General features: G+C 43.1%; 1 protein-coding gene and 1 long non-coding RNA gene across 5 annotated transcripts; one reads left to right on the plus strand and one right to left on the minus strand.

Annotated features, from left to right (window-relative positions):
* Nucleotides 1–940: 940 nt before the first annotated feature.
* LOC133273426 (uncharacterized) lies at nucleotides 941–83184 on the minus strand. The gene is made up of 2 exons (XR_009744790.1): nucleotides 82302–83184; nucleotides 941–2278 (listed from the first exon to the last, which is right to left on the minus strand). It is a non-coding gene; the product is annotated as an uncharacterized LOC133273426 (long non-coding RNA).
* A 30434-nt stretch (nucleotides 83185–113618) lies between these two features.
* On the plus strand, nucleotides 113619–129232 carry CNR1 (cannabinoid receptor 1). Of its 4 annotated transcripts, XM_061460309.1 has the most exons (3): nucleotides 113671–113811; nucleotides 114639–114765; nucleotides 126559–129232. In XM_061460309.1, exons 2-3 carry the CDS (start codon nucleotides 114761–114763, stop codon nucleotides 128039–128041), a joined length of 1488 nt encoding a protein of 495 aa, XP_061316293.1. In that variant the 5' UTR covers nucleotides 113671–113811; nucleotides 114639–114760; the 3' UTR covers nucleotides 128042–129232. The 4 variants fall into 4 exon arrangements, with proteins under 4 accessions (XP_061316296.1, XP_061316293.1, XP_061316294.1 ...); XM_061460312.1 differs by lacking the exon at nucleotides 114639–114765 and having other exon boundaries at nucleotides 113619–113811; XM_061460310.1 differs by lacking the exons at nucleotides 113671–113811; nucleotides 114639–114765 and adding an exon at nucleotides 115127–117240.
* Nucleotides 129233–144179: the final 14947 nt, after the last annotated feature.

Raw genomic sequence — 144179 nt, forward strand, 5'->3', positions numbered from 1 at the left:
GCAGTGTTTCTTTGGAAGATTTTTTCCTTTGCCATTTTTCAGGAGCTGCAGACGTACTTCCAAACCTGTTGACAGAGTGGTGTGTTTATTTCATATGAAGCACGGTTATGTGATTATATTAAATTAACATATACCTAAAAAACAAAGGTGGAATAAGATTAGCAAATTTTAAGGTGGAGTATCTGGTCTCTGTTTCAGGGAGAAGGTATTCCCTGGGGATCTTTAAGGGTCTAGCATGCTCTATAAAGTGCATTCTAAGTATTTAAATGGTATCTGTATCTTGGATAAAGGAATCTATTTTAAGACAGGAAGGTATTACGTTTTCTCCGCACATCAATGCTTCGTGGCTCCTGAAGAGAAACTCATCAATCTGTGGTGACAATTATATGGGAAACCTCTCTGGAAGCAGATTCTAGGAAGAGGGTGTATGGATTAGTGATTTGAGAGTCAGCAAAGCATAGGGGAAGCAGTTAAGCTGGATCCTTGAAGAGTGTGAATTATTTACATATCAGTGAACTGGATCACAGAGAGAAAATCCAGGATGATATTGCTTAACAAAGACTACCTGATATATCCTACCAGTGCATGTTTGACACTGAGCATGACACTGAGGGAAAGCTATGAGAGAAAAGACTCGCTAAGCAGCTGGCTCAGTGCAGAGCCTTTGTGAATAAAACAGACATATAGCCAAGCAATGCTGCTAGGCAAAGACAGCTTGTCAAAGTACACCGAATTTTCACCTCCTTAAGACCATTATTTCAAGTTGTTCCTGTCAAAAAAAAAAAAAAATCAATAAATTCCAGATCCATATAATCTGTTCTTGAAAGGTAATGCAACCTCCTAAGTAATGTCTGGTAATTTGCTATCAGATTGGTCAAGGGCAGTCAAATTATTTAATTACACGTAACAGTTATTCTGTAAAGACTTAGGAAAACACAGATAAATGTAACTAATCCCTCTTTATTTATTCCCTGCGAACAAAAGCATAAGGGTTTCTGCAGAGGAAAAAAGAAGCCGTCCAATTAACATAATTAGAGATGGGTGTCACTCAAGTCTTCACCACAGCCCACAGACATCCTGGGTGTTTTGATTATGCAGTTAAGTCACGACCAGATACAACTTTTTGTCAAGGATGGTGTCAAGGGCCGGTTTTATTGCCTGCTCTTGTAATGTTACCTTGCTGCCACTGGATGGCATCTTCTGCAGGCTCCTGGAGGGCCGTCAAAGGGGTGTAGGGGTCTTAAGGAGCTCGTTGCCTTCCCAGGTGGGTCAGAAGCCAGGGGCTGTGCACCTGAGCAGCACGTTACCACCTTTCCATGTGCGCGGATGTCATATTTTTAAGACACATTAATAGGAATTTAGAAGGAAGGACTAACATGACAACTCTGACAACCTCATACTCTTGCATTTAGAAGATGAAGGAAGTCGTGCAGTGTCCTCCCATTGCTCCTGGCTGCCTCAGCTGCCTGACTGGGTGGCTGATTAGATGGAGGAAGGGGAATCAATCAGTTCCCACAGTCCCATAAAGCTCTAGGTGTGCCTGCTGAAATTATCTCCGGTGAGTGAACATCTGTGTACAGAGGCTGCCTTGAAAATGGCTTCGCAGTTCCATACCCACAATAGATGGATGTTGAACAGCCACTGCTTCCTTGCTCCATTGTCACAGCAGTTTCTCTTTACTTGAGTATAAAATATGATTGCAATCAGGAGAGACAAAGCTTCAGATGACTTGGCACTTTTCTTCCTTTGGTGATTACATTGCTCCAGGTGATGACTTTCCTTTTAGAGAAAGTCATCACAACACTAATTTGCTGGAGATAGGATCTGTGCTATTCACATCAAAACAAGAGGATTTTTCACTGAACTGATTAGCATTAAAAGACTATACCACTGTAACATGACACAAAACTGCCTGCACTTCATCCTACAGCCTTCTGCTGTCTGCATTTTGACCTTGGCAGCCTCACCTTTACACCTGGGACAGAATCCATGATCCCTGAAGTTACAAGAGGTGACCCATGCTTCACATTATGCTTTCACCATGGAAGAATGTCTTATGAGTGGTTGGTGGTGATCTTTGATACCATTTACCATCCAAATGCTGAAAGGGTCTTCAGGTTGAAGGAAGGCTTGTGGAGTGCCAAAGAAAGCCTGATCTATGCAGCAGGTGAGGGAAGGCTCCCAGTTCTCAGTCCTCTTCCTACTGAGGTATGGATGGGTGCTGATGAACATAGATAACTCCTCCTTCAAGGACACACTCTTAAGCACCCTTTAGAGACTGCAGAAACCAGAAAAGACACAGAACAATGAGCGTTCTGGGTGCTAAATGCAAGAAAAACATTAAGATAGCAATGGCAAAAAAAACCAAGAAAATTCAAAGCAGCCCCTCTGGAGAAAAAAAACACAACAAACAAATAAAGAATCAAAAGAGAGACTGTAATAAATTCTGACCAAAAGATTAAAAAAAAAATCCATCCCTAACACACATGCACACAAAAGATGAAGAAAAAGGCAGCCTGATTCTATTAACCAAGTATTAACACCCCTGGCTAAAGAAAGCCTGCAAAAGGAAGGATTAACATTTTCAATAAAGGGGACCAGATATTGCAGTGCTAATCACCAGCACTCTCCACTGACAGGAGAATGGAAAATAATGTTCTTAATAGTGTGAAACAGAGCAGGAGGTTCACAGGCAAAGAATCAGGGGTTGCTGCTGGCAAATGACAAATAACCTGATTAGAAAAAGGCATCAAAAATTAGGGGAAGTCTCTGCAAGAAATAGTAACTATGCAAATTGTCCCAGCATCCATGTGTCTCTCTGAGCTGCAGCTCTACCAGAGGGGGTCGTGACAAGGGCTTTAGTGCTAAACACTGAGGCCATGTCCTGCATCACGACTTTCTAGTCATTGTTTTTGGAAAAATAGGCCCCTAAATGTCCTAAGTATTGCATGATCTTAAGGAGTCTGAGAAAAACATTCATTTACTGAGCAGCTCTGTGCCATAGTGCCTCCTCTTCTTGTGCTGTCTGTCATTACAGTAGGAGCCTGCCTGTTACCTTGAGGCACACGTGGAAAGACAGAAAGTGATGCTGTGTGATTTAGTCACAGTCTCTTTAGAACTGAGTCTCCTTGTGTTAACTATTCATCGTTGACCTCCAGAAGCCAAGCAGGACTGGGCCATGCACATCCATAAGAGCAGCCTGCCAGGTGTTATAGGCAATAAAATACTGGACAGGGATCTCTATTAGGCAGAAGGAATGAGAGGGGTGTGAAGAGAGGCTGAAGGTTTTAGGCTTCTTTCTCTTGCCACCCTTGTTAGCATTGCATTTGTCTGTGATAGCCAGCAGCACACAGCACTCACTTTGGATATCCGGAGCTATGCATGCATACACCCTTTGTGTTGCTTGAATGATACAGAGGTGATGTGGCAGTACGTATGCATTAAGTTCGTTGTCGTACCTAATGTGATCAAACCTGTTTCCCCTTCCTAAAGCCTCTTCATAGAACTGTAGTCCTTACACATCCAATGATGAGAAAGCTCAGGTTCGGATAAATTGCATCATTTCTTGCTGTCACAGAAGTGGAGCAATAGGTCATTTTTTTAACCTGTTTCATTAGATTATAAGGTGCTGGGGACAGGGATTTGCTCTTTCATGCAACACTCCAGTACAACTGGGGCCTTTGGGTGCTACCATTATATGACATGATTGAATATAACCAAAAATCCTCTTGCTCCCTGCCCTAAAGCTCCTGCAGAACCCATTAACATTCACATTGTATGCAGGTACCATTTTGCTCACTCCCTTTTGGAAAGCAATGCCGATATACACAGTATTATCTTCCCACACACTTACAGGCTTGAAAAGAAAAACTATTCCCTCTGGAGACTTCCAGGGCATTTAAGCAGGCAGAATTTAATTACTGACAGTGTATTAGGTTGTTCTCTGATCTTCTTGGAACAAGAATGAAGCAGTAGAGGGACCAGGAGTGCAGACAACCCACATGTTTACTCAGAGGGCTCCTTCCCAAGTTTGCTGAATCATGAACAACTCTGATGCAGGGAATTCTCTCCCTGGTGCTTGTTTCACTGTGTGCTGTATCAGGGTACAGAGCTCTGGTTTACAGTGTGTTTTGATTTGGCTGGGGTTGAAAGGTACCCAGGTTTCAGGATTTTTTACCCCATTAACCCATAAGGTTACAAGGAGCCCAGTCTATCCACAAAATCTCATCCCTGATCCAGTCAAAGATGCTAGTCTGAGGTTTCTCTGAAGCTTCCTTAGGGGCCCTTCAGTTCACGAGAACACTGTTACCAAGAGATTAAATGAATTAAAAATTGATGACTGTACTGAATGTCTTGCAGTCCAGGATATTTAAACAGATAGCAGGGAGGGTGGAGGAAGATTGTTTGCCAGAGTAATTTTTCCTGTTTTTAAATAAGAGTTTTATGGGGGCAGGGAGGAGGACCGGGAAGGGTGGAGCAGAGGGAGTGTCTGCTGCTTCTGGGTAAAGAAAGTCTTCTTACAAATGCAATATTGGGAAAGAACAGAGTGCTCTGAGGGAAGCACTTTGCCTAAACAATACAGAAGGTGCCCAGAGAGACATCAAAGGATTTTGCAGTCTAATGTCATTTGAATCCAAAGCCTATCCTAGCAGGGCTCGGCACTGGTGAGTGCTACCAAGAGAGCACCCCTGTGTCAGTTCCCTGCAGCTTCTGTGAGTGGTGGGGAACAAAGCCCAGTGCCATGACAGTAGCCTGCCGTGGCTACCTCCCAGAAGGACAGAGTGAAAGGCAGAGTGAGCAAAAAGGCTCAAAAGCTAAAGAGCAGTTTGTCCAAATCCACCCAGCTTTAGATCTAGCTGAGATTTAGTCCCTGTTGACCCAGGGCTTTTGACTAGGTTGTCTAATGTTCTTTTATACTAACTGGTGTGGTAGTCCCTGGGATGGGAGTGAGTGCATCTTGTGGCAGATGTTTTGAGCCTTTGCTTTCACCAGTGCTGCTGCTGGAAGAAGGTGGGGAAGTGTCTGGCCCTGCATCTCTGTCCATTTGCTTGGTGTACTGCAGGTCCAGGTCTGCTCCATGTTTGAGGCTGTTATGGTTCACACAATACCATGTTCTCAGTTCAGCTCTTTAAACCAAGGGCAAAGTTTTAACAAATGGTGGTGACTATGTTTCCTTTGTCTTTTGGTCCCCAGCTGGAGACAATTTTAAAAGAGCTGTTTTTTACAGTGTCTGCTTTGAACTTGTTGGGCACCTTTAAAGATATGATGAGCTGGGTACTCCAAAGCAGCTCTCTTTTCTTGAACTCTATCTGCATCCCTAACTTCACCTCAGAAGATGCTGCACTGTGCAGAAGGTAAAATGTGCAATGTTCACACGTGAGAAAAATGTAATCCTGCTGGATGAAGTCTGTTAGCAAACAGGGGTGTAAACTGGTTTATACATGCAGTCTTTGTGCCCTCATCCCTCATGGCGGCGTTCCAGCTTGAAGTGTTCCCTGACTTGGCCTCATCCCAGTCCTTACCTGCATAAATATAAAGGCTCTGTGTCAGTATCAGTAGTAACAGTGGACCAACAGTGGAGCAGAAGAGAACATTTTGTCTGCTGCAAATATCCATGATTCATATTGCATCGGTTATGAATATGGGATTAGCATTCAAGTGCGGAACTACAGATCCTGAGTAAACTCCATAGCTCCACTGAGAAAACTGCTACAGGTTCTCCATGTATATTTGAGGGAGTGAGAGGGGACAGGAAAAAGAGGAGAGCACTGAAGAGTAGATTGTTTACTGTGTTTTGAACTTAAGTTCAGACAAACAACAAAACTGGTGACATCTGCTCTTGATTGAGAGACGAATAAATACCTCAGTAGTTCCTCAGGATAAAACAGCATTCGTTTCTTCCTTGTATGATTCAATATATTGGCTAATTCATTAAAATTAATGGCCTCAGTGACCACCCAAATTGCGTTTTCCTTTTTTTTTTAGAAACTCTTAATTTCCTCAGAATTTAGAAAACATTGCATTCCCAAAAGTAGCTCCTATACCTGCACGTAAGTTAGTATTAATATGGTATTAAAAATGCTGTCATTCAAATATCAAAATGTAATTGACTCAATATTAAAGAACAACAGTTGTGAATTTATTTTTCATTCTAGTTTTTCTCCATGAAATGAACCTGTTTTCTTTGGAGAAGAATGAGGAAGAAAAGCCTCAAATACATGGATGTAATTGCTTACATTAAAAGCTGGCTGAACAGACTTTATCCTGTGTTGTCTACTCTCTGTCTCTGAGGTAAGTTCCTATGTATTTTTAATGGGAAACTTATTACCCATCAAACCTGTATTCTTGCACTGGTACATGAAAGTGGATGTTCTGTATTTTTTCATCATGCTGGGTCTCCTGGGAAGAGCAGCTCATTACGGCGTCAACTGTCCCTGCCCTTTGCAAAAAGCCCCACCAAGGTCATATCAGGAGGTGATGGATAAAGGCGAGCTTTAACCCTTGACCTTGACTTTCCTGGTGCTGAGTGTTAATAAATCTACATTTAGGGGTAGAGATTTTCTCCCAGCTGCTCTTTGTTTGGGATAGGGGGTGACGTGCTGATGCACAACAGGTTGCATTTCCTAGGGCAGTGCTTGGGAAGAGTGGCCTTTCCCCTGCCCCCACCCCAGAGCCCTGCATCCATTGCAGGAGGATAGCTATGAATAGGACTTAGGCATCCGATGGGGCTCAAGTCACACGATGGGCTGAGATGTTCTGGGTATACAGGGTCTCCTGTTTTCACAAGGGAGTACTTCCTTGGTACCACAGGAAGCAGTGAGGTTTGCTGCTCTCTCTGCTGGTTCCTTTGGATGAGGCCAAAACCACATTTACTTGTGTCATTGTCTTCAGAGTGTTTGAGGTGACCTTCAAGAGTCTAAAACTTTTTTAAGAGAGGTCCCCTCCCTGTCCCACCCATGAGGAATACACATGGTTGAGTAGCAGGAGGAAACAAGTTCTTTGAAAGCCTTCAGAAATTATGGGGATATACTTCAGGAACAGCTTTCAGTTGTCCCCATGCCCAGCAGCCTCTTGCCAGGTGAGCAGAAAGCCCTTCCCAAAGTTATTCAGTGCCATTTCTGTATGTGTTCAGGAAGGAATAACCTAGTGAAGGAGAGGACTCTCGTCTATCTTTCTACCTCTGTTTGTCTGCTTAGTTTTCTCCAAATGCTCAGTCTTTCATTTTTTTTCCATTCTCATTCCATTTACCTCGGTTGTCTTTAGAGAACAACAGTAGGCTCACTCCATCCTCTGCATCCTCTGTAACTGTTCTGTAATGCTGCTGGCTCTTATGTTTCCCAGTGGTGAAAAAGGCTGTTTGGGGCAGACCTCAACATATATTAGAGAATGAGCAAATTAATGTCCCGGGCTGGTGCAGCGTGTTTCCAAACACTTTGAGGTTTTTTTTTTCTTCTGATGAAAAGTATTGCCCTAAAACTTCCAGTGCATGAAAGCTGCCTGTGATAAGTGAGCTGGAAAAGTAGCTCCTGCATAGAACTACTCTCAATGGCTCTGGGCATTTCAGTGCTGTCACCTTCTAGGGAAGTTAAATTGCTTTGTTCCCTGTGTCCAATTAGCTCTGTAATCAACTTAGCAGAATGTGGAGCAGGAGCATGCTGAGATTGGATAGAGTCATTTTGTCGGAGGATATGTTCAGACGGATCTCAGTCTCGGGCAAGGACCCATGAGGGGATCTCAGAACAGAGGGCAGGGATTATATGGGGCTGATCAAACTTGGAGCTTTTACAGAACTGAGAGTGGGGCTTTTCTGCATGATGGATAAGAAATCCCAGAAATGACAGAAATAACAAGACCAGAAATTAATTGCACTAACACTTGTTTTTTATTAATTTTATAGAAACATTCAAGCTTGCTGTCAAAACCAGCAGGCGGCAGTAGCACAGAAAGGTGAGATTTAGAAATGCCAGGGATAGGAGGTAGGGGCAGTTGACTCTAGTATTGTGCCCTCTTGTGCAGCAAGGCTTTTTCCTGTGACTGCAATCTCTTTAAACTGATTTATTGCCAGAAACACATTTCTGATTGTACGTAGGATAAATAGCTGGAATGAAAACCTTACCCCTTCTAAATCTCACAGTTTGGGCAATTATGTTTGAGGAAGAGTTCACAGCCCTGCAGCTAATCGGCCAGCACTTTAGAAAAGTGAAACCTTTCTTGACAGCTCCTTTGCAGTTGGCACCAGTTTCTTGCATGATCAGCCAAGGTGAAAACTGATGTCAGAGAAATTCAGTGTGATGCAACCTTTTCTCATCTAGGGCAGGCTCTCCGAGACATCACTGGCTTTATCTTCTTCTGTCTTTGCATAGATATTTCTGACAAACGCACGTTTGCTCCTTAGATGAGTTCTCTCAAGCCCTGACATGTAGTGCAGAGATCCAAATGAGTACATCAGCAATTCATCAACCAGAGAAGCAAGAAACCAAGAAGGAAATGAAAAAAAATGACTGCCTAATAGCAAATGAGATAAAACTACACCATCAGGTCTTGAGGCATGGTTGGTCCAGCTAGGCACTGTGATGGCTGTGTAGTATTATCAGCAAAGGCTTATCCAAGTAAGAAGCCTTACACTTTTGGCCAAGCAGTAATTTTTTATCTTGTGTTCTGCTTCTTTATGATCTCTTCCCTTGAGTTCTGGTTGGTTTGCAAGGAATACATGTTTTCTTTATGCCCCTTCATATCTGTTTCATGTTTTCCCTTCTCCTCATTTATGATTTTGTTTTGGGTGCTCAAATTTTGGTGCGCTGGGTCCCATGACAGTGCTGGCCTACTACTATATGGTATGTCAGGCTTCTTTGGGGTCAGGGAATCCATATCATGGCACATTCTCCAGTATCTCTTCTGCTGTGATGAGACATGGAAGTTAAAACTTGTGGCTCTGTAATCGCACATACAAGTGATAGCAGCTTAGAAGCAGGAGGTGGTTCAGAGTTACACGCCCGAAGGGTAAGATCTGATGGATTTCTCTGCATTCAGGAACTTCCTGTCATCCCCAGGTTCACCCTGGCTAACAGAGTTCTCCTGGTGAGTGACAAGTGGTGTGAGCCTGCTGCAGCAACAGAAGGCAGGGGACTAGTTATTTTGAATGCCCTAGGGGCACCCATTGTCCAGATTATTCCTTTGCCTTCAGCTCCTATCACTGTTCAGAAGCTGATGTGTGTCCTCAGCATGGATACAGGAAGGGGAAAATAAACAGGTTTGCTTGTCTCCCGCAGCCGTGCTGAAGCCAAAGAAACTTTGCATCTTTTGCAGACAAAATTCAGTATTTTTCTCCTGCCAAGCAGAAACTTTTACAGAAAAAGGCATGGTGATAACGTAGAGCAGGAGCAGTCTCTGTCTCCCAGGTCAGGGAAAGGTCAATGACATTAGATGAATACTGCTGGTGCTTCTGTTACAACAAGGCCTAAGCAGTTCAAAGCCAGGCTGCATCATCTGTAGCTGAAAATCATTTGCAGCTCTGCTTCCCGAGCAGCAGATTGGCTTCCCATTACACAGGCTAATGAGAAAGTGGTCTCTGTAATAATGTTACAGCAGAACCCCATTCTCGGCACACTTGCAGATATTTTGAGAATGAAAGAGAGAAAGAGAGAGAGAAAAAGTGAAAGAGAGAGAAAGAAACAAAGAAAGATAAACATATTCTCACAACTTGTTCTTTTCTATCCTCAGCCTCAAAATACTGAACCTGAAAATCAAAGAGAGAATGGTGTCAAGAGAAGCTTGTGCTTCTCTTGATGGAAGCAAGAGGTGCTTGTGTTTACGCCATTACCTAACTGCTATTCCCCTAAAGCTCTCAGCAGAGCAGAGCTGAAGGCTCCCAAGCGCAATGTATTGCGTGTCCCTGGCACCTTACGCAGCAGCAGATTATACAGTGGCATTTTATGATTTCCCGATTAAATGCATAAATGTTTGAGTCCAACCTTTTTTGCAACACCTACAGCCCACCTCTCCCTGGGCAGTCTTCCACCCAGCTGTCAATAATAGGGTAAAGTGCCCTCTGATCCCTCCAATCTCGTAGAATTGAGAAGCATAGAATAGTTTGGGTTGGAAGGGACTTTCAAGGGTCATCTAATCCACCTCCCTCCAATGAGCAGGGATGTGTTCAACCAGATCAGGTTGCCCGGGACCATGTTCAGACTGGCCTTGAATGTCTCCAGGGGTTGTGCATCCACCACCTCTCTGCGCAGCCTATGCCAGAGTATTATACCACCCTCATTGTAAAGAATTTCTTCCTCATGTCTAGCCCGAATCTCATTCCAGTTTGGAGCAAAGAGTCAGGACCTGGGTCAGGACAAAAATGAAAAGATACTGACCACAAAGCTGAGTTCACCACAGAGCCTCCTGGTTAAGGTACAGTGAAGGAAGACACATGACCTTTTGAATGCAACAGCACAGGGGCTCTAACTGGGCTGGTGTGTCAACAACAGTGCTAAGCTGCTACTGTACAAACTCTTCTTGTCCATGCAGTATATCTCTTCTTGCATTTGGATAGCTGAGGGGGCAATACAGTGCCCTCTGCTCCTTAGCCCTCTCTTGTTTCCAATGCGGATCCAGGGAGGAACAGCAACAGCCTGTATTGTATACTACCATGATGCTGACAGGTCAAAAAGCACCATGATCATAAAACACCTTTCCAGGCTAAGGCCAAGGTTCACAAAGATCAATTTTCCTGCCTTGCATGCTTCCAGGAGCCTTCACTAATTGCACTCATTTCTCATGAACCATTGCATTAACTCTGGCTTTCTAAAGATCCCCACTAGAAACACTGCAGACATAAAAACAGCAGAGCGTAACACAGGCTTGGAACACAAGTATTAGTTGCCTAATTTATTTGTTGCCCACTATTGTGTATTGTACATTATGTTCCAGAGGTCATGAGAGTAAGAATTCCCTTACTGCTGCCCTCTAAGTCCAGACAAAAGGATCAGGAGAGGAGACGAAAGGAAGACAACTGCTTTTTCCCTAAGAAGAGGTGGGTATTAGAGCCTTACCAAATGAAGGGTGGGATGGGCAATGGGAAAAAGGGGCAGCAAGCAGGAAGCAGATTGAGAAACAATTGAGAGAAGGAGGCATGTTGTGACGGGGAGCAGGCTTAATGCCGAACCTTAGTGGGATTTGTTTGACTCAGGAAGCCACTGAACAAGGGCTGGAGAAATAGGACTACCTTTCCAGGACACAGTAGATAAAGGGAAGCTTGTTTACTAGTCTTATTAATCTATTTCACCCACTTGACCTGAATTTTACCCATTGATATTATTTTCCTGTCTTTGAGTTTTTATTTGTATGTTTTATTAAGACCTGATTCGAGAGTCTGAGATACTCCAGTGTCTTCTGTGTGGTGGATTCAGTTGGAAGAGAGAGGTGATCAGAAGGTGTGCCTCAAGTCTCTGGTCTGTTTTGGCCACACACAACCTGGAAAGTGGGTTGTGTTTCTCTAGATGAGGTGTTTGCTAGTATCAAGCATCACTTGAATGAAAAGAATATGCGCAGGCACTCTGTCCTACATATGTTCACAGGGCTCCAGGGCTGTTTGTAGACTTAGCTACCCAGTCCTCTGAATATCCTTCTGGATCACCTCTGCAGTGCTGCCTAAATGTCTAACCTGGGCATCTTTACTATGGTGTTGCAGCTCAGTGACTCCCTGGTTTCTGGCCAGATCTCACCCTGGTGAGGAGCCAGAAGCTTTCCAGCAGAGGCTGAAGGGAGCTTTGCTACTGTGCACCAGTTTTACTGCAACCATGAAACAAGTCACAGATTCTGAGCCCAGAAAGGTAAACTAGAACATTCTTTATGCTTAATCCTCACCAGAAGTCACAGTACATCCCATACATCCTGTGATAAATTACAGACTTCAAATGGAAGAATGAAAGTGTCAACAACCAAAAAGGTATATTCTTATCACTGTGCACTTGCCCTTTTCAGCATATGCCCAATTTTGACAACCAATCTCATATTTCTTCCAGAAACCAGCTTTACCCTAAGGTATTGCATGGGTCAGACTTTGTTCTCTGAAGGAAGTGATTACTGTTGAAGGGTTATTAAAGTTGGAGGGTTATTAAAGGAGGAATTGTGGAGAATTTCTCTGAAATTTTTCTGGGCATTGGTAAAAAGTTTGCCTTACTTGGCTGTAAGTGCTGTTTCAGAAACAGGCCAGTGTTAGACTAGCTACAGTCACCTCCCCCTTTTGCCACAGATACTTGTATTGCAGCATTATGAGAATTGAGAACAGGGGCTGGGGGAGAAAGGAAGGGACAGGGAGGAAACAAGTCAGATACTCAAAGAGAGACTACAGTCAAGTGAGTGACATTGGTGACCCATCTGGTCATCCGAGATTAGGGTGATCTGGGATTTAGAAGACATTAATACACAGGAATTCTACACATTAATACACATGCTGCATCTAATTCTAATAAGAAAAGGATATTTTCCCCTTTCTATTAGATTGCAAAAAGACATAGTCAGACTGTGAGTACTATGCCTGACTTCTCACAGGATTTTGTAAGCCTGGATTAACCGGCACACTCACGAAATTGGGGCCTAGGATTTCGGAAGCACTCCTTCAACTAATCTGAGCTACTGTGTCACTTAACCTCAGATCTAGAAGAGGCACTGCAATCCCTAATGAAGCTTCTGGATGGACAGTTAGGACAAGTAACAGGGAGGAGCATCACTTTGGTTTAAACTGGTAAAATGCTAAACATGAATAATAGGAAGGGATGGTTGAAGGGAAGAAAGATAGTAACTTTCAGGGCATGATAGCATTTATGAGTTAATCCATCTTATGTGATTTTGTTGGCATTTAGGGTTCCCCTGCCTTTCCCATAGCATAAAAATGGGGAAGCATAACTCATCAGAGATAGAAAATATTTCAGCCCCTTTTTTTTGCCAGGTCTGTGTCATTGCCATTAAATAAAAACAGTCCTTAACAGGCATTTTCAAGTGAAAACTATTGAGTCGAAGAGAGGGAGCTGAGACCTCTGTGGCTTGCCTTCTGGTGCTTCCTCTCTTTCAACAGTGCAGATGTTACTTTCCAGACGGGTTTAAGAGAGAAACCCTACTGTTTGAGGATGTTGAGAAGATTAAGGGATTAAGCAGAAAGGGCTCCATTGCAAGAATTTCTCTTCCAGCTGGTGCTCAGTTGCAGTAGAAAGTTTTCTGGATAGAGAGATTCAAATATGTTGTGCATACAGATATATTTGGCTCCTCTGACTGATTTAGTGTTAATACAGTGTCATATTTTTCCTTTGGAGAAAATTAGGGTACGATAACGCCACATGCTGTCAGTCTCAAAAGGAATTCAGTAGGGACAGTTGAAGTCCTGAAATTATTTTTTTATGGCTTTTAGTTCAGACTCATGACCCTCCTCCCCATGTAATTTTAACTTTTTTCCTTTAGTTTTATCACAAGTGGCGAGATTACAACTCTATGGCTGGATAGAGTAGGTGGACTGTGAATTTTCTCTCCCTTTTGCTGGGTTAAGCCCTGCCTTTCAAGTTATTTTACACATAAAGACGTTCAGCTGCGTCTGATCTTCATGTGCTTTCTCTTGGTTTCTTTAGAATACAAAAGTGAATGGCTCAAGCAATTCGAAACCCATTGAAGTCAGTGGTCCGTAGAGATTACTATGTGTCTTTCTTATTATGTATTTTTAGGGGCAGAGAGTATGGCTCAGAAGACTGGCTGTATTGGGGAGGAAGAACTATAGATGGTCTTTCCTCTTTGTCAGGTGTTAAAACATTAATAACGGACCATTTTGTAACTGGTTTGAATCGGAAAAAAAAGGGGGGGGGGAAACCACTTAAAATAAAGAAACACATTTTTTAATGCACTGAACAGCTACCCTGTGCAGTTAAGAAGGGCAGAAGAACAAACATGAGCTGGACTGACCATGGAATTACATGGGAAACTGTGCAGTTCACTGCCTGCTTTTTAGTACAGCATTTTCTATTCCTCTGGTCTGCTCCTGTATTTCTTTCTCTTTCTACTTTGCTCTGCACTATTTCCACCATGTTTCTTCTTTTGATTTATGTTTTGCTCTTCCTTCCACTTTCTACAGCTAGTGATCAAGGAGGCCTGATAAGGACATTGCCCTGTTCCTTGGCCTCTGTTTAAACATGGTTAACGCTGTGGACACACCATTAACCTAATCAGCCTTAACTCCCTTCTTCCTCCATCAGACTCACATTCCCCCTATGGTTGTTTTATCTCATAAACCTGATTTTCTGGGATAGGAACCTTCAGAATTGCAAAGTTTGTCTGCAAATGAGACAAAATGAGTTCTCATCCCTTCTAAGTGCCTTGAAGAGGGATTGTAAGGGCTGCTGCAGTCTCTGCTCAATTACTTATATGATTACAGGGGCAGTAGTCAGGAAAAGGAGAAAAGGAGAACAAATATCACATATTCTCTGTACAAGTCACTCCTCTATTACAGTCATTTACCCTTTATTTCATAAGCAGAAAAAAATCACCAGCAGTCATTCCTTTCTATTTTCCTGGTAACCGCAACAAAGCCTTTATAGATCCAAGATGCATGTGTTCATGTAAATTGAACTGGGCATGATTAAACCAAGAAAGGGAAGGAAATTCATAGTTCTCCCACTGCACCTTTTACAGCTAATGTTTTGGGGGGTTTTGGTTGGTTGGTTGGTTTGGGTTTTTTTTTTAATGAAAATAGCCAGAGTTGCAGTGCCATTAATACTTTTGTTTGTTGATATCATCCATGCCACTGCAGACAGCAGGAGTGCAAGTTCTTCAGGGACCCTTAGATGTGCTGTTCTTGAACCCCACCCATTACAGCTGTCAAGTAATAAATGAACTAGTTCCTTATGTTAGTTTAGTGCTGGCTTCTGACCTGTATTTTGAAGGATGCTTTATCAGCCTCCTTACCAGTGCTCTGACTGCCTGGTCCCGCTCCCCTGCCTCTGCGTGTGCAACCCTGGGGCTGCGGCCGCCCCATGGCCAGCTGGAGGGTCCCAGCTGGTGTGCTGCAGTTGTGCAGAGCATCACAGCTGCTGTGAGGCTGGTGCGCCACTCCACTGGCCCCAGAGCACAAGGCTTGTCACTCAGGGAGGATTGACACGAGCCATTAGTTGTGACGGATGCACACTTGACTAGTTCTGATAGTGGTATTTTCTTTCAGGCTGTGACATTATTTGAACAGATCACCTTTGTTTAGCGACCGCCACACTCTCATTTGTCAAACAGTTCTCTTGAAATAATGTGGCTGTACAAAGTTCCCAAAGATGTTCATGTTCGAAGCAAGTTCTCTGCTTTTCAGTCCTCCAGGTGCCACTATTAAAAGCCCAAACACCTTTGTGGAAATAAAGATAGGAAAAAGTTACTTCCCTGCTTGCGCAGGGAAAATCAATGGGATTTTCCTTATTGCTTTTAACTGCTGGTGGAATGTACAGATCTGACTGTTCCCAACCTTTTATGCCAGGTCTTCTGGATAAATGATGTTCCTGGAGGGGACATACTAATCTATGGTAGCGAGGCTTACCCGGGCAGACCCCTGTGTCGGGCATGTTCTTGGTCTTCAAAAAATTGTCCACATTTTTCTTATTCTGCATCCCTGACAGGCTGAGCACAGCCCAAGAAAGCGTCAGAGCCAGGGCAAGGAAGTTCGAGCCCTGTAGAAGTGCAGTCTTGTACACGGTAGGGCTCAGTACTCATCCGTGAGTGTATATTCAGTGTTGAAATATAGATATAAGCCAATGGTGCTACTGTAAGCTGGAAGCAGTGGAAGAGCAGAGAACTGCCTGCCAGTGAGTCCAATAAATATTTTGTGGTGTTACAGTTCAGGAAGAAAAAAACCTGAACAACCATTTTAGGAGCAGAAAAACACATTAGCATACTGTTGCTGTACAGCTTACTTATCAGCATTCACAAACTCACAGCAGTTACGTGGATGTACAGAATGGAAACCAGACAAAAGTATCATAGCACTTTATCATGCCCAGGCAGGTAATTATCCTCTCACTTTTTGGAAAATAATGCTTTTTAACATGTCAGAGAGCTGAAAATGAAATGCTTTCAAGATTTAAGGGGACAGATTCCTGGGTTAATTGGAAATGTTTGTGTGGTTTTTTTCAATCTTTAACTCCCTCTCAACCCTTCTCCCCAGACACCTCCTGTTCATTTCAAATCCAGAAGGATTTCTTTTTCCTGCTGGTTGCTGGAGAACTGCTAGGGGCCACCTAGATCAACTCAAATCACGACTGTCACCAGCAATAGATTAGATCAGCTGTGGCTTTGTTTAGGTGAGTATAGAGATGATTTGTGGCTTTGCTGGTAACTACCAGATGTCTCTGTGCTGTGCTGGGGGTGGGTTCCCACAGAGGTGGGCTCGCTTCTTATACATATGGAAAACAGTACATTCTTGTGGGCTTTGCCATGCCTGCTCAGTATGGCTCAGTACAGTGTTAACAGTACGTATGTACACACCAGCAAAGAAACCATCGATCAAGATAGCTCACTACAGTGTAAAGCTATAGGGCACTAAGAATATTTGTATTTGTGGTTCCACATTGTGCCTGAGAGCAGTACTCTCTAGAATTATCGGAAGAGATGACTAGTGTCTAGCGAATTTTGATCCTGTCCAGAAGCTGTGACAAACCAGTTTGCTAAGCCAGCATCACCTCATGAGTATGCATCAAGGCCCATTGTAATTTCTGTCAAAATTAGAGAAGGATCCAAACTATTGTTACAGGAAAATGTGTGCTCAAATGTGTGCTGAAATGTGCACTGCATGTGCAAGAAGAAACCGAGCTTTGTTATTGTGCTCAGCAGGTTCAGGTAGTGATAAAGTGGGATCGCTCTGGCATTTCAGAATTGCTGCGTGTGTCATAGCACAGCCCTCAAAATGTCAGAGCCCTGAGGAAGTGATGGACTGGTTCCTTTAGTAGGTGCAAATCCCCAGAGCTGCCCTGGGTGCACTGATTTGCACCATGTGGAGATGCTGGCGCAGAGTTAGGCCACAAAGCAAACAATTTTTATTGGAACTAAGCTTATTAACCTTTAAATAAAAACTCTGTGTTTGTAATGCTTACATATTTGCTTATCTTTGCTTTTAAAAGGATACATTTATGTAGAGAAAGGTTGGACTTTGGTATGTCCCTTTGCACAAAACAGCACAAGCCCCTACATGGCTGTGTGTGATTATTACATTAACACATCTCTATGGTTACACCACAGAAACCTTTAAGTGTGAATGCATTTTTTTCCCCTAAGTACCAAGATGTTCCTGATGGAAAAAAAAACGACCCCTTCTTGGCTCCTGAGATAGAGTCAGGGATGTGATTAATGCTGACTGTATTCCACTGTTTTTCCCTGAAGACTAGCTATTAATATTTTCCAGTGATGTATGTCCTTTCACCTAACCACAAATGGGTGGTCAGCAAGGTAACTAAGACCACATTTTGTCTTAAGAAGTCACTTCCACTGTATCATCACTCCACACAGGGCCTTTGACTTAATACCCAGAGACGGTCTCTTCCAAGAATTCATTAATGGACACCTCATCCTATCTTTCTTACTTTTTCCCAGTTCTCTGCCATTTAAAGCAGATCCAACAGCGTGCTTTGAAATGGAAGGTATTTCCACATTTAGTAGATCACCTGGTTAACTCACAGTGGCAAGCTACTGAAAAGCCTTACACATCAGTTGCTATATGCTCTTTGATGTACAGCCTTGCAAAGTCTGTCTGATTTGGCTTTATTTTTGGTTCCATTAGTTGTATCATTAGGCTGGCCTAACAAATTAGCTGTCACTTTCAGAAGGATCCACCTCTCATTTTCTTTGAAGTGAGCATATTAAAAGAGAGGAAAGGTATCTGAGGTCCAAAGCTGCTCTTTATTACACAAATGTGCACAACTAAATAAAACAAACAAACAAAAAACAACAAACCTGCAACAAATTAAACCACAACAGGAACAAAAGTACAGCAGAACAACCCGGGATGCAGATGGTTGAGACTCTAAATAAAAGGCTTGAAAGTGAAGCTGCTTGCCAGAAAGGTGCTCATTCTTCTCTCCTGTCCACCTACTTTCAGTTACTTCTCAAGATCTAGGAATTCCTTACGGTCCTCCGTAGATTCCTATAACTCTGATTTAGACTTCGATTCCTGCTACAGGTAGACCTTACTATCCCCCCGGACAGTTCATCTGCGCTGTGGCACTGCGCACTCTGAGCCCAGGGGCTCTGCTGTGCCGCATTGTTGCTGGGAAGGAGCAGTGCCTCCCTTTTCTTGCTTCTCCAGGGGTTTCACCTCACCTGACAGCTCCCTTTATGCTGCTGTCCACTGTCACAGACTCCTTAGCAAAATATCTTGTCCTTAATCTGGGAACCATCCTGCTCAATACTGTAGAATCAAGCAACGTGCTCTTTCGGTAAGAAGAGCTTTATCTAAAAGCACTAAAAGCACTGTGTTTATTACAATTTACCTTTGCTCTCTCCCCACTGACATTCATTGTAACAACTTCGATTTCTTTTTAAATTAGATTGCAAGCTGCACAGGAGTAGGGAAACCTGCAGCTCAGTGACACCTTGCACAGGCAAGGAGCTGCTCTGCCAGACATCCTGGAGATGTCCTCACAAGAGATCAGGGCAGTAAGGGGAAGATGGAGTCAGCTGTGAGGTAGGTTTTGAGTGCAAACGGTCATAGAGGAATGGGACCTGTGGTGTTGGCTCAAACAGGCTTGTGGCTTCACAAACTAATGTTTGACAAGGGATTTTCTGTCTCGGCTTTCACTCTTTACATTTAAGAATTTATATGACTCCAGAACTGGTTTACAATTTCTCCAGATGCAGTGTCACATCATTTTGTCTTGTTACTGATCTCTGTTTCCTTTCTGCCCAGTAACTCCTCATTCTGTGACCTGGTGTTGAGTTAGTTTCAGTTTTCCAATATGTATTCTTTAAAAATTATATTTGAAATTCACACAGTCATGTGAATGCAAATGCTCAGCACTGCAATGATTGCAATCTCTTGTCACTAACAGATTCGAATCAAGAACACGTTCATCTATGAATTAGTGTCTAATCCTTTAATAATGTCCAGAATACCCCAGTTCAGTACTTTGAAATCATTGGCAAGACTATGTTTGTTGTTTCCCTCCATTCAAACAGGGGATAGTATGTAAAAAATGGTGAGCATGACACCGGTGTCTGGGTCTCCTGGCTGCATTAGGGCTTCAAGGAAATATCACGACCAAAACTGTGAAGTATCAGAGGCACGGTCATGTATATTTTTCCTCTTTAAGAGATTTTTTGTTTGCTTTGAAAAACCAGGACACAACTATTGTACATGTCTGTTCTAAAACTGGCTCTTCACCTCTCTGTGAGTGACCATTTTGACAGAAAAGACAGTATTACTGCCTTTGACTAATTTTGATAAAAGAATGGGTAAATAGTGACCTCCTTTCTAAAGCACTAACAGCAAGCGGTGTATCTCACTCAGGAAACTTTCTTGAAAATGCCTGTCCCCCAAAGATATATAATGTTCCTGTTGGCAGGAGGCTATTGATATCTTCGTAGGGAGGACTTCACAAATTGAAGCACAGTGGTCAGCTTCCCGGAGAAATGTCAAAGAAGGGTAGGTGTCAGGGAGAAACTATAGTAACATGGGAGGCAGATACAGAAAACTAGCAATGTATGAGTCCAGACAGATCAATTCCTCCTACAATTTACAATCCTACAACTGCATTAAAATGAAGGTTAGCTGAAAACCTGAAAGGCTTTTAGAATAAATAAATGAGTTTAGTTTGATTTTTGGAAGAACGGTATCATTTAAGGGATACGGTCTGAGTAGGTGAGACCCAAAATCTTACTTAGTTGTGGGTTGCAAGACTTGGGACTCAGGAAAATTATCTAATTAATTTGTATTTATTTTTATCCATTATTTTTTCCTTGCAGTGTCTGTAAGCTCCAATTGCTTGGTAGTCCACAAGAGCCAGGAAAGTGAAGGCAGTTATTGAGAGTAAGTTCTCTGAGACCCTATGGTGATATAAATTTATACGGTATGGTAATCGTATAAATCACACAGCTCACTCACCTATGTGAAATGGTGAAAAAGAAATAAGATTTCTTTTGAACTTAGTTCACTTTAGATGGTATAAATGCAATGAGTTATAAATATTGGAGATGAGGTTATTTTTCCTAAAAAATTGCCAGATCATGAGATTGATTTCAATGGGTGTTTCCCTACTAAAATCAGTAATTCTGCCTAATAAATGACTCATGGCTTGATGTACCACCACTGTGTACCTGAAATGCCTTTAATCGGGGAACAGGCTCCAAATCAGAGACTGCCTCAGGGAGCAACAATGATATATGTATTTGCGTGTTCAAGCAAGCCTAAATTTAGGGGTTTCATCCATATTATTATATTTTAGGGGTATTTACAAGCTACAGCTTCAGTAGCTAAAGTTGCAGTGGTTGAATTTAGGCCATTTAAGTCTGCTGCTTGTAATTTTGAACTGGTATATTAAGAGCTTTTTGGTCTCTTTTACCTGTGAAGACCCAGGAGAGCTGATTTAATCTGTCATGGCAAAAGCAAGACAGAGAGGTATGCTCCTTCTGTTGCTTTCAGAATCAGTAATGTCAGCTACTGCATCAGATCCTTAAATTTAGACGTCTAGAGTACAGTTTAGCTGTTCCTGCCTGTCTGACACTGGTTATTTGCAATACTTTGCAATGTGAGCACCCAGGACTGAGGCATGCTTCCTAATGTAGCTGATGTTAGAGACCCTGTGCTCTCTATATTACTAATCCTTTATTAGCTTTTTTTGGATAGTACTTGGTGTCATTTAAGCAGGCAAGGCTGTATGTAAGACCACAGAAAATAGATTTGAGCAAGGTTTGTATAAAAATGCACATCTTTTTGGGTTGTTGAGTAACATTTTATGTCTCATAATGAAAAAGACAAGCTATGTGTATCCTTTAGGAAACACAGATGGTTATTGTAGAGTGTGGGGAGAGCAAACACAGAGAAATGGGTTGTTTACAATGGGGATTTTTAGCATACATGAAGGTTAGAAACATGTGGGGATGAAGGTGAAAAAACGTAAGTGCTTGGGAGGCAATATGGTCACACATGTCATATTATTATCCAAACAAACTCTCTCATGTTCATTCAGATAGTCTTTTAAACACCCAACCTGGACTTCCAAACCAAGATGCATGGAGAGATGGCAATATATGTCTTCAGTATCTTTACGCACTGAATTACACTTCAAGAAGCATAAACTACCTAAAGTCCCATCTTCAGAATACACCTTTCTGGGGAAGGAGTTGCAGAGGTATCTACAGGGCTATTCTGTGATGACAGTGGGTGATGGCTGACTTGTCAGGAATAGAAGAAGGATGAGTCACCAGGAAGTGTCTTGAGGCATTGCTCACTAGATGAAGCATGGATAGCTTGGGAATCCCTGTTCAGGGGCTTAGGAAATGTAATCATTAGGAAAATCCCATTAATAAAGTCAAGTTCTCTAATGATAGCTTGATTCTTAACTCATGGAAGTGTAAAGATTTTTAGAGCTCAAGCCACTATCTCCATCAGAAGCAGGGCTTCCTTGTTCTGCTTGTTCATAGCAGAGGTGATGTCAGGCTGGGTCACTGCTGCGGAAAGAAATCTCGCAGGGAGTTCAAACCTGGTGCAGGCATAATCCTAATGGCTACAAGGTGTGTTGCAGGATACATGAAATAGGGCCCATTTCTCCTGTTCACTCAAGTGTTAATTCCCTTCAAGGAGAAATTAAGAATAGGACCTACATGAACAAGGGACTACAAGTTGAAATGGGGTTGACCCACTTTCTTTCTTTTCTTATGTGGCACCTCCTAAATCATGCCACAAAAGATGGATTATACTTTCAGTCATGAGATAAACCTGTAAACTAGTTCTTGTCTGCAGCACTTGTGTATTATGGATCTTGTGTCTCCTGAAAGATGAATAATTACAGTCCCTGGGGAGATACTCTTTCAAAAATGCAGTCATCATGGATTCTGCAGTTTGGGATAGCTGTATGGGTAACGATGATAAAACGAAGAGCTTTCGTGTCCCCAACAGGCATGAAAATGAAATGGGAAGACAGAACAACTCTGATTAGATTAATGAGTAGGGCTTCCAATTTCTGGACAAGTTTCTGTTTCCTTTGTTTTGATGACATAAATACAATTTGATGAAGACAGCTAAGCACCATCAAAGCAAACTGTGGCATAAACCAATTACATACACCTTGATTTAAAGCAGGCTTGCCCCAGCCCAATGCCATATGAAAAGAATGGATCCTTCAAAATAAACTGACTGGATTTTCTTTGCCTCTTTTCCTGTTTGGCAATCTGTCTTCATTGAAACTTTGGTGAATCAGATAACAAAATCTAATGAGCTGTGCATCATAAATCTGTAACATATGTCATGGATGAATTCTCCCCTGTGCATGCGACATTTACCCTATATTTAGAATTTCAGACATACTCATTATCCAAGTGCTACACGAAGAAGAGTTTATAAGATTTCTCTTTGAGCATATGCTTCAAATGTAACATACAGACATGTTACATAGGTTCTCTTTTCCGGGAACCTTTTTGGAGTAAATATTTGAGGTGTGTACTGTAAAGAAAGTAGTGCATAAGACACAGCCATGGTTATGAAGCAAACGAGCTGTTCAGGTCAAGGCATCTTTTGGGGTAGATGAAGAGTTCCCTGTTCCCACATATTTGTCTGCAGTAGCTTGCAGGCAAGGATCACTAAGTGATAATTCTCTCACTGTTCCTGTTCAGTGCCACTGAACCAGGCCATTATTGTACTTGGTACACTTGTGCTCTTATTGCCACCTGGCAAGAGTAGTAACAGAAGTGATTGTCACAGAGACCCAGCTACCCTCTCACCAAGAGATGTCATGCACTCAAAAGGGAGCAGAATATAGTCAAGCTTGTATTGCCCTTTCCTGCCAACAACATTCACTGTCATACTCCATTTTACAAAGAAGTGTTTCTCAGCAGACATTGCTCCTTCAATGCATTGGCCTAGGATTGATCTGGGTGGAACAAAGGAGACAGGATTTAATAACTATGCAAGTCAGATTGACCCTTCCAGAAAGGTGACAACAGCCTGTGCATGGAGAGAAATCTTCACACACATGCAAGGAAAGCTCACCATTTTGCCTCTGGCATTTGGGCTCAAAGTGGGAAAAGGACCAGAGATGTCTTCAGCTACCTCATTAAGTGAATGCACAGCTACTCTCCCAGGAGCAGGGTAGGGTGTTTGTCACTCTCTAGATTAAATGATGTATTTCAAAGCCACTGTTGTTAGCTAGCAACAATGCCTGAACCTTGAAAGGAGTTTCTGTGAAGAAAAAAATTGAAAGAGTAAAGCATCTTCTAGCTCTAGGAAGACAAAAGAAGATCAGCATTTACAGAGATTAGAGTGCAGACACAACAGGATGCTATTCAGGACAAGTATTTAATTTTTTATTACTGCTTGTACTACTGCTACCACCAGTACTTTTGTTATTGTTATTATTATGAAGGCAAACACAAAAGGCCTGTGAATATGTTCCTCAATATACAATACCTAATCTCTCCAGAATGACAGCGATTATACAGAAATGGAGGAGAAAGAAGCAGTATGAAGTAAAGTCCCAGCATTTAAGCTTCATCAGTCCTTAGGCAATGACTCTGTGACCAATACAAAAAAAACCCAAGATATATTGATTAGACATGAGAACATAAAAAAGCACATACCAGCTAAAGCTTCACATACAGGAACCAAATAAGGTCTTGTCCAATTTTTATCACATTATACAATACAAAATTGCATGGACTAGCATTAATAGACTGTATTTGGTCTGAACATTGCACTCTTTTTATCTACACACAGCATTTAAAATTCATATCAATATCACATAAAGTCAGAATCAATAATAAAACTCAAAGTTTTTTCAGCTTCTCCTGGTGTAAAGGGTAGATGTAAAAAAATCTGAACCTTTCCATTATATCTCTTAGGACTCGGAATCCTGTTTTAAGACACTTAATCCCAATGTTATACCAAGTGTCAGCATTGACTTGAGATGGTGATGGTCTTTTTCCCACCATCTCTGGCCATGGTTCATTTCCTGGTGGTGAGCTGTCCCATACTGTTTTAGAAAATAGGATTTAACCATTCAGTATTTTACTTGTTGCCATTGCAACACAGCAGTGTTCCGTCAAGCAGTTTGAAAAGGGCAATATCTTGCAGTAGAGGAAAACAAAACAAACACGAAAACCCAACAAACAATAAGAGAAGAAGATTAACTACCAGGCAAAAAAGAAGGGGGACTTGCACAGTCTTTGAAATTCTGGAGCTTTTGGTTTGTTTCGTACAGTGAGCTATAAAAGATGTCCAAGAACGGACAGATCATGACAGCCTCACAGCCTGGAAAGATGCTGCACACTTGTTCTGGAAAAATCCCTACTCAGATATGTCCAGCCTCCTGTAGTCCAAGTCAAGAGTGAAGACAATCTCCATTCCATTCTGCTTTCCATGGCCCCTCTGTGTTTCCAGGGTAGGAATCCCACAGCAGAGGCAACCCTCAGCTGTCTCCAGGTGGAGGGAAGGGAGGAGAAATGTTGAGAATTGGTGGACTAGCCAGCAGTCTGATTGTCTTGCATATGCTTGGGGCGCATTTCTGCTGCAATGGGAGTGATAACATTTAAGTGGATTAAAACCAGCATGTGAAATAGCATACAGAAATGTAGTCCAGATAACTCTACCTAAACGTGCCTGAGTCCATCAGGTCAACAGCAATACTCCCCAGCACTGAGTGTGAAGGCTAGAGCCTAGGGGAAAAGAGAAGATTTTGTGTGTTCCCTGTGAGGCGTGTGAGACAGGAGAAATGGTTTCAAAAATTCCCGTGAGCTGAGAAACTGTGTTCAGTTCTCACCATTACGGATACTCTTCCAAGAGCTGAAATAACAAAAGCTGTTAGCAGAGCTGTGGGAGTTATCCAGGGTGGCCATCAGAGAGGTGAGCAGCAGGAGGAGTGAGGGAGCACGTAATAGAAATAGGTCACTCCATCAGATCAGGTTGGTCTAAATCAGGCCTTGAAACTTGTCAAAAATTGATAGTCTCAGACTGAGAGGGAAGATTACAGCATGATGGGAAAAGCAACCCACTAACCTCCTCCAGAAGACTGCAATTCTTCAAGATAAAATATATTTTAACAATTAGGAATTGCTATTCTACCTTGTTAGAGTGGAGGTTTTCTTCCCTTTGGTAAGAATATTCCTTATCAGCAATAATTTTGTTTTCAGTGGATTCAACTCTTCAAACATGAGAAAGTGCACTACAGTTTTCCAAGGTTTTCTGGAGAGAAGTTCCTTAAAATACGTTCCTTGCATCTGCACCTGCCAACTGTGTCTTTGTAGGAGGCATAAAACCCCAGGTTTTAAGGCTACCAGCTTTGCATGCACTTACTTGTTATTAGTCGAAAAATTTGCCCTAAGGTTTATAAAACTTGAGAAGAATTGTAACCACTCACAATTCAATGAATACTATTGCCATTCCCTGCATAACATGGGTTGACAAAGTCATCAGGGAATAGGCCAATGAAGGCGGTCTCATCAGGGTCATTCCTCCATCGACAACGTCCAAAGGAAGGGACTTGATTTGGTCAGCCACAGGACTTCCAAGCCAGGCATGGTGCTCCTTCAGTCTCAGCACACCACTTTAATATTCAAGGTATTCTTGCTTAAGGAAATAGGAAAGTGTGGAGTACCTACATGATCTTGTCTGCTTTATCAATATGTAAAATATCATTTTGCAGGTGTAACATGCCCTTCATTATAGGTGATTAATTGTTGCACAGAGCAATTCAGAGAGGAAAAGAAGAAAGAAAGATTACTTTTTCTAGACTGGTGGATTCAGGAATTTTCAGAGTGAGGACAAGAGTCCTGGACTCATAAAACCTGAATGTTCCCAGGAACATCCTGTGTTCTCACGTTTCTGTGCCCTGTTGTTCAGAGAAGAATGTTCAGCTTTGTTTTGTTCTGTTCTTAACAAAATACTGGTTTCTATTCCTGATGTCGCTGCTGTTGAATTCCATCGCTCCCTGCAGGCGTTACCTTCATCTTTGTAACAAACAAGCCTGAGTCCACCTGGGTTTGTGAGAACACCAGCTTCCTAACATATTTTACCAAAATCAGGTACTGACCTGTAGAAATAAAGGAGGATCTCATGTATTACCTTTTTACACATGGTCTTTGCCTTGTCATGCTGCAATTCGTTGCCATCACTGCCCTTCCCTCTCCTTTCTAGTATGTAAGGTAGGGAGATGCTTGTATGGCCTGTAATATTTAAAAAGATAGCAGAGTTATTACGTAGCGATGGAAGATTTTTAGGTATCAGGTAGTGCATATGTGTGTGCGCACACTCACCCATCACCCTTGCCTACCAGATGAAATATACATGAGGGCCACTCAAGTGTTTATCAATTCTTTCCACTGGCTGAGCCTGCAAATATGCTCTTGTAGATTATTGGGTGGAGATGTGCGCTTTGGAGGTAAAGGGCATAAATGTTTTCACTGCATTCTGCATGAATATGTTTATCCCATGTAGAGTTACACCAATTATTTTGCCATCTGAAATCACTCAGCTGAAGGGTTCTCCTATTTATCTTAGCATCTAGTATAGGGAACAAATTTTCTTTCACTTTAGGTTGACACAGTCCACTAGAGGAAGAGGTTAAGGTGGTAAACATGGCACAAACCATGAACCCAGGTCTGCAAAAAGATGGGTAGGAAAATGATGAATAACACCACCCCAGGGAGTTACAGGGAGCATTAATTCATGTGCTCTTCTGCTGCCTGCTGCTGATCATATCCCCAGTGGAAATACTCCAGGTCACTGAAGAGGTGAACCCTTATCACTTCCCCAGGGCATGGCAGTCACTTTGCATCTCCTTGCTCCAGCTGGGGCAAGTCAGGAACGTCTTGGTAAGGAAGTAACTGTCAGGAGCACCAACCTGATGGCAGCTGAGTTATTGCAGGTAAATGGAGTACAAATGAGTCAGGTAAAAGCCAAAGAGAAGCATCATTAAAAAGTGCATTGTTATGGACATTTTACAGCTAACAAGAGCGATGCTCCTTTGAGGAGAGCAGAACCCTGACCAAAATACTGTCTTTCTTGCCTAGGATGGATTGGCAAGGAGGTATACTCTAGAAAAATGTAGAGCTGAGGTTAATAACAAAAGTACATTTAGCAACTTAACAGGGAGCATGCTCAAGATGATAATTTATGACATCGAAGGAAGGAAGGGTAGGTTCCATGGTAAATGTTTGTATAAAGGAAGGGCAGTTCTGCAAATCAGGCTTATATGAAAAATGAGGCGATTTTTACATTTCCATAGTTGAAGAGGCTAGAAAGCACAACTCATTCTTTATTTTTTCCAGTAACACCTTCCCACATTAACCCTTCACAAGGATTTGACTGTCCCTCCGAGAAGATCTCTTCTGATTTTATTCTTGGTTGCTTCCCTGGAAAGAGAGCCACTCACTCCTCAGTGCCATCAGCTTAATGTTTGACAGGTGTCAGCAATTGGCAGCCAAAAATAGCCCTATGCCACTTTGCTTTTTCTCTTGGGCTGGTTGAAAGATGAACTGACATCAAGTCAGGGTACAAAATCATTCCCAGACCAGGGTGTTTAGAGCCAGAAGGTTTATATAGTGATAAAAATACTGACCATTTCTTCATGCTTCAGTGCCTGCTTTTCCTGTGATGGCAGTAAGCTAACCTGGAACAGCCTGAGGAGTGAGAGCTGATTCTGGATTCAGGCTTCTAGGTTTCCTTTCTGGAGACCAGTAACGAGTGGCGTCCCTCAGGGATCGGTGTTGGGACTGGTCTTGTTTAACATCTTCGTCGCTGACATGGACAGTGGGATTGAGTGTGCCCTCAGCAAGTTTGCCGATGACACCAAGCTGTGTGGTTCGGTTGATACCCTGGAGGGAAGGAATGCCATCCAGAGGGACCTTGACACGCTTGTGTGGTGGGCTGATGCCAACCTCATGAAGTTTAACCATGCCAAGTGCAAGGTCCTACACCTGGGTCGGAGCAATCCCAGGCACAGCTACAGATTGGGCAGAGAAGAGATTCAGAGCAGCCCTGTGGAGAAGGACTTGGGATCGAGGAGAAACTGAATAGGATCCGGCTTCAGTGTGTGCTCACAGCCCACAAAGCCAACCGTATCCTGGGCTGCATCAAAAGGAGCGTGACCAGCAGATCGAAGGAGGTGATCCTGCCCCTCTACTCTGCTCTTGTGAGACCTCACCTGGAGTACTGTGTGCAGTTCTGGTGTCCTCAACATAAAAAGGACATGGAACTGTTGGAACAAGTCCAGAGGAGGGCCACGAGGATGATCAGGGGACTGGAGCACCTCCCGTATGAAGACAGGCTGAGGAAGCTGGGGCTGTTCAGCCTGGAGAAGAGAAGGCTGCATGGAGACCTCATAGCAGCCTTCCAGTATCTGAAGGGGGCCTATAGGGATGCTGGAGAGGGACTCTTCATTAGAGACTGTCGTGACAGGACAAGGGGTAAGGGGTTCAAACTTAAACAGGGGAAGTTTAGATTGGATATAAGGAGGAATTTTTTTTCCTGTTAGGGTGATGAGGACTGGAATAGGTTGCCCAGGGAGGTTGTGAATGCTCCATCCCTGGCAGTGCTCAAGACCAGGTTGGACGAGGCCTTGGGTGATACGATTTAGTGGGAGGTGTCCCTGCCCATGGCAGGGGGGCTGGAACTAGATGATCTTAATGTCCTTTCCAACCCTAACTATTCTATGATTCCTTGAAATAAGCTTAGTGGCTTTCTCTCAGTGGCTCTGGAGTACTTAGTCCACCTTTCCTATGGCACAGAACAGCCTCAGGTGTGCTTCTGCTGGTCCTCCTTGCTCAGCCCTGCAGCTTTGAGTGGGGAAGAGTGAAGAAATTTGCCTAGCCTGCTTGCCAACACCTGTCCTGCTACACAGGAGGAGCAGAGAACATGTGGTTACCCACCCAGGCTTTTCATGGTTGTGTCAGCAACTTCCTACATCTTCAAGTCTAGCCCTCAAAGTTTGACAGTCCAGCTCTCAAAACAGTGGAAGTGGCTGGCTGGGAACCCCACAGCCTGCTAATGCAGATGGCTAGGCAGCTGTGAGCTGTACAAAACTTTGCCCTCTCCCTACTGTGGGCTGTAGGAGATGGGAATGAACTGGTGTCACCTGCAGATACCCGTACACAAATTCAGCTATACATAAACCTTACTTTATAAAAACGTTGTGCCTGACCTTAACTACTCATCTGGCCTCCCCCCGCACCCATGAAAAGACAAATGCAATTTGTCTAATTCTGAGATATGGGCTGAAGATAAATCAACCATTGCAGCTATTTCTCCCGCATAACTATATCCTGATATCTGTTGGAAGGACAACACAGCAGGGCATAAGCAAACCAGAAAGTTCCTGGAATGCACAAATGATAACTTCCTTCTCCAAGTCATAGAGGAGCCAACAAGGACAGGTACTGTGTTGGACATTGTTCTCACCAACAAGGAAGGGCTGGTGGGGAATGTGAAGCTCGAGGGTAGCCTTGACTGCAGTGACTATGCTTAGTGCAGCAAGGAGGGCACACAGCAATATTACTACCCTGGACTTCAGGATTGCAGAATTTGGCCTCTTCAAGTTCTCCTTGGTAGAGTAGCATGGGATAATGTGAAGATGATCAGAGGGATCTTCTGAGGAGGAGACTAGAACCTCTCCTATGAAGACAAGCAGAGACAGTTGGGGTGGTTCAGCCCAGAGAAGAGAAGGCTCAGGGGAGACCTTACAGCAGCCTTCCAGCTGTCTACAGCAAAGCTGGAGAGGGACTTTTTACAAGAACTTGTAGTGGCAGGACAAGGGAGAATGGCTTAAACCTGAAAGAGGGCAGATTGAGATTAGAGGTAAGGAAGAAATTCTTTACTATGAGGGTGGTGAGGCACTGCCACAGGTTGCCCAGAGAAGTTGTGTCTGCCCCATCCCTGGCAGTGCTCAAGGCCAGGTTTGATGCGGCTTCAATAAACCCGGTTTAGTGGAAGGTGTCCCTACCCATGCCAGGGGTCTGAAACTGTATTGTATTTAAGGTACCTTCCGACCTAAAATGTTCTAAGAGTCTGTGATTCTGTGACCTTAGGGGGCATAATGTCTTGAAGAGATCTCAGGCCAATGCTAGATGAGGTGAATCCCACTTCAAGAATGCAGGGTCACACAGGGAGGCAGTGATGTAGCTGAAAATAGGAACCAACTCTTATGGCTTTCAAATGGGGGTCACTGAACCACCTTGTGGAGGATGCAGGGCTGCTTTGTAAGTCTCTAGGAATAGGGTATGTGATGGGGTGGCAGTGGAGATTATGTCAATGTTGTTTTAGTTTAATAACAGGGCTATTAGAGAACTAGCTGGAAGGCTGCAGAGTGCCTCCAGATTAGCAATTGGCATGGCAGGGGTCATGACAAGACAGCCAGAGCTGGGAGCATGCTATTTCTAGAGTCCAGCTGCAGTTTTCTTTTGCCAAGGCCAGGAGTCAAAAGATCCCAAGGGTACTGGACATTAAAAAGTGAGTTCCTTGAAAGAGGTTCACAGAGCTGTCAGGGAGCTGTTTGCAGGGAAGAGACAGGCAGGTAGACAAACTCCCACCAGGGGCCTGAAGAAGTGGAGCCTGCCTCTATACTACAAAGAGGTCAGAGGAGCAGCTAACCCTGGAACTGTGACAAATCCTATGTCTCAATCTCTTTTACACACTGGCTTTCCCATCTCTCTAATCCTCTTTGTCACCTGTCCCCAAGCCCCTGCTATTTTTGCCATATCTCTTTTTGGATTTGAAACGACAAGATTGGAACAAAGGCCTTAAATTTATATAATGGCACAAAAATAATACAAAAAAATCTCCCCCATAGAGTCTGAGACAATGAACAGCATAAAGTAGAAGTTTTCAGTCAGCTGCGTGGGCCTTTTTTTTCTGAGTGGTTACAGTTAATTCAGAACCCAATAATGCATCCATGTAGTTCAAATGGTTTCTCTCAGTGTGCATTACCTTGCATTTGTTATCTGCCTTCTCAATGCCAACTCTTCTCATTGTTTTTCAGAGGAGGTGCCAGTGCAGCAGCTGATGTTTTCAACAGGATATAAAGAAATGGCCATTTTGAGAGTAACAAGGGAGAGGCCCAGAGAAATGGACACACCAGAGTCTTAGGAAAGCACTAGGTGCATATTATGTAGGAAATTTTAAAGATATTTACAGTTCACAATGTTGACTTTTTCCTGTGTTTACCTCCCTCTCCTATTCCCACTCCTCGCAGGCTCACTGTGACTGAGGCACAACAGCGTGCATAAGGAGCAGCAATGCCTATGCCAAGGCTTCTGGCTTTATTAGACAAGTGGCATCTACTGCAATTTCTTGGTTCCAAGTCCTGGAAGCTCTCAGTTCCTTGGTTCCCAGTCCTGAAAGGTCTCTAAGGCATTGAGAATGGCAGCTGTCAGAAGGTGCCTTCATCCCTAGCCCAGCATGGCTGTGGGAGCATCAGGGCAACGCAGCCACAAGTCACACTCGGACCCAGCAGGGCAATGGGAGAGACCTTTCTGCAGCCACCTTGTAGAAGTGTCTGCTGGTTTTCCTTCCGTCTGGGCCTGATCCTGTCTATACTGGGAATGGGAAGACGCTAATTTTCCCTCTTTTATCTCCTCTCACCTCCTTTCTTGCCAGTGATGCCACTGTTTGAGGCTGGTGTGCCTATGCCCATAATGCATATGCCCTCTCTAGTAGCAGGGCTCTCTCCAAGTATAACAACAGTGGAGAGGTCCAGCATGAGTGCAGGCAGTACAGAAGTTTGTCTGCCAAGGACTCTCAAGAAGCATTTGGCTCCTGAACATCTCACTTCTGAACCAGACATCGGAAAGCAATAGTAAGATGGACACATTCTTTTTCCCTATCTTTCTCCTTTGTCCCAGCCTCAGCCCCCTTCTCTGTTTCTAGATCCTTTTTCAAGCCCTTGCTCTTCTATCCAGTGATGTCAGAAAAAAGAGAAAATGTGTAATATGCAGAAAAAACAAAACTATTGACATTGCTGCTGATTTCAGCAGTGACTCATCTGCAGCCTCACACTATGAGAGCTTAGCTTTTATTGCTCATTATAAAACAATATCTTCTAATGGGGGGGGGTGCTGTGTTCTGTGCTGCCAATAAGAGAACATTTAGCTGGAAATTTGTGAGTGTAATTTATAGGCAAGCATGCCCACATGCACGCACACACAGGTAATGATGGTGTTAGATGTCTGACAAATTGCAGGGCCTTGCACATTTGACCTCCTCCCCTGCCCTGTGTGCAGTATCGCATCTCCCAAGGGGTTAATCCTGACATCCCACCTGCGAGCAGCTTCCAGCTGCTGCCGTTTTGGATATCCTGCCTATTTATTTCTTTCCAAAGATCTTCCCTGCTCTCCCCCCTGGGGTTACTCTGTCTTGACTGCCATTGCATGCAGGGCTCTGTCTTGTGCCAAGCCTTGGCTGAGGATCAGACACCTTATAATTTTTCTGACTGGAAATGTGAACTTAGTATTGGTGGTGGAAAGGGGAGCTTCAAAGCATTGTGCTGAGATATTGAGACTTTAGCACTGAGTATTCTCCATATAGCGGACCTCAAAGCTGAGAGTTTTCCTATGTGCAGCAAAGGTATTCTGGACAACTTCTGCATCACTTTGTGTTGATTAATATAAACTTTCCTTCTGAGTTGTGTGCAGTTCAGCTTAACGTAACTAAGGTTTGAGAAGTACAGACATCTCAAAATGGTCCCCAAAACATTTTTAAGTCTTTTCAAGCATTGCCAAAATAGTTCTGCTGTAAAATATGCAGTGTATATTCTCTGATTCAGTGCATCTTTATCTTCTCCTGAATTTTAGTAGAAGTTAAGGACTTATCTGCTGAATAGTAATAGATTGAAGCACATGTTTAAACACTCGCTGAATACAGTCCATACAAAATACATGATGTTGCACTATAGCAGGGTTTTTTCATTCATTTAGGGCTGAAAGGACACATTTGCTGGTGGCTTTTGCTCTTGTGATTAAAGAAGGCATCTCATGTTCAGCTGGGTAAATAACTTCATATCACACGATCTGATGTCCTTATGCTCTTTTTTAGTCTGTTTGTTTATTTGGACCTTTTTATCATAGCATTCAGCCAAAATACTTAATCAGATGTGCTTGTATCATAGAATGGTAGTAAATGACCTCAAATTACAGTATTATGTTTTCAAAATTTCTGATGTAAGATACTCGCATCCCTACAGCATATTAGTGGGAGTCAATTTCTGACATATATTCTAGTTGGTATATTGTGATTTTAATTGCTAAACTTTGATACATATCAGTGTTAGCCCTTCTTGTCTCCCTCAGGCTGTTAGGTTTTGATTTCTAATTATTTTCAGGCTTTCTTTTACTCCTTCCAACTTCCTTTATCTCTGTTTGGTTCAAGAAGAGTTGCCTCCTATTTTCCTCCACCTGAAAAGCAAAGGCCTCCCTTTGCTCTTCTTAACCTGCACATTGCAATTATCATCAGTACCGAAAAGTCAGCAACTGGCAATTTAAACAGTTGCTTTTCAGTAGAAATAAATGCTGGATCCCCTTGAGCAGGCAGGGCAGGCGTGAGCCTGTCAGTCAGGAACTCTCATGCTTGGCAGGCTGATTTACCTGTCTGATGTTCCTGCTCGTTTTCCATCACAAAATAAAAACACTTCACTTGTCAAACATATTCCTTTTTAGGGCTGCATCTTGCACGTCCATTTGAAACTCAGCTGCACCTCTAGCAGTCAATATGACAGCTCAGACAGACTCTATCCTAAAGAGATTTTGTAGTAGCCCATTGAAGCATCTCAAAAGTCTGGAGCCTGCACAATGGAAAGGGGTTTTTACTGCATTATTTTTCTCAACAGAATTAACTCTTGGCAGAAACAGAACAAGACTTTTAGGACTTTCGAATTCTTTAAAATGGGGGGGTGGGGGGGGGGACGGTGGGAGGACGGTGGGAGGAGAAACAAACCCCAGATCCTCCAGACATTGAAATGTCCAGGCTACCATTTAAGTTCACCTTCCAATGAAAATTAGCTAATCCAGAGGTGTACTTATAGCAGGTCTGTCCACCCAGGAGTGGGGTGGGTTGCTCCTCAGAGACTCTAATTTTAGGATGTCTCTTCAGACCATATTGCTTGACTTGCTCCTGACTATAGCCATCAGCACTTTTCCTTAGCTCGGCTCTGAACCTAACAGCCAAGCCAGTTGCATGACCAGGATGGTCAGCCCAGGATCCTGCCCCCAGCTTTGTGCCTCAGTGTTTTTTCTCATCCGTGCTTTAGAGCAACATGGAGGGAACTGAAGACGAACAGGCTCAGCTTATTCCCATTCTTTCTAATTCAGGGTCAGAAGACTTTGCACACCATGGGACACAGAACCCTCACCACCCTACTCAGTTATCTCAGTGGGGTGGATATCTAGTGCTTCAAGGTGAGCTCCCAGTCTGGGGATAAACTGTTTATTAAGAGGATTTCTTTCCAGCCCTCGGAGTTGCCAATGATTGGCTTCTGCTCTGAAGCCTCAGAGCTTTTACTAGCATTATGAGGATTTTGGGGAAACATGGGCCATGGGGCCAGCTCCATGAGACTAGAGGTTGCCCAGTTTGGGTACATATGGAGCTGCAAGGACAGGATCCCAGTCAAGAAGCTTGCAGAATATTGATTATGAATCCGACTGTGAACTTTTCTCTGTTGGCATCAGGAAGGATAAAGAGTGACCAGGCTTCAGTATGGTCATAGTTTCTAGCAAACACTATCCTTTTCCCTAGCAGGCTGGACTTCTGTCATCCCTTACACTATGCAGATCCTCCCACTGCTCCTTTCCTGCAGCTGCCCCAGCTGCAGCCCTCAGTGAGAAGCCTGTTTTTCTCAGGAGCCTGGAAACTATTTTAAGGCTTGAGAATTCTGCCATGCAAATGAAGGTAGTGTTACACATCTTGTTCTGAAAAATCACTACCATTCAATTAATCAGCCAGTTACTCATCTCACAGTGTAATTGTAGCCTGTGTGCCACTCATCATCTCTAGGTACATTGAATGAACTGATCTCATACTTAAGAATTTGCCAACAGTAGAACTGGGAGCAATTATTTTGACAAAGATTTTCCAACATGGGATTTACAGCCTTTGTTTTTTTTTCCTGTGTCCTGAAGTGAGGGGACAACCCTAGTAATTTAAACATCAATGTTTCTCCTCCCGCAGTTGGGAAACCGAAGCACAAGGTAGATTAAGTTATTTTCCTATGTTCACCTGGGAGGACAGTTACTGAACTGAATTAGACTCCGAAGCTCAATCCACTAGCTCACACCCCAGGCAATATCACCCACAATGAAGTGTCCTGATGTACATAAACTGGGATGAAAAAAAGAGTACAAACCTGGTTTCAGGAGATGCCAAAATGCTCCTCAAGCTCATGACTGACAGAGGCAGAGTAACAAGCTAAGCTAACGAAAGAACAAAGTGCTGAGACATCAGAAGAGTGAACAGGCCCCTGACAATATGAAGCCACCTCTTTCTTTGGCCAAATGATGCACCAATTAGTGATTGGCTAATATTTAACATATGTTTTAGTATTGATGTGTCAAGACAAAGGGCATCACTATTTTGACAAGAGATTGAACTTTCAGTACCAGAGAGGAAAGGAGACTTTTTTTGTCAAAGCAAATAAAGGGATTGGCACACTGTATTGCCTAAAAATTTAATTTCCTATCTTTTCCAATTATATAAAAAGCAAATCAAATGACTCTTATGTTGGCTGAAGATTTTAGTGTATGAATACTCAATTGAAAGCTTTTCCATTATAGAAGCATAACAAATTACCACCCATCTGGTAAGCCATCGTATCTGTAGCCCCATGTGTGCCCTTAGCCATCCTTATACCATGAGCTAAAGCACATCGGCATCGGTGGGCTGGCCTGTCCCTCAGAGGTGCTAATGCCATTTGTTTGGAAGGGCAACAACACCCTTTGGCCAGGTGGTAGGAGCACACAGCCATCTGCTGAGCTTCTGAAACATGTGGCAGTAAGGACTGGGAGCTATTGTCAAATCTCCACCTTCTGCAAGGCAGATCCTGTGGGTTAAGGAAATGACAGGAGCTGCAGTCGCAAAGCTTTCTGAGATCTGACCCAGTAATACCTCTGGCAGACATCTACAGACTCTCCCAAATGTCCAAGGCTGATAAATTACACCAAAGGCAAATAATAATGGCCAGCTGCTTGGTTCATTGGACAACAAGCACCATTCTTACCAATTTGAATGACTTAATTGCTTTGAGAAGGCCTTTAATTTGCAAACTGTACCTCGAGTTAGCCCATATGGATGGTGCCTGATGAGACTGATTACTGGCATTAATAAGAAAGGGCAGTGCCTTGGTGTTCTTGTAGCATGCGCTTTCAGACTAAATAGCAAACATCAGAGTATGTCAGGACAAGAGCAGACAGTGGCATTGAAGACATTGATCTGAGCTACATGTCTCTCCCAGAACTGTGCAATTTTTGCTGTAGACACAATCAAATATGTCAAATGGCTGCTAAAATGTAAATGTTAGCAGTCAAGGTCACCTTCCATGGGATACCAAACTGCGTGCCCCAGGCAGGCCCCATTAGTGGCAGCACTGACAGTGTTCCTATCACCTTCTCCTCCCCCAGTTCTTTGCTCCGTGCTGAGAAATATTCCAGAGGCAAAAGTCTTTTCCATCTGATGCTAAAAAGCTGTTCCCTCCTCCCAGCCAGCAGAGACTCAGGTTTAATAAAAATCCTCATTAGTTGTCATCTAAATAGGCAGGAAGTCCATGCCAAGTATTGCAGCTGAGTTAGGGAAAGCCAAAGCAGGTTCTAATTAAAGATGGGGCAAGACCAAAACCTTGGGTCACAAGCTTATACCTTGTGGAAATTTGGATCCAAGCTCTGAATACCATTGACTAGGATAATCTCTCCACTCAGAGCCCTGGGTATTACCTGGCAGTGCAATTGCAAACCCCTCAGAGAGATCCTTTGATTCAGTCACCCTTCAGTGTACCATGGTGGAGATTCTCTGGCTGCTTCCTTTTAATTAAGGGATGGGAAGCTTTAATTAATACAACATGACAGTGAAAATATAATCAGTATCGTGGCCCCTGTTGTTTGTTCACATGTTAATTTTGCATTTTGCATGCTTGTTTTTTTTTTTTAACACGCTTGTTTTTTAATTTTGTGAAGTTACGCTTGAAGCCGGTAGCAGCAGCAATGAAGTGTTCCACAAGGAGCCCGCGGAAACGGGGTGTTAATAAGTGCCGGGTTTGGAACCTGAGGAACCACAGAGGTGCTTGGGTATTATATAAAGCAAACAAATCAGGTGGGTTCTCTGTTAATATGATCATTGGGGAAGGGCTGAAAATCAATGGTGTATTTCTGTCTCTATGTTTCATGTACTGAGACATGTGGGATCAAGAAGACACAGATTTCTCATACTTGTTTCCTGTGTTTTAGAGATTTTTAGAATTTTTAGAAAAAAATCTCAATTCTGCAGCAAAGATAGACTGTCATATGATGGTGAGGTCTGGAACACAAAGAGAAATTCTGAATCTGAAACTGTGTGGCCAGCTACGCTCACCCACTCTTGTAACTTAAAATGCACCAAGTTCCCGAAACAGGTTCATGTTAGCGCTTTGCTATTGACAGAGAGGCCTCAGCTGAAAGGTGAATATAAATATAGGCTTTATGGTCATTGAGAACACTGGCATTCTCCTGACAGTCCCTGACTGGGGCAGCCTGGCTGTTCTAACCAAATATAAATATCTACATCTGAACTACACACCTCCATTTCCTTTAGGGTTAATAGTCTGGAGTAGACATTTCGTCTCACCCTAAAGCCTTCAGAGACAAATCAGATCCTTTAAGCTGTAAGAAGTACATGCTAGAGTTAAAAGCTGGTTTTCTAAATGACATCTATATTACACAGTGAAAAAGTAGTTCAAAAAACATTGCAAGGTTCCAGTGGCCTTAAAGATTCGGGGTCTTTTATTCCTCACAAAGCAATATTTTCCATTAATCACCAGTCAACTCATGATCATAGAATGACGAGTGGGTTATAGTTGATGAGACCTCAGTCAGAGCTGCAGCTCCTGACCTTCCAACTCTGTAGATCCAGACAGTGTTTGCCTGAAACACCATTACAAGCTGTAGTCAACCACATGCACAGAGTTGTTACGTACTTGCAGCAAAAATCATTGTGACTATTGCTAAAGGCAATTGAGTGACGTTGATAGCAGACTAGAACTCAAGAAACCTTTAGGCAGTAGCTGAGAGAAGAACTCAAGAGCTGATGAACCTTAATATTTCCTTCAGTTGTGTAAGACTCCTGTGAAGATTTATATAATTAATCTGCAGCAACAAAACACTTATAATGCAATTTAATAATCTGGGTGATAGACAGGTCATGTTAATTACCATCTTGCTTCCTGGTTTTAAAAGCCATTGTTTCTCAGCTCTTAGCTTAGAAGTGAATAGCTTGTATTAGCTTGAAGACAGCATAGCACGTTTGCAGATGATTAATGACCAAGTGCTTGGCAGGAACTGAAGATCTGTGAGACAGGTCCAAGCCCTTGACCTGCCTCAGGCTTCACACATGGCTGAGGAGAGAAAGTGGCTTTGGGCACAGTCCAACATTGCTAATATCCTAGTTGCTGATATCCCAGGAACTGATATCTTATACCCAGGTTGCAGGTTCAGTCACATTCATAAAGCCACCAAATCACAGAATGGTTTTGGTTGAAATTGATCTTAAAGATCTTCCAGTTCCAAACCCCCTGCTACGGGCAGGGACACCTTCCACTAGACCAGGTTGCCCAAAGCCAAGCCCCGTCCAACCTGGCCTTGAACACTGCCAGGGATGGGGCAGCCACAGCTTCTCTGGGCAACCTGTGTCAGTGCCTCAGCACCCTCACAAGGAAGAACTTTTTTCATAATAAATAACCTAAATCTACCTTCTTTCAGCTTGAAGCTGTTCTCCCTTGTCCCATGCCCTTGTAAAAAATCCATCTCTAGATTTCTTGTAGACCCCCTTTAAGCATTGAAAGGCCACCACTAGCTCTTCCTACTTGCTGGGCTTTGTTCAAAAATACATGTGCAAAGATATTATATGGCTTGTAGTTTTCCATAGGGTTGGTCAGGGTTTTTTTTGGTTGGTTAGTTTGATTATTTTTTTTTAAAGACATCTCTGTGAAATATTTTTTTGTTGTTAAATCTTACTGTGTCACTGTCTGCTGAAGAAGTGCTAGCTTCTTGTGAGAGGAAGGAAGGAAAGAGGAAATGAAAAGCTGGAGAGGAACTTGGTCATCATGAAGAACATGCTCACAGCCTAACTATTAGGAAGACTTTTGCAACTCTCCTGTACAAGGTAGAGGAAAGATTTCAAGGGAAATAATAAGGTGTTTTTTTATACCTGTTCGGGGAGATGTCTGGAACTCCAAGAGATGTCATGGAGAACAAGCTATGAAAGGACAATGGACTTGTTTGGGATTCAAAAGGGGCAGCAGAGACTAGAATCATGGATAAACAGGAGACAGAAATCACCTTTTAAGTGCTAAAAAGGTGACAGCACAGGGACAAGAAAGGTCTTTAAACAAAAGAGAAAGGGTAGCCAGTGGAGGACTTCACCATGAGAGCTGGCATGGGCAGACAGGTTACAAAAATGATCTTTGCAGTGGTGTTCTAGAGGAATAGTGGCAAGGCAAAAGAGTGTTCATGCTAAAGAAAAGGATGATGCAAGAATTGTGACCCAAGATAATGAGCTCCTCTTTGAGATTTTATTTGTGTAACTGGATATTTTACTTTAATTTAAAAAACAGGTGAGATTTTGAGCTGGGGCTGGAGGTGAGAAGCCAAAGAGAAGCTCACACTTGGACTGTGAGCTTGATGCAAGGTAACGGTGTAACCCAATTCATTAAGAAAAATAAGTAGGAAAGGCTGGGCTTCTATACAAAGAGCTCTGTTGCAGCCTGGTATTACTTGCTGACATCCCAAATTGCCAACCAACCAGATATTTTAGTTTAGACAGGAATAGACCTTTCCTGTTGCAGAGAGCAGATACATCAGCTGAGGAAAGGGTCAGCCAGAGAGCAGAATATCCAGAGTTAGAGGACTGCAAGAAAGAGGAGGGCAGATACATCCAAGTAAAGAGAATGAGCAGATCTGGTCATGATGCAAGTGGCTGGAGAGCCAGAAGGGCTGTGGCTGCCCTGGGGCAGAGATGGGCCCGCGATGCCTGACACCATCTGGGTTGGAAGTAAAGCCAAAGAGACAGGCTGGAGCTCAGGATGGTAAGATATGAACTACTGCTTTTGAGAAAGAACCCCCCAAAAAATCAAGGTGACATGGACTATATGGTAAGACAGAAGGTATGGAGCAAGCCAAGGATGTTCCACTTTAACTTACTATCTATCTATCAGAGGGAAGAATATACTTGCTCTTTAACTCTCATAACTTTGTATTGTTCACTTCTTAGGTGTGTGCAAGCTAAGCTTCCCATTGTTGTGACTCAAGAAGTCTCTTGTCTTGAAACAATCACTATTTAAGAAGGCTAGGAGATAAAGCCTATTTATAGTAGCACCCTTTTCCACCAGGCTGTACAATCAAGGTTTTCAAGGTAAAAAAAAGTGGCTGGGCTTCTGCGAGTCAAAGCCTGTTTGGTCTTCTTACCTGAGGAACCCTCCAGGGTGCATACTGCAAAAATGCTTGTATGTCTTTGTATCCTATGCTACCTTGGCATCTATGTATCAGTGCAGATTCAGAAGAGAGGATTTTCACCCTATAAGAACTGGTATTTTGACACCAGGCTGACCATTGTATAATGCTCTTGGGAACAGGTTTTAATGCAGTCATTTGAGACTCTAGTGACTGAAGAGGATGGGGAAAAAAAAAAAGAAAAAAGAAATCAAATAGGGATCTCGATAAATAGAATTCCAGATCTTGCATAATATCATTCAATGGCAACAGCAGGTGTTTGACAGTACTGTGAACTTCCTCAGAATGGGATCCTGCCAACATGGCTGTGATTCAGTGCAATGATTCAATGACTGCAGGGCGGTATCCTGCCAACCAGCCTTCCAGCAGAAAACTGTTCACCCCACTGCAAACACTGCCAGTCCATTAGCATTTCAGATTTAGTCTATCTGTACGTCAGTAGAAGGCATGCATCCCCTTCAGGTAATGGAAGAAGGAAGGGAGGGTCAAAAATTCCCTTTTCTCCCAGGGAATAAAAGGCAAAACTATTAGTTGCAATGTTATTTCAGGGGAGGAGCATGGGATGTGTTTTCTTTAAAGCTCAGAGTTTAAAAAAAAAAAAAAAAGGCTTGTTTTATTCTTCAGCCCTGCTTTTCCTTCCACCTCCAACCAGGAGCCTTGTTATAATAAGACAAGAGAGTCTCATCAGCTTTCGCTTCTGCCCTCTAAACTGTGCAGAAGTACTAGCAACATCCTGAGATAAGCAAAGAAACTCAAGGAGCTGCCATTAGCAGTCCCTGTTACAGATATTTTTCCAGCTGCTACCCTGCAGCTGGGCAAGCACCTATGCCCTCCCCATCATCCTGCAGCATGGACATGCAAGTATAAGCCCATAGCAGGAACATTTCCAACTGCGTGGCTTCTGGAGACATTTGGCATGAGTACAGAGGAAGACAAGCCTCCCTCAGCCATCACCTTCCAGTCATGCAGCCCACTACCCTGTGGCTGAGCTACATGAAATGAAATGTCCTTCAAGTAAACATGCAATTAGGGGTACAACATGGTGGAGGCAAACACAGTTTAGCTCAGCTCTCCTTTTGCTCCATTTTTCACTTGTGTAGCAGAAGGAAAACAGAGACTGGAGCTGAGAAGCAATTCACAGTGCTGCTACTGTAATCTTTGTTACAGCACAATGTTCTCATCCTTGCCCAGCTCTTTTAAACCTGCTGTAATATGAATAATGATATACTCCACTTACAGAGACTTTGTTAAATACTTTGCCTTTATCACAGGTGCTACATAACCTTCTAGGATCAAAAAGGACTCTTTGAGAGGTGATTAGAGCAGGAGGGAAGGCTTTAGTGATATAAGCACCACATTTGCAATAATTAGGCTCCCTGGAGTGATAGGTTCAAATCCTAGCAGGGTTGACTCAGCCCTTCATCGCTATAAGGTAGATTAAATGGGTTTTCTGTAGTAGGGTCTTTTGGACAAGACCTTAAAAAACACACAGACACCTCAGTTTCCTTTTTACTGCAAGCCTGAATTTCACAAATTTATAAACCAGAGACACAGGACATTTCACATAAACCTGTTTGCCCAAGCACTACTTGTCAAAACCTGTCTTCACCACCATAGTGACCATGCAGCTCTCCTACTCACCAGACTTCTTCAAAGAGGGGCTCTCTGGTAGTGAAACATGTAGTATAGTGAGAGCTGTGGTTTGAGATAAAGCAATGCAGTTTGAATGTATCCTATTACTAACCACAACCACCAGCATCTAGGTTTTAGATTACTGTCTAAAAATGAGTATTTTCTACTACACATTGATATTACCTCACTTGAGGGTGACTAACCCCGTCATGAGTCAAACCAGAATATGGGTTTATGTAGCACCATAGGCTGAAGGGGAGTTGACCTATTTTTTTGTCTTTAAAAAAGTACCTACAGAAAAGCATTCCTAAGATGATTCCTGTTCCGGGGGGGGGGGGGAAGGGAGTGCATGATCTTCCTCACGTCTATTTGGTCTGCTCAGGAAGCCAAGCTTGGCAAACAGTTCAAGAGGAATGCTCACAGCAAGTGTCTGGGAGACCTCTTCGGAGTAAGGGAATAGAGGATGAATTATAGAATCATAGAACCATAGAACTGTTTAGGTTGGAAAAGACCTTTAAGATCATGAAGTCCAACCATTAACTTTACACTGACAAGTCTACCATTAAACCATGCCCTTAAGTGCCATACCTACACATCTTTTAAATACCTCTAGGGATTGTGACTTCCCTGGGCAGCCTGTTCCAGTGCTTGATAACCTTTCAGTAAAGACATTTTTCCTAATATCCAGTCTAAACCTCCCTTGGTGCAACTTGAGGCTATTTTCTGTTGTCCTGTCACTTGTTACTTGGAGAAGAGATCAACACCCACCATGCTACAGCTTTCTTTCAGGTAGTTGCAGAGAAAGAGAAGATCTCCCCCAAGCCTCCTTTTCTCCAGGCTAAACACTCTCAGTTCCCTCAGCTGCTCCCCATCACACTTGTGCTCCAGGCCCCTCACCAACTTCATTCCCCTTCTTTGGACATGCTCCAGCACCTCAATGTCTTTGCTGTAGTTAGGGGCCCAAAACTGAGCACAGTATTTGAGGTGCGACCTCACCAGTGCCAAGTGCGAGGGGAGAATCACCTTCCTAGTCCTGCTGGCAACAAGCCAGGGTGCTGTTGGATGCTCTGTAGAGCCTTCCTGCCCTCCAGCAGATCAACACTCCTACCCAACTTGGTGTCCTTTGCAAACTTACTGAGGGTGCACTCGATCCCCCCATCCAGATCACTTACAAAGACACTAAGCAGAACTGGCCCCAGTACTGAGCCCTGGGGAATACCGCTGGTGACTGGCCACCAACTGGAGTTAACTCCATCCACCAGCCCTCTTTGGGCCTGGCCACCCTGCCAGTTTTTTTCTCAGCCAGTAAGACACCCTTCCAAGCCATGAGCAGCCAGCTTCTCCAGGAAAATGCTGTGGGAAATGGTGTCAAAGCCTAGGTTGACAACTCCCACAGCCTTTCCTTCATCCAACTAAGCAGGTCACCTTGTCATAGAAGGTGATCAAGTTGGTCAAGCAGAACCTGCCTTTCATGAACCCATGCTGACTGGGCTGCATTGTCTGGTTATCATGTATGTGTCATGTGATAGTACTCAAGATGATCTGCTCCACAGCCTTCCCTGGCAGTGAGGACAGACTGACAAGCCTGTAGTTTTTCAGATCCTTCTTCCAGCCCTTCTTGTAGATGGGCATCACCTTTGCTAACCTCCAGTCAACTGGGACCTCCCCGGTTAGCTGGGAACGCTGATAAATGATGGGAAGTGCCTTGGTAAGGCACTGTCACCAACTCCCTCAGTACCTTTGGGTGGATCCAATCCATTCCCATGGATTGTGTGTGTCTAAGGGGTGTAGCAGGTTGCTAAACATTTCCTCTTGGATTAGGGGGGCTTCATTCTGCTCCCCATCCCTGTCTTCCAGCTCAGTGGGCTGAGTACCTGGAAAACAGCTGGTCTTACTATTAAAGCCTGAGGCTAAGGAGGCATAAGGTACCTCAGCCTTTTCCTCATCCTTTGTCGCTGTGTTTCCCCCTGCATCCCCTAGACAATGGGAGATGCTCCTTAGCCCTCCTTTTGTTGCTAATGTATTTACAGAAATATTTTTTTTTAATTGTCTTTTAGTAGTAGCCAGATTAAGTTCTAGTCGGGCTTTGGCCCTTCTAATTTTCTCCCTGTGTAACCTCACAACCTCACTACAATCCTTGTAGTCCTCCTGAGTTACCTGCCCCTTCCTCCAGAGATCATAAACTCTCCTTTTACTCCTGAGTTCCAGCCAAAGCTCTCTGTTTGCCAGGCTTCTTCCCCACTGGTTTGCCTTTTGGCACACAGGGACAGCTTGCTCCAGTCCTTTTAAGATTTCTTTCCTGAAGAATGCCCAGCCCTCCTGGACTCCTTTGCCCTTCAGGACTGCCTCCAAGAGGCTTTGTCAACCGGGCTCCTAAACAGGCCGAAGTCTACTCTGCAAAGTCCAAGGTAGCACTTTTGACACAGGGCATAGTGTCATCTCCATGCTGGATGAACCATCATTCTCTTTATTGTTCAGTTCCACTTGTAGAGCCTCATACCTATTACTCGAGGGCACCCGGGAAGGTGGGGTAGTCACACAGGAGATGCGCCTGCCACCCTGGACAGGAACTTGTTACTGCTCCCGATCCCCTGACTCACTGTGTTCAGCTAGGCAGAGAAAGAATAGGGAATCCTCTCTATCATGAAAAACCTTATCCCCTGAACGGTTTACAAGTATAAATATCAGTTTTTAAAATGCCCTTATATTTTGGAGAAGTGGAAGAATTCTTTTAGATTTTTAGAAGGTAATGCTGTGGTTTCACCTAAGTCTAGTTACTGATAGGTTTTCGTGGGGTCATATTCTGCTCCATTGTGTGGAATAAGTTGTTCTGTTGCTGCAAGAGGGTGAAGGAACAGGAAAGAAAGCATTTAGGTACATTTATCAAACAATCAAGAGTTTTCCAACTGCCATACCATTCATGTAGAAGAAAAGTCATTATCCTCTACTCTTTAACTTCAGATGATAAATGGAAGTTTACTAACTTGAGCATCACCAAACACTGACATTTCATGGTATCACTGGCTGCAGGTTAAGCAGCTTTTATTCCACTGATCATGCTACTGAAGCTGCACTAGGTGCAAAAGCCTTCTCTCATATTCTGCATATATACTATTTTTGATCCTGATATCTATCCCTTGAAAATGATACCTCCAGTGTCCATACGGTTTGCTTTCTACGTTTTCAAGGGACAAAGCCAAAGCCACACATTTCATAGCGGCTTATTAGAAATACTTATATTAACTAACATGAATCACACTGAGAGGCGCTCAGGGTGGACACTGCACATCTGAAGGGGGCCTATAGGGATGCTGGGGAGGGACTCCACATTAGGGACTGTAGTGACAGGACAAGGGGTAATGGGTTAAAACTTAAACAGAGGAAGTTTAGATTGAGTATAAGGAAGAAGTTCTTTACTGTTAAGAGTGGTGAGGCACTGGAATGGGTTTCCCAGGGAAGCTGTGAATGCTCCATCCCTGGCAGTGTTCAAGGCCAGGTTGGACAGAGCCTTGGGTGGCATGGTTTAGTGTGAGGTGTCCCTGCCCATGGCAGGGGGGTTGGAATTAAATGATCTTAAGGTCCTTTGCAACCCTAACTATTCTATGATTCTATATCCTGTCTGCCTACTGGTCCTGTCTCAGAGAAGGTAGGGTGTGATTCCAGTAATCCATCTCTCTCTTTGACTCCCTGATACTCCTCATGCTATTCCCTCACAGAGCATTGTTGCTAAGTACACCTCTACCTGGCGCAGCACCCACAGGTCTGCTCACTGCTGCCCTCCAGTACTGGTGTAAGAGCAGGGCACAACCTGCAGCCGACACCTGGGTGGCAGCGTTTTCCCACCGGAGCTCTGTTCTGGCATCTGTGTCCCTTGTGGTGGGTGCAGAGCTTGGAGAGGCCATGGCCCCTGCAGCTCTCTCTGCTACCCCTTGAGGCTCTCCCAATTCAGTAACCCCCTGCGCACCGCACTAGGGCACCCCACTGCGGATTGTGCCAGCACCAGAGACACTATTCTCATCAGTTGCTGAAAAGGCCATTTCAACTTTGTTTCTTAGGGCTTTCCTGAGCTTTCCTTGGCTGCAGAAAGAAAATGATGTGAGATAACATAGAAAACAACCACACAGAAGAGGGGAAAATGTGAGGGAGAGGAACTGACTGGACCAAAGACAGATAAATGCCCTCCCCAAATGTAATTAAATCTGAAGAATAGGGAGCATTGCATTTATTCCTCTTTGATTTTGTTTTCCTAGTGGAGGAGTGCAGTGGAGAGGCAGGTTATGCTGGGTGATGAACTCTCCTGAGATTCTGTCCTCTTGCATTTCTCCATGACCTGGAGATGCAGAGACCATAGACTAGGCTGATATTTTATTTGCCCAACATAAGTGTTGCATACATCATAACTCTTCTCCAACAAAGGCAGCAGTCCTGCCCATGCAGTCAATACTGGGAAAAAGGAGAAGAGAGATGCAAGTATGACTGAATAGCAGTCAAGTACAGCTAGCTAATTGCAGCTTCATGTAATCGCTTTCATAGCTGTTATCATAACTGTATGTATTTCCAGCTCAATTCCTCTATCTTTTCCGGCCTCCTGTCTTTGCAGCTGCCTCCTCTCCTCTCCTTCCTGATGGCTGCAAATCTCTGCTTATCACCCATTTTCATGCTGTGTTTTGTCTGTCTCTTTGTGTTCATCCCTGTACCAGCTTCTTGGCTGCATGTGGCAGTTTCTTATTTCCTGCATGTTGTGGTAGACTTCAGTATGAGCTGCTTGTTTCAGTTAGCATGTGTGACCTTTTGCCTTATTTTGTTTTCCTGGGTGATTTAATTCTACACATGTTTACACTAAGGACTAGTTTTGCAGACTATAGTGGCCAATATGGATGTGCAATTGCTATCTGAGGCAGTAAGAATTAAGACAATTACTTATTTATCAAATTTCTTTTTGTGTGGTTGTATCCATCTACTGCATGAATTTTTCATGCAAGCTCATCTTGGAAAAAACATTCCCTCCTCTTGGGAAGGATTTGAACTCTTTGGGGAATTCCCCCAAATTCTCGTGTTTTTTTCTTTAATTGAACCCCGCTGTGTAAGAAGAGCTCTGTCTACACTATTGATTGCATAAAAACATGCAGACCTGTCAGTCTCTCTTTTCCCAAGGCAAAACTCTCCTATTGTCCTTTTCTGCTGGGGTGTAATCTCCACAAAGGCAGACTTCAAACAGTTAAGCTTCTTCCCATTGTATTGGGACTATATACAGTGCTCCACTTAAACATTCACATTTAACAGGTTTCAAGCTTCAGTGATAAACTAGCAACGTTTTTCCTTCATGACAACTGTTTGACAGCTTTTGAAAATGGATAAAAAATGGAAAATTACCCTACAGAGGAAACATCCCCTTCTCTTCATAACTCAGGCTGAGACATGGCATGAATGGAATAACACTCTTATTACATTCTGGGCACTGAACGTAAAATGCATTGCCTCCCTCTATTCCACTTGATTTGATAATCTAGTACAATTTAGGTCCATAATAAATTAAATTGTTCAGAAACTTGGTTCACTGCCTAAACTCTGCGAGGCTGTGCTGTTTAATGAAGCCTTCCTATCTTTCAGTGTTTTATCTTTGGGATAAATAATTCAGCCTAATAAACCCTGTGATCTGTGAGGTTAATTGACACCCACAGTAATTCCCAGCTTGTGCACAGCACCCATATTTGTCTGTCTTTCACAGAGTCCTGTAACATCACCTAATCTCTGTGGCTCACTAGTCAGGTTGCCTGCATTGCCAGCAGCTCTAATCATTGCAAACACCACTTCTGCTCCTCTACAGGCAAGGGCCTAAGGTCTGAGCTCATTCCTTGTCCCCCAAGTGGTTATCTCTCTGGTTGATTTCTGGGAAAACCCTAGAGCAATTGGGACTAGATTGAAATGAAAAAAAAAAAAAAAATCAGTGATAAAAGTGGAATGAAAAAATTATGATGAAGATCTATAAATATATTATCTGGGGGATTTATTCATAGGTGATGTGTCCAGCTGTACAGCGGGATGAATAAGTTCTTATTAATTATTAAATCGCTCAGATGGTCCTCCTCCCCAAACCTGATGCTTATTGAAAAAAAGTAATTGAACAGGATTTGGCCAATTCCACTCCCTGTTTTCCAGTATTATGGAACAGATACCTCCACCAGCCCGCTCCCTCTGTCTCTCTCTGCTTTCAGGCTAGCACACAATTTATTGGGTATCAACAAAACATAAGAATTACTCCTGGTACTACAGTAGCACCTCTTTGCAACCTTCAGCCTGCTTAGCTCCCAGGAATAGCGTGCTAATGAGGGTGTGTGGTGTTTTGGACAGATGCTGGAGTGTTATGCTGGGCTGATAACTGCATCTCTTGGATCAAACACTGCACTGAGATGACTCATGCCTTTTACTAATTTATAAGAGCAGTCTTCCTTGAAATCCCCATGTAAATACTATCGTCCTGTTCTCTGTGAGTGACTGCAGCCTTGAAGTCAACAAAAGTAATGGGCACTGTGTGTGGAATAATGAGTCTCCAGCATATTCCTTTTTATCTCCTGAATGATATATTAGAATTTTGGGCTGTTTTCCTTTGTTTTAAATTTGTACTTTTATCCAGAGTCTGTAGGAATGGAAGGGTCACATAGTCTGTGGAGAACCACAGGATGGTGTGCGAAGGAACACAAAAAGGCTGAGCCTTAGTTTTGTAAAGAGCGAGGCTGGAACTGCATTGCAAGCCTGATGGTTTTGATACATGTAATTCTTAAACTTAAAATCAGAGTTCATTTACTGCATGCATTATAGTTTGCTTTACAGGATAGTGACTAAACATGACAGTGCCCTATTCACACCTGTCAGGAATTACCTGCTGAGGGAAACAAAGCTTTTAAAAGTCAGATGGAGCTCAGTACATTTCTTTTTTTTTTCATTTAGACTGAAGAGGTGCTTCCAAGTAAGTGATTCTAACTTCCTACCTCATATTGATTTTTTATATCCCTGTGGCTATTCTGTGCAAACAAGGGTATTCATGCACTGCCATACCTAGATAAAAATTACCAGGTATCCCGTTGTAATTTCTAAAGGTAGTAGGCAAACCCGAGGGTGAAGACAGGGTTCGTATCTTTCCTCACTGACATACAGCGCTTTGTCTAAGCACAAAAGCAGATGCCCAAATTGCCTGAACAAAGCCACTTTCACATCCCATTTCAAGCATCTGCCACCTTTGCTTTTAGATCAATAGGTGTTGCTGTCCCCAGTGTGACACTCCCAGTCAAGCCCAGAGTCCAAGCCCAAGCACAGGCTAGAATAACCCACCAGTCATGTCTTTCTCCACTGGCTCTAAAGGGAAGGCAAATGACAAGCTCAAACCATACACCAAACCTTTACGTAAAAAATAGATGAGAAGATTGCCTGAACCAGAACTGGAATGGAACCAGTTGCTCTGTGAGCAGTGAGCAATCAGCAAGGTGCTAATGGGAAGCTCAGATGTAAATTCCAGAATTCCCACATCCCATTGTTCTCATTAATATCACACACTGCGATAAATCTGTATGTGCTGCCAGTAGTTTTGTGAGGTAAACAGGAATCTCTTTTCCCTCATGCCTTGGAGAACAGCCATTTCAGGCAGATCCCCTTCCCTAAGGCACTACAGACAGCTAGCTCTCTGACCACAGACTTGACACTTCACTCTTCCACAGCCTGTGCTCGGTGCTTCTGTAGACAACTTCAAGATTCAGCTGGATTTTAATCTTTTTTTTATCATGTACTGAGCAGAAGCGGTTCTGGCATCAGCTCCAGATGCTGGGCTGTTAAAGGATTGAAATGGGTCAGGAAGGACTGGCCCACAGCAAAGGGAAGAAGAACAAAACTGGTGCCCAAGGCAGTCTCAGACCTCCCTCTACTTAACAGCATCTCTGCTGGGTTTGCTTATCTTCTGCAAATTAGCTATGTACTGGAGGACATTTTTCCAGGAACTGGCTGGTCGTGACAGGATAACTATCCCAGCATGTGCCTGGCAATTTAAGGCAGAAGCTCTAATAATGTCGCTAGGCTGAATAGCAACTTCTCACTGTGCAAGCGCAGCCTTGCTCTATGGTAAATCACAGTTACTCAGATGAAACTGGCTGCAGTTTGTTGACAGATAAAGTAGTTCATGTCTTTAAGTGTGATTTGCACAAGGAAAAGTATTCTCCTGTATAAAAGGTCCACTCACTTTAAAGATATTGTCATGACTAAAACCACAGTTAGATGGTTATCAGTATCTCAAAGTGATTTTTGAGGGGGTAATATTATTAGTCTGTCTCCAGGAAATATTGCTAAATCTTCCACTTCAGGAAACCTTTTCTGCCATATGTGATTACAAACCACTACCTTATAGTTACCATCCCTCCTGCTCCTCTCCAAAAAGCCACAACAACCAAACCTCTGCAAAGAAGGCCCTTGCTCAGACAGCACTTTGAAACAATGCCTGAAGGTTTCACTATCCCTGTTGATCTTATAAGGATGGTGCCCTGGTGTTTGAAGGGGACAATGTACTGTGTAAAAGCACTCTAGGGCAGAGGAGGTAACCGGCAGCAGCACATATTCTTATGTTACATATCTATCTGACATGTTTGTATGTCAAAGCTGCCATGACTTGTGAAAAGCAGTATATTATTCCCTTTGAAAGCGCATTTGCCTGTCATCGGGACACATAAACTGATCAAGATTTCAAAGTTACTGGAGGTCCCACAATGCCCATTTTGTTTTTCAAAGTAAACTTCCTAGAACTTACAATAAATAATCGATCAGACAGTTAAAGGAGGGGTGGGGGAGGGAGGGAAATCAGCTGGCAACGTTTCCGAAGCATTCAAACTCATTCTATTATTTTATGTAGACAAGCTAGCGGGAATCCAGTGGAGGACCATGACGATGGTGAGGGATTGCAGCACACGATGTACAAGGAGAGTCTGATAGAGCTGGTTTGCCTAGTGCAGAAAATAAAAAGAATGGGGAGGCCTTACCACAGTGAGGGACATTATTATATGATTAGAGGAAAAATATTTTCTTCATAAGAATGGCAAAGCCCTGGAACAGGCTGCCCGGGGAAACTGTGCATCCCCATCCTTAAGATGCAGCTAAAATTTTGGTCAAAAATTTATTCCAGCTTCACAAGGTCCTGAGCAACCTGCTCCAGCTTTGATATTGGTCTGTAAAGGGTTTGGACCAGAGGGTATACAAAGGTCCCTTCCAGGCTACAGCACCCTGCAATTCTACAAGGGGCCTGACCTTACTTAGTTAATCAGTCCTTTGATAGGAAAAAAGTAGATTTTCAAGAAATGCAGATCAAACAGTCCAAGGCCACTTGACCAGAGGGAAAGATGCTTTGGCTGCAGGAGGTAGCATGTGCCAAAGTGCAGGGTGGCTATGCGAGAAGCGGGTGAACAAATGGATAAAATGGGAGTCTGTGCTGCAACGGGGGCTGAGGCAATGCAGGAAGGGAGCAGGGATAATATGCCAGTGCATATATTGTGATGCATGTACTTGCTTGGGCTTGCTTTGAAAAGAATTCCGTTCCTAAAAAAAACAATGAGTTTTTTTATGTTTTGGATGACCGAAGCCTTGATACTGTTCCACAGCATGATAGCAACATCCTTCCTCAGAAAGACATCATCAGTCCCAAGTGGCTATTTCTGCTTTTGTAGCGAGAGAGAAAATGGTGAGAGAAAGAGAAAATGAAGTGCCTCTGTCAAGAAAACAACATGCCAAAAGCAACTTCTTTAAATACAGAAAGGCAACAGGACAGAATTCATTCTCCAGCTTTTCTGTGGGTTTTTTTACCCATTAAATATTTTACCTTCAATTTATTCCTTTTTCCTCTTGAAATATTGTGTTTTACAGTAAGAAATCATGGAACTATAGAGGTTAGAGATGCAAGAAGCCTATTAGATCATCTGCTCCACCGCTCTTTGCCAGCAGAGAATTGTTCCCTCTGGTACATTTTCTAGCGTTTTGTCCAGCCATGTTGTAAAAATCCGAGTGACCAGGCTTACACCAGGTCCCCAGCAGCTCTTCTACAGCTGGATGCATCTTGAAAGATTTTCTTGCTAGTCAGCCTGTGGTTTCACATTGCTAATGTCACCATTTAGCACTTCTGTGTCTATGTAGCAGTCTAAATTGTTTCCTCCAGTTTTGCATTTGCTTCTTCTGACTCTCTATCTGCTTAGCATGGAGTCATAGAAAAACAGGGCTGAAAGAACCTTTACTGTTCATACACAGAGAGTTTTTAAATCTACTTTACAAAGTAACCTGCCTAGATTCCTGATAATTTTTATTGGTTTCCGCCCTCCTTGTTCCAATTGTCCATGCACAGCAACTCCCCCAACTGAGCGTATTATTCCAGGTACATTTGCATTAAAATAATGTAGAAAATACATCTCTATTGCCTTTGATTCAAATATCAAGGGAACGGCACCCTAAAATTGCATCAGCATTTTTGCAGCCAAACTGTAATATACAGTTATGTTCAATTGGTCATCCGCTGTCATTGCAAAGTGCTTCAGTATTCCTGCTAGCAGTTTGCCACTGACTACAAGTGTTTTAGAGGATTTTGCCTCAGGTATGGTTTTATGCTTACAAGTGGGAACTCATCCTATTATTTTCTCTAGCGATACCCCTAGTCTCAGTAGGTTACTTAGTGTAATTTTCATGATTTACCTTTCAGTTCCTCCCAAGCCAGGGTTATCTGTGAGAGCCTTTTGCGTGCAGATCACATTTCCTACAGATTATTAATAAGGATACTAAATCACAACATTTCTGACATGAACAATGGGTTTTTTTTACTATATGACTCTAGTGTGTTGCCTAATGCTTTCTCCCTTCCTTATGCACCTTTTGTTTTCCAGTTCAGACTGCCCTTTCTCCTGGGACAATGATGTTGACCTTTGCACCTATATTTTATTTTACTCATTATCTTTTTTGAGAGGATTTTCCTTTTTTTTGGACTGTCATGTTTTCTGGGAGTATTTACAGCTGTATTTTAGTAAGATGGAATTAGAAGCAATCTTCTGGATCACTGAATCCAGATCTCTATTATTTCAAACAGCTGTGCCATGAAATCCCTTTAAAATATTAATTGAGCTCCTGTTTGATGAAACTGTAAAATCAATTAAGTTTTCTGCTCCTGCTTTGTCTACAAGAATGCTATTCTCCAGTTATCGTGCTTCAGTGGTTAAAATCTTTCTTCAGAATTCTGCCTGAATTTGCTCGTGGCCAGTTTTTACCACTTGTCCAGGTGCCAACGTAGTCCTTGAGCTTTGTTAGCTGTTTTTTCTCTTTTGCTTCCCCTTTATCTCTTTCAGTATATTTATGGATGGCAATCAGATCCCATCTCAGCTTTTGCTTTCTGAGCTTACACGTGCCAAACTCTTCCATAAACTGGCACACAAAGGGCAGTGTAAAACCAGCTGGATTAGCTTTTAGCAAACTATCCCGGGGCTGGGGTTTTGCATGGGCTGATTTATGCCTCTTCCTTGCAGGATAATCTCTTTAGGAAAACACCATATTTTCGTAACTGTATCTGAGTTTATGGCTCATTACAGCATAAACATCTTGTTTTAGACTTCACTTGCATAGCTGTTTCCATTGCTTGGATCATCCTAACAACCCTTCCTTTGCTTGGTCTAGTTTTAAGCCTTCTGGAACACGAATAATTACAGTTGTGTGCAAAAGTCCAGATGAAGTCCCCACAACAGGGTTTGTGCTATTAATGCTTTCATGCACCATGAATGGAAGTAGCTCAGCTGACCTATCCTGTGGCAATTGCCTGTGGTAACATCATAGCTATGGTTAAATGAACCCTCGAGCTCTTTCTTCTCTCTTATTTCCAGTTAGGAAGCTTAAACTCACATCTGTTTGTTTTTTTTTCCTAACTGATAAACCCCACATTTTGCACTATCAAACCTCTTCTTGTTCTGTTCATCTAGCCTATGAGTTAACATAGCCCTTCCTTCAACCCACTCCTTTGTAACGCTGCCCCACTCCTCATTCCTAGGGGGATGCCTCCCAACTTCCCTCTTGTTGCTCTTGACTTACTGCATTTCCTGTTTTCCCCAGTGCTTGTATTATTCTGGAGTCCAACGCCTTTGTATAGCTCCACTTCATGACCATCTCAAATTCAGACAGCTTCTTTTACTACAGATCTCAGAATTCCTTTGTAGCTACAAGTTCACAGGTCATAAGCAACAATATCTTGGGTCTACTTAGGGCAACATTTTGGTCTTGTGCACACATTTTCTGAACTTTCACGACTTTTTGATTCCTAAAACTTCCATTCACCCCATCTACACAGCTATCATGTCAGAGGATGGTAGTCTAAACGTTACAGTGTCACTTCGCTATTGTGCCATAGGCTCAAATAGCATTATCATCCTATTATAGAATAATAAAATCTCCCATAGAACATGTGTGGGTTTTAAAGAAATAGTTTGATTATTTGATACAACCAGATATTTTTGTGTCCTTCCCCTATCTTTTGTGGCTTTTAGTGCAGCTTTTAAAAGGTGTGTCTGTAAAAGAAATTCTTTTGTAAGCAAGATAAAATTTTGTTTAAAAGAGGTGCTGTTTTCCCTTAAAAGTATAGAATTGAGCCTGTTACGTTACTTATTTGATAAACATTGTTCCAAGACAAGGAAAATGTCAATACTGATAAATAGTTATTGTTTATACCCCTTTTAGTAGCTGGGCAGGAAAATGTTAGTGGTACCATTTTCTATTATATAAGCATGCTGATATTGCCAAATTTCAATCTGAATGGCAAAAGTAGTTCTGACATCAGCCTACCCTGTTTTGACATTTTTGAAATTAAACACCAGGTTTTCTTGTTCTGAAAGCATTGTCTTCCTTTGAATTGTTTAATTTCATATTCTATTTTATATTGCAACAACATTCCTGAGAAATAAAATCAAACTGAAGCATCATTGCTGAAATGTATTTTGAGCAATGTAAAATGAATCTTCAAAAAGTTTTCTTAGAGAATTTTGAAGCTTAAGGGTTTCATGTATAACCAATGGTGAAAATTGACATCAGTACCTTGGAAATTTACATTAAACAGAATTTCTATTCTCTGCACAATTTGATCTTAACACAAAAACACTCAGCACAACCCACCATAGCAAGTCCTGGTGTGGTTTCTTACTGAAGACCTAAAGAAATAAGGAATGATATTGAAGATTTTTCTGCCTGTCTGTCTAAGCAGATGCAGTTTTTTGCCCTAGGATTAGTATAGATTATGCATCCACACACCCCATTCTGAGGGTGGTTTTCTGCAGAGCTGAGATGTTTCTTTTCCTAAGATGAGCTGTCAACATGTTTATCTGTAATAACCTCAATAACAAGCACAGAAAGAAGAATGAGTAAAACTGGTCTGATGTCAGGAATGCATGTTTTACAGCCTAATTCCAGGCTGTGGTTCCGTCCCCCATATTTTGCAAGAAGGTTGCCTTAGTCTTCACTTCCACCTATAGCTCGTCAATTCATACATCAGCTTCTAGAAAGCAAAGTTTTGAATTCCCAGCCCCCAGGTATTTCCATGGAGGAAACTATTTGCTGAAGGCCTTGATGATGGAAAGAAATCTAAAGCACAACCAATGCAAAAGTCCTTGAAAGGGTTTTTAAATGCTGTTGTGGCACATAACAAAACTGGGAAAGTTTCAAAACAGAAAACAAATACAGTGGGACTTAAATAGCCATGTTTTTTTGAGTTTCCACCTGTTTCTTGCCTCAAAAAGAAGAGAGATTAAATACAAACACATAGCTCTCTTTTAAACAAAAGCTGTGAGGAAAAGCTTTACAAGTGTCTTTATTCCTTTTTCTCTTTTACACATTTTGTCTCTCCTATGTGCCCTCTTGTGTCACAAAAATGAGATTCTGGTCCCTTCGTCTTTTATTTTATTTCACGTTGACTTGAAGTTGCAATGGACTAATTTGATCATCCTCGTTTAACAGTGACATCTTTAAACATTAAAACCCTAGTATTACTGTTACTGGGATTTTTTACATGAGAACAGATTCTCCTCTCTGTATGTCAGGATGTCCACCCTTATGGACCTGTGGGTACCCATAAGGAGAGCCGTGAGCTGGAGGTGTCATGTTGTTTCACCATTCTCCTCCTGGGAGAGGTCATCCTGTGGACTCCATCACTGTGGTCAAGAGCAAAAGAAGGTAAACTCCATCATCTTGCTCTTCCTCTGGTTCCTCTTCTGCCCTTTTGCTTTATGCTGCAGTCCTGCTGTGGCAGGGAGCATCTTTTATGTTTTGTTTGCATTTTGCTTGACCTGGTGATCTCTGAGCTCAGCTGGGTTCATGGACCTGGCTAGATGTTCCCAGTTCCTTAAATCCTTTTTTTTTCCTCTTGATAACTGAGGAGAAAGATTAGGGGAGGGAACTGAACCAAACCTGAGCTTTGCCTTTTCCCCCCTTCTCTGTGCTGGATAGATATTCTTCTCAGAGAGACACAGGCTCAGAGTAATGGGGACCACCATTCAGGTGATTTGTAAATGTCTTGCAGTGATAAATTTGACTTATATCTCAAGTTTCTCTTGTTCTTCCACTCACCCAGCTGTGCTGTGCCTACAGACTAGCACGGCCTCCTAAGACTGTTTTACAGCACCAAAAGCAGCCCTTGCAGACTGGGCTGCACAGCCACCAGTGGCTCTGGAATAAGGTGTTCAATACTTGGCTGACTCAGGTCACTGCACAAACATGCCAACCTGCCAAGCTCATTCCTTATTTTGGAAATGACCCACCATGGTTTCTGCACCACTAATTGGCCACGATCCATTTCCTGTCTTATGTATTCATCTCCTGCTTCTGCTGCCTGGTCCAAGAGATGCCAAGTACATCATTTAGTGTACAGTACTTTGAACTTGGACTTAATGTGCAGGGTATTAGACAGAGATTTTGATTAGATTAGATATCAGGATCTGTTTGTGATAATCTCTGCGATCATTCTCACCAAATCATCTTATTGCCTGCAGTGACTGCATCTCTGGAGTGAAATGCAGGAAGAAAATATATACGACTCAAGGCAACAGAGTTACATCAGAGATGGCTTTGCCCCAAGGACTTATGCAAACCAGATTTGTAATGCTGCAATTTTGTATTTTGCCCTTCTATTTCAAAGAGGGAAAAAGCAGCAATAGTTGATACTGCCATGAGGCTGCAAGCCTGAAACATGGAGGAGTAGAAATATCAGTGTCTTTAACAATGCTAATCCAAGCCTGTTGGACATGTGGGCTATTTTTGCAGTCAAAAGCTTATGAAATACACTGCAGTGGGCTGAATATTGTTAAGTCCAACATGGGAAAACCCCTGGTAAAATCAAGGGAGTTTTTGTCTACATTAGATGTACAAGCTTAGTGCTTAAAGAACTACAGTTCTTCATCCCTAAAGACCCTCTCTCATGTACTCCTATTCTTCACCAGCTTATCTTCTTTACTTTTCTGAGATCACTGTGGTAGCTGGATTATGGTCTGCAGTGTGTATGACTGAGAAAGACTGAGACTCAGCAATGGAGCTGCAAAGCCTGACTGGCTCCTGTGGCCGTGCAAGTAGAAAGCTCTGCATGTGCCTGAGCTTGGCCAGCACAGCACACATCTCTACCATCAGCTTCATCCCCAGGCCTGCTGCTTTATGGTCAACTTCTAGTACTAATACAGGCTTCCTAGGCACAAACTACTGCCCTTAATTTTTAAAGCAAGCCTGAGACTGACTTTTGGTCTACTCTCAGATAAAAGTAGAAATGCTGAGACATTTTGTCCTGTACTTGCTTTACCTTTCCAATCACATGGAAATTACTACTGTGATATTTGCATGGCTGGTTCAGAAGCCAAACACAGCATTAACTCACACTACTGCTAAAATAAAGATAGCACCCGCATAAGCCTAACTAACAGTCTATTATCCCCTATAGGTCCGTCATTTCTCTGGTCTATCAAGTAAAAGAATCAAGAAGACAGCTACCCTTTCTAAAAGTGTCTTTTAGATCTCAGCATGTGTACTTGACATATTAACTTTCTTAAACTGTGCATGTTCATGGATCTTTCTTCTATGACTTACATGTGTATGTTGGAATCAGTTCTGTTTTACCATTTCCATGGTTACTCATGGTTATCATCATTATAGTATGTATGTGTTGCTATAATACTATTGTGGATGCCTTACCAAAATTTCCTGAAGAAAAATGATCCCACAAGTTATTTTGTATATGTTCCAAACTGCTAAACATTGATATCTTTTATGATCTGTTTCCCAGTTAAAACAAAGTTGGCTTGAACATCTCTGCTAATATAAAAATGTTGGTCCTTTATGGCTAGAAAGCAAATTACTCCATGTATTATCTTCACTATGGAGCATGTCCAAAGAAGAGCAACAAAGCTGGTCAATGGTTTAAAGCACAAGCCTTATGAGGAACAGCTGAGGGAACTGGGGTTGATCATCCTGGAGAAAAGGAGGCTCAGGCGAGACCTTATTGGTACCTACGACTACTGAAAGGAGGCTGTAGCATGCTGGGTGTTGGTCTCTTCTCCTAAATAACAAGCAACAGGACAAGAGGAAATGACGTCAAGTTGCACCAAGGGAGGTTTAGACTGGATATTAGGAAAAATGCCTTCACTGAAAGGATAATCAAGCACTGGAACAGGCTGCCAGGGAAGTTGCCAGAGTCACTATCCCTGGAGGTATTCAAAAGATGTGTAGACGTGGCACTTAGGTGCATGGTTTAATGATGAACTTGGCAGTGCTAGGTTAACAGTGGGACTTGATGATCTTAAAGGTCTTTTCCAATCCTAAATGATTCTATGATTCTGTAAGCCAGTTCCTTACCTCAACCAACCTCTCTGAAGCCTTCATTTGCATTACTACATTATTAAAATAATGAGATTGTTGATATCTGTAGCAGGGAAGACATGCCAGTCTCTGCAATAAGAAAGATAAGGATTTGGCTAGATGGTCACACTCAGCGGGTTGTGGTCAACAGCTAGATGTCCAAGTGGAGACAGTGGCAAGTGGTGTCCCTCAGGGGTTGGTGTTGGGACTGGCACTGTTCGATATGTTTGTCAGCTACATGGACAGTGGCATTGAGTACACCTTCAGCAAGTCTGCCAGTGACACAAAGCTGTGTGGTGCAGTCAACACACTGGAGGGAAGGGATCTGGAGGGACACTGACAGGCTTGAGAGCTGGGCCAGTGTTAACCTTGTGAAGTCCAACAAGGCCAAGTGCAAGGCCTTGCGCTTGGGTCAAGTGGGTCAGGAAATTCCAAGCACAAATACAAGATGGGTGAAGAATGGATTGGGAGAAGGACTTGATGGTGTTGGTTGATAAGAAACTCAACATGAGCCAGCAGTGAGCACTTGCAGCCGGAAAGCCAACCGTATCCTGGCCTGTGTCAAAAAAAAGCATGACCAGCAGGTAGAAGGAGGTGATCCTGCCCCTCGCTCTGGTGAGCCCCCACCTGGAGTACTGCATTCAGCTCTGGGGCCCCCAGCACAACAGGGATGTGGACCTCTTGGAGCGAATCCAGAGGAGGGCTGCAAAGATCATCAAAGGGCTGGAGCACCTCTCCTATGGAGGCAGGCTGAGAGACTTGGGCTTGTTCAGCCTGGAGAAGAGAAGGTTCAGAGAAGATCTTAGAGCAGCTTCCAGTACCTAAAGGGGGCCTATAAGAAATCTGGAGAGTGACTTTTTACAAGGGCATGTGGTGACAGGACAAGGGGGAGTCGCTTTAAACTTGGAAAGGGTAGATTTAGATTAGATATAAGGAAGAAATTCTTTACTGTGAGGGTCATGAGACCCTGGCACAAGCTGCCCAGAAAAGCTGTGGCTGCCCCATTCCTGGCAGTGGTCAAGGCCAGGTTGGATGGGGCTTTGAGCAACCTGGCCTAGTGGAAAGTGATTCTTCTCATTGCATTTAGTGGACCAGATGACCTTTAAAGGTACTTTCCAACTCAAACTAATCTGTGGTTCTGTGATCCTATGATTCTATGACAGCCTTTCAGAAGAGAGTTGGGGAAGCCCAGATGTTAACATTTGGTTTTAATCCAAGCTCTGTATTACCCTCCAATGGGCAGATGAATGAAGAACTCTTATTCTGAAGAGCAATCATAACTCAGCTCAGCCCTAAGTATCAGATTTCCCATCCAGGTTATCCTTATTATAACAACCGCTCCTTAGTACATTCATAAACAGAGGCTTTGAATATGTTGTTATAATGAATGTCATTATGAGGTTAGAGTAGAGTCGTGTGAAGAAAGTGATTCATCACTGGAAAACAAAATAAATGTTGGATGATACATCGCCTTGAAGCACGATTCTGGGTTTATAAAAAGAGGTTATATATGTTCCACAACTATAATCTAATATTACCAAACTAGAGAATACCAAATACACTTAAGGTTTTTAGAATAATTCCCATGATAAGAAAAATGGAATCTTAAAAAAATATAAATAAATAGCAGAACCTCTAATAAAAGAAGACAAGGGAGTAGTAATTGTAGCAGTGAAACTTCTTAAGCTCGAGATGACTGGCAACTTGTAGGTAACTGCAAGGTAACAACCATCTTTTTAAGTGGAAGTGGAAACTAGGACACATGGTCAACATAGTACAGAAAATACAGAGATCATCACAGTTTTTAGGTAAAGACAAAACAAGATAACATTTGTCTCCTCATGTGTTCAAATTACACAGCACTACCCAGAACTGACAGTGATTCTGTCATCCCACTATACCTGCAGTTATGGGTCATGGAAATTACTAATGGAAGTGGAAAATGACTATTATGTGGAAAAACTGAATTTGTCATAGCACTTTATGGATATTCCTCTGTCCTTTGCTGGCATCCAGAAGGTTTTGTCTGAATGTTTGCTACAGCCATTGCAACTTTGGGATACCCTAAAGATGCTGCTTTGCTGGGAAGGCCCAGACAAATGCCTGCTAACCTGGGGACATCTCAGTACTGGAAGCAGGTCCTCATCTCAGAGTGATGCAGAGACAGCTGGGCTCTTGCTGCTAGCCAGGGTCTCCTGGGCAAGCTGGGACAGTGCTAGGAGCTGAGCATGGTGGGGTAGATTTCTCCCAACAGAAATAGCACACCAGCTCTGAAAAATCTAGTTCCTTGAGTGACAGTCATTTTTCTTTCTTTACATCTCTCTGGGATGTGGGAACTGTGTTCTTTATGCTAAACAACTTTCAAAGGTCCATGCTGTCTGGAAAACTGTGTAGAAGTTCAAGATAGGTCATCGGCTCCCTGTAGCACTACTTGGATTCCCCAGCTGGTGAGATGTTTTCCCTTCTCCAGGTTTTACTGGAGTGAGTCCAGAAAAGGGACGAAAGCTGATTCCCAGACTCACTGCAGTATGATCATGTCTCTTGTGTACTGGGGAACCCAAACATGGACCTAGCACTCCAGACATCTCACAAGGGCTAAGCAGAGGGGAAAGATGACTTCCCTCAGTCAATGCTCTTCGCAATGCAGCCCAGGATACCGTCTGTTTTTTTTTTGACATAAGGCACATCGCTGCCTCATGCTCAGCTTGGTGTCTACCAGGAACCCCAGGTCTTTCTCAGAAAAGCTCCTTTCCAGCCTGGGGTTGTTCATCCCCAAGATGAACATCCTTTTCCCCTTCTTGAGCTTCATAAGGTTCCTGTAAGCCCATTTCTGCAGCCTGTGCAGGTTCCTCTGAATGTCACCCTACCCCCGGGATGTATTAGCCACTCCTATTAGTTCCGTATTTTCTGTGAACTTGCTGAGGGTGTGCTCTTTGTCATCATCCAGGTCACTAATGAAGATGTAAAACAGTACTGGCCCCAGTGCTTGGGGTACACTGCTGGTCACTTCCCCACAACTGGCCTGGTTGTTCAGCCAGTCTTCAATTCACCTCATTGACTTGACAGAGTTTGTAGTTCCTGATGGTCCTAAGGAGCTGCCTGATGGAGCCTGTGAGCTGGGGCTGCTGTGCAGATCCCCCTCCTTTTCTGGCCAGGTCCAGCCCTTGAGATAGACTGGTGACTAATATGCAGCCTGTCCTGGCTGTTTTGTAAAATTCAGTTTGTAACCTGAATTGAAGAGCTCTGCAGATCCCACAGCATAATAACTGAATTAAAGGCAAATTACTTCATCATTTATGAAGTTTCAAAAATGTAAATGCTCTTCTAAACTAATTGAAATAGAAATAAACTGTTTTTCCTGGAATGCTACAGAGCTTTACCAACTGCTGCTTTGTGCTATCTGTGTAAAGGGTTAAGTGTGATTACCCAGACCCTGCACATGTGGGGAAGCTTTATGAGCTCTGAGATCAGCTCTGGATGCAAGCTGAGTGCTATCCTTTTCCTGAAACCCTCGGGATGCCCGGCAAGAAGGGGCGGCAGCTCCCAGTAGCACAATCTGCAGAGAAGAGGCAGGTTTCTCAGCAGGGCTGGTGGCAGAGCTGGCCATGACAGACCCTCGGGGATGTGCTAGCATGTACTAGCAGGGAGATTGGAGATCCTGCATAACCAAACTGTTCCCACCCTGTAGTAAAATGTCAACTGCTCCATGCTTGAAAGTCACTCAAGAGTGCTTGTTTCTTACAGTAAGATGCTCAAGGCTAGCTTGGTATGGTAGATATGAGTTCACTTGTTAAAAGCGACCTTAAAATATGAAATGCTGAGCCCAGTTCTCATCTCTGCACCTTCTTCAATCAATAACATCAAGAAAACATGTGAGGCCATCTCAACAATGTGCAGGATCAGCATCAACAAGGACCAAATTAGTTTGGGGTTCACAAACATTTGAGTGCATTGGTGCTTTGCCCTGGAACTTGCGTTTTAAACACCTTTGGCTTCATAAAATTATTTATGGTACTTATTTATAATTATATTATCTCCACTATATCCCATAGAAAGGAAGGGATGGAAATTTGCCTAAAATGCCTCATAGAATTCAGAATTATGGTCTTCTGTTTGGAAAAAAAAAAAGAGGATGCTGCTCATCTCTATTAAAAGATACAAAGAGAAAAACAATTTTGTAGAGTTAGGTTTCATTCTAAAGACCAACTTTCTGGGTGAGAATAGTTTTGGGATTAGACAGGGCCAATGTTTGATGATCCTGGTGTGCCTGTACCTCTGAGTCCTGCAGCCTCATACACGTCTAAACACATGGCTGCAGACCCTCAAGAAGCATGCAGCAGCTCTGCATGGTATGCTGGGGCTGCTGTCTGTGCAGGTTTTACTTTCTTATTAAAAATGAAGGTAGATCTATTTTTTTCCTCTGGCTTAATCAAATCAGTGACCCTCAGTTCTCTAGCAAATCCCCAGGTGTGTCTTCTGTGGAAAAAAATCTCGGGTCCTTCTTGTGTTCATTAAAAATAGAAGAGAAAAAACTTAGCACCTGGGATAATAGCATTTGTCAGTTCCATTTACAGGTTGCTTAGCTCAGCTGAATTAATGTCTGCCAAATGGGCAAACTTGAAAGAACCTTTTTCCCTCATCTCCTTTAAAAATCCTGTGTTGTTGGCATACTTAAAAATCCCAGGTAGAAAAGATCATCTCGGCTCTCTACTTTGACCCCTTGCCTTTACACAGTTCCTTATTATATCATTTCCACTGGTACCTTATCTAACATGGCCATACATAGATATAGACAGAGCTTTTTATTCAGACAAATGGTGTCCTATCTACACCATTGCCTAATTATCTTTATCAACTTACTCTTGAATTTAACTTTCCAATTTCAGCTTTCACTTTTCTAACTTCCAGCAAATGTTGTTCCTAAAACTATAGATGAAATACAGGAACTTTTGACAAAGAAGAGTAATAGCCAGAGGGAGGGGGGAAACGCGTAGGGAGACTTCTGCCCTGCTTGGTTAAGCAGGACATCCACTGGCATCCTGAAACAGATGAGGTCCTGATAAAACCAGTCATGATTGACTGCTGTGCTATCTGGCTGCATTCTAAATTTTTAAAAGAATATGAGAACTTGCCAGGCACCTAATCTATTTTAAAGGAATAGCCAAGGGGAAAAAGAATTATGCTATGTAGTTTTGAGGCTAACAGCCTACAGTAAATGAAATCCTGATCAACCACAGTGCAATACCCATGTCACTGTAGGAGGCATTTATATTACCCAGTGTTGCCTATCTAAGAGCTTTAACTAGTATTTTACATTCCTGGGAGGGAGTTATGAAAGATGGACTAGCCTGTGGAGGTACCCATTGTTGCCTAGGAGCAATAGAAGGGGCCCAAGGGAACTAGGTTAGAACAGGCACATTTCAGTGGCTAAATCTGGGAGAAATTAATCCCAGTGTTAATTGGATTTTTATAAAAAAGGAATGTAGGATCATGGTTGTTTTCTATTGAAAGAAAAGTTTTCAGGTCTTTTACATGTTTCTAAATCAGTGCTTGAGATCAGTAATATTCTGTGGCAATTATACTCAGGAGCTGAACACGTAGGTGAGGAATAGGAAAATCCCATACCAGCTTGATTAAGGTCTCCTCATGCACATGCGTTGTCCTTCAGCTGTGAGTAAGGCTAAAGAGAATTTGGTAAACTCCACACTGCCTGAGCTGCTCTGCACTTGTGTCTTTCCAATCTTCCAGCTTATTTCATTCACTCTTTATAGGGTGCTGAGCTCCTGGCACCATATGCCATGTCTCCTTTGCTTGACACTGAGTATATGGGGGATGAGGATGCAAAGTCAGGGTCAGATACATAGTCCTTTATCCTCTGGAGGCCTAATCCAGAGCTGACTGATAACAGCAGAAAGCTCAGAGTAACTTCAGCAGACCTTGATTCAGGACTAAGATTGTCTGATTCTGCTGATGGACAAGGGAAAGACATTTGTGTGGGACGCGTATCTGTGACACCAAAAGAATGAGCCCCATTATCTGTCATCTTGGACTTCAAGGACATGGTTTCTATCCCAGCAAAATGCTAAGTTCTCCAAGTAAGAAAAAACCTTGCACCAGATCTTTGCTTCTGAAAGCATTTCTAAAAGGATTCCTTTCAAAAACAGAGAAATTGTTCTCTGACCTCCTCCTTTGAAGAAAGTACACAAGGTAGATTAAAGTGTTATTGCTTGATCAAACAATGCACTTGAATGTTTGCTGGGAAAAAGGTTTTTCAAAATACAGGAAAATATCCTTTCAAAGCACAGTGTCAGACCTTTTGATGAATTGCAGTGTGTCACCCAAATCTGATTCCCCTTGCTCAAACAGCAAAATGTGTTTGCATACATTGTGTAGGCTTAATATTCCTCTTTAATATAGCTATATGAAAAAAAAAAACACAAACCACCACCAAAAACCATCAAAATGAAACAAAACAAGCAAAGAATAAACATTTGTACTGCCCACGAGGGCAGTTAAGACCCATTTATCTAGTGCAATTCCCTTCATATTCCTATAAATAAAAGGTAGATTTGTTTTGGAATAAAAGTGGTTTGTATTTATGAAAAAAAACATGCCTGTGTATGTCTCAGAAGACTAGATAAGCAGAGAGCAGAACATGTACAGGAGGGGGTGAAAGCTGCCCATGAGAAGGAGAGAACAGCCCTCTGTGTTGCATTCTCTCCAGCAGACAGTGGCCTCCTGGCTGCTGCCAGTCAAGCTCTAGTGGGATTTGCTTTGCTGACCAAGAGGTCTGCGCGTTGGCAACGGTTAGTTGTACACTGGAGCTGAGCATCTGAGGACAACGGTATGAAGAGGAGAAAGGAACAAGTCCTTCCAGAGGCTGATTCATGCATCCCAATGTAGAAGTCTGAGACCTTAGATGAATCACAGTCAATATTACCTGCTTCTCTCCACTGATCATTTCACAGTCTGTTATACGGACAGGCAATGTTTCCTCAGTTTCAAAGGGTTGAGGCAGCCCAACAGCTTTAAGTCATATCTTCAGCCATGGAGAGCCTAAGAGGTCAAGTCATGTTTCTAATGATTTTGTACATGAATAATAAGCAGTGTGGGGCTAAAGGATAATTAAAAGCCCTAGGTGAGGCTGCAGGATGGAGATAACTTCAGACAGACTTTACTACCTTGCTAGCTGGATATCCCCATGATTAATTCCTGCAGCTTCTGTACTTGTATTTGCTGAAGGTGATCTGCCTCACTGTGCCTTTTATCTGTGTATGATCAGATACTTCTCAGAAGCAGCCCTTTTCATTCAGGTGCCATGAACACAGGGAACGTTTGCGTTACCCAAATCTGGTTTTCAGCCAGAATTCTGCCCAAAGAGGTTGTCTGGCTCATAGCCTTCTCCTGAGGCCATGCTGCAGCTTGCTCCATTTGTCGTTTCCAGACTCCAGATTCTTGAAGGATTTCTTGTCAGCTTTTTCCCTCTAACTCACAGCCCTAGAGTATGCCGTTAACCATTAAGACCACCACACTATGTGCCCTGACCATCAAATTACCCTACAATTTGGTCAGCTACCATTGAGTAAAAAGGCATTTAACCACCACCTCTTTTAGATCTCAAGGAAAGCTATTGCTCTCTGCAGTGGTTTCAGTGAGATTTTTGGGTCAGACAGGCTCACTATAAACCACTCAGACTTCCTCATAACAGTAAAATACCACATCCTTTCCTGGACCTTACAGAGGTCTTGGTGTCAGTGATGTTACGCATGTGTAAGATTTGTGCATAACAAACCCCACTAGCACGTAGTATTATTTTTGTAACCCTTCCACCTCTTCCATCCAACCCTTCCTTTGTTTGCCATGTTTATGTGTCCTGTGATGCTTAAACACAGAAAGAAATCTCCTTAGGTCAGGGACCTGTCAATCAGTTAATGTACCTAAAGTGCAATGCACTCTTAACAGGGCTGTATTAATAATGAATCACATTTGCTTTGCAGACGGAAAACACTTGTCTGAGTTTTCTCTCCTGTGTGTTAGAGGGGATAGGGACTGACTACAACCAAAGAGCAAAAAGCCATTCCTAGGATGGCAATGTCAGCTGCTGCAGCCCAGCTGAGAGTGGAAGGACAGGGCTGACCTCCTGTCTATTAGCAGTAAGATCTCGTTGTAGGAGTCTCTCCATGGCTGAATTCCCAAGGCATTAAAACGGTCACAGGGCTCAACATGTCCAGTTTTATTGTGTTGGCGCTTAGATACTCAAGTTTCACTACATCAAAGGGTAGAGCAGTTACCAGCATGGATGTTTTTCCTGAGGTAAGACAACACCTTTTCCCTTCTGCTTCCTTTCAGAATTTAAAGAACTCAGTCAAGAGCTCACTTCAAAGACAGGTAGGTGAGGAAACAGAGGGAATATTGACGTTTAAAGTAGCTTCTTACCTCTATAGGATTAAGGAGGTTGGGTATGTAGATAGCCATTTTGTCTCCCTCATCATTATCATCTTCCCCTGAGCACTGTTTTTCTCCTAATTTCAGCTCATATCCCATTACACCATCTATCAGTAGCCTCAGAGGATGGTCCATTGACACGGCAAACACAGGGGGAAGGAAGAAATCAAGCAAAATCAGCCCCATCCAATATGGCCTGGGGCATGTTTTATCACCGTGTTGCAGTGCCCCCACAGCTTCTGAGCAAATGATGGATATGTGGTCAAGCTGCAGTCAAAGCAGGGTTGTGTTTCCAGGGAACAGGGCTGAGAGAGTCCATCTTCTCACCATGATGGAAAAGAGTGGGATGCATGGCTGAAAATGGTTATGCTTTGGAAATATGCACCTTACCTCCGAGTCTGATGGCAACAGGAGCTTTCCATTGACATTATTAAAAGCAATGGCAAACTCCTGCTCTATTCATTGCATTTGCTGGCGTTTCCATTTCTGTTGCATTCTTAAACTACATTGTCTATTCATGTCTGGGACCTGGTCAGTGCCTCTGTTGACAGCTACTCATTCTCCATTACACATATTGCTTTTACTTCAGTTCAAGTCATTTGTATTTCACGACAAAACCACTACTTTTTTGTTTAGCAGCTGTCTCCTCTTTGAGTCACCTTTTTATGCACACTATGGGCCAGCCCCCCCCCATCCCTAGGGTGGTGGCTTGGGTAGCCCAACTGGGTAACTCTTCTTATGGGTGGCGAGGATTTCCAAAAGAGCTGAAGCAGGCAAGCAATTGAAATGAGCCTGCTATAGGCTTTGGGCATCCCACTTTTTAATCTTGCAATTCCTCCTGTCATTAGCTTCCTTCAGAGACTCATCACCTTGCCTGACACTGGCTTTCCTCTTGTCTCTCCTCAACCTTCTGGTCATACAGCATGGGTATAGTCAGACATTAGATATTGCCTGGCTGCAGCTCAGCTGACTCCCACCCATGAGTCAGCAATGTCACATCTCTTTTTTGCATTGCCCACCATTATGTGTAATTTCTACAGTGTGTACAAGAGCAGGCTGTGAGCAAGAGATAAACTCTTCGTCCCTGTACATGTTTGCTATAGCTTTAGGACTCACTCCTCTGTGTACTACCAAGAGATTTAAAAAACGGACATGAAATATAAAGATGTGAAAACTCCCATCTGATCTGGAAAAGAAGGTTTAATCTCTCTCTGATCTTTTAGCTCCTGAAACAGCCTGAAAATCAATTGGCCTTGCAGTGTGTGGGAAAGTTAACAGAGGCTTCGCTAGCCCAGGGAGGGGAGGGAAGGGAGCTCTCGAGTACAGTTTCTCAGCCATGGATTCCTGTCCTTACCTTCCAGAGATACAAGCACAGCACTGCTGGTAGCTGTGTCTTAGCTGATGGTAGCTGCTGTGGCAAAACACTCTGAGTGATATTTTTCATACGATTTTCCCTCTCATATATCCCAAGACTGTATTTGCCTTTTCTTAATTACGGCTTTTCATTAACTACTCATCCTAATTTCTTCATGAGTGATTGCCCCAGGTTCTTTCCCTGAACTACTCTTGTCCAGTCATCAATAGCTTGTTTTGTATTTGCATTTGTAATTCTCCTAACTGTACTGTGCCTATACTCATTACATTCTATTCCTTCCCGACAGCTCCTCTAACTCATTCAGGTCACTGCAGTAGCTCCTAGTTTATTAGTTACTATCCCCAAGTGTTGGGTCATCTCTGTATTAATATTTCTCCCATTCCTTCTTGCAGATTTCTCTTAGAAATTGTATTAAGAAACACCAGGCCTCTGAGAGATGCCTGGAGAGCCTAGCCCTTAGGTGGGGATGGGATGTGGGGAAGGCAGAGGAGGGTAAGCGATGGTAAGAGGTCAGAGATGTTAAGTGCGTAATGCAATCAGATGTATGGGTTAGCGAAACCACTTTCACAGAGGTAGGAAAGAAGAGACAAACGGACATATCAGCAAGAGATACAGCAGGCTGCATAAGGAAATGGATGGGAAACATTGTTCATCAGCATTATCCTGACCCTTCCATTAGCATATACTTCTTCAGCTTGACAACAGCAAAAATGTTGAAAGAGCTTCTGTTTGTGAAAGGTAGGTCTGGTCAGCTTTGGAGCTGCATGGTGCCAGCAGGTACTAACCACAGTGTCAGACATGCATTTTGATGGTGTGATGAGCCCTTGAACCCTGTCTCTCCAGGGTGGGGACACAGGCAGGCTCACCCCAGAAGAAGGGGAGGGTGGTACAAAGCAGCGCTCCCACAGGAGAGGAAGACATGCTGGGCCAGCAAGCTCTGACGGCTGCTCACAGAGAGGTGCTTTCAGCCTGCCTGATGCTCAGCCACAGCTGCAGCCCCCACTGCCACCATCCACCCAAATGACCAGAGATTTCTCTGAAGCAACCCTTTTCATCCAGGTGCTGTGAACACAGAAAACATTTCCTTTACCCAAAATTTGAAACCTCTTTTTTTTTTCCAGCCAGAATGGTGCTCAAAGAGGTTGTCAGGCTCATAGCCTTCTCCCGAGGCCACGCTGCAGCTTGCTCTGACTTACTGCCCTTTGCTGTGAGCAGCTCTGCTCTTCTACTGTGTAAAGTGTTTTCCTTTCTTGCCACACAATTTTTCTGTGAGGATCATGCAAGACCAACCACAAGAAAGACCCAGGAAAACACAGGTTATGAATTTGAGGGAAGACACAGAGAAAACTGCAGTCAGCTTGGTACATGTGCTTAGGAAAGTGGCCAAATAAAGAATAAAAGCCCCACAATATGAAAAGATTAAGATAGAAAAGAAGCAGCAAAGCATGGAGACACATTACTGTCCTCTGAGAGCATTTTGAGTGCACACACAGCCATGCCCAGTTTTGCACCCTCAGACCCTCCTATCATAGGGGCATCACTGGGAACTGAATCACTGCAAGAGAGCTGAGAAACTCTTGAATCTGAGGGCATCATACAAGGAAGGAGCACAAGAATGGGTGGATCTACATGACAGCAGGTCTTCTCTGACCTAAGCATTCACACCAAATCCAGCCCAAAGTTCCCGGCAAGCAAAACGTTAGGGTATAAAAAAAGGTGTGAACAGCCCCTTCCTACCCTCCAGTCTCCTAAAGCCAGCTGCCTCCACTCCCAAAGTGAAGAGCCAGTACTGTCCTGGCAGAGACATAGCCACAAGATAATTGCTGCCTCAATGGCTTCAATCACCAGTGTGGTAGTTCACTTCTAAAGGTGGTTGTCAGTTCTAGCCCTTAAAAATAAGGGCTGCAGGGCAAATATCAACCCTGGGACCCATCTGTCCAGGACACTTTCTGGAGCAGGCTCTTGCAGCTTCTCTTTAACAGCCGGGCCCTACGTGATGTGGGCTGTCAGTGCTTGAAGAGCTTTTGAAGGCACAAAGAGATACGTGCAGACTACTAAATGTTGATGTAGTGACTGCTCTGGAGCTGGATAACTACAGCTTCTTCTTGACTTGGCCAATCCCTGCAGGGCCCTTTTAGAAAAAAGCATCATAATTATGTGTATGTTCAGCTCATGATGAGACTTGTGACCCACCAAAGGTTAGTTTTACTGAGAGGGTAGCTATTTCCTACTTTCCCAGAGACCTGCAGCCTGCCTGTGCTGGGCTCCACACAACAGGAGATGCCTGTGCTAAGGGATGGGCTGGAGCATGTCTAGCTTTAGCCCTGCCTTGCCCAGGATCGCACAGAACTGACGTGTCCAGAAGCATTTAGGTTTCATGTCATCCTGAGAAATGTTGCAGGGGTCACTTATCAGTGAGGCACTGGAAATGATGGCTTAACCCCTGCTTCTGTTTGTGTGGGCTGCATTTATGGGAATGGAGAGGAATGGTGTTTGTCAAACAGCTCATCCTTTATACAGGGCAGGATAGAGAATGACTGCTGTGGAGAGGACGTAGATCAGTGCTACAAAAGGGAGCAGTTTGCTGTGCACAGAAAGTTTATGGTGCTGGAGTGCACACCTGGTTGTGACCTCCACAGCCATCTCAGGGTGGTGGTAGCTGAGTTTCCCAACTACTCCACTAAGTGTCCAAGGGATACTTCAGAGCTTACTGCCTCTTTACATTATTTGTGCCATGACAATACTTGAATGCCTGAGCCAGGTGGTGCTATGTGGCCTGGCACAAACACTGAGTCAGAGGCAGTTCTCACTTAGAAGAGCTGATGTAAGAGCCACCACTTTGGTCATCACTAGGGCTGCTGTCTCTAAAGAGGAACTAGAGCCAAAACCCTGATTTATCTTCTGATCTGTATGTGAATGCTCAGCTTCAAGCTCATGATTGAGACTTACACAAACCATCTCAAAACAATCAGGCTGTGAAATTTTGCTTTGTCCTTTGCTGCACAAGAAGAAATGTTGTGCTTAGTTATATATAGGGTCCTCACGATTAGAAATAGACTTGCTCTTTCTTGACTGAAGGAGAGAGTAAGATTCAAGACAGACTTATTTGCTGCTTGGTAAACTTCACATTCAACATTTCCTTCTACACTGACACAATAACTGCACAGGTATGCTCATGCCTCACTGTGAAGGCTGTGGTTAGGTCCTTGCCCAGCTTATTAAAAGTCTGACTTCCCCATCTCTTGCCAAGAAATGTGGCAAGAGAATCCTGTTTGCCATGGAGACCATCCCCTGTCTCATCTATCAAGTCGAGATCCTCCTGCATGCTGCAGCAAGGAAACTTTCCAACCTAGTTTGTGCCTGGGGGTTCCTGGGGCCATCGCTCTGCTCTGCTCCCAGCCAGTGCTCCAGGACAGCCCTAACAGTGCAAAACAACCCTCTGCCAGCCCTGTTAGACCTGCCAGCTGTCTCTGGGGGTGCACCCTTGTCTCAACTGAGGTGAGGCTCACTGTAATGCCACCTGGTCTTGGAGCTGCAAATAATGGTCTAAAGCCCAGGGCTGACTTCCTCTGGTGATGATCGCACCTACCTGCCTTACAGGCTGGCAAATGTTATCTTCAAGGCTTCAGATGGGAGATGTTGTAAATGTCAGCTCTAATCACTTATATGTCACAAGCTGGAAATACACTTTCACGTGTTCCCACCAGGAAAAGTGGCATTCAGGGAGTTAGGAAGAGTCAGGCATCTCTGCCACATTGCTGCACTCCTTTCCTTCCCATTGCATCGATGCAACTGGGAGTAAAACACAGCAAGGGGGGTTTAATAGTGAATTGAAGTGTAGAAGGCTAGAGAAGGGGGTTGAGGTGGCAGCAGAGCTAATATGCGAGAGCCAGACCTATCTGAGATGGTGGATAATGAGTTGTCAGGATTATATGTGGCAGCAGAACGGCTGGATTTGAAGTGGAATAATTGAACTGATTATGGGCAAGTCCTTGTATCTACATCCTGCAAATAATGAGCAGCAAATAATGAGCAGCAAACAAGGCAAGAGGCACACCAAGCCAGGAGAACCGGGAGGCAAAGTATTATCAGTCAGAGAGAGACGCAAATTGAAAAAAGGGAGTCGTTAACAGGAGACAAATCTGTGGAGGGGGAAGAGTGACAAGAAAGAGAGACGGGTTTGCTGTACAATGAGAAGTACACATTTTTTAATGCAGTGTATCCCCAAAGAGCAGTATTAAGAAACCTGGCTGCTGTGGTATATCTGAGATTGTATGTCTTATGTCATGATACTGCTGCATGTATCTTCCCTGGTCTGACACACGTGTGCCTCCTGTTCCATATGTGCTGCAGTGAGCGTGGTGCATCCTTGTGAGTGATGAACTACTTTCATCAGCTGGACTAAATGTTGAGAATTAGCAGAGCTATAAGCTATATTTCATGTTAGGTTACAGGGGGAAACAGTAGGAGATAGGATTTATGCTGTCTGTATAAATGAATTTCATAAGCTTTTCTTCATAAAGGAAAAAGAATTTGTGCCTGATAAAGTTCTGCACTAAAAAAAAACTAACCCCCAAAAAACAACAACATTTCTGAAGTAGGAAAAAAAAACAAATTTTGTTATCACAGGTGATTAATTGAATTGATGTGTAACTGATGTTCCAGAGCACTGGAGATTAGAAACAGTGACAGAGTACGCCCCAGCAGTCCCAGTTCTGCTATTACCTAAAATTACAGTCTAAAGCAGACTGACTTGTATGGCCCACAGATTCATAAAAATTCAAGAACCACTCTCACCAGTCTACTTTTGATAAATTCTTTTTGATTCAGTAACCTTTCTTAATGGAATTTCTCCTTCTCTTCCTCTCTTTTCTTTTACTCTTTTTTTTCTTCCACTTTGGTCCACACATTTATTACTGCCTCCCACTCCATGGGAGTGCAGACCTCTGACTAAACATCCATGTTGTAATCTGTACAGGAATTTACTGATGGTGCATGACAGAAAGGACTTAAAGAAAATTATGCATTTCTCAGATCTACCCTGGGGCACACAAATCAAAGTCTCCCCTGAAACACTATATAGTAAAACTGAAAGTAGCTACACTTTATATGGAAATTAGATGATGCTGCGACACAACACAGCTAAGCATATATCAAAACATAGTGACAATGAACATAGAAACTGCTTTTTCTCTAGTGAGGATGTAAACGTCTATTTTGTTTTATTTCTCCCAATGTATGACTTTCTTCTCAGGTGATGAGGAAAAAGCCCACTAGGAACATGCATTCACTGGACAGGCTCCAGAGGTTGTGATTCTTTTCTTATTTTTATTTTGCTTATAGGCCATCTTTATTTTCCCCCACCTTAAGAAGGGTATTTAGAATAGGTCACACAATAACAAAAACCTGATTGACTCTATCAGAAAGGGAAAAAGGGAAGAGCATGACTGGGGAGAGGGGGAGACATTATCTCATGGTACTTCTAGGGCAGGGGGAATGCAAGGGAACAGGTCTGATTTTGCTTTCTTTTTCACTTCTTTCTTGCTTGTCTTATAGCAAAAGGAAATGTAAAATGTGGCAGTGATACCTTGTATACGATGCTTGCTGCTTTTCCTTATGCTAGTTCCTTCCTGGGGGATGAGCAACTAACAGCAGAGCCCCTCCAGCTGCTGTTGTTGATGGCTCTGCAAAACCAGCTGCCACCTGCAGGTTCCTTGCAGCTGGGACATAGATCCTACAACATCTGGCATTGTGTCACTTTTTGCTCCAGGGCTTCTGAAGACCTTTCATACTCTGTTTTTTTGATGAAATGGGGAGTGGAGGCTGGAGATATTCATGCATGATTTATGCACTGAAACAAACCAAAGAGGGACAGAGAAAGTTTGACACCTAAACCAAACAGAAAATCAGACTAGACATAAGGAAGTTCATGTTCATTCCACTAGTATTCCTTGTTCAGCATTCGAAGAATTAGCTTTCTTCAATGCTTTGTACTGTTGTAACATGAGAAATCAGCTCAGTTTGATGCAGCGTAAGAAAGATAGGAGATGCCAAAGTTCAGCATCCCTTGCGGCTGTCAGTTTTGATGGGCTGACAGATTAGCCCAAGCCCTTTCCCACTTCCATAGGTGTGTGGGATCAGATTGCAGCTTGCAGCACATCTCAACAGAATGCAGTGATACACGTCAGCTCATCACCGAATGCTACAGGACACCACCATAGAAGCAGGAAAGAGCAAATAGCCATAACACAGAGCGTGTTAGCTGAGCAGGTACGAGTTCAGGCTCCTGTTCTGTGACAATCTTTCTCTGGGTGAGTCTATTAGTTTCTATGTGCCTCATTTACATATTCATAAATTCAGAATGAAATTAGTTTCCTGTCTCACAGGACCACTATGAAAGTTAAATTATATTAAATATTGTAACCTACTCTAGTATGTGATACCAGAGGCTATTTAAGTATCAAAGGGAAAAAGAGGGAAATTTTATATGCAGTTTCCTTTTGTGGCAGAAGAAGAGCAGACAGTGATGTCAGCCTTTAGAAGACCAATGTAACAGTGGAAAAAGCATTAAAGGCCAGGCTGGATGTGGATCTAGGCAACCTGATCTAGTTGAAGATGTCCCCCCTCATTGCAGGGGGGTTGGACTAGATGAACTTTGAAGGTCCCTTCCAACCCAAACTATTCTATGATCCTAGGATTTGTGCTTTCCATCAAAATACACAGAGGCCCTGAGAAGTGGGAATCTATTTAGGGCCCAACTGGAACAAACAAATCACTGGAATGTCACTTTCTAACTGCCTGCTGCTTGCATATATTGTGGAAATATATTTCCCTGTATGGATAATGGTGGTGGGTGACTCCCTGCTGTGGGGGAGGCAGCTGATGGAGGCAAGGGATTATCTCTCTTTAATTATTAGACAACATAAGATACTGCGTCCAGTTTTGAGCTCCCTGATACACAGCAAAGGCACTGGTAAATAGGAACAAATTCAGTGTAGGGCCAGCAAGATGGCTGGGGACTCTAGCCCCATGACGATGTGCTAAGGGAGCTGGGCTTGTTAACAGTAAAGAGGGAGAGGCACAGTCACATTTGGTGGAAAGGGATTTGTCTGTGTTTAAAGAGATAGCAAATATAGATATAACACGTGAAAAAAAGCCCTGCCAGTACACTGTATCCTGTAAATGTCTGCGGATATGGAATAAGAGTGTTCACTGCCTGGGTCATATTTCTCAGCAGATGTTATCTCTTAATTTCTTTTACATGGCAGATGAGAAGAAGTTTCCCCTTCAATAACACCGATTTATAGCAGACATCACAGGTGCCATTGAGAAATAGGTTTCCTGCCTTGTTTTTTCTTTTCCTGTTGTGAACATAAACTCTCCTACTGAAGACAAAAAAATGGCTCAGAATTAAAAATGCCCCTATTTACAGCAGTGCTTCAATACTGCTGGCATTACAATGTTATCATTCATGCAAGAAATGGTACTAAGAAATTGATGTGATAAAGGAGGAACCGGAGATGATGCTTCTGTTAATGAAAAGAAAAATACAGGTAGCTCAGCAAGTCTGGCCCTCCTGTCTCCCCTTGAGCTGTGTGCAGATGTTTCTCCTGGGCTGAGGGATAGGCACTGTGACATAGGAGCCACCTTTCTACATGAAAAAGAGAAAGGACAGTGTGTGCATCCATCCTGGGGTGAGCAGCCCATACAAACCTGCTTGAGCTTGGCTCCAGCAGCAGTGTGGGGCTCCCTGCAGCCCCCTCCTCTCTGCTGATGGCTCCTGTGGCCCCACCAGGAGCATTAGCATTCCTATAGCACACAAAGATACGCCCCTGACTTATTTATGGCTCCAGCAAAATGTTAATTCCAACATTCTGGCAATTCCTTTTCCTTCACAGGCACACTGCCCACCATACACAATTAATGCTGACTTTGGGTAGATCCCTTACTCTTTGGGGGCTTCTCATGTATCCTCCTGTGTATCTAAGACTTGCCCATGCCACAGACATCAGGGGATGATCCACCTATGAATCTCCAGGAAGAGACATATAATGCGTTGTTATTTATCACTTCTTTTCATGTGAAAATGGCTGTGCAGCAGTGCAGTCAAAATCCTAGCTCAGAACCTGAGGGATAGCTGACGCTGTCCTGCATCTGTATCAACTGCAAATGCTTGAGTATCCTGCAGGATAAACCATACAGGGCCATGCTTATAGTGTTCATTGCACAGGCTAGACATAGCTAAGCAGTGTATCACCCTTCCAGAAAACAACCAGGAGAGAGTCTATCTTCATGTTAAACAGCACTCTGTATTTATATCAGTTGAAATTCAGCCAGTTGCTTCCCAAAGAGCAAAGCATGGCAGATGCCTTCACCATCATGACCTGTCACATGAAGATTTATAAGCCACAAGGATGCAAAGGATTCAGCTCTCCCACTTGGCCAACAAAATAAAATACTTGCTATTTGTTTGGAAAGTATGAGTGTAGTTCTGGACTGGTACAGCCATCATGCCTGCTCAGAGAAATAGAGCCTGTCACCCCACTTCTCTGCTGGCACCACAATGCCAGCAACTCCCTCCTCCCGTGAGCAAGTATTTCAGGAGGGTCATGGGCTTCAAGGAGAGCATGGTGCTTGCCAGCTGAATCACAGCAGTTGGTACAGAGAAGACTGATGGGAAGGCAGATGGAGGTAACTTCACCAGGAAACGTGGCTGGCTGTCTCTGGGAGGGAGACCTTTGCTGTAGAAAAGAAAATCATAGCAAGAACAACGAGTAGAAGAGGATCCTGGATAGACTGCAATTGGAATAAGGCATACCTCTGAATGAGAAATGGGAAAGTAAATCAGGAAAAGATCAGATCAGGAAAGAACAAAGTTTAGAGATGTGAGGGTTTGCTTAAGGTGGGCAAGGAAAGGTGAAGGAGATCTGAAGGTGAATGGAGAATGTGGCTAGCAGCTAGAAAGCAGAGAAGAAGACTGTGGTGGGGCAGGGGGATAAAGTAAAGAAAAAGGAGAAAAATAGAGGGCAGAAAGAAACAGGAGAGGAGATGCTGCTGAACCAAGTTTGTACAGAGTCTTGTGATGATGGTTACCCAGGTGCCTACATGCTGTACTCCCCACCATCTCCGTGCTGTGAGCATGGTACAGATGCCAGCCACGGCCCTGCATGAAGCCAGCACAGCCCCGCAGGACCTGCAGGCTGAGCAGCACATGTTCCTTGCCTCAGACTTGTACTTCCCCAATGAGGCCTGCTTGCAGATTGGTAACTATGTGCTGCAGAGCCCAGGAGCCAGTACCTGAAAGGCAATTATTTGCTTGATGTTCATAAATTAATACTCAGCTCCTGGAGTCATCTGTCTCTTCAGTCTTCAGCAAGCTGCTGTCTCTCTTTTTCTTTCCTTTTCTTTCTTTCCCCCTGTCCTCCCCCTCAATGCATAAAAGATAGTGCAGAGCTGTTGATGTGTTTAGTACAGGTTTATCTTGAAGACATCTGCTTATGCCAAGGGAATAGCATGAACTCCCAGTGACCTGTAGAGCCTGCATTCCTAATTAGCGGAAAAATATTCCATAATCAGGGTATTGCCATTTCAATGGAGTCTAAAGATAGAAAGGTTACGTTCTTGTCTGGGGTCATGAATAATCAGTTCTGACTATATAGCTTCATTGTGACCTAGAGTTAACCAGGTGAAAGCTGGTAAGCAGCAGGACCAGATTACACTGTCTCACAGAGTACATCTATCCTGAGGGCTTGCCTTATGTTTTTGCTCACACTTTTGCTTCCAACCTCTAACAAACATGTACAAACCCTTTAAGAATGACTGGGTAAATGCTTTGAAACAATGCCTGCTTTTACTGCTGCTTTGCTGCAGGCCATCAGCCCTGAGAAGGTGCAACAAGCACAGAGCTGAGCTTGTGCCCTCCAGCATCCTCCCACCATCCCCAGCACCTGCCAGCCTGTCTCACCACTTGCTCCCCATTTGTTCCTACCCACCTGCCTTTTTATTTATTTTATTCATTTTTTAATTTGCTCCCTGCCCACCTGCCTTTTTGTATTCTTTAGAGCAGCATTAGAGCAGCAGTGGTTCTGGGAGCCACTCTGCCTCCTTCATCCACTGCACCTCTCCACAATGAGGTGGCCCACAATGAGGTGGCCCACTATGTGGGCCCTCTTCACTGCAGTAAGTGGTTGGGCAGGAGCAGTCCTGCCTGGGAATGGTTCCCTGTACGAGAAACTATTCCCAGGGCCATTCAAAGTTCAAATGACTGACTGGTGGCAGCATCTCATTTTGGAGTTTTGCAGCATTGATAGTACCTTGCCAAAGGAAGGGCTTGGCTATCCTCTATTTAAACACCTTATGAGAATCATCTGTGGTGCAAACACAGCCACAAATGTATTCAGAGGAGTGAGGGGAAAGGCAAAGGTGACATACCTACAACATACCAGTGGGATATATCATAGCTGGATGAATAGAGACAGTCATAAGCAGTAACAGAGCTGCTCATCCAAACTGCAAGCTGATCTGGAGATGCTTTGTCTTCCCTTCTCTCTCAGCCTTTTTCTTGACTGGTAAATATATCACTGGAGAACATAAAAACCTGAAAATCTCCATAACTATGCTTTGTTCATTCCTCCAACTGAGTTGTTTCAGGCACAAATGTAGGTTAGAACATTTCTGATATGGCTAAGCGTAAATTTGTAGCTGGGGAAAGATGCTCCACTCTGATTTTACGCTTTTGCTAGAGGATGTCTCTCCACCTTCAGAGCATCTATTGCACAGCAGGGACCGCAAATCAGGTTCAGTTTGTGCGATGGATTTATATGGCTCCTCTATAGAACAGGCACACAAACCTGAAAGCAGTGTACTGTTAGTGTAGTTGTAAGGATGGCCTCCCAAACTGGAAAGCAGTAGCACAAAAGCTACCCGGAAGAATCCTCCCAACAGTAGAGTAGTTTCCAGGGAACTGTGTGGTTTTGCTGTGGAGATTATAATTACAGTTCAGTTAACACATGAATATCAGTTTCTTCTCTGCCAGTGATCAGGCTCCCTGATGTTGCCTGCAGGATTTCTGCAGTGGATTAATAAATAGGATTACATGATCTTTGATAGGTATGCCTCTGCCCATCCTCCTCCCGTCAGCTACATGCAGCCTAAACTCTGTGAAATCCTGCTGGAAGCCCTTGAGAAATGTTCTTGCTTACTTCCAAAAATCTACTCTGAAAGAAAAAAAAAAAAAGAATTTGTTGATGAAATAAGTTACATTGTGAAAAATATTGTTGGCCACCCCTAGAAAATCCACAATGACTGTTCATTTGTCCAGGGTTTGCTCCTTTATGAATGCACGTTTGAGGATGCTCACTGTTATCTTTGTTGCTTTTATTTGCACAGGGGAACAGTATCAATATTCCACGGTTCCAGTCATCTAGAGGACAGGCAAGCAGTGAAGGCAGACCTAGTTCTTTGAGGAGCAGTGACCAAACAGTGATTATTCGAGCCGAATAATTCAGAAAGTTTTCAGATAATCTTAGTTGAGGTTCTGATCTTCCCAAGACAATGCTCATACTTCATTTTATGCTTGCTCAATCACATTGAATTCAATGGGAGCAGGACAGCACATTTAAAGCTAAGCCTATCATAAATCACCTTTCTGCATCACGGCCTCGATCACAGTCTGTTCATAGATATTCCATGAAAAAAAAATATATAAAATAAAAAATGAGTAAGTAAGTTTGCTTTAGCCCCAGTAAAATTTCCTTTGCATTCATTTTTCTGTGAAAATTTGGGAAACAGACCTTTGGTAACAAAACAAAACAAAAAGGCACAAAGAAACAGGTTTTAAAGCCACATCTGTAAGTTCTTGTGAAAACCCAGGCATACATTTGCATAAACAAGGATTCAGCTTAGGTATCTGCACAGTGTTCCTGTCAGGAAACAGAAACGATCCATGTGATTTATCAAAGCATCAGCAACTACATACTGTGGATATTTGCTTTCAATCCACAGAGTTAAATATTAGAAAAGGTATCTGTTGAATTCATTTGAATAACAAATAGACTGGGGAATCACAATCTGTTCTCAGCTATTCAATGGATGAAAACCAGTAATTCATAGAATATATTAGTGTCTCAATTCTAGTAATTATTAGAACAGAGTTAGAGATTTGAAAACAATAATTTCAGGAGCTATACATTATTTCTACAAGCAACTGGTAAGTGATGTTACTTCTTGGCTTCTGTCTCAGTCACAAGTAGTTTGTAACAAATCCTTTCCCCTTGTCGTTCAGTGGCTGACTGACAGTGTACCCAGCCAAGCACAGATATAAAGATTTCTAAGATCAAAGCGAGGGTTAGCTACATTATTCATGTGGTATTAGATTTTTGACCCCTGCTTGTAACTCACAAAGTACAGTTACAAAACTTAGTCACCTACAATGCTTACAAATGAATTTCAGCAACCATTTGAAGAGTAGAGTCAAGCATCTGTACCGTGAGTACACATGGAAGGAAATCTTGGATATTTTCATTTTGCATGAAAGCATGAATGAAATGACTTCAAGGCAAACTGGTAGAAAAAAAAACAAAATAATTTTTGGGAGAGGAGAGACAACACTGGAGATCTGTTAGATCTTGTATTTCCAGCACCAGTGCTCAATTCTTGTGGAATTTGGTCAGAAATTAAGGCAGGTTTTGCAGCCCTCCTATCAGGCAGCTTTTCCCCAGTGTCTATCCCTGCAGGGAAGTGCTGGGCTCCCAGGTTCTGGCACCCCCAGATGCCGGAGGGGTCCTGGGAGCCCCTGGCTCCTGCAGCCCCACCAAGGACACTGGATTCCTGGGGTCTCTCAGTAGGGACCAGGAGCTGTGGCCTCCCTTGTCCGCAGCCTCATAATTTATAGAACCGGGTTTGGAGAACCGGCATTCTGTAGCTCTGTCTCAGAGAGAGTATTTAGGAAATAGTCATTCTTCTGTCAGAAGCCACTTCATCAACTCAAGTCAAAAGCAGCTGCATGCCTACAGAAAAATCTGGAAACCTGACATTACGTGTGGAAAGAAGAGGACAGAGCACTAAAAGAGATGGCGGATTGCCATTTTGTACTCACCCAATTAATATGCTCCTTCCTCCATTTGCTCATTTTGTCTTTCCAGGCTTCATAATCTCTGGTGAACAGATCAAGGGGTGGAGCTGAACTGGCAACTGTCACCTTATAACATCGCTCCTATAAACACATAGTACTAGCACAGGCAGAAGGCACCGTTGTGCTGATCATCATCCTCTGAGTCAGCCATTTGCAAACACCTTCTCCAGGCTGTCATCTTGCCACTATGAATTCAAAATCTGAGTCAGAACCCAATTTAAACTGCTATAATTAACAGTCCCGATTTAACCAAACCTAGCAGTTTGTCATGTTGCATTCTCTGCACACATCTGAGCATCTTGCGTTTGGGCTCCTTCGTGCTCTTCTGCTTGTCCCCTTGTGCTGTAAAGCAGCTCATGCCCAAAAGACATCATCGGGTTTAGGGTCCTATAAGGGCAGAGTCCAACAGTAGCTGAACAGCAAAACTCATCTGTGATGGATTCATTTGCCTGTTAAATAGCAAAGTACCAAACATCATGCACTGGCTGCTGCTGCGTGCTATAAATACTGATGAGTAAAAAGGGGGTGAAACTTTGCAAGTCGTTCATCAGTAAAACAGAGCTATTGTATAATGAAGTGGCCCACTGCAAGGAGGGAGCTCCAGGGCAGGGCCAGGGAAAAGCCGTGAAAAAGCCTGGGTGCCACATAAGGGAAAAAGGGGTGGAAGCAACTTGCTTGCTGGGGAGATCCAGGAAACTCAGACCAGCCAAGGTTCCTACATAGAAGATAATTGTTCATCAAATAAGCTAAACATGAGCACTCTTTCCTTTATCATTTCTATATGCTATTATTACTAATGAATACTTCACTCTGAGGAAGATCTCGAGTCACTGTGCATGGCTTAGGAGTGTCCCTGCATTTACATTTTAGGGAATTCCCTGCATTTATTCTTAGGGAATTGCAAATAGGTGGCTTACTAACTCATGTTTTTTGCAGTCACAGGGGATGGCATGACAAAACCTTCAGTGCAAATATATTTTTGAAAATGTGTCTTTATGATTGAGGAAGCATTTTTTTCCTCCTCTTTCTTTCCCCTGTTTCCTTTCCTTTTTCTCAGCATCCGGTCTGAATGATGCATTTAGTCTGTTGCATTTTGCTATTACTTATTTTTACAGTGCTGCCTTAAGGTCACCACTAAGAGCTCCTCTGTCTTGACCCAAGTACAGCTGGAGAACATCCACTGCCCAGAAGTCCTCACAATCTGCATCAATTGGGAACACGTGAACAGATTAATTCAAATTCATGTTGCAGATCAGCAGGCAAGTTGGGATAAACTCCATGTCTCCAAACCTGAGTTAGGTAGCTTGTGTCCTAAACTGCACCCATTCTGCTATCTGAACACTTCACTGTGATTTCTCTTCATCCTGCAGCCTCCTGTGCATGCCCACTGTGTGTATCCTTCTGTCAACACATCCAGTTGAGCTCATTGCAATGGATTTAATGATACTTACAGGTTGCTCTCCTTTCTTGTAGAAATACCTACGTGTCAAAAAGTCTTTAAAGAAGTCACTGAGAAACCCACGACTCCCATGCTCGCTGTGTCAAATATTCATATTTAGGTGTTAATCAATTCGTAGTCTTCTCGTGATGTTCTCTTTGTTATTTTGGCATTAGTTTTACATATCACTGTATCAATGTTCATTATACGTCTTTGGAGAGAAATAGATTTTTGACAATACATTTTAAAATGTCTAAAACCATACTTTTCCACACTGATCAGGAAAGAAAGTACAGAGCTCTTCAAATCAAACTCCTGTTCTTCACTTCCTATTACAGAACATAGCATACACAGAGTAGATATACAGTATTATATATCTGCATATACAATTACATCTGCAGAAAAAATCCCGTGGAGTTCCCATTTATACTCTCAATGACCAAGCTGAGAAATAAAAAAATCCTGCCTCATCATACATTTTTCTACTTCAGTGAATTATTTTTTATTGATGGTGCAAGTCCTAATTTTAAATTCAGTTTTGATGAAAAAAGTAGCAGATCATCTGCCCTGTTATTATACAAAATATATTTCTATCAAGTGGAAGGAAATATAATTTGTAAAATTATCAATTACATAATGATTATAGTGGAGAAATATATTCTCTAACATAATTTGTTAAATGGAGGAATTTAATATGAAACAGTAGATTTCCAAATTTATACAAATAACACCAGATGGTGAGTAGCTAGTTTTAATTAAATTAGGTTTGATAATTATAGCTGTTTAATTTTTAGGTTTGACTCAGATTAGAAAGAATGTATTATTTCCCAGTAAATGTATTTTTAGTTTCCTTCCAAGGTTTTGAATCTTGCATCACTCGCCATGGTCCAGAGCAGCAGAGTGCTGCGATCAGCTTTTTGGCAGCTCATTTCGGCCTGCCTTGGTCCTGGTTCAGCAATCCAGAGGATGAACCATGCCACGCTTGGGCTGGGACCCCCCTGATGGGAGTCAGAGGGAGTTTTGCCAATACAAGCAGGAGGGAGTTTCTGCCATGGCACTGAAATATGTTTTCACAGCTCGGTCCGTTGGCTCCAGCACTGCATTTCAGCTGCTTTTGAGCAAAGGAAGAAGCCTAATGAGAATAATGGCTTTGCAGTTGCACAGACCTGATGACCCATGCTTGGCCACTTACTTTTGCATGCTGTATTTGCTGTGCCCTATTTACACACGCACACACTTGCACTCACTGCAGCTCGTGTCCTGAGACATTTTCTTGGGGAGGACCACGCAAGGGCTAAAGCCTGGCCAGCCGCACACATACCCGTTCTCATCACTGCTGCTTTCCACAAGTTCATCTGGGCTGGGTCCAGTGTTGAGCTCCCAGGGTCCCAGTGACTCCACATAGAAATATGCTTAAAGTTACATATGTGTCTAAGCCCTTTTTAGACTGTGGCCAGAGACCAAAACCTATCTTGCAGGACCAACTCCCTGATAATCAGTGCTCACAATCCCATGGGAATCACCTCCTACCTTTGGACCGAGCCAGGCGTAATTGGGACTCTTATAATTGAGTCTGTTCTTATTTACAAGTTTGCAGTTCCAGCTACAAGCCCAAATGAACACGTTCATCAACTTTTTAGGCCACATCTACAAAATGGATTTTCCTGCAGTGATGCCTGGGAATGAGCAGCTTCCCTCCAGCAGTGAGATGCTGCAGGTAGAAATACCCATATAAGAATAACTGTAAGACATTTGGTCCTTCACAGCTATCTGATGCTTAGGGGAAGGACTCTTTCAGTTTGACTGACTTTGTGGCATACTTCTCAAATTCTTGAGCTGTTAAGCCATCTCCTGGAGCATGTACACCATAAAAAGAGGTGGGGTGGGGAATGAACAGGTTCGATTCATTGGATCATCACAGTCCAAAGGTACTTGGAATATTTTAATTGTAATTGAATGTTATAATTAAAATTGAACACTGTAATTTAGAATTTGAATATTGCAATTAAAAGAAGTAAGGATCTGCCTCTGTCTCCTGGAAACCATCAGATACTTGCGACTTGCAGCAAATACCATTTTAGACTGCAAGAAGCCAGTCCAGCGGCTTACTCTCCATTTCAGATGACACTATGAAACTTAAAAGATACCTTAAATCATCTCCCCCACTGCAGCTTTCTTAGAGCCAGCACTTGGGTTGGCACACAGGCAAGGTGGTGCTGTCCTGCCTCCTCCCTCTAAAGTCCTTTTTCTTTTATCTCAGTTTTCTCTCAGCAGGGTTCTACTTCCATTATCTGCCTAGTGCAAATCCCATCTCCTGCTCTGCTTTCTTTTTTGTGTGTGCTGAAAAGTGGCCTCCCTGAATTTGTATTATATTGATTATGTAAATCAGCAGTTCTCCTCTAGATTGCTTTTTCTTTGTGAACTGGGAGTATAATTTGCAGTCTTCTACCTGATAATTGTGAGGATAATTTGAGCTGTCTCTTTGTGGAGTCATCAGTGACTGTTTTAATTTCGATATGGGAATAGTGATGGGTTGGGTTTTTTTTTAACTTTTTCCCTAATCCTGGTTCCTTCAGAACTACGGGATTGATTCTGATGTTCATAATAGTATCACCTGAATTGTATTTTGGAATTTCCAGTGCTACTGAGGTTGCAATTTATCTACAGTGTGACAGGTTTTTCAACGTTTCCAGAACAGACATAATCCCGTAACTATCAGCCTGACGGTAAAATTATCTATCTCTGATGGAAAATTGAGGACTCAGCTATGGTCATTTTTCTCATTGCAAAAATGTTTCAGAATGAAGTAAAACAATACAATTTTGCTGTGAACGGTACATGCCTTTCATCAACTTGAAACAACGACTATAGATATCAAAATTAAAATAACGAGGGGTTTGTGACATCTTGTTCTTTTATTCAACACCGAACACAACCCACTTACAAAGTGCTATGTAGCACATTTAACAGCAAATGAGATTTAATAAATCTATTCACAAGGTTTCTAAAGGATAGAGGAAAAAATTATAATAGCCTCTTACTGGTAAGTGTCACAGATAAGAAGACCATTGCTTTATTATGTCATTTTTTAAAAGGCACTACAAGCAAGTTTCTTTCTCCCTTGTTGATATGATATTGTTATTGGTTGAGCACTGAAAAGATGCTGAGGTTTTATAATTCACAGGTGGAGAGGAACTCTGAGCCCATATGTTTAGGTGTGAGACCCTAAGAGAGCTCCCTTTGGTTTCAGCGGTCCTCTTGAGATAGCTCCCAGAGCATCCAGAGGTTGTATAGAGTGTAAAGCCAGGGTGCCTCTATAGAGCCCTGGTCTGGACTAATGAAAACATGACCATGGTGCTCTCTTCAGCTTTCCATTTCAGACCTTTTAAGCTTGCCCCCATGGAAAATACGCACAAAATGTGGTTGTGATTGAACTAGTTTCTTTAGGACCGAGTTTCACTAGGAATTGCACCGTTAAAAAATAAAAAAAGAGAAAAATCTCTGAAGCTGCAGCAAAACCCAAAAATCTCTCTCAAATTTCTCGCAAAACCATTTCTCCACCAAAAAAAAAAAAAAAAAATTATGTTGACTAAGGAGTTCCATTTTTATAAAATAAAATATTTTTTTCATCTGCTATTTGAATTTAATTTTAATTTAATAGATAAACTTTCCTGAACGCAAAAGAGTTTGGAAAAAGTACCAGTATGTTCCATTCCAAACATGTCTAAAATGGGTGATATCTCGACCCAATCAATATGCTTTCTATTATTTCTGTCTGCAAAAGAAATGTCAGCATAATTAGTACATTTTCATGAAATATTTCCCTCTGGACAAACTCGCATTTTCTAACAGGAAAATACTCTGTTAGGAAGTTTCTGATTGATGTTACTGTTAATGCACTACTCGACTGCACCTGCATATAAGATCACACACCTGGGCTCTGTTGACATCAGCAGTAATTCTATCAGAGGCTTCAGAGAGTCCAGATTTACAAATGTGTAGGTACGTGTGTATGGATATACGCATCTGTATCATTTATGTGTATCATCTATCTTTTACATATCTATACCTAGATAATTATAGCTCTTGCTATATACACACCAGGAAAATGACTGGTCTAACAGATGGGAGTCCTGCAGGAAACCCTAAGAAGAGCCAGGGTTGGGGGAGAAGTGAGGCAAAGGCATATGTTTTGCTGTAGCTTGAATTACCAGAGAGCTAATCCCCAGGAAGGGGGTACATTTGACCTTCTGCAGCATGGGAAGGTTAACCTTTAATATTGCTCAATCAACATATTCCAGGGGAAACTTTCTGTTTCATTGCTTTTTTGTTTGTTTGTTTAAAAAAAAGCATCAAGATATTTGCATTTTTAGCAAGATGGAGATTCTAGAGAATTTTTTTCAGCACTAGTCATGCAATTTGTCAACACTGTGCTAGCTGAACAGTCAGTCAAATGAGAATCTCTCTCTCATTCTTGAAATGTGGCCAGTTTTCCAAAACTAAATGATGTGGCCCAAGATGTTTATCTTCATTCTTGGTTAGCTGGTTAATGACTTGAATGTGATATTAAATATCATTATCAACTGGTGAAAGGTGAAATGATCAAAATTAATTAGAAATGCTACATTTAAAAATGTATGGGGCTGCATTGTTCCCATGAAATCTCTATGATAGAATTCGGGTACAGGGAGTCAATCTTTTATCATCATGCCTCCCCTGTTCTTAAATATTCTGACATCAAACTGAACACTAAAGTATAATACTGGAACATACCATGCAAGTAACAATTTTGTGATAGAAACTAGTATCCTCATAGGAAAAAATTCAGAAGTAGATGCATTTGAATGGTAGGGGGAAATGGGAGGAATATGAATGACCACTAAGAACACATTTTCAGTGCATGCACAATAGCAATGCAAATTACAGATACAAATATTTTTTAGCCTATAGAGGTTAAAAAATAGGCTAGCAAATTTTCAATGCATTCACAATAGTACTAAGACCCCCAGATATAAACAGGCTAAAATATACAGACATATGTTCTCTGTTAGAAGTGTGTAATCAAATGTGTGCTTATGTCTGCATGTGTGAGTATATGTCTGTGCACATATGCAAGCAGCTATGAACCAAAGGCATCTCTTTGACACCTGCATAGAAATATCTCTTCCCACTAGCTCTGCTTTTGGAAAGTCAGTAATATTCTTTGTCTTATGCCCAGCATAAAAATCCTCTGAGGATTCATCTTCTGTTCTGACCTTAATTCTGTTAGTCACCTCCAGGTACTGTAGCAATCTTTAGGTTAAAGTATGATATATAGCACACATTCAGCAAAAGGAAGCTTTAACTTCAAATTTTTCTGCTTCTGTGTATTTATGTCAAAGCACTAGCATTTCTCTTTCAGTGGGCAAACAGGGAGATTATAGTCTTGTTATGCGGCCAGGAGTTTTCGTACTTCAAAAAACATAGGTCTTGATAAGCTGTCTCCCCCAGCAAGGAAACTAATATCCTTGTTGGGCTTCTTAGAATCACAGGTTCTGTACATGCCAAGTATCTGTCTATCTATCTGTTGTCATTCACTGTAAGAAATGTACACATGTATGTAAACATGGGTGTGTGCATAAATGTGTACAAATAAAGATGTGAATATTTGTAATTATACGTTATGACAATTTAAGACAATATCTCTGTATATGGAGCTGAAATTGTTTTTGTTCTGGTTGCCATGTTCTCTGGATGCATACTGGAAGCCCTGAGATCTACTTCCCCAACATATCACGCAGAATTGGCAAATGAGGCTTCAAAAAGCTGGGTTAATTACAAAAGCAGAATCATAAAGGTTAAAAAATGTTAATGGGCATCACTGGGGCAGCGCAACCTCCTGAGCACCAACTGATGAGAATTTATTGCAGGAGTTAAGACAGGCACGTACCACAAGGGTAAGAGGAATTAAAGTGCACCAGAGTGCCCTTTTATATCTAATACTCCTGATAATGTTCTTACATGCTCACAGTAATAACTCTGCATTTGATTTTAATTGTTGCACTGGCTGGATGGTGATCTCTATCTATCAAGTACTTACACTATTTAAACTCACCACTGAGGTTGCCTGGGAACTCGTGGAGGGCATCCACCGGTATCTCAGTAGTATGGTTTACAGCCCCTGAATGTTAACCATAATATTTTACTATGCTCTGGGATCACAGCATATGGTGGGGTCTCTGTTTAATCTGTACAGAGAGATGAAAGCGCAAACCTTGCTAATGCATCCGTACTCTCTCTGTCTGGCTAAGGGAACAAGCATGATGTTTCTGTTATAAAAGACTTCACTGCGTGCATTAGAGATGGCAGCGAAGTAGCCTGAGGGATATGCTTGTGTGTTGTGCTAACAACATATGTTACATCTATGCCAACATCCTCCTCGCTCGCTCTCCCAGGTGCCTTAACTACAGCTGCTGAGACACAAAGGCTGGTGGTACCTGCTCCAAGGGGAAAAGAGCCAGGACCAAAGAGGTAAATGCTGGAGACAACTTTCAGGAATGGAGAACACGAGTTGTGTCATGCATTTGTTTGGTTTCAGAGCTAGCGGTAAATTCAGACCCCTGGTAGGACCTAATTACCTCCCATCTGAACACTAACTCAGAAGCAAAATGCTGTCGAGAAGAGACGGGGACTCACTTCCAAGAACACAGGCACAAACACATTTTTATTGGCCATAGAGAATGGTACTGTGTGTGCCAATATAGCATGGATGTCTGACTCAGAACATAAAGTGTAGATGCCAGCAGCAAGATGCTGCTAAGAAATACCAGCTCTCTGGGACTGCAAAGTATCAGCTGTCTGGGGAGACCAGAACTGGGTAGAGAAAGAGCTGCTGATGGCTGAAGACATGTTTTCTTTGCTATCTCATCAGCTCCCCCAGTGCTCTTCACCCTGGAGTCAGAGTACAGATCCATAGCAGTGGGAATGATGGAGCTGCCTCTTCTGAGACTGATCCAAAAACTCTGACCCAATCTTCTTTAGGGAAACTTGCACCCTTAAACACTCTTCGTCCACATGGGAGAGGAGTGAGAGGCCAGCGTTAGATAAATGAAGCTATTCCTCTCCTCCTCCTGGGATGTTCCTGGCAGTGAATAAGACCTTGTGGCTTGCTCTCATCCCTGGAGTCTGCTCTAGGAGGTAATTTTCGGAAAAAAGAAAATGAACAGCATTACTGTATTTTGTGCAGTATCTTGCACAGAGTATCCCTGATCTGACTGGGCCTTTTGGGCACACCAGACCTACGGGTAATAACAACAAAGAGTGACTGTCTCTGAGGATAAGAGTGGGAAATGAAATTGTCTTTAGATATAAATAGGTCCTTTTGATTGTGTATTTTTTGCTGTCTCTTTGCCTTCAGGCAATGCATGACAACTTGAGGAGCAGGTATTTTTTATCCCCTAGGCAATGTTTTACTGTTCTCTGCCTTAAAGTCAGTCAATATTTGTAATTATCTGTCCATCCCACAGGTAACTGCAGGACTTTTGGGGAAGAAAAAAAAGAAAGAATGAAGATGGCAGCACAGTTTCTGTCAAGATTTGGAGAATTAAGATGACAAAAAAGCAGTCTGGTGGGCTTAAACCTGCAGTGAGCTGAGAGATTTTCTTATTTTATACATCATTCTGGTCCTTTATACTTTAATGTTATGCTTACTATGCAAAACCTATGTAGGTGCAAGTGTATGTCTTTCTGTGTGTATGCACTCACATATGACTATATTTGCCTATTTGCATATGCGTCTGAATACATGCAGCACATGTGGGCGGTGAGAAGCTAAAGGAACATTTTCAAGGTTGACAAGACCAAAATTTAATCTTCCTTCAGCCTGGTGGGTTTTTTTTAAGTGTGTGCTGAGGCAGCAGGAGAATGAATCCCCTTTTGGCTGAAGGATGAAGCAAGACTGAGGCTGCAGAGGAAAAAAAAAGCCCAGCTCCTCAGCTTGGCGCGGAAGAGTTAACTCAGCACATGGGGGTTTCATTTAGCACAGTTATGCTGCTGACAAGCCTTGATAGTACAGTCCTCCTCTCCTCCCTGGCACCCAATGCAAGCCAGCAGAAACTTGCCTGGAGATGAGTCTCTTGAACTCTCCACACAGGATCCTAACGGCCCACATCCCTTGCCAGCTATCAGCGACAGAGCTGACACAGAGAAGCAAGAGAGGGCACAGCTGGCATGCAAAACCCTGCCATCAGCATGCCCGCATCTGCTGAATCTGTTGTGAGCCGTTCACACAGCTGGGATTTTAATACGGCTGCATCCCGCCTTTTGGAAAGTGGTATTTTTTCTCCTTAATAATAGAGATGTGAGAAAAAAGAACCAACAGCAAATTAAATGTTGTTAGGGTAGCACACATGTGTGAAATTTTAGGCCTGTTGACCTTGGCAGGGTACCCATAAGAAATCAGTACAAAATTAGTGCCATTTGTTGTTCCGAAAGGCCGTCAGCCATGCAGGCAAAAGCGGGCAGAGGGAGAAGCAGCCTGACGATGCAGGGACTGATCCTGGCGATCCTGCCTGCAATGCCACAGTGCTCCGCAGATTTGGGTGCAGGGTGCCTGATGGGTAGTGGCGAAATGAAGGGGTGGATGTGCAGCACAGCCAGTCCTGCACTTCACAGCTTCACAACTGCAGCTGCCATCAGTGGGAGTTTATAGCACCAGGCACCCTACTCCCAAACCTGCGAAGCATCGCAGGAGCTCGCAGGTGCTGACAGCTCTTGCCACCTCCTGGGAAGTGCTCAGACCCACCCAGCACCATACACACACCACTGCCACCAAGCACCTCACCTGTTGGATAGTGACACCAGCTGCTAACCCTTAACAGAATATTTTGTTCCACGGATGAACACATGGCACGTACTCTTGAACTGACCCACCAAACTCCTTCCCTTTCTTCCATGGCCTTTTCATTTTAGTGAAACCCCTTAAACAGCATTTGTGCAATCATGATTTTCTGCTGACCCATATTCTTAGCACAGGTTCAAACCCTGCCAGCAGCTGCTCCAGGTTCACCTTGTTAAATCCTCTCCCTGGGTAGCTGGGGAAGCAGAATTCATTATCTAGAAGGAGAACCAGGTGCTAGGAGCAGGGGAGAGAAATATAAGGGACAGTTCAGGTCCTGGAGGTGCTAGGGCTGGGTCCCATGTTTAGTTTCTCTTCTGTTGTGACTCTTACAAGCCAAAGACCCTGACAGGCATGAACCTAGATGCTGATTAAAAGGCTGTGTGCTCTGCTAGATATAGAGGCCCTCAGTGACATGGGTTAATGGTGAACTTAGCAGTGCTGGGGAATGGCTGGACTTGATGATCTTAAATGGCCTTTCCAACCTGGCTGATTCTATGACTCTGTATAGGGAAAGGATTTAGAGCTGAAAAGATTTATGAAACCTGATGCTGGATTTTGAGGTGCCTGGACCTTGGGGTGGAGTCCAGAGCTGCTGAGTTCCCTGCATTTCCAAATAAAAGGCAGAAAAGCCAGTGGGCTGAGAATGCAGCTCAGTGTAGGTTACCCCATATGAAAAGCTGATACTGGCTGTAGAACATAATGGCACCACTTCCCTTGCCCTGATAAGACACAGATGCACACATGCTGCACGAAAGAGATTATCTGGAATTGATGCTTACAGAGCTGAATGCATTTGGGCTTCACTTCTTCCTACTTCCTCCCCTTTTGCACAGTATCCTTGTGACAAGCACTTGGGATGGTGGAGATGCCAAGCAAAAATCCCTTTTCTCTGCATCTCCACTCCCTCCTCTTCAATTCTGTCATTCTTCAAAACTAAATATGATTTTTTTTCCTTAATTTTACTTTCTCCTAACATGGGGACCATGTGGGTGCCAGTCCTTGCTTCAAGATGCTCTTTTTACAGCCAAGAGCAGGGTAGTCCACAGAAAGGTGGGGAAATGTGGACTTAAACTTCTCCAGGCAGGAGAGTAAACTGAACTCGTATTTGCCACAGCTAGGGTGAGTGCCTTCACCACACTGATATGTCCGTATTTTGTCTGTCCCCACTTTGTGCTAAGAACCCACTTTCCAGTCTGGACCACCCAGAAAATAGAGTCTGTGGATATCATTGAGCTTAAGCATGCGATAAGGCCTGCATTGCTAAGCTGTGACCCAGGTACTTAAAGGTCCTAGAAAACATAGCTGTCAGAAATACAGCTACAGGCCAGGAATGAGGATTAAAGGTCTACAGGGAAAGCACAGGTATACAGGCTCTTACTCCTGTACTGGATTACCACAATTTTGCCCATATCCTTTTCCAGACTTGAGCCTTACCCTATTCATAGTACAGTAATGGGGTTCCACCACATTTTATTAAGTCTCATGAAGTTGCTAAATTAAATTTTGCCTCCAAAGCCGCTATAGAATAATGACTGCTTATGTTGTAAGCTGGTAAGACCACAGTGTATGGTCCTTCCAAGAGCAGAACATTTTCTTTTCACACTGATAACTCATCTGGGAGTCTATAGAGTGCAATCCTGTATTTCCTCAAACAAGAAATGGGCAAAGGGGGCATTTTTGGTTCTCCTGTGAAAAAAAGGTGCTTAATTACAGACCTCAGAAAGAACTCAGGCAGCACTATAGTTGCAAATGTGACAAAGAGATCAATCTTTCAGAGAGGCAGTAACAGCGAGCAGACCAGAATGGACCCATTAGCAGCATGAACCCATTATACTTGCCTACATATTTCCAAAAGGACTGAGAGTGGAAGCAGACCAATAGGTACCAAAGAATCCTGTAGAATGACTTTGTTGAGCTGGCCAATGGCTTTGTAGTTCCCAAATCCATCTTTTCATAAACTCGAGAGGAAATAATAGAGCACGGCAAACACCTCTATTAATTGACTCTGCTCTGATATTGCAAAGGTAAAATATGATCATTCATCACTCAATTCAAGGACTGCAGGGTAAGTTCATTCTGGTTTAGCTCTGTTGAAGAGCTATTGCATAGGGATACATTTTAATCTTTAATGAGAGTTTGGACCAGACAGTTAATATCTGTCTTTGGCAATGAAGAGGTGGATAATATTGCCAGCTTAGTGCTGTAAGTCATCAGTGCTGGATGCAAGTTAGGCTGTGGGAGCAAAATGTGTTGGTATGTTTCTGCCTGGTCGAATGCTTACAGGAAAATCCTTCTCTGCCTTGCTGGCCACAAATGGAACTTGCACAGGTGAAAACAAAGTTCTGCTGAACTTCAGGACTCCCAGCGGTTAGTCTTAAACTTCAGAGTTTCTAGGAGGAAATATAAAAAACCCAAAAGAGAATAACAAACACTTGCACATTGAGAAGAGACAAAGATCATTTAAACTGCAGCAGAAGACAGAAAATTTGGGTTTTTTTTTTTTTTTGGTGTCACATGTTCACTCCTTATCCAAATATTTTCCTTCTCAGGTGTTTTTGTCTCAGGAGTCACCAAAGGTTGTGATACTTTGAGGGAAAGTGTCTGCTCTGCTCCTACCTTTTAGAGGTACTACAGGGCTCCAGTAGTCCCTTACCCTCCTCTTGGAGCAGTTCAAGCACTGTAGAGACCACCAGAAGGTGCCTATGCCAAGCACTGAAGGCCTGAGCTGAGATGCTGTGGGCATGCAGGGCAGGGCCGAGGGCACAGCAGAGCCTGGAAGAGATCCCACATTGCACCTCGGAAGTGCTAAAACACTGCCAACACCTTAACGCTCTCCAGAGCAGCCAAGGGCCCAGAGGGCACAAACATGATCCGTAACGATATTGGTCCCTTCCCTTCCACACCACCCCTCACCTGCCACACACACCCTGCTGTGATTTGCTATGATCACCCAAAGTGATGTTACACTTGGGCATGTTTTGAATGCCTGAATACTAAAGCCAGACAGACAGACTTGTCTGGAACTTCCTAAGCTCTGCCATAGATAGTTCAACTGTCAGTTCTGGCACGTGCCAAGAAGCAAGTCCCCATGAGACAGGGGCACCAAGAGGCTTTTGCCAGGGCTTATGTTCAGCAGGTCATCTACATAAAAACCCACTAATCTGCAATATTGTGGATTTTTCAGAGAAGCCTCCAACACACTGGCTGGTGCCTAGGAGTTCTTACATGCCCCAGCAAGTCAAATATGTTTAATTATAAAGTAACTGCAAAGGTGATTAATGCATCACACATCATTTGAACATACAGACTTGCAGATAACTAACAAGCCTGTGTACTGCTGGGATCTCGTGCATCTTGGGGAGCAGGTTATACATTCATACAGTGTGATGTGGCAGCCCCTCAGCTTACATGTCCCCACGAAGACAGGGAAGCAGCCTCAGCCCTGCAGGGATGCTGCTGGATGCAAGACTGGTCAGAAATGCACCTGAAATGTGAAGGAAGCCACCACCCTTAGGTGTATGTGCATCAAGTCCCTGAGTGCATTGCTTCAGCTCTACAGGCTGCCTAACCAAAAACTGTCATAGGGTATATCCCCTCCAGTGAAACAGGCCCAGGGCAAAGGCACAAGCAGTTGCACGCTCTTCCTGGCACTGTCAGATGGTTAACACGGTCTCTGGAAGGGTTTTGATGCGGATCAAATAGTGCTCTTCCAGTGACTGCCACAGGCCAAAGTGGCTGGGCACCGTGAGGAGAAAGGATTTAATTACTCCAGTTTATGCATCTGGCATTCAACACATGTAGGTCCAATGCTGGGAGTACCAGCTCAGCTCTAGAACTTCTCCATCCCTATCTGTGCCTCCCTGCTCAGCCCCACTGCACCCACAACTGAAAGCTTTGCCTCACCTTGCTAACACCCCTATGGCCACAAAATTCTCCTGGAACTGGGTATGTATGGGCTCAAATACACACAGCACTAAGTGTATATGGCCTAACCCTGGTCTGCAGCCCCATGTGGGTACAGAAAAGCAGGGGCAGGGAGCAGCAATGTCTTCATCAGCTGTTTTTCTAGAGGGGGAGGGTTTCTCTGCAAGCAACTGCTCGTGCTGAGGACAAGACGTGCACCTCTGCATCACACACGGACAGAATGGTAGCTGTGACGGCGGTGACAGATGTGACCCAACCGTCCAGGTCTCCCATGGTTGTAGCCCTGGTTCCTTCCCCAGGGATTCAGGACTAGAAAGGCCAAGCATTGATGCCATAGCTAGCACCTAGGAGCAGGCAGGCTTTCCAATGGATACGGAGTTTGCTACTACCAATGGTACCCTCAAATTTACATTCTATAGGGAATTCCAACATTTTTCATTCATCATTGGCATAAAAAGCCCTCAGGTTTATACTTCCCATATTGCAAGGAAATATAATTGCTGTCAGCTGAAAGCTTTTGCTTCTGTTTTGATTTGGAAAGCTTTTTTCAGTTTAGTAATGTTTTATATATGAATAGAGCATAATAATTATTTTAATTATAAACAATATCAGATATGGTAATGCAATAATTCATTAGTATTCTAATTGTTAAGTGTTACTGTAACTGGTATTTGCCTTGGTAATTGGTATTTTAATTGGCAATTGCTGTTCCAAATGGCCATTGGGGTAATTCTTACTAGTGACTGGTAATTACAATGGAAATTGTTAATTGGTATTCCAATTGGTTTGGTAATTCATATTTGGTTTCCTCATTGGTAACAGAGCAAAGTGGTCATTTGTAATAGATAATTGGTTTGGTAATTGATTTAGCAATCAGCATTGTGGAGAGTACAAATAAAGTGATCCAAACAGACTCATTTATTAATAATACAAAATACATAACATTTTGAAATTAAAACCAGTTTAGCAAACAGACAATTAAATGTTTCAAAAAAACAAACAACAACAAACTCACATTAAAATGCTTAATTTTAAGAAAAATGCTTTATTTTCAGGACTTATCTTTAAAAATGGAAATTTGGGGACATCAACAAGATCCTTCCAAAGTTTCAATTTCAGCAAATAGTTATTTTCCACTAAATAAGTATTCTCCTGGAGGATTTTTGACTGGTTTAAGTGTACCACCCTGTGGCATCAACACCCACACCTGTTAAAGAGCTGGCCTGTCACATGCCTGCTGTCTCTGTGGGATAACAGCAAGGTGAAGCATCTCTGCAGGTACACCTATGTAGGCAGTTTTGTATCCACTTATGTCACTCACATCCCCAGTGGCATCAGAATAGCTGCCTCTGAAGAATGTCCTAAATGTTACTGAACCAAGGGTGAGTTTACAGGGGCAATGGGTGAGGGGTCTCCTCTCATTAAAATGACTTGGCATATGCAGATTGACGTGGCAAAGGAATCAGCTCTGTGACTGAGCTGGTCCTGCTAAAAACCCAACCCCAACAGTATCGACTTGCACACCTCCTGGGCATGAGTGTTGTTATCCTGCTTTGAAACATCCCCTCCTGAACTATCATCTGAACATCATGTCTCCCTGCAGATAGGGCAGAATTTTCCCCAAGACTGCTCTTCAGCCAGGATATTTAATGCTGTATGAAGCTAGGTATCGTAAAAGAAGCTGGGTCATCAAACAAACTATTCCTCATTTCCCATATACACCAATGCTTTTATCCAGTACCAGGGGTCCTTTGTTTGACATTCTGTAAACCAGGGAAGTCATAGTGCAATCCACTGGGTGAAAAATGGTCTGACTTTAGCTGATACGCTAATAACATCCACATAAAAACCGAAAGTCTAAGTTACGAAGGGAAGAGTAACTAAAATTGCTCACTACAGCCTTTGATAATGCAAAAATACTTGGTTGCTTATATAACTGATGGTACAAATTTTCACAGTGAAACATCCAGAACTGCCAGGACTATTTCTGTCATATTATGGCCTTTGGAAAACTATTGATTTTCTTTCAGATGCATCAAGTTGAGCGTCCAACATACATTCTTCCTGGCCAAAATGGTTTGCCTGAAGATATTTGAATATCTGGCTCATTAGACTGTGCGCTTCCATGATCAGCATAGAAATCCAAGACAGAATAGACCCCTTTGGTCATCCGTGTGAACCCTCACACTGTAGAATTGTTCTCTCTCCTTCCTAGGCATTTTTGAGTGTTTAATCCAGCCCAGTTATATCAATGCCTCAGATAATGGTTCCCCTGGAAAACTGCTCACCACCAGTGACCACTATTATTATGAACTGGGACTGGGATTACATCCAGTTACAAGAAGGGAGATTTCAATGCAATATGTACAAAAAGAGAACAGAGGAGGCAGCCAAAGGAAAGCTATGAACTGAATACAAAGAGCCTGTGTTTCAAAGTAAAAGATCCACTGCTTAACAAAAGAGTATAATTTTTGAGACAGCAGCTATTTCAGGCAATCAGAAGGTAATCTGGACCTTTAGCTACAAAACAGAAATTTCTCAGAGTTGGGTGGTTTGTTTTCAGTCAACTAAACATCCTTCAGCAGGTAGTAGGAGTGTTGATGAAATTTCAGTGGCTAAGAGAGCCATTTTGAGAGCCTGACCTTCAAACTGTAAAGTTCTGCTTCTAATTTCACCTGCCTGAATTCTAAGAGAGACTTCTTTCTGTTCCCCCTACTTCAAATAATAAGAAGGATGGGGAATTATTTTTAAAAGGCTTCTTATAAACTGAAATATGAAGGCGCATTTCTAACATCATTGTTGAGACCACCTTTATCCTTCTTAAATTATTTTCAAGATCTATGAGGGTTTCAGCAAAACAACTCAAAATGCTTGTCTTCGCTATCCAGTAATTCAAGGCTGACTTGTAAATCCTTACATAATGTTCACGGATTTGGTAGTGCGCAACTACATTTTTCAAAGGTTTCTCCTTTCTTTTATTCTTTTCTCTAGACTTGTTTAATTTATCCCATCAAAAATCCATTTATTTCCGATTTGAAAATTAGTTGATGCAAATAAAGGCTGGCTGACATTTGCAAGTAATTTGCAAATGCCCTAATAGCCTGCAATCACTACTCTTTCCTCTTGCAAAACCACATTTACTCTGGTCTCTGTATGATTGACTGTGTGTTGGGTATGCACTTTGAGATACATCAAGAAAGTATGATATATTGCTGCTGGTGTGAATTCATGCCACATATTAATTATTAGTCACAGGTAAGAGTTTTGGCTATGTCTACATTGGATCCTACTGCAGAGACTCCTTCAAAATTGTGATGAAAATACCTGAAAAAGTTCTTCCTACACAGCAAAGACACCAGCTGGGGTCAAAAACACAAAGTAGCCACACTGTTCATCACTATGCCTAATAAAGCCCATGTGCACTGGGTTCTGGCTCCATGCTTTATTGATATACTGTATTTCTTCTGGATCCAGTGCAAATATTAGTACGGGCAGACCATACCACACTCCTTTGCAGGGTAGGCTTGTCCTTCATTAATCTACAGGCAGTTAAAAGATTTGCTACCTTATTTCTGCTGCAAGAAAAAAGCCAAAGAACCATAAGTCTTATTGAAAAGCACGACACTAAAGACTTTGGTTTCTACCTTCCCCCAGCTCTTCAGTTCTGAACTAACCTCTCCGCAGCATCATCAAGTGTTCATTTTTATTTCCTTTTGATACATACTTTTGAAGCTAGTTTAAGCTTGAAGCTAATCTTAAAGCTGGTATCGACACCTTCCATGGTAATAGCAGTGATTGCTAAGATTACTGAGTTGGCACTTCTCCTTTTTTTCTTTTTTAACTTCCTTCTCCCCAAGAGAAATTGCAGGAAAAATACAGAACATTTGGGTTTGAATCCTGACTTATGTGGCTAATGTAAGTCAGTACCAGTTTAAAAACCGCAAGGTTACATCACCAACTTAACCCGCAATTCTCCTGCAAAGTGCAGTAACCTCATGATCCTGGAGAAGGTGGTTCAATAGCAACATTAGCCTAAAGACCAGCAGATTTCAAGTGCACATCCATTGCAAGCATGAGGATATCAAAGTTCAAACACATTAGCTCAGGTACTGGAAGCTGATTTAGTGCAGTGGCACAAAGCTCTCTACATGTGCTAATTTAAGTTACTTCTAAATTAACAGCTGCGTCCTTGCAGTAATTGCTATGACTTTTATCCCTTGTTGTCTGGAGTCTCACTATAATAGAGGCCAAAGTGGAATCATGACCAGATTAAGACATCCACATTTTGATACATACGTACATGTATTTAGGTGTTAACCATAGCTGTCCAAACCCCCAAGGTAAGTCAGCAGAGAGGTAGTCAGTGCAGTCAGTGGAATTTGTAGACTAATTCAATTAGCTCAAACTTGCAAACCTAGAGCTTAACCAGGTTTCCGAAATTGGGTGAGCTCAATATCTGAGAGCAGCAGGTATGATCAGGACCTGCAGAAGATCTTGCACTTCTGAAAGGCTGGCTGTAAGCAAAATGCGATGCTTTGAAGAGGACTGGATTGCACCTGAGCTGTGCTGTTATGTATGTTCAGTAGTGCGCCCCCTGAGTTACCTGCCATGATCTCTTGACTATATTGGCTGGGTCTTCACAGGCTACCATGGGTTCTCAGACACCCCACATGCAGACACCTACAAGTAGTCATGTATGCTTAGCTGTCTTAATATGAAGGCGGCTATCACTCCTGGTGTGTGATTTTGGAGTACGTCATACGGACGAGCAAGTTTGCTGCTGTGATGACCCTAAAGGATAGATGTAGGCTTCAGCCTGTACTGAGGGACCAGACCACAGCGTCTTCCCATTCTGGTGCACAGCAGTGTCTGAGTACACAAATACGGGACCTTCACTCTTTTCCCTTCCTTCACCTCTCAGGTGCCCAAGATCTTTACCAACCTCACCTCTGCAAATGCTCACTTAGTTTTAGGCTGTACTACAGAAAAAATTACTCCCCTATTCCTGTCTTTAACACATTATGTCCTGCCCCCACCAGCCAACATCTACAATTTGCCCTTTCTTCCTGATGAGGTCAGGGAAGTTTTGTTTCGTGTCCTCATATGGAACAGCCTAGCCCTAAGTACGAAAGATGACAGGCAATAAGGGTACAACATCCACTGGGAAGTGGGCAGGGGTGAAAAAATACATGAGTAACCAAACCCCAACGATATAGCACCTCCAGTCAGACTCATCTTTGTCAGTGAGGCTCAGGGAGGGTTGTCAGTTATTGGTGGCTTGGTTTCTTTCTTTCCTCTCTTCAGTGAGAGACATGGGGGTGCTAGGCAGCTGGTGTGCTGTGACAGCTGCTTATCACACCATTCATAATTGCCCCATTGATACCCTGCACTGCCTCTGGCTGTTTGTTGTATCCACCTGTCGCCTCTGGTCTGAGCTCCTAAACCCTGTGTTGTGAAAGCAAGGTCTGTTGCTTCCCAGAGTGCTCTCCCCAGCCCTCCAAGATGGACCGCCATGTGCTGTCACAAGGTGAGCAAAATAAATAGTGAAGCATACATTATTTCAGGAACAGTGCTGCAGGAGCTGGTGAGAAGGTTTATGCTAAGCAAAGGTGGATTTCTGGTGGAAAGATTTGTCACTGGACATGTTTTATTATGGCCATTGGGCTCACTAGTAACGTACAACTTCATCACCTTTCACTGCACTAATGTCATTGGAAATTAAAATAAATAATGAGAAAAAATACATTTATGATGATTTTGTATGTTTGTTTTTTTTTTTTAAAGTTCCTGTGTCCATATATTCCCAATAAGGGAGTCTATAACATTTGGGTCTTCAGATCTGTAGAGACTTTCATCTGCTTCTAAACACTGCCAGCTCAATGACTGCACTTGAAACAGGCAATGACATTATAAAATGTTGTGTTCCATAAAAATAATACTCCCATTTTTCTCTTCCACTTCAGCCAAGTTTTCCAGAGCATACTATCCAAAATTATAGAAGAAAAGGAATGACTTTACAAGTATCTGCAGAAGACACTGACTCCAGTGGCCTTACTGCCTGCATTGCATTCTCCAGTTTATCAGAGAGGGAGGCGCAAAAGCTGGAGTATTTTATAGAATTTGAAGCTTCACAGTGACTACACACAGTTTAAAGGAAACAATGAGGAGATTAATACTCAGAAAATGCTGAAGACTTACTAGAAAAGCTCTAGTTTGTTTCAGACGGTCAAAATATGATTTTTCTCACAGAGGGTTTGCTCATGCCAGCATGCACACACTGTTTACTAGAACTTCATGTTCCTGAAGGATTTGACCTTGACTGTAGTTCTCCTTGGGTTACAGAGGCCTACAGAAATGAAATCTAAAGTAACACAGAAGCATGGAAACTCTAGATCAGAAGGGATCTCTGGAGGTCACCTGTTCCAGTCCCCATTCAAAGCAGAAGTTACAGAAAGTAGCTCCGGGCTTTCCCTAGGTGACTTTCAAGTATTTTCAAGGGCAGAGACTCTATATGCTTTCTGGGCAGCCTGCACTTTGTGAAAAGAAAAAAAAACCAACAAAATCCAAACCTAATATTTAATTTCCCTTGCTGTAACTCTGCCTTTTTTAACCATGTGTTAAAAAAGACCGAAAAGTCTTCACATCATCTCTTATGAAGTAAAGCAGGATTATCCACCTGCTAGTCTACAGAACCTGGGCAAAGGAACATTATTACAAGCAACAAGAATTCAAACAAAATTTTAGGCTGATTTCCCAAGGAAAAGCAGTTCACAAGATCACATATTCGATGTCTTTGTGTCTGTCTGTTCCCCACTAATACTTTCTGAAGCTGATAGTTTGTTTCATCCAAGTATGATGGAAGTATAGCAATCTCAGATGTCAGATTTCTACAAGTTTGATGAAAACCATTGTGTGGGTAGATGAGACAGACCATTGTCAGTACCCTCATTGACAGAAAGCTTCAATTTGAACTCAATTGTTATTAGATACCTGAGAATCCACACGGCACAAAGGCATTCTGAATGCCCCAGCTAAAAGAAAGATGTGATCAGACGGCTAGCGTTGTATTAGTCATCAGAGAATCCAGCCATGGGATACAAATCCATAGGGAACTAGGCTTCATTAGTTCCGCAGCTCATGAAATGCTTTTGGTTTTTTACCTTTACTCTTACGCTTCAGCTGAGCGGTCATAAATTTCCACGAGCAAAAAAAGCTCCTTCATATAATCTCCCTTTATATATCATCCTTCTCTAACATGAGAAAGAGAATGGCTAAGAATAGCTGGTCAGATGATTTACTATTACAATTTTCTGAGGGTATATGGGATTTCTGGATGTCACTCAGCTGCCCTTGACAATAGCAAGGACACAATTGTTTCCATAGTAATACCCATTCGAAAGGGGTGAAGGTGTGTGTGTTGGGGGGAGAGTACAAAGCAAGTGGGAGGCACAGTTACATCAACTTGCATAAATGACAAAAATCAGACAAAACAGAATTTGATTCTGTGATCCTTGCTATAGAAATTCCTCTTCTAAGGTCATCTTATTGCACTGGATCCAGCAGAAAACTGACTTGGGCAAGTATGCAGGCTAAGATGCTTTCACATTTTAGACAATGTAAATATGTGGGAAAGCTTTGTGCGTTTTGTGACTCTTCTGTCTTTAATAACCACAACTGCACCACTGCTGAAGTGAGAAGATATCCCTATTTTGTGGTGACAGAATAGTACACCTCACAATGCTATTTCATTTCTTACTCAGTACAATAGACAAGGGTGGTCCGGCAGGCTAGCCTTCTAACTAACCTAATGGTCTAAAATAGATGGTGTCTCTGTGTTGCTCTTAAAAAGAGTTAACCAAGTAACAATTCCCTGACAAACAGGCTAAGTGCGTCTTACACCTTTTCATCTAAAAATATCTTCTGAACAGAGAAATTCTGCTGCTGCAGCATCTGTCAGGGCTTTTCTGCTGCATTCTAGTATTCTTGGTCACCCTAAAGGAAACAAGCATTGCAGAAACAAATGAAAGCCAACACTGAAGTAAACAAAGCACTTCTGCCTCTTTTTTCTATGGTTTAATAGAAAATGATCATCACATGGTCTCCCAGCTGCAGCAGGAGAAGTACCCAAGAAGGTTTTAATAAAAATAGGTTTTATAAATGGCTGGGGGAGGGGGGAAATTGAAGAATTTATCCACAATTCCATTTGTCCAAGATGGCTCTTGGTGCTGGTGCTAAAAGCTCTGCTATTGATGCAGCCGGTTATATGACCCTTTGAGCTGGAGCCAATAAAGATGAGCAGAGGATAAGCTCAGGCCTCAGAAACAGGAAAAGGGCATTGGAAGGTAGATAATAAAATTACCTAGTCAATCTTCCAGTCCTTAAATGATCCTGTTGTTTTTTTTTTAATATTCTGCAAAATGAGCTGTGAATCTAAATATTCTGTAGCTATGAAAAGGCACACTTTATTTCTGAATCTCCTTCCAAGGCTGGAGTTCAGAAGTCAGCTTTCTCCATTGAGGATGCGTCCAAGACAGTGCTCTCTCAGGAAGACATAATGTTGTTGATTTTCCTTGAGATACAACACATCTTCTGGCCCTGATTTCTTTTTTTTTTTTTTTAGTGTTTTCTTCATAAAGTGCATTCATTCTGGATGCCAAAACCCCCTTCTCAACCACAAAACGATGTGAGAAACTCTAACTCTTCTCAGCAGGGGGTTATACCAAAACACAACGACAGGCGGGCTTCTTCTTCTAAATGCCAGTCCCACCAGCTGTTTGTCCTGTTCTCTTCTTTATGTTAATTCTGCAAGGTGAGCTGGACGGGCTGATCCCAGGCTGATCCGCGTCCAGAACCTCACTGCCACTACTATGGATTTGTTTTCCAGTGGATTCCGGGTTGGTGTGGGCCTGTGAAGTGATCAGCTCTTAGCATCCAGTTCCCCCGTGCCCTAGTAGAGAAAATGTTGAGTGGGCTTGAGCTTTGTGATTTGTTTTGCTGTTTAAACCCGCAGTTGCAAAGCACACCCACACACTCCCTCTGCTTTACAGAGCAGAAAACGCCAGGTGACCTCTCCATCACACAAGTGGCACAAGATTTAAGGTGAGTATTCTGAAATAACAAAACCTGAGCTGACAGTGCTTCCGTGACCAAATTGTTTGATTAAATGAAAACAAGCACATAAGCGTACATTTTCTGCTGAGTATGGCATGACACTATAATGAATAATTTGTGGGGCAGGAAGGGATGGCATTAGCAATCTTTGACCATATGAACAAATGTAGCCACAATAACTGTAATAATTGTGGAAAAGGCATAAAAAAGCTGGCAGAGGCAAAAGAAGTAGCCAGACTGTCTCTTGAGGACCAGACTCTGATACAGTCTGAGGGCTGGCACAAAAGAAGAGAGGGAAGTTTGTGTTTCTTTCTACTTTGGAGTCACTGTTTGTCTCTCACAAAATGCAAGGGGAAGCAAGCTCTCCAGACTCACTACGCTTCCCTTTGCTGGGCAAACTGATGGGAAGATCCAGACTGGGGAGGAAGGCGAGCCTGAGTGGAGCCTTAAGTACGCACACCCCAGGAGCACAGCTGCACCAGTGCTCCAAACAGAGTGTGTGCTGTGTTAGGGAGAAGACCCACTGCAGTCCTCTGCATCCTGTTAGGAGAGACAAGAAGAGTAGATTATGAGCTACCAAGTCCCTTTCCCTTCTGCAGCAGTGACAGAGTAGTGTACCTTTCCCTGGGATAGCACTTACGCACTGATACTTTCAGTGCTTTTCATCATAGCTGGGTTTTACAGTCATTACAATAGCAGCTGAGCTCTCTCCCTCACCCTCCAGTAATGGCCTCATTTATTAAGTGCCATATAAACACACATACAGAAAGAGTGCCTCCTTCACACAGCTGCATCTACGAATGAACTTAAGCTAGAAAAATGTGTAGTTCTCATCCAAACTCATAACTGTTTCTCTTTTCTGGAACTGAAGATATACGCCACACAGACTGATATATACGGCCCCTATTTTAAAATGGAGATGATGGCTTGTTTTTCTATCTAGTAGGAACAAGGAAAATGCGAACAAAAGTCAAGAGAGAAAACAAATCTGTATATTTCCATGAAAGAACCAATCTATTTAAGAGTCATCTTAGGCTGTGTTTTCAGTTGGGTTTTGTTTGTTTACTTGTTGGTTTATTTTGCCATACTGATGAATGATATCGATTTGCATCCCACAGAAGTTGCGGATACAATTCTGTGCCTATTTCCATTAAATGCAACATTCAGAGCACCCATCACTTGGAGACTTTCCTGACTTTGATGCCTCTGAACATTAGCAAAGGTAGAGCATCAGGAAAAAGCTTTGTCATCTTGTTTTTCTTAATTCCTTCCTTTCACGACACAGTTGGTTTGCTTATTTATTTATTTGAGGAACCCACTTTTTTTATACCTTGCTATGCATATTTGTAATGAAAAGATGATCTGTGTCCTCATTACTGCTCTATTGCTTGATGAGGAAAAAACATGTTAACAAAGGAAAATGCTTTTCAGTCAGCTCATAATGTTCTCTGCTGTTCAACTGGGACTGTAAAGAGTATGTTTTAATGAAAGAAGGTGAGAAGGTGAAAAAAAAACTAATGAGGGTGTTTCTCTGTATTGAAAGATCGCTTAGGAGCGGCAGCAATTTCCTTTGTGCTAGAAAATATAAAAAATAAGGTTCAAAAGCAGCATCCCCAAGGTCAAAGAGGCCCATCCTCTCTAACACAGTTACTCACTCTCTTCTCTGACAACCTTTTTCCACCTGGACCAGCATTTTGTGATTTTACGATGGTGGAAAAGAAACTGCTGTGCCTCAGATATCTTTTAGCTCTGAAGGAACATGCAGAAATGACAAAGCAGGTGCTTGAAGCTGCATATAACATTAATGGAGCAGCTCATGAACCCTTACCTAGTTCTGCAGCCACAGATTCAAACTCTGCAGAAAAAGAGACTCCAAAGTCATGATCGCTAAGCTCAAGAGATTACTGCCATTTGCTCTGGAGACTTGAGATGAAGAGTGAGTCAATACCAAGCCACACTGAGCAGAGCACAAAGTGCTGAATGGTTCAAAGCACAGAGCCAATTAGAGCTGCTGAAGCCAGAAGGCACTGCTCTGAAAGGGAGCACCATGTCATGGGCACACTCTGAACACAGCAGCTTCCTACCAGTGTGCCAGAGCTGAGACCTGAGCATCAGAGGGAGACTGAGAACGGAAGGAGGAGGGGACTGTGGACTTCAGCGCAAAGGAACATTTCTAATAGTCCTTCCCCAGGCATCAGCAAATGTGTGACGGGCAACAGATGTCAGATAAGCAATTCCCCGCCTCTGAATCTGGGAAAGCCTTTGTTTTTGAAACGTAGGTTTCTCTGTAGCAAGTGTTCACCAGTCTTCTGGTTCTCCTTTTCTGTCATCTTTGTCAGGAAGTTGGTGGAAGGAACATGATACAGCACAGCATTGCTGCCATCAGAGCAAACAAAGAAACCTTGTTAGTACCCTGCAGTGCCACCCACAACAGAACAGGCAAAACATTACCAAAAATCAATACAGCAGAAGATGAAGCTCAAACGCATTCTGCCTGGTATGGCTGTTAACATCATCAGTAGTAGACTGAGATTTTTTTTAAAACATATGTATTGTTAACTGTGATACATGTCCCCTTCTTAATTCATTGAGTTCATAACCTAAATTACATAGAACAGTGGCTAACTTGGCTCATCACTGCTCAACTCCTATTTAAAAGGAAAGACAAAGCAAGAAGCTGAACAGAATAATATCTGGGGAAGAGGATAGCTTCAGGGGATAGCTAATGATGAGATAGAGAGACTTGAATGCCTGGATCACTGGTTTTAATTTGGTTCAAGGGCAATAGTGACAAAAAGTCATTACTGTATGAGAGCTGTTTTCCTGCATGAGATGAGTTGGTGGTCTCAGTCCATTCCTAGCTGGTGGGCATCCGCACTATAACAGGAGCAGCACATCTCCCACTCTCAGCCAGTGGAAAAAACACCTGCGCAACAGCCTGAAATGTGCTGCAGGGACAGACCAAAATGAGGACATTGCCATGCCTCGCCAGCGATATGAACCAGTGGCTGCCCACTGGCAGCTCAACCCTTTCTCAAGAGACCAACACTTGACTAAATATGGAGCTGGATAATTAGCAAAGCCCACGGGTAACCCACTCACTTTCATGGGTTCTGTCATTCCCTGGGCTGTGTTTTTTTCCATTTGCTGGATGGCAGTAAAGTTACTGCCGGACAATAACGTTTCTGATTGAGTTTTTATTGTTATTATTTGCAATGTGTTAGTGCCTGGAGGTCACAGACAGGATTATGACTTTGTTGTGATAGGTGCTCACAAACTCCTAGTAAGAGACAGTTCTCGATTTGATGACCTTAGAGTTTAAACAGAAATGCCTGAGAGGGGTGAAAGAAAAAAGATGCTATTATCCTTATTTTACAGCTGGGGAGCACCAGCAGAGAAAGGCAAACAGCATGATGTCCTAAGGTGCTGTGCTCATGGAGCGCTTGCTGAACTCACTGAAACTTGCAGTTTTCACTACTGAAAAAAAGAGGGAAAACATCACGTAACAAGCGGGTCCCAACCTGATCTTGCTTGTTTAATAGCTTGAGGAGAAAACAGAAAAGCTGAAAAATCTTGTTGCCTTAAGAGTACTTGTCTGTGCTGCAGCGGCACCAGAACATTTCAGGTCCTCAGGTTCTGTGGCTGAGGAAAAGAAGGCTAGTGCAGGAGGTCAAGGTTTAAGGTCTTGGTTCTCAACCTTTTGTCTTCTTTGTTCAATGGAATTTCTATTCTGGCTCTCAAGATATGCAGGGGCAGAACTGTATTTACGGTGAAGATTCTCTTCAGCTTTTTCCAGAGATTTAATGCCTGTGAAATGGTGGAAGGGCTGTGTTCACCCATGCTGCTCATTGCTATCCTAGCAGCAAAGTCTTCTAAACTGGACAGTCTTTGAGACAAGCAGGCAGTCTTCTGATGTAGAAACTAGATATAAGACCAAATCGTGTCTCTCACTTAAAAATGATTTAAGAAACTGCCACACAAACATTGTGAAAACCCATCTGCCTGTGGACAGGACACAGGGTAAGAGTATTAGAAGGCAGTGTGCTTCCAAATGCCTCTTGGGAGATGAATTATGTCTTGTTTGATAGCTGTATCTACCTATGGAAAAAGGCATAAAAGTGAGCAAAACTTCCAAGCCCATATGAGGCAGCAGAAGGAAACACTTTCTGCTGTACAGATTTTTGATAAGTGACATACTAAATTTATTTTTCATTAAAATACAAAACACAGGTATTTGAAAAAAAAAAAATCTGACTGAGAGGCCAAGAATTGGCGGAATTTGTGATTTAGAAAGAGCACAGGATCACCTGGATTATCTCATCTCTTACCCCCTTTCCTTCTCTTCCTGAAACAAGAACCAAAGGAAATTCCAGTTGCCCTATGTTGTGATTTAACCCCAGCCAGCCACACAGCCGCTCACTCATGCTCCCCCTGCAAGGAGATGGGAGAGAATTGGACAAATAAAAGTAAAATTTGTGGGTTGAGATGAAGGCAGTTTAATAGGACAGAAAACAAAAAGGCAATAATAATAATAATAATAATAATAATAATAATAATAATTAGAGTTTGAATATACAGAACAAGTGATAGACAACGCCATTCCTGAGCAGCAGTCCCTGCCTTCCCCACCATTTATATACTGAGCATGATGCCATATGGTATGAAATATCCCTCTGGTCAGTGGAGGTCAGCTGTCATGGCTGTTCCCTCCCAGCTTCTTGTGTACTCCCAGCCTACCCACTGGTGAGGTGGTGTGAGAGGCACAAAAGTTCCCAACTTAGAGTAAACACTGCTTAGCAACAGCTGAAGCGTCATTGTGTTATGAGCATTATTCTCATTCTAAATCCAAACCCCAGCACTGTACCAGCTACTAGGAAGAAAATTAGCTCTATCCCAGGTAAAACCAGGACATAATAGTACTGGGGGTGGCCAACTGACTGATGCATTACTTTGAGATACATTAACTGAGAGCTATCAAAAGAAAAGGGAGAACTTCTGCTCTCGGGGTCTATGTCCGCCCCCAGCTTTTCCTTCAGACCTCAGCTTTGCTGTTAAATAGTTTCCTCTTGACTGGTAGCAAGGCTTAAAGTGTGAGTAAAGACAAGGCTGTAAGTAGCCCTCCACTGTTTTAAGTATTTCGCAATCATGCATCTTAGAAAGGCGGCCGTGGATGTGTGCTGGAATTCCATCACGGGGCTGAGAGCCCAACAAAATTCAGATATTCTAGTTTCCTTAGGTGTCTGGCATTTAAAATTTTGCTCCAAATCAGAATAGCAGAATTCTTTACCTAGAGAAAGCTCTGGAGAACATTAATTTCAGATCAATGAAAACATGTGATTCAGCTTTTCAAATTTGGTATTATTTCATAATATATAATATAAAAGGAAATATTTTGAAACCAAAACCCATTTTGAAGGAAGAAATTGAAACATGTAGCTTGGAAATGTCAAAATGAGATGTTCCCACACTGTTGGAACATCCCTCCACCACTTACTCTTTTTTAAAATGACATTTTCAGTGCAACCGACACAAGTTTGCAAAGCGTTTCGATTTTGACAGGGTTGCATTTTCCAGTGGAAAGCTGTTCTTTAAGAGGTTTTCCAACCAGCTCCACTAGGAACAGGTGTCAAAGGATTGCAGCAACCTTCCCTTTGCCAGATCCCTAAATTAAAAGCAGTATCCTGGAGAAGTGTCTGGGGTGTGCAAGGCAGGAGGGGTCAGAGGGTGCTCCGCCATGGAGCAGGTTGAGAACCTGATGCTTGAATCGCCTCTGGCCACCCAGGCGTCTTGTCTCCTGTGGAACTGCTATGCTTGTGGGCTGAACTGGCAGTAGCAACTGTGGAGGATTTTAGGGGGAAAAAAATAAAGCCTCTGTGTGTGGGCATGGCTACATGCTCAACACTGCAATTTCCCTCTTTACCATCTGAGTAAGAAGGAAGGATTACCCCAAGATTGGAGTAACGCCCAGTTTGGGATGGGGATCTTCAGCAAGACATGAATGTGGAGGTGGGATGTGCAGTAACACATGCCCTTAAATTCTCTCTGTGAGCTGATTTTAATCCGGTGATGTCCATTGGGTGTGATTTGCCTTTGCCATGGGGATGTGCCCCTCCATGTGGAAGAGAAGTTTAACCTGGTAGGTTCACCCTAAAAGCAAAAGAACCCGACTCTTTCAAAGAATTAAGTAGCCTTAGCCCTCTGAGAAGCCAGTACTTTCTGACACACATAGCCAAAGAGAAATCTGTTCTGATTTACTGCAGTGTTAAATAAAGTTCTTTTTATATACCACCAACCACTTCCGAATGACCAGACAGACCGACAAATATCAGAAACTCGAGCTGGGCACAAATGAGTTAGTCTTTTTTTCTTTTCCACTTTTCTCACAGGAATGCCTTTTGAAATAATCTCCTTCCTGTTAATTTAACGATTACCATCAGAAAGAGCCAGCGGCGGAAAAAATATAGGCAGTAATTATGATCTTGCAGGCTCACTGTGGGACTAGATGCATGGAAAACAATGGATTGTGAGAATGGGTCGGTGCTCCTTGGCAGATGTACTTCCCTGCATGGAGCCCTGAGATTTTGGGTGCCTCAGGCCTTGGGGGCCCAGTTCAAGAGACCTTCAAGAAGAATACACGCTGTCAGATGGCAGACACACCTTCGGTTGGGTACCCCTGAAAATACAGCCACCTGAAATCTTTAACACTCACTCATGAAGAGTCGGGTGCTTTTCTTCCTGAGAAATGAGGAATACAGCCTGTTCCTCCTCCATGGCTGAATGTGGTGGATGGACCAGTTGATTTCATTCAACACTATATCAAATGATAAATATTTATCATGATTCTGTATTAATATGTGTGAAGGCAAATACATATTTATGGCACTGCAGAGGCAGAAGCATGCAGAGCAAAGCCAGCTGGATATTACAGCCTTTAAGAATCAGCTGCTGGTTAAAGCCCAGCTTTTATGGATTTGCCCATTGCCCATGGCCTCTGGAGCCATTTCATCCCTCAGAGAAGAGGGATTCCCCAGTACTTCTGAGGGAAGTCGCGTAAGCCCCAGAATAACCCAAAGCAGGACTCAAGAATCGTGAGGAAAAGGGAAACGAACGACGGTAAAACTCCGGCGTTCCACAGGGAAAGGGTTCAGCCTTGAGGGTCGCCTCCAGGCGCTATCACAGACCGAGGCCACCAGCCGCCAGCCCTCGTAGTCCCCCGGGTGCACCAACGTGGGGGCCCCGGGACCGTTCGCCTTAGCACCGGCGGGCAGAGGCCGTGCCGTGCCGGGGCCTGCGACTGGGCAGCGCTGCCTCCGCGGCGAGGAGGCGCCGTCCGGTCCCGCGGCGCGGAGGAGGTGCTGCCGGCTGGCCACACCGACTGGAGGCCGCGCTCCCCGCTCGGTGGGGCGCCGGCACGACAGGGCTTATCGCTATTAGTCGCCCACGGCCCCACCGCCGGGATAGCGGGGGGCGGGCGGGCGGGCGGCGGCGCGAGGGCACGGCCCGGGCAGGACGGGGCGGTCGGGTCCCGCTCTCCGCCGCCGCCCGCCCCCGCGCTGTCCCCGCGTCCCTCCCCCGGAGCGAAGTTTAGCCGGTGCGGCCGCCCGTGTCCCCCGGCGCTGCCCGCGCGTGCGGGGCGCCTCCGCCGCTGCCAGGGCCGGGACAAAAGGCACACGGACACGTGATGGGAGACAGGCTTCATAAATGGGACCGGAGCGGGGCGGCAGGCGGGGGGGGGGGTACGAGGCGGCGGCGTGTGCCGGAGCCGCGCCGGGCGCCCCGTGGCTCCCGCGCTGCCTCCCCGCGCCGAGGCGGCGGCGGGCGGAGGCGGCGGAGGAGGGCCGGGGGCGGCGGCCTGGGGGGGGCGGGCGGCACATGGAGCGGCAGGGCGGCGGAGCGCGGCGCGCTGCCTGAGCAGGGCTAGCGAGGGCGGCGGTGGTCGGAGAGAAGGCGCGGAGGGGAGGCAGCCGCGGCGAGAAGTCTCCCACCTCCTCCTTCCCCTCGCCGGCACCGCCTCCTCGGCGCTCCCCAGTGCCGGGGTGCCCGGGCGGGGCGGCGCTCCCGCTCCCTGCCGGGGGTCGGCGCGGCCGGAGCAGGCGGGGGACGCGGCCGCTGCCGTGCGGAGGGTAAGGACGGCGCGGGGTGGGTGGGCGGGAGCAGGCGGCGGGTGCCCACCGTCCGGGGGCCAGGTAGCCGTCGTCCCCCTCAAAGTTTGTTGGCGGCGTGGGTAGTGGGGTGCCGGGGGTGACGCTGCCCGCGACACCGCCCGCCCCGACGGCGGAGCGGCCGGAGGAGAGGCGTCTGCCTGCGGGCGCATCCCTCCTGGGAGCCGCCGCCTCTCGCCTTGCGGAGGGGCCGGGGGAGCGCGGCTCTCAGCTGTGCCCCGGGCATGGCCCCGGGCAGCTGGGGAGAGTTGGCGGGTGCCTCGGGGCCGCTCGGGAGAAGCCGGTGGCCCGGAGAGCGCTGTTTGCGTTCGCGATCCCGGGCGGAGGACGGGGGGACCCCGCTGCCCCTCGAGGGGAGCCCGCGGTGGGCGGGGGGCGAGTGCCGCCGTGGTTAACGCGCGTCTATTCTGTGTGCGGGGCCGGCGGCCTCCCGGGTTCCCACAGGACCTCATCTGACATCGGGAGTTTCTCCTGTCGTCCTCACCCACCGGTGATGTACAGAGGGTAGCATTCACCCCGGTTTTCCTGTGCACTTCTCCTCCCAAAACTCTGCCGTGGAGGCTGGAACCGAAATAAAAGGCGGTTCGTGATTTTTGTGCGCAGTGATGTTCTGTTAGAAGATGTCACTTTAGGCATCCGGCATCTTCAGAATACCCCAGTAGGGTTTCTGGTTGGTTGGCTGGGTTTGTGTTTTGTTTTTTGTTGTGTTTTTTTTTTTTTTTGTCTGAAATTCGGAGGTCTGGGGGGAAAACATCCGAAAAAGAGTGCGCTTTTTAAACTTAACTCAGTGTTTGTCATGCGAAATCTTCAGCTGCTGAGAAATAATTAAGAGTAACCAGATGGGCTTATTTTAAATGGGCTTCTTTTTGTCTCAAAGACGTCTGCAAATCTCCATTGAGAGCACCCCTGGATGAGGTACGTACCAAGCCTTTGGTAGGAGAGAGCTCTTGACTGCGTTTTCAGTCTGATTAAGTAAAATGGTGTCAGAAGATGAAGTCCATAGTTTTCTTCTTTCTCTAAAATTACCATCAGTGTTATATTCTGTATGGCAGCAACTCATCATATGAACAGTTTTGTTTGTTATGTTTTCTTCTTTCAGAAAATAAAGGGGCATATATAACATAAAGCCAGATATCAAAATACTCCCTTGAGTATCTACAAGTTTGGCTGTTTTTAAAATTACCCATAGTGTGGCTTCTTTTACCTGTTAAAGGTGTAGTAATGTTTTTTTTCTGGGTTGGTTGTTTTTTTTTTTCCCTTAGGTGTATCATCTTGTTTTCATTGTTATTGTTCACCTTTTCTTAAAGGAACATAGCATTTGCTGCTGGGGTGGCATTGCTGTTCATATGTACCAAAAATCATGCAAAGGATCAGAGGCTGATATTTAGTATGATATTTAGTAACAATATGTGCAACATTGCAAAAATTACTTGGGTGTGCTTAATGCTCTCGAATTACACCTCATACAAGCTGCCAGCACAGGTTTTCCCTTCTCAAGAAAGGAAGAAAAACGTGCGACTATAGTAGGAATATTTATTATGCAGGCAGAGTTTATTAAATCAGCCATAAAAGAAATGAACGCAACATCTTTAACAGTTTAGAAGATGAATGTGTAATTCCTGATTTGCTTGAGGTTAAAATTAGTTTTGTAGCAACCAGGAGCAGCTTTGCTTTATTATCTGTTGGTCTTTGGAATGAGAGGCAGAACCATTTGAATAAAAACATTTTAAAGCAGAATTGATAAAAGCAATTATTCTCTGACTGAGCCAGCAGGCATCTATTGCCAGGAGGAAAAAAGAAAAAGTTGGCTACACAGAGAAATCAGCTGTTTGCTGTGAATTTAAATCGTTGACCATTTGATAACACCTAAACCCACAGTAATCAAATCAAAATACCTATAAAACTCAAGGTGAAGGTGGAAGCAGGTTATAGTATGGTGAGGATGAGCTGGTGGGCGCCTTTGATCCTGGCTGTTGTTCTTTGGTGAATTATGTTAGCTCAGTGGCATAAAGGACCCCATTAAAGGCTTTCATGCTCTGCTGAAGTAATGGCAGGTCTGAGCCAATGCAAGCCTGCCTGTTCCTCTCTCCCTTCACAGGTTTCTGATTGGGCAGTGGAAGTTTAGAAATTAAATAACTTTTTTTTTTAGTAATTTCTGACTTTCAGCCTGTAGTGTGGCCATTCCAAAATGCTTGGAGACATCCCATTGGGAGTTTTGGTAATGAAGGTGTTACGTGCTCAAGTGAGAGCTGGGATGGCTTTCATTTATACTGAGTAGAGGCAAGTGAGGAAGTTAAGAGGCAAGGAAGAGCCCAAACCCAGATATTCATTTAGTATTGCCTAAGATTTTTACCAATACATCGCCATTCATGGTTCTGTAGGTCTTGTCCACTATCTTCCACTCACCTAGTTTCTCTGCTTCTGCATGTTCCAAGAAAAATTACTGTAACTTCTCCAATGCAAACTTTGTGACCTCTCTGGTCATGCAGTTGGCTACCTAGGCATCTGCAGAATTCATTTTTCTCGGTGGCCACTGATCTTCATTTCTCTGCAGATGTCTCTGTTGGCTTTATCTGAGCCTCCTGAAACAGTAAATGATTTTAGGCGTGTTTCACAAATATTTTAGGATGAGTGTTCTACAAAACCACTCATCGACCATTTAAGTGAGAATCTCGAGGTTTTTCTCTTCTCTAATAGCAAATTTGCACACTCTGATGCTGATTTAAAATATGTACTGTGGGCGACCCTAACACTGGGATTTGGCCAAGTTCAAAGCAGCTGTGCAGATGGACACAGAAGGCAGAGGGAAATAGACCCTTTTAATCATAACAAGGCTGCTCTTATTTTCCTATCTTTAGTGGAAATGCATGCCAGACCCTTGTACTTAAAAGCAAGCTGCAAATGTGCCAGAATAGACAGCAACGGCATTTGTTATTAATGCAAAGTTGAAAATGTGACAGCCCGTCTTCTCAGTAGTGCTCTTTATGTCTCCGTATCTAGACTGTACTGCTGCAAAAAGTGCACATCCGATCACTGTTGGTGGGGTGAGAATCCCCCCTCCCCAGAACTCAGGCTCTTTGAAAGTGCATGGCTCTGTTAATGATCGCTGAAACCAGCCACAACCTGTCCTTTTGAAATGGATATAATGACTTATAAATCAATTTCTCGTTAGAACTTCTTTTTTTTTTTTTTTCTTTTTCCCGAAGGTGCCATTGTTGCCCATGAAAAATGATTGGGTTTGCAACATAAGGTTGGAGCACATTTTATTCTGCCATTTGTGCCTCATGCAGGGGCATTATGGTGATGAACACCAAGCCCAGTTCTGCCTCTCTGCAGTAGAAACATCCTTATTTCATAAAGCTACCCACATCCAAATTACAGATAAAATCAGTACTTCACTATTCTGTGTGTTAGTATAACGTCACTCCTCATACTTTGGCTGAACTGTTTGTGAAACTGGATGTTTTAACACATTTCAGATGTTGTCTTGTTTGTGTAGATTGAGGCTAGATGGCATCAAATAATACCTCATCCTGTGTTAACCTGTTTTATGGCAGTTGTATATTCTCAGAAAAGGTGTGTTAACTCGCTACAAAGTACTGAGCAGGAGCAGTTTCACAAGGGATGCTGTTAGTTCCCTTTCAGCCCTGGAGGAGTCATTTTCATCTTAATGAATTTTAGGAAGCCTCTTAAAGTTTGTGCTTAGGGGCTTGGGGAGCTCCCACATTCCCATTGTGGTGACTATGTGAAATGTGCTCTTGGAAGTCACTGGGTTTAGCCAATTCTGCCTCTGTTTTAAGCAATGCAGTACCAGAGTCCAAACTATGCATGTACCTGGCAAATTAGGCAGCATAGGTTTGGAGTGTATATCTAAATACCTATATGTGTGTATACATGCGAAGTCTTTTTTACAGGTTCTCAGTGATAGATGTACTCAGTTTAGATTCCTGCTTTTCCCCAGGAACACTGTGTGTACAGGATATAAAAAAAGATACTCAGTGGTCATCTTGCCTATATTTTTTGTACTTACACTTCTAGCTAGTTTGCTTGTCCCCTGGCACTGGGAATTTGAATTTATGCATGACAAACTCTACTGCAGCATTTGTGAGATTTTACTTGTTCTTCTAGGCATGTGTATGGGTTTGTCTATGTCTGTAAGCTTATGCATAGAAAAGATACACATGCACTCACATAAAAAGTCATAATTCATTGCTCAGTATCTTTTAACTGTTTTTCTAAATCTGGTGTAATACTTTTTTGTTTGAGTGTCTGCCATTTGTTGCTCTGGCTACTCAGATATCAGATTCTGCTGTAATTCTTTCTCACTTCTCCTCTTCTCTCCCTCTTTCCTTTTATTTTGTAAAAAAAAGAGAAGTATCTGCATATTTCGAAGACATGCACCATTGCCAAGCAATCTGGTGTAGTGGCTTAATATGCTGGCAAATAATTTCACAAGTTGTTTGTGTGTGTGAAGGCAGTATATTTGAATATCATTATAATCTCTGAGCTTATTTAAATTTTATGAAAGGCCAGACAGCTCCAGAAATGAAAAAATGCTTTACATTTTTTAATTGGAATGCATATTTTTGTCCTTCGCTAATGCTGATGGCATGGGACATTGCATTTGCCAAAAGCCTTCCTCTTCTAGCTTATGAACATGGCCAGTACTTGGTGGCCTGATAACAGTTTTCGGGAGAAGCAGACTCGTAAGGACTGAGGTAGAAGGGATGTTGCTTTGCAGTGTGTTGTTGGCCTTCTGTGTACTAACTTTCTGTCATTGCCTGTAAGCACCTTTTTCCGTTCTGGTGTGTTTACCTGCCATATGGGTCACTGGCTGTATTTGAGCATTCTCTCTTCCTTTCCACTTCTGAGGTCTGTATGCTACTTTTGTGCTTAAGCAGTTTCATTTTTATTAATGTCCCTGGCCAGATTTGCTCAACTGATCTCACCTGAGTGTCCCCAGCTTGGTCCCATGTGTCAGCATGCACAGCACCGTCCTTTCCTCTGACCTCTCTGAGCCCTTTGCATTTTCCTTCACCGTTTGAATAAGATCAGAAATGGACTTTCAAAAGAGCACACTGGTGCCTGCAGAGCAGTGGGTCTGTTCTCTCTTTATGGTGAGATCTGAAAATCCCACTAGCTATATCCTTCAGATTACAGAGCTGTCTCTGAAGTTCGCGTAGCTTGGAAGACGAGGGAGGTTTTTCTCCTGTGAGTTTTCTCCTTCACCTGATCTGCTTTCCCCAAGCTGATCACAAAGGCAGTTCTCTCTCCTTAAAATCTGCATCCCTACCTCCCAGGGACTCCGTCTACTTGTGTCTCCCTCTCTTTCCTTGTTTGCTCCCATCTCACCTGGAGATGTGCTGTTCCCTGTATGAGGACAGTGGTTATTTCTCTTGCCAGTCCCCATCACACCAGTGACTTAACCAGCATTACCTTTGCTCTCAGCATCTCCTTGTTACCTCAGAAAGTCTTGGATTAAAACTTGTTATGACCATAGTTTATTGCAGAGGTTAGGATGCGGCAGACAATGCACTCTTTGCAGTGTACGAGCATTGTCCCTTGAGCCTAATGGTTTTGCTACCTTTCTGTCTCTAATCCTGACTCTTCTTAAAAAGTTCACTAATATTTTCTGCTGCACCAAATTCTTGATCTTTTCTGTTCTCCTCTGACCATTACATGGAAGCTGTTTTCTCTGTATATTTTTTTTTTCCTAATAAATGTATTTTTTCCCCCGTTTCCATTCTCTAGATGATACATTCTTCTGGGGACCTTTAGCATTTGGCATCCAGTGGAGCCTGGGTCTTTCATGTCCTGCTCTGCTCTTTCAAATGACTTCTCTCCCTTCAACTACACGTTGTGTGTTAAGCTGCTGTCTGTTCCAGGTACTTCCAGGAGACTGAGTGTTCAGACCCCATCTCTTTTGCACCCAGCTGGGCTTCTCTGTCTCCATTTAGTATTTATGTCAGTTCTGCTCAGCAGTAATAAGTGCTTGCACCTTTTGACATTAGAGAATGTCTAGAAAAGAGGCTGGAAATGAAGCAGTTTCTGTTGGAATATTGAAATCCAAGATAAATCCTTTTTTACTTTTGTGAAAAAGTTTGAGAGTTAAAAGTTTAATGAGTTCTCTTCATTTTTCTTTAAAATGTAAATACCAAAGCATTGAATCAAACTTTTCATACTACCTGCTTACTCAGCTTTATTGGGAAATAGGTCCCTAAACTGGAGCTGATTTTAAGCAAATACAAGCTCACTCTTGCTTTCCTCTGAGCCTTTCATACTTAAGAAAGCCTCTTCATTCTCCCTTCAAAGTCTGTCTTTAGATGAAATTAAGATATACAAAGTAATCTGTGAAAGACCTTAAAATCCCACGTTGTTTTAAGATAGCCATCTCCGCTTTCCCTCCTTTCTCACAAAAGCCAGGCAGACCAGGTAGCTGTAGTTTCCCATTAACGTGACCCTGACGCTCCCCTTGCTGGTTTGTGACTCCAGTACTTCATCTTGTCTCCGACTTGGTAGGAAATGTGTGCATAGGGGCTTGTATTTCACAAGCTGAGGGCTTTTGAGTAAATTCGGGAGCTTTGGCTGTTGTTCAGAGGCAGTGGGGCAGCTGTCCCTGCTTTTACCCCTGCGGTTGGGTGGCTTGCGAAAGACACATCCTTCATTTGCTTGATTCAGAGACAGGGCTTCAAACTAAGCCTCTCACTTGCTAGGTGTGCACCCTGCTTGCTGGAGTATTAGTTAGTGCCTTTATTTCTGGATGTTTAACTCCCGATCCAACATGGAACAGCTTGAGCAATTTAGAGGATGGAAGCAGAATGGAGAGGCTGCCAGAATGCTTGCCTGGCTCACGGGAGAGCAAAGATTGGGTCCTTCACCTGTGCCAAACAGAGCAGGAATTCAACTTCACCTTTGAACCTCTCTGATGTTAAACACACATATATGCCCTGCCTGTCCGGGAGGTAAGGCACAGCTCCTTTTGACCTGTGCCTGCAAGTCACCTGTGCTAAAACTGGTGCACACATCCACTTCCCCAACGAAAATCTGGGGGGGAGGAAATAATGATACTGCTTTTAAAAAACATTGTTGGCCGCTGATTAACTCTTTGTTCTGTTTTTGTCATCCAGATCTTCAGCTGCTGGATGCGGGGGGGTGTCATGCAGGGGTAATTTTGTCCCCAGTTTAGAACTGTCCAGCCCCTATCCTGCTAATGTGCAAATGGTATGTTAATTAACATAAATAACTGTGTAGCTGTGGTTTATTGCTAATTAGGGTTCAACTTCCCAAAGATACCATCATGATACATAAGAACAGCGTTTGGGTCAGTACTTGCATGCCCTAGTTTACCCCGCAGCTGGTAGTGCCTTGTAACTTGAAGATAGCATCCGTCATTTGCTTCTTTCCTAGTGTCTGTGCTCCTTCCCAATCCCTCACACAGAGAAAATTCCCACTGAAGTGAATGCAGGTTTTCCTGATTTAGGAGTAAACGGCATATTTGCCATTTATAGCCTAGGAGTACCACAGCGTTTGAGATGGAACAGTAAACCATCAGTAAATAGGATAGGGGTAACATTGCTTTCACATCATTGTCAACACATGTTTTTTCCTTGCTTGGTGTCATTGAGTCTGAAAGTGTCATTTCTCAGACTGTGCATTTCTTTATCCAAGGCTTAGAAACCTTGTTCTGTCCTCGAAGCAGTATTGTTCATTGCCATATGGGATAAGGTAATTATTAGCCAAATAAATTTCCATTTTATAGGACAGTTCTAATTCCTGGAGGCCAACAGTTATTATGGTAGCTCTCATTTCTCTCCAGCTTTTTCAGCTGACTATACACAAGTATAAATTACTGCTGTTTCTGCCATGGTAGTGCTTTGTGGACCCAGTTTGGTAGGAGTCCCAGTGTACTGGGCACCACATAAACTTGTCAGAAGCCCTCCTCTGAAGGACTTACAAACTTTATAATGTGTAAGCAAGGAGAAAGCATTTACGTATTTTTGTGCATTCAGAAACTTTCAATTATACTTATTTGTCCTTTAGCCTGCTCTTAATTAGCTGTGGGTATCATAGAAGAAATGTATAGGCATGGAGATCAAAATGTTTTCTGAAATAGAAGCTAGAAAGGTTTGATTGTGCATTTCCCCTCCTTGTTTTGATTCCTTTTCTTGCCACATAAACAGTTTTGCAGTTATCAGTAGCATCATTGTATTGCTCATAATTACTTTCTGAGGAAGAACACAAATATTCACTGTTTCTATTCAGGCTACTAAAATTGCTGTATCAATCATCCTGGGTTGAAAATTATAATAAATTCAGCCCTTTTTTTAGACACCGATAAAAACGTTCCAGCCTTCCCTCTCCTCCAGAACAGCAGGAGAAGATAGGTAATAGCATTTTAATGAAGTCACGTTCTTGTTCCCCGAGTGAACTGGTCCTGTGGACCAACAAGAAGTCCAGAGGAGGTACATTTGTCCCCTGGAGATGAGTTACCAGCCTTTTATGAATTACATATGTTATATTTTACTTAAGGGGTCTTTATAGTCTGGTAGCATTTGAGCTTCTTTTAAGGCTCTATGTAACCACACAGTGGAGAGCAGTAGTAAGACTTACCCATCAACTCGTCACTAATTGTTTCACTTTGAGGGCAAGCCCTTACAAAGGCGTGTCTTCAGCTGATGTTTAACACCTCGTATGATTGAACCCCGATAAAGCAGGCTGGGAAAAAAGGGCAAGAGGAAATTAAATCCAGGTCTCTGCAGACAGCTAAGCAGTGTGCTTGTAAAAGCCACTCCATCTAGTGGCAGTCACTTTGCACAGCTGGTCGGGCAGTGCCCATCAACCCATTGATGGGAGAAAAATCTAAACGTTCAGCTGTGTGTTTTCTGGTTTTGGTCTTCAGGATAAAAGAGGGTTGAAATTTTTATCTATTGTTTAACCCTTATCCATAATCATAATTCATTACTTAGTGTGTATTGCTGCATGCATTCATGGAAATACATCAGAAATTTTGTGTGCCAGCATTAGCACAGGCTCTTCCACATCTTTAATCAATGTTTCAGTTCTTTTTAACTGTTTTAAAATGAGTGAGGTAGTAGAGCTCCTTTAAGGAAGGGACAAAGCTGAGAGCTTTAGAGATTCAAAGGCTCTGTTGGAGGAGTGGATTCCGGCAGGGCAGGGGGGCTTTTCGTTTGCAGAGCAAAGAGTATCTCCCTCACTGTCGCCCTGCCCATGAAACGACCTTGCTGGGGCACGTGGCCATCGCTTCGGTCCCATCCAGAGAGGAGGGGTCTTCTACAGAAGCTGTGAGAAGCCACAGAGGCTTACAGTGTATTTAATGTAGAGATGGTCTTGGGTCTTGGGCAGTATGGGTTTGGTCTGCATTGAAGCCTGCTGCAAAGAACAGTGTGGCCATGTGTTGTGGGGTGTCCTGTTTCCTTGTCAGTGCTTGCTTGCCACTCTAGGTTCCAACAGAAGAGCTCAGAGCCAAAACTTGTGTGGCCCTGCCGTGTGCACCTGATCAAACAAAATGACCAAGAACCAATCCACTGCTTCTGCTGCTGGCTCTTCAGTCAATGTCAAATTGTGCAACACCTGAGACTGGGACCCTCCTGATAACCACAGTGCCAAAGGTCTAGTCTTGGTTTTACTAGACAGCCATGGAAAACTTTGCTGATTGCTTCAGTGTCCACAAAGTTTCAGTATTGTAGCTTATACTGGGACAAGATACTGTCTAAATTAAAATAAACCAAATTCCAGCAAAGTGCAGTTCCAGATCCGGCAAATGGCTGTTTTACTGCAACTTTAATAAAAATCAACTGCTACTTGAATAGGTGCACGCACACATACTGCTAGATATTTCCAATTATGATATTCCCAGCAGCAAACAAAAACAAAATTAATGTCAGCTGCATCCCCCAAAGCCTAAGCTACACCACTAATGAACTCCCAAGTACTCTCAAAGAAAACTCTCTTTGCAGAGACAATAAGGTGGAAATTACTGTAATAATCTCAATGTAAAAATACAGAGGGAAAAAAAAATCATTGACATTCAGAGTAAGGCTTGCCTCTCCTGATCCCATTAACCATGTTGTTAGCACAGCATATGCATGCATAGCGATATTGTCACATAACTCACTGCCACCTTCAAAAGAGCACACAGGAATTCGTGTTCTTTCATTTGTATTTCAAACAAAAGTAGGGGTTGCACGGCAGTTTGCACCTTATTCTGAGGAAGTCTGTACTTAACATGACTCCAGCAGGGACCAGCTACTTCAGAACAATTTGTTTGTCTGTCTAGCAGAAGTGCTCAGTTGCATACAATTTTTGAAGCTTTACTCAAACATAATCTTCTCGACATGGGGCTGTGTCTTGAATCATTAAAACGGTTGTCTGTCTTCTGTCAGGAGTAGGCTGGAATAACAGAGAGTGCGACAGCCATCTTTATATGTTTATAGGACTACTTGATCTATTTAATAACTTTTTTTGATTGTTTTCAAATGAGTAATGTGTTTTTCACTTCTGAATCTGAACTGGTGTTAATAATGGCAAGCTTAAAGTTGCCAGACTTCACCCAAAGCAGATTTGTCAGTTGTCAGCAGGGTCATTTTTGCAACACATAACATCTGCAAATTCTACTAGGAACAGATGTGAAGTACCTTCTGGAAGAAGAGTACCTCGCGTATTAGATGATGGCTGCTCATTTTTAATGTGTGCTTCAGTGACATTTCCCTCCCTCACTGCTCACACTCTCAGAATTAAATTTCTTAGTATTGTCTGTCTAATAATGAAGTTGTTATTTGCTGAGCAAATTATGTCAGCAAAAGCTGACACAACCAGTATGTGTTGTGTGTTGGACCATCCTGGTAAGGTTTACTTATACTCATCCTTGTTTGCAGCACTGCAGTTGCATTATCTTCTGGAGATCTAGGTTCGTATCTTCCTTTTAACACTTGAATGTCCAGGCCTGCTGAATCAAATGCAAAACTTTAAAGTACTGTGGAAAAAGTCTTAAGTGTTCAGATGCTATGTTTAAGTGCCGTAGAAATATTTCAGCAGACAAATGATCTCTGCTTCTTTTGGAAATGCTCAGTATTTCTTCCGGTGTTAAGTACTGATATTGTTGTAGAGAGGAACCCTTTTCTCTTTCTTTTATTTTTCATGGGAAAACTCAGCTGAGGTACCTGTTGTGCACTTCCCATCTTAGGAGTTGAGGTGATCAATGCGCTGGGGTTCGGCAGATAATCTCTCATGACCTTTCTGGTCGTTTATTGTCAGTTGTGTAAAGTGAACAGGTTAAGTCGGTACAAGCCTATATATAGCATCTGGGATTTCTTGAGTGTCACAATTTCCTCCATTCTCAAAACATGAAGAACTTGGGTTTGCTCGTGTTGCTGGTGCAATCATCGGGATGACTCGTAGCAGATGTAGAATAGCTGTAGCACACCGAAGCAATGATTATGGCTCTTATTTACATTCAGACCACTCTCAGCCACTCTGGCAGTGGAAGGGGGCCCCAAAGCAGATGTTCAATGCATATTCAAGGCATGTTACATGGGCAAAGTTATATAAAGGAGCACAGCATAAGAGCAGCTATAAGGCCTGTCTTACATATTGATGCATGTAAGATGCTCAGATGCTGATTAGAGTGTTATCCCAAGGTTACACTGTGCAATTAACCACCATCTGTGAGCAAAGGTTGGGTATGATGGGACTCAGAGACCACTGGCTACCAGGGGAGCTTCTGCTTGGGTCCCCATTTCTGAGGGGACGCAATGTTTTTGAGGGTGTCGCCAGTGGGACGAATTACATTTCTTTGCTTCTCAGAGGAATAGCAGCTCATGGTCCCTTTTGCCTGGAGTTTTGGCCAGAGCTGCGCTCTGCCCCAAACTTGGTGCTGTGTTTGCCCCAGTTGAAGCTTTTGATCTATGCAGAATGGATCAGACTGATGCACTCACTGACCTAGCAGTGCTGGTCACCTTTTCTGAAACTGGACAGGGCTGGTTAACAACCCACCTCCCCCTTACAGCCCAAATATCCCAGTAGCCTTGGTTTGCTTAGCAGAAGGAAGGAATAGAGTAATGAGGCCTGTATCTGTATATCAGGTACCTTGCTAATAAATTCTCACTAACAAATTCAGGATGTTAGGAGACCTCAGATTGCTGTGGCAGGGTAATGTGAATACACAGGCATCCTGGGTGAACTGTGAAACTTACGAGTGCATGGCTCTTTCCTCGTTCACTTTCTGTTACCAGGTTTTCAAAACCCTGGGTGCCTTTTGAAAGGAGAGTAGTGAAGCCTGATGATTCAGTTTAATGATGCTCCTGCAGTGGCACTTGGTATTTAAATGAAACGTGCCCAAGGAATATTGGTCTGCAGGGTACTTTGCAATCAGAAGCCAAGTTCAGATCTAGAGAAAAATATCTTTGTGGTGGAGCAGCTCAGAAGGTTTTGATGAGAAATGAAAATTACTTTCCTATCGAGTACTCAATTCTCTGTGCCTCTGTTTTTCATGTCACTTCCTAGAGTAATTCAGTTTTAGTGAAATCCAGGTGATTTCTTTTCTAAGTGTTCAGCTCACCCTGATTCCTGCAGGTGGCAAAGCTAGACTGAATACAAGAGAAAGGTCGATTTTGTTTGACACAGTTCAACTAAGTTGTGGAGTTTGTCTCCCTGTTCATCTTAATGAATTCTGACCTTTTCCCCTTCTAGGATTTCCTCTGATGCATTTTTCCGTGCCTCGAGTCTCTCTGAAACCAACAAGACTGGGGTTATGAAGTCAGTCCTAGATGGCCTCGCAGATACAACTTTCCGAACAATCACAACAGATCTCCTTTACGTGGGCTCCAACGATATCCAGTACGAAGACATGAAAGGCGACATGGCATCCAAGCTGGGATACTACCCCCAGAAGTTCCCTCTCTCTTCCTTCAGGGGTGATCCTTTCCAAGAAAAAATGACTGCGGGAGATGATCCCCTGTTGAGCATTATTCCCTCAGATCAGGTCAACATCACAGAGTTTTACAACAAGTCCCTGTCCACGTTTAAGGATAATGAGGAGAACATACAGTGTGGGGAGAACTTTATGGATATGGAGTGCTTTATGATCCTGAACCCCAGCCAGCAGCTGGCCATCGCTGTGCTGTCACTCACCCTGGGCACCTTCACGGTCCTAGAGAACCTCCTTGTCCTATGCGTCATCCTCCACTCTCGAAGCCTCCGGTGTAGACCCTCCTACCATTTCATCGGCAGCCTGGCTGTGGCCGATCTCCTGGGCAGCGTGATTTTTGTCTACAGTTTTGTGGATTTCCATGTTTTCCACCGGAAGGACAGCCCCAACGTCTTCTTGTTCAAACTGGGTGGAGTTACAGCCTCCTTCACCGCGTCCGTAGGTAGTCTTTTCCTCACGGCCATAGACCGGTACATATCTATACACAGGCCACTAGCTTACAAAAGGATTGTTACCCGACCAAAGGCTGTTGTAGCGTTTTGTGTGATGTGGACCATCGCTATTGTAATAGCCGTTCTTCCTCTGCTTGGCTGGAACTGCAAAAAGCTCAATTCTGTTTGTTCAGACATATTCCCTCTCATCGACGAGACGTACCTGATGTTCTGGATCGGGGTCACCAGCGTCCTCTTGCTGTTCATTGTCTATGCCTACATGTACATACTGTGGAAGGCGCACAGCCACGCTGTTCGCATGATTCAGCGGGGCACGCAGAAAAGCATCATCATCCAGTCTACGGAGGATGGTAAGGTACAGATCACTAGGCCTGATCAAACTCGTATGGACATCAGGTTAGCCAAAACCTTGGTCCTTATCCTAGTCGTTTTAATCATATGCTGGGGCCCTCTGCTCGCCATCATGGTGTACGATGTCTTTGGCAAAATGAACAAGCTCATCAAAACTGTCTTTGCCTTCTGTAGCATGCTCTGTTTGCTGAATTCCACAGTGAATCCCATCATCTACGCTCTGAGGAGCAAGGACTTGCGACACGCCTTCCGCAGCATGTTCCCCACCTGCGAAGGAACCGCGCAGCCCCTCGACAACAGCATGGAGTCTGACTGCCAGCACAAACACGCCAACAACGCAGGGAACGTGCATAGGGCTGCCGAGAGCTGCATTAAGAGCACAGTTAAGATTGCCAAAGTTACCATGTCTGTCTCCACAGACACGACTGCTGAAGCATTGTAAGTCAGAGACTTCTCAGCCTTGTGAGAAAAGGAGTTAGTTTAAAAAATAAAGATTTAAAAAATCAACAACAGAGAAAACCAAACCTGTGGCTTAAAGTGTTTGTACCCTCCTGTAGTATTTCTTTGGTTTGTCATTGTAAGCTGAGCGATGATTGTGTTAAGAACATTACCATCAGCCAGTTCTTCAGGTTTTGCAATTAGGGATTCAAGCTAGATTTTCAAAAGTGTTTTTCTCAGCAAGTGTTTACTGAATGATAGGATGTTTCCTGAAAGAACACAGACAAAATACCAGGTTAGCAGTGGTTCCTTTGGGGGTGTGAAATAAAATGGTGAAGCCTAATTGAAAACTAATGCGTCCTAAACCAATGCCATCAAGTAAGAGAAAAAGCTGTGTAATCATGCTGTTCATTTCAATGTGAAGTGTATTTCATGTCTATAAGTAATAGGAGGTTTTGATTTTTTCCAAAAGCGGCAGTGTTGAGTTTTAGAGGTTTTGTAAAACGTGTTGTGTCCTGTGAATTGTGTGCTGTTTTATTCTGTGTTATTGATATTTGTCTGATAAACAAAGTGATAAGGTAGACTTCCGTGGAAATAATGTGAAACGTGATATGTAAACCCCATTGAAAACACTTACTGTATTTGAAGAATTCCTATGAGCTATTTTGGAAATTTTACACTTTAGTGGTCTTCTGTGGACTTAGAGGAGAGGGTTTGTGTTCTTCTACTAAATCGTTTCCCCACTACCTTTTACTTTCACACGCATATGAGAGTAACAGCAACAAAGGAATAGAGGAATGTAAGAAAGGAATGCACTGGTTCAGACTTTTAAATACCACTGCATTTATACAGAAGGACGTTTATGGTTGTACAGACTATTGCCCTGCTCTTGGGCATTGCATGAATATGAACACTGAGAGGTGGAGGTCCTGGATATTGGCTCCCTTAACATGCAACTGGTTTTTAGCCACGTGCTGGTGCTGGACCACTGAAGACAGCATGTGTCAGACTCAGTGTGTGATGTTATCACTGTGCAGTCGATGTATACTTGAATTGTGTCGCATTCCTGTATCCCAGGTTTAAGCAGATGCAGAGCCTGAGATGCCAAACTCCCATCTTCACTAAAAGAGGAGGAAATACTGTCAGACATTTTCTTATTGTGTGAGCGTGTATATAAATAAATATCTGTGTGTGTTCGTGTGTGTGCGTGCGTGTGTAAGTACACTAATCAGTGTAAGTCATGGTAGCACAACTAAGATAGGACACTGACCAAATGTAAACTGTATTTCTTGTTGCACGCTTTGCACATGAATTCTGTTTCTAAAATTGAGTTCTTCCAACTGATTACTGATGAAAGTACCATATTAAGAACATCCTGATCCACTCTGAGAGGTGTATCCATGTGCTAGAGGAAGCAGTCTTTCAGTTGTATTTGGGAATAAGGGGAAACAAGAGGCAGAGCATGGCATGAGCCCGCACTAACAACTGCAGTGGCTGTAGGTGGTGTTTCTGAAAACTGAAAAAGCCAGAAATAAATATTAATCTTTTTTAAGGCTATCAGATTGCTCAAAATGAGGTGAGTCTCACTGTGAAACTAGGATACAGATGACAAGGTTTGACACTATAGCTTTGAGGAAGAAGTTATTGAAGGAAAATGATGACTCTTAAGTAGCATGATTGTTTTCTGCATCCTGGGACTTTCATGAAGAGCACATTACCGGATAGTCTCCGAATAGTCTTTGAGGCATGAATATTCTGTGGTTCTGTCATGAATCAGAAGGCCTGGGGTCCTCCTCTCTGCTGCCTTTTTTTGGCCATTTCCTTGCCCTTCTTCTGGCTGATTTCTGCAAAATAGCTGCAAAGGAGGCTTAGCCTGTTGGCTGCCTGTTGCTTGCTGCAAGAGGGTGGCTCCCACTATGGCACCGGGTAAGAAGAGCCAAATCCATGCTGCCATGCCATCTGTCCTCAGGGTTACATAGGGAGAGAGAGGGGGATGGCACCCCTGGGTCTCTGGCCTCAGTGGTGTCCCCACGGCATTTCTGATACTTCAGGGCAGAGCAGCAGGTAGCACAGGCAGCCCAGCTAATGTCAGCCAGTGGCTCTGTGGAGATGTTAAAGTGCCTCCAAGTTCAGGCTTAGTGAAGGCTGGCACACTTCAAAGATCTCATCAGGCAAGGTGGAAGACACAGAGGTACTTTCCTTCTCTACCCACCTCCCCTGCAGCTTACCCCAGTGGTAGGACAAGGCACCGTGCTCTTGGCAGGCCATGGCAGTCAGCCAAAACTGGCAGATTGCAAAGGATTCCTAGAGGATGTGCAAGTCCTCCTGAAAGATCTTTCTTATATCTAGGCCTAGTCCATCTAATGCAGTCCTCTTGGAGGAGGGTGGGGGGAGCCTATTTGAAATGTAAAGGTATTTTAAGAGCCATTTTTGAAACTGTCTTCTCGTGAATTAAATGCAAACTTAGTGGATTTTCGTTGTGCATTCAAGTTCTAAATTTTACATGATCAATCATGGGACAATGGGGCTGTCTTGGCACTTGGTGCTTACTGATATAATAAGAAATAGCATCTTGTGAAATGTTACCATCTATCATCAGTATCTTCGTTTGCATAATGAGTTTTTTTAAAGCTCTGGAACTGCATCGGTTCACTTGAAACCATTTATTAAAGAGGTGGCAACAATTTCCCTACATGTTGCATACTAAGTAGAACAACTCTTAAATTAGAAATATTTGCTGCCATTCCAAGATAAGCTGTACTTGAATTTCAGCTTTAGGTATTCCTAATTTGCAGTTGCCTACCTTCACTTAGTGATAGCGCAGCCAAATGATTCTGTGTTCCACAACCACCCACACCGTCATCATCAATCAACCAGCAATAGTTGCAGTTACCTATCTGTACCATCCCCAAGTGTTGCATATGTACTGAGAAGACCATCTATGTCACATGTGTGCAGAGTTAGATTCTTAACAGTGTAATTGTATATTTGTATAATATTATCTCCTCGATGCTGTGCAATCACTATCCACATCTTCTTGCACTGGCCTTCCGATGAAAATGTTAGTGTGTCTATTGTGAGATAGACAGCACATTTTACCTGCTGTTATTGGGCTGAATGTATGTAAATAAGCAAAAAATAAAAAAAGTCATCTGTACAAGCAGTGGCCTAAAAAGTCTGTAATGGTAGACTAGGACGGTTGTTGAAGTTGCTGTGACATCTCAAATACTACCTTTGGATAAACTGTTTACAGGGTTTCTTAGGATGCTGTTCATAGTGAAAGGAAACTTTTTCCTTGTGATAATATAAAGTAAAGAAATTGGATTACCTGAGCTTTTTATTTCCAGTGTTTCAAAGTGGAGAACATAACTCTTTATTGTCTGTAAATCTAACATTATTACTTCCTCTTAGAAGAATATTGTATCATTAGATGTTTGTTTGAGCTGGTAACATCCTTGCGACTGCTGCAATATTTTTCATTAGCAACCTGTATAATAGTTTGTACACAAGTACTGTTCAGATTGTCATGAAAAGTAGCTTTGACCATTTACCTACCAGTAGCAGAATAGTATTTCTGTAAGATTTCCAGTGTATTCCTACCATATCATATTTTATTTCTAGAATGTAATTAAACTGTTATTTATTCAAGGAGAAAAAGTATTCCTCTACTTTTTTTGTTTTCCAAATTTTGAGATAACTGAGGAAGCCACGTGATGCTGCTGCTTCATCCCACAATCTGGTGCTCTACGTTTTGTTTATAAGTTTGTCTGTCAGATTCTGAAACAACTGCTTAAACAACTTGACAACAGGTTGTCAAGCTTTGTGGGTTTTAATTGTACGTTGATATGCTTGAAGGAGGAGGTAGATTATATATTTTATATTTGTGTATTCAGTACTATGGAGACAAGAGAGAAATTACATAGTTAAAACCGAATCTCCTGTTTCATTATGTAGGCAATTTCCCCTTTCCTCTGTATTAGCCAAAATGCAATAAATCTCTTTTGCCTTCCTCAGATGCATATGTTTGCACAGAGATGTCACATTAAGACAAACCCATATACTTCAGAAAAACAAAACACAAAAGAGCAGGAGAAAGGAATACAAACTAAAAGAGTGCTGCCAACAGCAACAATGACCTAAATTAGTTATTGGTGGTTGTAAATATAATCAAAGACTTAGAGTTAGTCTAGTTTTGGCCAGTGGCAATGCGGCAGAGTTATGGGTGGGTGAGGGGAATGATGGAGTGGTCCAACAGACATGCAAACAAGCTGTGCAGGGAGAGCAAGCTCAGCCATGCCACTGCCTACAGGGCACACTAGAGTGTTCCCACCACTGCTCATTCAAAACTGAAAGGAAGGGTTGAAAACAGACTTAAGAGTCTCTCTGGGGTCTCACATGACCAATCCAAAACCCATTAAATGCTGTAGAAAGGTCCCTGCTCATTTGAAAGGCTTGGTTTTCTGTATGACTTAATCTCAGATTCATGTTTCTTGGGCAATTTTCCTTCTCCCCATTTGTGATTTGAGAACAGTGGAGGTCCTTAGAGGATATACTGAGCATGTCCTGGGGCCTTGGACCATGGTAGTGCCACAATATTTGCATTATTAAAAATTAGGTCACTGATGAACTGAGAAGTCTTGGCAAAGCAAAAGCAACTGGAAATGAAAAATTAGCTTTTAATCTTTAACTGCGTATTACATTTAAAAGAAGAAGTCTGAATATTTCTGCTGAAAGGTGTCATTCCCAAAGCAGCCAGGAGACAATTCCCACTGTATTTGCATGCTCACTAGAAAATAACAGCTATACTGCCACAAACAGACACTTCCTCTTGACACTAACAGCTGACTGCCTTTGTACATCTATTTGAAACAACACAAGAGGAAATAATAACAACTTTCCAAACTTTCCAAGTAACTGCTTTCCCACACTATAGCAGTTCAGGAAGCATGTGGGCAAATGTACAGTCATCGTTTCAACCTTTTACATTAGCAACCAGTATTTCTGCTCTTCTGACAGTCACAATATCATCATGCACACACATCATAAAACATCTGTCTTCAGTGAACGTCCAGCTTTGGCTTGATTTAAAAGTTAAATCATAATATTTGGGAACAGATAATGAAAGAAGGGAAAAAGTCATTTTGCCTGTGTATAAGAAAGCACAGGGTAGGGGTTTTTATCTGACAGTTTAGAATACATCTTCCTCTATTCTGCCTTTCTCCATTGGTGTTTGTAGGTAATGGATATAGAGTTTTCTTTAAACAGCAGCATAACATATGAAGTCCATGACTGCCATTAACAGGGCTCCGTAATATGAACAGTCATCTAATGCTGATCTGTAAAATTCAGTTAGGAGGGAAACGGATCATAAACCTAAGGTAATCTTAATGACGAGGTAAGGCATATGCATACACTTCTATTGCTTTCCAATAAATCATCTTTGGTATTCAGAGCAGCACTTGGTTTAATGTTAGAGCATATTAAGGTATGGAATCCTGTGTCAGTAAAGTCCCTAAGAAGTTTTTATCAACTTCAGAAGAAATAATACCTTGCCCCAGATTTTCAAACTATCAGTCTGCATTTGGAAAGTGCAATTTTATGTTCCATTATATTTGCATTTTTACTGACATTAAAACAAAGATGAGACAGAATAAATAACAGCCTCTCTATTCATTGGTTTGGGTTTGGTTTTTTTGCCTGCAAAATAATCTATTTTGAGTTCTCATGGGTCAATGCAGAATCATAAAGTCTGGCAGGAGTTCAATGGACTTGTCATGGGAGTGAAGCAATTTATTTATCCATATGTGTGCAGATGGGGTAGAGAACATCATGAACAAAACTGCTCTCAGTAATGCTGACAGAGTCATTTCCTGGCCACTTGCACTGATGCTGTTTTGACACTGTTCTGCTTCTTCTCTCGGTATACATGCACATATGTGTGTGCATGGTGAAAATGGACAACACACATATATAAAAATCTTTCCCCCCCAAAAAAAAAAAAAATCTCTACATGTGATAATAGTAATAATAGTAATAGTAATAATAGTAATGCTAGTAATAATAATGTGAAACAACCTCACAGCCACTAATTTCATGAAGGGGAAACCTCTTCTACCATTTGTAGCCATACCTGGATGGATCAAGCCCTACCATTGCTATCTGAATGATTTCTTCTTTTTCCCAGTGGATCTCACTGAACATCCCTCCAGGGCTCCACACAACAGGGATATCCCACATTCTGCTGAGCTGAAGAGAGGGACAAGGGAAGTGAGCTGGAAACTCCCTGGTTCTTGTTTGTTGCAGGCTGCCCCTGGAGCCACTGTGTAATGTTGTGAGGGTCTCTGGGGACTCCCCCAGAGTGTCCCTATCCTTTAAGGCAGGGCTTGGTAGTTGCTGTAAGCTGGCCAAGAGGAGAAACCTCATCAAGAGGAATGAAGAATAATTCTCTCTGGTTGAAACTCTGAAAAGAAAGGATGTAAGACATAGCAGGGTAATGATGCTGAGGTGGGGACCTGCTATGTGTCATTTCTTAGTTACGCAACAAGAATTAGGGGTATCATTTTAATAGAGGAACGTGGGGAACTCTGCAGGCTATGGATCCATCCAGTAAATACTCCTCCCAAACCTTCACAAGGGTAATAATAAATGCTGTAAGGCCTTTCAGCAGCAGCCTGGGGAAAAAAAAATATAATTATTGTCTCTGCAGTGCTTAACTTGCAACCTAATTCAAAGTCATTTTTAAATTATACACCTACCTGCTACCAATGCAGTCTGAGTAGGCAAAATTAATAACAGGCATGCTCAGTAAATCCAAGGTTTAAAGCTTTAGCTAGAATGTTAATGTCTAAATTGAGTAATACTATCAGTCATGAGAATTACAGTTATCTGCCTCCTTATCTTTTCCTATTTATTTGAGGGGTTTTATTTATTCTTCTTGTAGCACTAGCAAGGCCTGACAGCTCTGGCAGAGGGAGGGATATTCTCTCTGCATGCGGTCAGTGGTGCTGCAAAGTTGCCTGCAGCAGCAGGGTCAGGGCACCCAGGCACTGCAGAACACTGATCTGGACAAGAAGGCAAAGAAAGAGGATTAGCCAGTTCTCAGCAAGCCTAGTAAGAATGAGAAAAGAGCAAAGTCTTCCAGGGCACAGCTCCCTACTGAGTCACATCCTATATCCCCTTACAGCTTAGCAGGTGCTGGGTGGACACTACTGCAGGGGAGGGAAAGCTTCAGGTTCACACCCCCACTCCCACCTTGGTAGCTGATACGGGCTCCTTGGCAGGGAGATGGCCAAAATTGTTTGCACCCAAGTGTTAGAGCCCATGCGAGACGCTTGCAAAGGGAGCTGACTTTTTCTTGCCTGTGCTTCATCATCCATAAGAGTGAACTGTGCATAGTTTGAACATCTGCTTTTTTACCTCAAATAGCTCTTTAAGAAAAGCTTCCACTTTGAGCTTTGGTGTTCCTGACTCGGGATGAAGGAGCTGATCAAAATGTGGCTATGTGCACTTGATAAAAACCCACACACATCTACAGTCCTTAAGGATAGATTACAGGAAGTGTTGCTTAACAGTGGAATGTCATAAAAGACTCAAAAAAGGACCATATTATCCACCTACAAATTGGGCATTTAGCCCAAATAGTTTTCTATGCAAGGGATACATGCACATAAACCATTTAACCTCATTTTCCCCTATGAAAGCTGAGGGTCTAGTTTAGCTTAGTTAAAAGACTGAGTTACTTCACTCAACAGCAGTGCAGGCAGTGCTTGCATCTGGTGCTGGAAAGGACCACTGCTATAGTGACCCAAAGCTGACCTCCTAAACAGATGTCCAAGCTGAAACCTTTTGGGTTCTCTCATTCAAGACATTCAGCTCTGATTTGAGGTGAGAGTGTCCATTATTTCATTTCACTTCTTTTTAATCCAATTCAAAATACCACTGGGCCCTGTATGCTGCAGGTGCTTTATTTTATTACTGCGGGCATGATGAAGCTACTGGCTACCATAAGAAAGGACAGAGGGGGCCTTCAAACTCAGTGCCACTCTTTTCTTACACTTTTGCTCATTGCCCTTTGCTGATTACGCGAGGTTTTTCAATAGCTGTTTGGGATCTAATTTTAGGTGCTGTGTCAGCTGGCCCCTGCTGAGACTTAAATCCTTCTGCTAACTATGAAAGTGTCAACAGAAGTCTCAAAAAGGAACAGGGTGCTTGCCTTCTAGAGAGCAGTGTGGAGGTGGGAATGAATAGGAAGGTGTTTCTTGAGGAAACTGAGCATGGCAAAGCATGAGAACATAGGCTGATGTATGTTTTCTTTGGTCCCTTGCCCTCCAGCAGCTTGTTCCTTCTCCTCTCTGTGCTGCCTCCTCCAGAGTGCCAACACAAGTGCTTGCTGGTGAGACAGATCCAGCTGAACCGATCCAGGTAAAAAATAACTTATTTTTCTTTTTTTTGATGTTACACCTGACAGATCACTTCCAAGCCCCACGACCTGAGTTTCGGAGCTTGGAACTGGTACAGAATTTGTCTCATGAGCATCTTAACAGCTACATCAAAACAGGTTCCTGATGTGCCAAGCATTTAACGGGACTTCAGGGTCTTCTTGTTTGTTATCAGAACAGTCTAAAAGTGTTCTGCACTTCCAAACAGGAGCAGTGAGGGAAACCTAAGTTTCAGAGCCCACTGAAGCACCAGAACTGAAGGGATGCATCTGTGTTCTTCAAAGGCAAAGTCCTCACTAGAGGACTAAGAGCTAAGAAAACTCTCACTAGAACTAAGAAACCTCTCCCCATTCTTAGTGCCAATGACTTTGCTGTCATGAATACGATTTATTTCTTTTTTTTAACAACAAAAGGAAACACTGGGATTGAAAATTTCATTTGTCTTTTCCTTCTCTTGGAAGATACCTGTGCTCTTGTTGAGTCTTTGGAAATTCCCCTATTGAGTCTTTAGAAAAGCCATAGGTAGGTGGGCAGAATGCAAGTCATTCCTCCTGCTACTAGCCACATGGACAACTTGCCAGGGGAGCACCTTGCTCTGGGCATGCTATGGTGAATGTCTCTGCCATGATGAGCCCCTCTCCACACAGATACACAAAGTCCCAGCACAGACAGGGCGGGCTTGGTGCTGCAGCGGCCCTTGTATCGCATGTGAACACCCCTTAGCACAGATGCTCATCTCCTCTGGGGCAAACTTCTCTCACTGCCTGCCTCGCGTTGTCCTTCTCTGTACTGCTGTGTCTGTTTCTGTACTGTTACTACTGGGAATCAAAGTAGTAAATTAGTAGGAATTGAAGCAATTAGTTTCTTGTCACTGCAGAGACACAGAGATGCTTTGAAGAAGGAGCTGCTGACCACTTGGTGGGCAGTTGTGGAAACAAACATCTCAGGTGCATGTGCAGTGTTCAGGCAGGAAAACCACAACAATCTCTTTAGCAGCATGAGCACTTGGTGCTTTTTTGCTGCTCAAATTTCATTCAAATCCCTACCAATGACAACACGAGCACTTGGGAAATGTTCACTCACAGAAAAAAACAGGCCAAACTTTGATTTTATAGGCCTGTGTTGTTAAAAAAAGAAACTGTCTGGTTCCTTATGAAGAAAAAAAAATCAATCTTCGGTAGAGGCTGGGTTGGTAAATAAATCAGGAGGAGAAGCTGCTGTGAATTCGAAAAGTTCCACCACTTTCACAAGCAGAGGGATAAGAGCCAGTCATGCATCAGTCAGGCACACTGCTAAGCTGTAGATGTTTGTATTCCACAAAAGTAATGGCAACTGTACCCATTCACAGGAGAACAAAGTACCCCACATTTTCCCTGGGGTGCAAAGATGCCCGTGGAAAGCTGGTAGCCACCACCGTCCCTGTCAGTCCACACTGTACCTCTGCTCACACTAACATATGTGTATACCTTGTGTACCCTTAAGCCATCCTAACCTAAACTAGGGGCCAGACTAGCCAGACGTAACCAACAATGTGTAAGGTCTCTGGCCAAAGAGCAGTAGACTGAATTTTCTCCTTTGCAAGTGCTGAATTAGTAGCCTGGTTTTACATATACTGCTGTTACACCTGGCAACTCATGATAATAGAGGCTTGAGGTATTAGCAGCAGCACATAAAACATAAACAGCTTTTATCAAACCATTCCTATGAGAGAAAAAAATACAACCCAGCACTGCATATGTCAAAGGCTGCATTATTAGAGCAGTATTTAGTCTGCAGCTAAAAAGCCATGCAAGCCTTTGCTTCTAACTGCTAACTCAGGTCTCCTCAAGGGACTTGACTGGGATTTAAAGGGTAAGTATTGTGGAACAGTCTGCAGAGGAGAGTGCAGTCTCCTTAATGCTGTCTTTCCAAGGCATTTTTCTTTCCATTTGTATAGAGACAATTGCTCCAGCTAACCTGCCTGTCCTGTACCCTAGGCAACCTGACAAATTAAAACTAACGGCCTAATCCATCAAACAAATGGTTTGCCCTGGCTCCATCAAAAGTAAATAAATAGCTATCCCCCCCCCCCCTTTGAAAAATAAAACGTTTCACCATCAAAGAAGGCTTCTTCCCTGCCTCATCTTTCCCTCTTCACATGTCTAAAGGTAAGCCCTTACAGCATGACCACAAGAAGACCAAGATCTAAGGACTATCTATTAGCACAAGTATTTTCTCTCTAATCCATCTGTGAACTCAGGGATTCAGGGGAGACTTGGGAGTGACACAGCAAACCAGATCTCAACCCCTCTGGTGGGACTCCAAGATAAAAACCAGACCCTGAGGCTGATGGCTTGTCAGCCAGGGGCAGGTCTTACAGAGCACTCAGCATGTTCTCTTCCTTCCCTGCTGCCTTCAGCAGCCTGCAAACACAATCTTTGCCAGTGCTCCTCACAGCATCTAACTTTGCTTTGAAACTTGGAATGTATTTACTGCCTTTGATTTCCTGGCTGGGAATGCGTGCTTGGAGCCTGCTAATGAAGCTTGAAGAACAGAATTGAAGCACTTTCTCCATGCTGGCTGGCACAGGTGGAAGGAAACTGCCTGGCACCAGTCACCATCCTTGCATGCATGCTAGAAGACAATGGCATGAAACACTGCACAGCAAGCGCAGGCACAGGGCTGGGGCTGTGCATCCCTGCACAGGTAATTCCACCTGATGCCTTCCCTGTCCTGTACTGCCACAAGCCATAAGCAGATATAAACCACACTATATGCCAACTTTAGGCAAACAAAACCTTATTAATTCATTAGATTGGCAGCATCTAATATCTAAAGGCACTTAAAATCTTTAGCAACCACCATTAGCACCTCGATTCTGGAGCATAAAGGTATATACACACCTAAATAGGAGCTCTGGGGCTGCACCCTTGCCCTGATCTGAAGAGATGGGCAAGGGATGGCTGCCTCATTCATCTACCCTCCACCTTAGACTCCAGCAACGTCTAATCTCTTGCAGCAGCAGCACTGGATTAGGCAGCAGGCACAATGATGGGTATTGCTAGCTGGCCAGGATTTAATTGAACACAGATGGAACAGGCAGCCTGAGACTGATGCAAAGTGCTTCCAGTCTTTGCTTCTCCTTGGGGTCCACAAGCCGCAAAAACAACAGTGCTTCCCAGTTTGGTCATAAAACTTTCTTAATGCTATTTGCTGTTTGTTTTTTGAAGTGAAGCTTTCATTATCTAGAAGAGACATTCAGAGACATCACAGCTACTTATCGCTAATAAAAACAAACATTAGGCCTGGACAAGCTAGGTACACCAGTGCACTTGTTCAATAGCAGCTTCTTCCTTGCCCCTAGTAGCACCCAGGAATGACCACTCAAAAGCCTCCTCTCTGGAAGTACCACTATTTGCACAGAAGTTGCCAGTTCTTGGGGGTGCAAAACAACACAGAAACATCAAAATTAGGTTCTCCATGGTGGATTCTTGGTGAACCATGCCCAGAAACTCCATATACCACATCACAGTGCGGTCGTTCATCCATCACCCCACAGTTTGTACCCCATTACTGTAGGTTTATTTCAGAAGCAGCAGAAGCCAGGAGAGTGTCCTGATGAGTACCTGGCTCCTAGAGATACACACTGCAGTGTACAACAGGTTTTCAGCCAGTTTGCCCAAGGGAGCACAATGCAGCATTGCCCTTCTTGCCAATCTCATGATGAACTGGAAGGACAGGAGGCAAGATACACATCTGGATAAAGACTGTATTAAACCTGAGGCTCCCTGTCCTGGGAAGGACAAGACTTAGTTTTCAAGCTGCGCTGAACAGATTGAGAGACCTTATCACCTTCCAGGACTGCACCTAAGCATTGTGTTTATGCATGACTATGTCTTCATGGCACCTGGACTATATACTAAATGGATCTGTCCAGGGCTTCCTCCTGCAGACCATAACCAGACACATGAATGTCATTTCTTGTAAGGGAAAATTAGAAAAGGTGCCAAAAAAGCCATAGAAATGATTTAATGGCTTGAAAATCTATTTCTCTGCAAGAGCCCTAGCTTGTAACATTTGAGTTTTTATCAGAGAAGGCTGAAAGATGACTCTCTTGTAGCATGTGAACTATTTCCATGGGAGGAAATACCAGCTACTAAAAGCCTCTTTAACCAGCAGAAAAATGCATAACAAGAGCCAGTGGCTGGAAGCTAAAGCCAGACAAATTAAAATGGGAAATAAGGCATATATTTTTAAGAGTGGGGGTAATTAACCACTGGAACAAATCCTCAAGGGAAGCTGTGGATTCTTATCTCTGGAGAATTTCAAATCATGGCTGGATGCCTTTCTAGAAGATGTACTTTAGCCAAAGAACCTATTAGGTTCAATACATGGATAATTGTGTGAAATGTAATGGCCTGTGATATACAGGAAGAACAGATGATCTAATGTTTCTTTCTGGCCTTAAATCTAAGAAGCTATTCATCTAGATGGGAGCCCTGCACCTATAGCTGAGAATTTGATCCAGGGCCCCCACTGCAACATTTATAAAGCGTGTAAAAAATGAATGTATAAATGCAACAAAGAGAATAGAATCAAATGATAAATGGGGAGCTAAGGACAAAGAAACACACCCATATAATAATTTATTTCTTCTTTTTTATATTGAATTATGAATTATGCTGGAATGCAATGAGCACCTATAGAAAGCAGGACTGTGAAGCAGTAATTTACACTGGAGAAATTCAATGAAATGGGAAGATACAAGACTATGTTTGGACACTGTCAGTTTTCTGCGATAAAATTGCGTTAGTAATTAATAATCTCCAAGAAAAGAGGGAGAGAGAGATCATCTGCTACCATGTGTCTATTAGCAGATAAATCCAAAGTGAAAGATATCCCCTCTGGGACTACTTGATGGATTATATTAAATTTAACGGTAATGGAAGGAATACTGTAATTGGAAGATGCTGCAGGGAAAAGATATGGTGGGAGCAAGAGAAGGAGGTGCATTGCTGGTGCAGAAGACCCTATGGTAGAGAAATGGGCTCAATTCCTGCCAAACTGCACCAAAAGAGCAGAAGATGCTCCATTCCTCATAGCAAGGACCAGAAAAAGCATGGGATTATTTTAGCTAATATGGAAGCTGATCTCTATTATCCCCAAGGGAGGTATGTTTGGCAACTGCAGTATGGAAAATAAATATCAGAAATGCCAGAAATTTTTTAAACTGTGATTACATTTCAGAGGAATAAAATGACAAGTTCAATTAGGTTCCTCAAAGCAGAGGAGAGAAACTGATTAATCAGGCATGGAAGTTCCTAAGTAACCAAAACAATTGTGTGGGCTTTCTCCTCTTGACTCATGTTACAGGAGGAGGGTGTATCTATTTGAAAATGGAATATATTTCCACATGCTCTGTACAGGAGTGTCCAAACATATCTAGATAGAAAATGGTCCTGTTATCTAGGTCTCTCCAGAGCCTCTCATACGTTGTGTGTAGCTCTGGAACACGTACAGGAATTTTAGGGTATTTTCTTTGACGATAAAGTGTTTTTTTAAAGAATATATGGACTCGGTGCTAACATCCCAAAGGGGCAATATAAACTTCACAAGTAAACTTGTATTGAGCAGAAAGATAACTACACCAAATGGCAACCTAGATTAAAATAAACCAGCAACACATTTATGATGTCTGAAGCCCAAAGGCTTCTTGGAAAAATAGCCGCCTCTGTCAGAAACGCACGACGTGGAGAACCATATCCCTGCAAATTGCCAGCAGAACAGCAAGAGTTACCATCCTCAGCCAGTGAAATATTGAATTATTATTACATCTGAGCTGGCTCTTTCCCAGAGCATTGGATACTGTCTCTACCAGCCTCGGAAAGCTGCCTTCTGCAGATGGGCTTTTTCAGAGGTGTCGTACACCTCACTGCTCAGGGGAAGAGACAAACAAAAGCCAACGCATGTGACACAGAACTGAACCGTGCAAATAATATCACGCAAGAGGATGCATCTTCATCACAAAGCTACAGGATGTCTGCAGAGAAATTCAGTTTTCCAGTTTGCTCACTTTGGCTGAAGGCTGAAGGAGGAGGAAGGGACCCCCCGCTAATCTCAGACCCCTCATGCTTTGAGAGGGATTCAGGGGTCACTTTTTATGCTATTTTTGGTGAAAGATGATTGAATTTTATCACGACAGCACGTGGGATGGTGACCAAGGCAGGGCAGTACTCTTTGGTCGTGAACACAGCAGAGCAGAAAGCCACTGACACAGCTGCCATGCTTATCTTGTTTGGGGTTTTTTTCCTCTCTGCCATGCTCCCCAGTGCTCCTGCACTCATGTGCCCCCTTCTCACTGCTGGAACATGTGGATGCATGGACTCCTTGTGTCACAACACATCTGTGGGTGTTGTTAGTGTCACGAGCAACTCCAGCAGCAACACTGATCTGTGTCGTGTTGCTTTCCTCCAGAGCACCAGCCACTCCAACATGGGGAACACTAGTTTATTTTTACTGAGTATTTTGTTCATGTGGACTCGGAGCTGCTTCCCACAGGAGAATATCTTGGAGTAGGAAATGTTCCAAATAACATATGAGCTGCTACATGCATCCACCATAGAGGAATTAGCTATAGATGAAGCACAAAGCTTGGCACTGAAACCTCACATTGCTTAGCCCTGGATCTGCCAGTGACTTGCTTCAAGAATGGGGCTGAGCTTCCTACCTAATGCCTCTCTCCCTCCGGCAGTTATCGTAAGGATGAATTATTTAATGTGTGTACACAGCTTTCATGTTGTATGCACCATTTCCTGTATACATAAGCGCTAAAGATTATGGGGTGGCTCTGTCATTGCTAGAACACTAAACATGAGTTTCTGGGCTTAATTAGGTGTGTAAAAAAGGCTGTACACAGCCACACTGGAAAATGTGAGTCCTGATGTATAAATAGTTGCGAAGCCATGGCAAAATGGATCTCAGCAAGAGAAAGGCCATCTGGATTTAACCTTGGCCAAAGCCTGCTAAAGTGCCTCTAATGGCCCCTAAGCTCTTAAGGCATCCAGAGAGGATTCCCACTTCAATTCTTTTCTGGTCTGTCTGGTGTGAATTTGAGCAGAACTGGATGATTATTTCATTAAAAAAAGAATTAAACAAAAACCTGTGCAGAAGTCATGAAAGCTTTGCTATAAGCTCAGATCTTGGGCATGGGCTTATCAGAAGTTTTGCAGGGGCTTCTGTGTACTCCAGGAGGCAAGGTAGTGGGCTGTGAGTCACCTGGGCATCAAGCCACTCCAAAGCACTTTCCATGGCTTTCCTGCCCTCTCCACAGCTCTGCTTTAGGTGTAGTATGTTGCAACCAAATATCTGCTAGCCAGTAGCCTTTAGCTGTCCTGGAGAAATGCTCCACTTGCAGAGCCATCATACTGACATTGGTGAAACCTTCTTCTGCAATTCACAGAATGGTTTGGATTGGAAAGGACCATGAAGATCCTCTAGTCCAACCCCCCTGCCATGGGCGAGGACATAAGTCAGCAAGTCACAGCAAGCTGTGATTTGCATTTGTGCAATTTACTCCTGTCTGGGGGCTGGCTAATCTCCACCAGTGTAAATAGCACCTCTGCCTGTATGCACTTGGGGACAAGAATGACAAAGCCCCATCAGCAGCTGTCACCGCTGGACATAATGGATATAATATGGCAAAATCCCCAAACCAAACAAGACCTT

This window comes from Pezoporus flaviventris, unplaced genomic scaffold, assembly GCF_033815535.1.
Source record: "Pezoporus flaviventris isolate CSIRO_AGI_PZ_B2104156 unplaced genomic scaffold, CSIRO_AGI_Pfla_v1 ptg000031l, whole genome shotgun sequence".
NCBI classification, from domain to species: Eukaryota; Metazoa; Chordata; class Aves; order Psittaciformes; family Psittacidae; genus Pezoporus; species Pezoporus flaviventris.